This window comes from Bombina bombina, chromosome 4, assembly GCF_027579735.1.
Source record: "Bombina bombina isolate aBomBom1 chromosome 4, aBomBom1.pri, whole genome shotgun sequence".
NCBI classification, from domain to species: Eukaryota; Metazoa; Chordata; class Amphibia; order Anura; family Bombinatoridae; genus Bombina; species Bombina bombina.
The window spans coordinates 850,689,657-850,833,835 of NC_069502.1; the positions used below are offsets into that span (position 1 = coordinate 850,689,657).

The following is a 144,179-nucleotide window of genomic DNA, read 5'->3' on the forward strand; positions in this document are numbered from 1 at the left end:
ACAGGAGGGGGAGCGAATTGAATACCTGGTCTATCCCACTCCTTAGTAACAATGTCCGAAATCCTCTTAGGGACCGGAAAAACATCAGTGTAAACAGGAACCTCTAAATATTTGTCCATTTTACACAATTTCTCTGGAACTACAATAGGGTCACAATCATCCAGAGTCGCTAAAACCTCCCTGAGCAATAAACGGAGGTGTTCTAGCTTAAATTTAAATGCCGTCATATCTGAATCTGTCTGAGGGAACATTTTTCCTGAATCAGAAATCTCTCCCTCAGAGAGCAAATCTCTCATCCCTACCTCTGAACATTGTGAAGGAATATCGGATACGGCTACTAAAGCGTCAGAAGGCTCAGCATTCATTCTTAACCCAGAGCTACTGCGCTTCCCTTGCAACCCAGGCAGTTTAGATAAAACCTCTGTGAGGGTAGTATTCATAACTGAGGCCATATCTTGCAAGGTAAAAGAATTAGACGCACTAGAGGTACTTGGCGTCACTTGTGCTGGCGTTACAGGTTGTGACACTTGGGGAGAACTAGATGGCAAAACCTGATTCCCTTCTGTCTGAGAATCATCCAGTGCCAAACTCTTATAAGTCAAAATATGCTGTTTGGGGGGAACTTCCGGGAGGCGGCCATGATAGGTCGCACATTACCACTCTGCTCTAGACCTTCCATTATTTTTACTTAAAATAGCACTCCAGACGGCTCATTTATTCGCCACATAGCATGATTTTTGAAGCACTATAGATCCTGCTTTAAATGAGCCTATTCACTCTTTGAGGATCGCAACTTTGAGCACCCGGAGCACATTCTAGGGCTGAGGCCTTTTATTTACCCCCCGGCGAGGTCCAACTGGGCCTTGTCGTTAGGCAGCACGTTGTGCTGATCTCAAAGCATCCAACCCCTAATCTGCCTGACTACAGATCTATATTGAAGATTATGGAATGGACTACAGATATCTTGAGGGACCTGGATCGCTTGCTAAAGGAACATCATACTGCATTTGAGATTATTTTGCATGATGCATTCAGTCCTGGGAATAACCACTTATTCCATGCAGCCACTCAGAGGGAGCCTGTATTGACAGAGCGGGAGACCGCTGACATTCTTGATGGCAATCTGGAACCCTGGAGCCCGCAACCCACTCCTAAAAGATTGGCAAGGGACTTGCAAAGTACTTTTGTGATACCTAATGGAGCGGCTGACGGGGACAGAGCTGAACAGCTAGACAGTAGCGTATTTTATTGCATTACCCGGCCAGGTGATTGTGTGACCACTACAGCGGTGAACCAACTAACATTTACATTGCAACAGAGGGCTTCCGATCAAATATCAGTGCATTCTCCAGCGAGTGACTTTTCCAGGAACATTATGTATAAACAGCTGGAAGAAATGCACTGCTCTCGAGCATTTACACTGCTTACTATCACTTCAGAACAAGTGTCCGTGGGCTCTCCAGTGTGTAACCTTATTGGGAACAGTTTCTGCAGACGGCTGGAGGAAACACACTGCTCTACTTTACCTAGTATCCTTGTCTTTGCGGTATCGCTACAACTGCAATGGGATCCTGGCGGTCTGATTTGGGCCGCTTCCTTCTTGGCAGCAAAGGTGGCTGGAGCAAGCCGACCAACTTCTATCCCAAGGCAGACTACATGAATATTGTACCCGTTTCTGGGTGGCCTTGCTGCAATCTAGCTGGGGTTGTGATGGATCGTATTGGTCATAATACTGTTAATAATGGTGTATATATTATGGATATATTTCTGTTGGAACACTATTGTTTGACATCACCAAGTTTAAAAGTCAAAACTCCCCCCCATTTAGCGATATAGTGTTTAAAACATGGCATACCAGATATCCTAGATAAGTTTTATTTTATGTAGCGGGCAACTGTTCCACTGTGAGAGTGGGGTTATGGTTCCCTTCTTATAACAGTTTATATCCCAGTATTTCATACAAGACTACTCCAGGGTCTTATGGCGAGTCCTTCAAAGTTTTAAATATCTATGGCATACCGAATGTTTCATGCCTAGCAACACTTTGTGCCCTGCTTAATGCTTCCCACCATCCATCTAGTTATTCATAATAATCTGTGTTCACTAGTGTTCTGATTTAACATTGTTGAGTCATTTATCCCTGCAGTTGTAGCCTTTAATGCTATCCCTTTATACATTTATAATACTTCTGAATCTCCATTTCAACAATAAGTATATTATCTGCAAGTAAGTTTTGTGATGACATAATAGTATTTACTGCATGTATAGGGATATCAGGCTCAGTGTAACAAGATAGGAACTAACCATATGAGTATTTAATCCTATAGCCATTGTGTTTTATATTTTATGTGTGTTTGAGCTGGTTGCTTAGAATGAACACATAATTATCTGAGGACCACACATTCCCTACTTGCATGCCCCCTAGCTGTGTTTTATTAATCACTTTTCGATATACAGTAGTATGTCCGATCCCTAAATGTTACATTACCTATATGCTCCTTTACTGCTTTTATATAGAAAGGGTATTTAGCTACCCACTCATCTATGCCCTAGACTACATTACAGCCTTTGATCCCTATTAAACCCATAATGCCTTAATGAACCATTTTAAGGTGGTGTCTTGTTCCTAGCGGCCGAGGTAACGGGACATCTATTTATCTCTTCACTTTTTCTGGTTCCTAGTAATCATTTATAAACTTTCAATATGGGTGTGTATTTACTCTGGAACATGGTCTGGGCATGATTTGCCACTTTTGACTTTGGCTGAATATTATCTATCCCCTCACTAAGCTTGGCGGTGGAGACCCCTTCCCTGTGGCAACCTCACATATAATCCCCTCTTACTTTTTCAACTCTTATATTTTATGTAGCTATATTTATGGAAGTTTAAAGTAGTTACATTTCCCGTTCAGTATTTTTGTAATATTTTAATGTTATATTCCATTTATATTTCAGGCATAGCCATTTGTCATTTAATTATACTGCGCATTTCCTTCACTTGTTTTGTAGCCTACCCTGTAACAATTTGCTTTCTTTTGTATGTATGCTTTGGCAACTATCAATTGTATGTTTTGAAAAGGTCCTCAATAAAAAAAAAATAAAAAAAAAAAATGCTATTTGCAATTTATAGACATATCAGTACAAGTGGGACACATTCTAGGAGCGGGTTCCACAATGGCTTCTAAACAAATTGAGCAATGAGTTTCCTCAGTGTCAGACATGTTGAACAGGCTAGTAATGAGACAAGCAAGCTTGGAAAACACCTTATTTAATGAAAAAACAACAATTTTCAAAAACTGTACTGTGCCTTTCAGAGAAAAAAAGGCATACACAACTGCAAAACTGCTTAAAATTACTTCAAATTTTCCGAACTTTTTGTAGTAGACACACTAAGCTATAGTAAGATTGCACCATAAGCAATTTAACATTTAACCCCCAAATAAGAAAACCGGATTGACCAAGTGCCAAAAAACGGTAAAACCCCTGTCAGCACCTTGCCACAGCTCTGCTGTGGCGCCTACCTGCCCTTAGGGATTGATAATGTGGGGATAAAGTTTCGATTAGGCCCAAGAAGTTCCCCAGGACCCTCCGGTGTTGTAGCTTGCTGCTTGTCTATAGAAAACAACTGCGCAACTGAGGCGCAAAATTAGGCCCCGCCCACCGCACTCGATGTTACTAAGGCCGTTTTTTTCAGCCATGTGGGTTATCAAAACCCCAAAAAAGCCAAGTGTACCCTCAATACAGTTGTCCCTTCAAATAATAAAAACGTTACTCCCAGAACACACAAACGTTTGGTTATATATCATTCAAACTGAGTGCCCATAAGTTAAGCCCTTTATGCAAACTAGTAAAGCCCCTTCTAAGACTAGGATTACTGCTTACCCTTCCCCTTATGGGGATACTGAACATACCTCATTGCTGTATAGTAAGAAACCGTTCCTCACACTGAAGTTTTCCTGTACTCCTCAGCTTCTGTGGGAACAGCAGTGGACCTTAGTTACAAATGCTAAGATCATCATCCTCTAGGCAGAAATCTTCATCTATCTCCTGCCTGAGAGTAAATAGTACACACCAGTACCATTTAAAAATAACAAACTCTTGCTTGAAGATATAATAAAAACTAACAGTTTATCACCTCTTTAACTTTACCCTTCCTGCTTAGAGCCGGCAAAGAGAATGACTGGGGGGTGGAGTTAAGGGGGGAGCTATATAGACAGCTCTGCTGTGGTGCTCTCTTTGCCACTTCCTGTTAGGAAGGATAATATCCCACAAGTAAGGATGAAACCGTGGACTCGGTACATCTTGCAAAAGAAAACTACTATGATCTTAAACAAACTAGGGACACATTTTTGGCTCAACAAGATAACAAACTTAACATACACAGACAGGGACGTTATTATAGACATGGCAACAAATCTGGTAAATTATTAGCAAAATTAGTCAAATCATATAGCCCTAAATCTTATATAATGGCCATTAATTCCCATTCTCATTTAACTTCAGACAATAAAAAAACATGGCAGAATTTTTAAAATACTATACATCTTTATACACCAGCCAAACGGTTAACCTAAAAGCAAAGCAACACTTCTGGGGCTCAATACAACTTCCCACTCTCACTGATGAACAAAAATCACTTCTTAACGCACCTATACATACAAAGAAGGTAATTAGAGCCATACCGTATAGTAAATTAGGGAAAGCTACGGGTACCGATGGACTGCCTTCAGACTATTTTAAGCTCTTGGGCGATGAGGTTGCCCCAACTTTGTCCTCCCTATACTTAGCTTACCTGGAGGGTACTGCGTAGATGGATAATAGATTCACAGAGGCAAATATCTGTCTTCTACTCAAGCCTGATAGGGACCCCACTCAAACGTCTTCCTACCGCCCAATCTCGTTACTAAATGGGGACTATAAATTACTAACTAAAATACTGGCTGATAGGTTGGCAAATGTTTTGCCTTCCATTATTCACGCGGACCAAACAGGTTTTGTCAAGGGTAGATCCTCGGTAGTTTATATCAGAAAAATACTAGGGGGCCTATTTATTATGTGTCTGTCCTTCATGATCCGATCAGCGGATCATGTTCGACAGACATCGCTGAATGCAGAGAGCAATACGCTCTCCACATTCAGCATTGCACCAGCAGCTCTTGTGAACTGCTGGTGCAACGCCGCCCCCTGCAGATTCGCGGCCAATCCGATAGCAGAGGGTGTCAATCAACTCGATCGGGTTAAAATTGCGGCGATGTCTGTCCGCCTCCTCAGAGCAGGCGGACAGGTTATGGAGCAGCGGTGAAGGCTCACCAGAAACACAGGCCCTCAAGCTCCATACAGAGCTTGATAGATAGGCCCCTAGCAATCACATCACATTACTGGTATAATGCACATTCACAAACCCCCTCTCAATTACAGGATGCATGTCTTTTAGCACTAGATGCAGAAAAGGCATTTGATAGGATAGAATGGGACCACTTCCATACTTCGTTAGAACAATAGTTTTTCCAATTTCCTTCAAAGACTGTACAATGCCCCTAAAGCATCTCTAATAGTTAATGGAAGGCTTTCCCCTTCATTTGAACTGCAGAGGGGTACTAGACAGGGTTGCCCCCTCTCCCCTCTGTTATTCGACCTAGCTATAGAGCCTTTGGCATCCTATATTAGGCAATAGTGTGAAGGACTTGATCTTTTTGGTAACAGCATCAGTTATACGCGGATGACTTGTTATTGTTTGTGGGTAACCCCAATACCAAGCTACAACCACTCTTGGATATAATCAACAATTTTGGCACCTTTTCGGACTATAAGATTAACATTGATAAATCCAAAGTTACCTGGTTGCAAAACTCACACAATACCACATTGACATATACAGGTCTTAAAATTACTGAAGGTATTTTTAAATATTTAGGTATACAATTACATGTAAACCCCCATAAGTTATATCATCTTAATCTTAGTGTAACTGTTGCAAATATCAAACATGTTATTGAGTTGGACAAAACATCCCTTTTCCCTCTCTGGCAGGGTCAACCTTTTTAAAATGGTCGCTCTGCTCAAGATTCTCTACCCATTACAGATGTTACCCCTTCTTCTTACTCAACAAGACATTAACTCACTACAGGCCTCAATTGGACATTTCATATGGCAATGGGAAAAAACACAGGATAGGTAAAACTTACTTGTCAATGCCTTTGTTCAGGGGTGGGCTTCGCCTCTCAGGCATTTTGTGGTACAATTGGGCCACTTTGTCTAAAATAACACTAGATTGGCTTCTGGGAAATAATTACTTTACTATTCCTAACTTAGAAGCTTGCCTTATCAAACCATTACATCTAGCTTATTTACCTCATGCATACTTATTCAAAGATCCCTTGAAGGCATGGACCAAGATATGTAGACTATGGGGAGAGCGAAATTCAGCAAGCAAATATTTACCAATCCATTAACTTTAGAAAATTGTATATTTTCAAGAATTCCAAAACTTTTATGGTCTCCCAACCTCGCACAGGTTCGCATACTTTCAGTGCAGACATTACATATTCAAGTTGATATCAGATGGACTGTTAACCAAAAGAACCCACTAATCTTGATAAGATTTGCACGTTAGCAAAACAAGGGTCCTATAAACTTTTACATACATATGATCTCATTCTTCGGCACTTTGACAAAATCTTCTGCATAACAGAGTCCTCAAAGTGGTAACACCATAGAGACCTAACAGTAGATACTGACCTTACCAATACAAGTTTTAGAAAGGCACATACTAGTACAATTTCTGCGAATTTGAGGGAATCGCACATGAAATTCTTGCACCAATCTTACATCACTCATGGTCTAGGCACTAAATGGGTACCTGGGGCAGAAAACATTTGCACCAAGTGTAGATATAAATCTCCAGACTGGACTCATCTGTTATGAGACTGTCCTAAATTGAAAAGGTTTTGGCACAGAATTTCTTATTGGCTAACAAAACTAACAAAGGAACAGGTGCTTCTCACAGTATACCATGTGATAATTTTAATACCAAAAGACAGGGCATTTAAATACGATACCTTTAAAACAACAGTCCTCATGCTAGCTAAACAAATAATCTTGGTAGGATGGGCAAATTACGGGACTCTTCCCTTTCAGCAATTAATTAGAAAAGTACATAGTCAGAAGTTAATTGAGGAGGCAGATACAAAGGGAGATCCAGAAAAAAGTAAAATCATGCTTACCTGATAAATTAATTTCTTCTATGGTACGACGAGTCCACGGATTCATCCTTTACTTGTGGGATATTATCCTCCTGCTAACAGGAAGTGGCAAAGAGCACCACAGCACAGCTGTCTATATAGCTCCTCCCTTAGCTCCACCCACCAGTCATTCTCTTTGCCGGCTCTAAGCAGGAAGGGTAAAGTTAAAGAGGTGATAAACTGCCAGTCATTTGACCGAAGGTACAGGAAGAATAATGAGAAACTACAAGGTGCAGAGGTGACTGAAGTTTAAAATAAAAAAATATAATCTGTCTTAAAATGACAGGGCGGGCCGTGGACTTGTCATACCATAGAAGAAATTAATTTATCAGGTAAGCATAAATTTACTTTTCTTCTATAAGGTACGACGAGTCCACGGATTCATCCTTTACTTGTGGGATACAATACCAAAGCTACAGGACAAGGATGAACGGGAGGGACAAGACAGATGGTTAAACAGAAGGCACCACTGCTTGAAGAACTTTTCTCCCAAAAATAGCCTCCGAAGAAGCAAAAGTATCAAATTTGGAAAATTTGGAAAAGGTATGAAGCGAAGACCAAGTCGCAGCCTTACAAATCTGAAAAACAAACAGAAGCATAATTTTTAAAAGCCCATGTGGAAGCCACCACTCTAGTAGAGTGAGCTGTAATCCTTTCAGGAGGCTGCTGTCCAGCAGTCTCGTATGCCAAACGGAAGATGCTTTTCAGACAAAAAGAAAGAGAGGTAGCCGTAGCTTTTTGACCTCTACGTTTTCCAGAATAGACAACAAACAAAGAAGATGTTTGACGAAAATCTTGGGTCGCTTGCAAGTAAAACTTCAAAGCACGAACCACGTCCAAGTTGTGCAACAGACGCTCCTTCTTAGAGGAAGGATTAGGACACAGAGAAGGAACAACAATTTCCTGATTGATATTCCTATTAGTAACAACCTTAGGAAGGAATCCAGATTTGGTACGCAAAACCACCTTATCAGCATGGAAAACAAGATAAGGCGAGTCGCATTGCAATGCAGATAGTTCAGAAACTCTTTGAGCCGAAGAGATAGCAACTAAAAACAGAACTTTCCAAGACATAAGCTTAATATCCATGGAATGCATAGGTTCAAACGGAACCCCTTGCAGAACATTTAGAACTAAATTCAAACTCCATGGCGGAGCAAAAGGGTTAAAAACAAGCTTGATTCTAACTAAAGCCTGACAGAACGACTGAACATCTGGAACATCTGCCAGATGCTTGTGCAGAAGAATTGATAAAGCAGATATCTGTCCCTATAAGGAATTAGCTGATAGCCCCATCTCCAATCCTTCTTGGAGAAAGGACAAAATCCTAGGAATCCTGATCTTACTCCATGAGTAGCCTTTGGATTCGCACCAATAAAGATATTTACGCCATATCTTATGATAAATTTTCCTGGTGACAGGCTTTCGAGCCTGAATCAAGGTATCTATGACCGACTCAGAGAACCCCCACTTGGATAAGATCAAGCGTTCTATCTCCAAGCAGTCAGTCGCAGAGAAACTAGATTTGGATGCTGGAACGTACCTTGAATCAGAAGGTCCTGTCTCAGTGGCAGAGTCCATGGTGGAAGAGATGACATGTCCACCAGGTCTGCATACCAAGTCCTGCATGGCCACGCAGGTGCTATCAAAATCACTGAAGCTCTCTCCTGTTTGATTCTGGCAATCAAACAAGGAAGGAGAGGAAATGGTGGAAACACATAAGCCAGGTTGAACGACCAGGGTACTGCTAGAGCATCTATCAGTACCGCCTGAGGATCCCTTGACCTGGACCCGTAACAAGGAAGTTTGGCGTTCTGATGAGACGCCATCAGATCCAATTCTGGTGTGCCCCATTGCTGAATCAATTGTGCAAACACCTCCAGATGGAGTTCCCACTCCCCCGGATGAAAAGTCTGACGACTTAGAAAATCCGCTTCCCAGTTCTCCACTCCTGGGATATAGATTGCTGATAGATGGCAAGAGTGAGTCTCTGCACATCGAATTATTTTGGTAACCTCTATCATTGCTAGAGAACTCTTTGTTCCCCCCTGATGGTTGATATATGCTACAGTCGTGATATTGTCCGACTGGAATCTTATGAATCTGGCCGACGCCAGCTGAGGCCATGCCTGGAGCGCGTTGAATATCACTCTCAGTTCTAGAATATTTATCGGGAGGAGAGCCTCCTCCTGAGTCCACAAACCCTGTGCTTTCAGGGAATTCCAGACTGCACCCCAGCCCAATAGGCTGGCGTCCGTCGTCACTATGACCCACGCTGGCCTGCGGAAACACATTCCCTTGGACAGATGATCCTGTGACAACCACCAAAGAAGAGAGTCTCTGGTCTCTTGGTCCAGATTTATCTGAGGAGATAAATCTGCATAATCCCCATTCCACTGTTTGAGCATGCAAAGTTGTAGTGGTATGAGATGCAAGCGAGCAAACGGAACTATGTCCATTGCCGCTACCATTAAGCCGATTACCTCCATACACTGAGCCACTGACGGCCGAGGAATGGAATGAAGAGCTCGGCAGATGGATAACATTTTTTATTTCCTGACCTCTGTCAGAAAAATTTTCATGTCCACCGAATCTATCAGAGTTCCCTGGAATGGAACTCTTGTGAGAGGGATAAGTGAACTCTTTTTCACGTTCACGTTCACCTTCCACCCGTGAGATCTTAGAAAAGCCAACACGATGTCCGTGTGAGACTTGGCTAGTTGGTAAGTCGATGCCTGGATTAAGATATTGTCCAGATAAGGCGTCACAGTTATGCCCCGTGGCCTTAGAACCGCCAGAAGGGACCCTAGCACCTTTGTGAAAATTCTGGGAGCCGTGGCCAACCCGAAGGGAAGAGCCACAAACTGGTAATGCTTGTCCAGAAAGGCGAACCTGAGGTGATGATCTTTGTGGATAGGAATGTGTAGATACGCATCCTTCAAGTCCACGGTGGTCATATATTGACCCTCCTGGATCATCGGCAAAATAGTCCGAATGGTCTCTATCTTGAAGGATGGGACTCTGAGAAATTTGTTTAGGATCTTGAGATCCAAAATTGGTCTGAAGGTTCCCTCTTTTTTGGGAACCACAAACAGATTGGAGTAGAACCCTTGGCCCTGTTCTGTTTTTGGAACTGGGCAGATCACTCCCATGGTATAAAGGTCTTCTACACAGCGTAAGAACGCCTCTCTTTTTGTCTGGTTTACAGACAATTGAGAAAGATGGAATCTCCCCCTTGGGGGAGAATCTTTGAAATCTAGAAGATACCCCTGGGTTACTATTTCTAAAGCCCAGGAGTCCTGAACGTCTCTTGCCCAAGCCTGAGCGAAGAGAGAAAGTCTGCCCCCTACTAGATCCGGTCCCGGATCGGGGGCTACCCCTTCATGCTGTCTTGGTTGCAGCAGCAGGCTTCTTGGCCTGTTTACCCTTATTCCAAGTCTGGTTAGGTCTCCAGACTGACTTGGATTAAGCAAAATTCCCCTCTTGCTTTGCGGCAGGGGAAGAGGTAGAGGGACCACCTTTGAAGTTTCGAAAGGAACGAAAATTATTTTGTTTGGTCCTCATCTTATTCGTCTTATCCTGAGGAAGGGCATGGCCTTTCCCTCCAGTGATGTCTGAAATTATCTCTTTCAGTTCAGGGTCTTACCCTTGAAAGGAATGGCTAAAAGCTTAGCTTTTGATGACACATCAGCAGACCAGGACTTAAGCCATAACGCTCTACGCGCTAAAATGGCAAAATCTGAATTCTTCGCCGCTAATTTAGCCAGTTGAAAAGCGGCATCTGTAATGAAAGAATTAGCTAGCTTGAGAGCCCTAATTCTATCCAGAATGTCATCTAATGGGGTCTAAACCTGAAGAGCCTCTTCCAGAGCCTCGAACCAAAAGGACACTGCAGTAGTTACAGGAACAATGCATGCTATAGGTTGGAGAAGAAAACCTTGATGAACAGATATTTTCTTCAGGAGACCCTCTAATTTTTTATCCATAGGATCTTTGAAAGCACAACTGTCCTCAATAGGTATAGTTGTACGCTTAGCCAGGGTAGAAATAGCTCCCTCCACCTTAGGGACCGCCTGCCACGAGTCCCGCACGGTGTTTGATATGGGAAACATTTTCTTAAAAGTAGGAGGGGGAGCGAACAGAATACCTGGTCTATCCCACTTCTTAGTAACAATGTCCGAAATCCTCTTTGGGACCAGAAAAACATCAGTGTAGGGAGGAACCTCTAGGAATCTGTCCATTTTACATAATTTCTCTGGAACTACAATAGGGTCACAATCATCCAGAGTCGTTAAAACCTCCCTAAGCAATAAGCAGAGGTGTTCTAGTTTAAATTTAAAAACTGTCATATCAGTCTGTCTGAGGGAACATATTTCCTGAAACAGAAAACTCTCCCTCAGCCAGCAAATCCCTCACCCCCAACTCAGAACATTGTGAGGGTACATCGGAAATGGCTAATAAAGCGTCAGAGGGCTCAGCATTTGTTCTCACACCAGACCTATTGCGTTTCCCCTGCAACCCAGGCAACTTAGATAAAACCTCTGTGAGGGTAGTATTCATAACTGCGGCCATATCTTGCAGGGTGAAAGAATTAGACGCACTAGAAGTACTTGGCGTCGCTTGTGCGGGCGTTAATGGTTGTGACACTTGTGAAGAATAAGATGGCATAACCTGTTTCTCTTCTGACTGAGAATCATCCTGCGACATACTTTTAGTAGCTAAAATATGTTCTTTGCAATTTATTGACATTTCAGTGCATGAGGGACACATTTTAAGTGGAGGTTCCACAATGGCTTCTAAACATATTGAACATTGACTTTCCTTAATGTCAGACATATTGAACAGGCTAGTAATGACTACAAACAAGCATGAAAACATTTTATTTAGTGAAAAATAACAATCCTAAAAAACGGTACTGTGCCTTTAAGAGAAAAAAAGCATACACGTTCTGCAAAACAGCCTTAAAATGCCCCAAATTTTTCAAAGTTTCGCAAGCAGACACAATATATGTAGTTAAGATTGCCCCACAAGGTATTATAACATTTAACCCTTTAATGTGTAAACCGGATTGAAAGTAGGCCTAAATCCGGAAAAAAAACACCCTCAGCACCTTCCCACAGCCCTGCTGTGGCCCTACCTGCCCTCAGGGATAGTAAATGTCGGGTTAAAGCTTCGATTTGGCCCAAAACATCCACCAGGGCCCTCAGGAGTTAAGTGCTTCTGCTTGCTGAGAGAAACTAACTAAGCATCTGAGGCGCAAAAATAGGCCCCGCCCATCTGACTCAATGTCTCTACAGCCTCAAAGAACCGCACCAGAGCGGTTTTAACTAGCCATGTGGGTTCTGAGACCCAAAAAATAAGCCAAATGTACCCTCAATAAAGTTGCCCTAAACGTTATTCCCACAAAACGTTAACAGCACTCCCATATCATAAAAACGTTTGCCCACAAACATTTACAACTCAGTGTCAACCATTTTAGTAATTTGCCCCTTATGCAAGCTTAGTAATGTCCTTCTTATTAGCTCTAGGATTACTGCTTACCGTTACCCTCCTGGGTATAATGTCAGCCTTTCTTAAATACACAGTCTCTCCAGAAAAATATGACTGAACATACCTCACTGCTGCATAGCATGAAAACGTTCCTCACACTGAAGTTTCCTGTACTCCTCAGCCTCTGTGGGAACAGAACTGGATCTTAGTTTCAAATGCTAAAATCATCATCCTCCAGGCAACAGTCTTCATCCATCTGCTGCCTGAAAGTAAATAGTACACACCGGTACCATTTAAAATAACAAACTCTTGCTTGAAGAAATTAAAAAACGAATATTTTATCACCTCTTTCACTTTACCCTTCCTAGTACTTAGAGTAGGCAAAGAGAATGACTGGGGGGTGGAGCTAAGGGAGGAGCTATATAGACTGCTCTGCTGTGGTGCTCTTTGCCACTTCCTGTTAGCAGGAGGATAATATCCCACAAGTAAAGGATGAAACCGTGGACTCGTCGTACCTTATAGAAGAAAATAATTTAAAGATTTCTCCACAAATGGGAGGCTTATTTGCTATACTTACCAGATGTTGTTAAAAACAGGATCATTTACCCATTCAGAAACAGTCTTTATATCCTGAATGAGCACCTCAAAACTAATTGGTGCCTATCTGATGGTCAGGCCTAATCAAGCCCCATTGTACACACAAATAAGATTTGGGTTGATTCTCTATAGATCTCTTCCTTGGGCACCGGTCTGTGGGGGGTGAGCTGGAGGCACTCCGGGTAAGTGATATATATTTATATATATATATATATATATATATATATATATATATATATATATATGTTTGTTAAAGGTTTGTTTTTATTTTTATTCTTCTTCCTTTTTGTTATTATTTAATGTATGAAACTTTGAAAAATGGATCCTAGCCTCTGCATGACAACCTTATGAATCTGCTATTCCTCTCTTGCATCATACTTATTGTAATGCCGGTTTTGTGGAATTAACAAGGCACTTGTGTTACTCTACCTTTATTAGTCATGTATGTATTGCATCTTCTTGCTATAAATAAAGTTATAAAAAATAAATAAATAAGAGAGATATAGATATCAACATGGCAGCTCCCATTTATTTAAATAAGCACATGGGATTTGGAAAGCAAACAATTTTCAGAGGTATGTCACAAAATAAATAATGAATGAATTTTACAAAATAGTTTTAATTCATATAATTTAACAATTTATATTCCAATCTTAAAGTGTTTAATGTCCTTTTCACCCCTTCACTGCTGAACCATTTCACACCCTGTTCTGAGCTATTTCAGAGCTTTTAGATGCTGCTCACATTTAAGTAATACTGCAAGTAATTTTTACAGCAGATTTAAACTTTACCATTATTTTATGTATATTCCATGATGTGTGAGAAATCTAGAACAAACAGTGTGAACAATTGAATATCTTTATTAGAAGTTTAATTAAACATAGTTGTAAACAATACATTTTTTTCTGACCTGTATAGTACAAACTTTTGTGAGTCTATAAATGTATTAGGTGATCTATCTAAAATAAGCAGAAATACATATTAATTCAGTGTTTTTCTATAAACAAATAAATAATTGAAACTAAAATATATATATTTATTATATTTAAGGGTAGGGGCTTATCCTAATCCAGACAAGGGCTTTTGGAGGCCTATTGTTCTTTTGATGTTAACACAGGGGCTCACTACAGCTATAAACCTGGTCAATTTAAACTCGAGCTAGGAAAAAACTGTCATCTCAGTGATTATCAGACTAAAATGCTTTCAACAGTTCCTACATTTCAAAGAAGGGTACATAGGGGCGCCCTCCCATGTAACACAAATAAATGCACATTTTATTTGTGCCAGGTGATCACTTTGCTATTCAAACCTATGCACATAAAAGAGAATGACCCAATGTACTGTTTACACCAAAAATAGTGATTAATTATGAGTGCTGAAACAAATAATATTATTGACCAAAAGTGAAATCACACATTGATGTGGCAATTGATATTAATATTAACCAAATAATTGATAACACCATGTGAAATCACACATGGAAAAAAACATATATTTAGTAATGTCCATAAGAAGGATCAAAAATATGGTGCTGCTTCCTCTTCAATCAAACATCCCCCAACATAGGAAAGAAGGTTATCTATAAAGTGAAAAAAGGGCGCCCCAATAGTGAAATACGTTTCCACATCAGTAGCAATCAGAAAAGGTAAGTGACTGAATACACACAAACAGAAATTCACTCGATTTGTGCAAAAAAGGCAGGCTGAACTTTCAGAGCCATCCAGCAGGCTCACACTCTGGTAACCAAAACTCCAAATGTGTCCGAGATGGCAGGCAAGGATCACGCTCTGCTGTCAACCAAGATCCACAACTCCACCAAATGATATCAATAAGTCAGAGTGCTGAGGTCTCAAAAGTGTATCATAGACTGCTTCCAGCCCCAGATAACACTCGAGACTCCAAATAAAAAAAAATGTCCTCACTCTTTTAAAATATTTCATATGTTGTTGCTTTAATTAATACATTTTGCATTTTTAAGTGTTGTTTTTATGATTATTATATTTTGTATTAAAGTGTCTAATAAATATTTGCTCATAGTGTTTTATTGATATATACATATAGAGGTGCTTAGGAGTGTTCATTTGACACACTTTATTTAAGAATTATTTTTGTACCCCCTAGTGTCTATCTAATGTTTGAACATTGTCGGTTGTGCTGTACATTTGTTTGCATCCCTAGACTGCATCATCTTTATTAGCAATCATGCTCTCATTTATGAAATTTTGTATCACTAGTGATACTCTGTATTATTTCAGATGCTAATAAGGCAATCCACTGCATAACAATATTAAGGCTGCATGAACACATATTAATTTAAATATGTGTGACATCCGTAAATAGACATTGTGATCTATCCTTTTTCCAATTAGCTAAGGATACAGTCTATCAAAGTGAGTAGCAAATCGGAAAGAGTTTGCATTTTACCAACCGCATCTAAGTATTTTTTGGACAAGCGCATTCAAATGGGGTGTAAGCCCACTTTGAGGTATTTAAGTAAGTCTTGTTACATTGTATTTTGTATCACCTGAAGAAACAGTTGCAATAACTGAGAAACGTGTTTTGAATTTTAGTGCTCAATTAAACACTAGTTATTTTTATTTGGAGTCTCGAGTGATATCTAGGGGTTGAAGCGGTCTTTTGTCTCCTCTCTCTTACAGTGGCCTAGGACGCTATGATACCACTTTTAAGACCTCAGCACTTAGACTGGACGGCTCTGAAAGTTCAGTCTGCCTTTTTTGCACAAATTGAGTGCATTTCTGTTTGTGAGTATATAGTCACCTTTTCTGATTGCTGCTGATATAGAAACGTATTTCACTATTGGGGCGCCAGTTTCCCTTTTTTTACTATTCAAACCTATATAGGAACCCCAGATTTCCCTGAGGATGACAAACACCTGGGCCACTTCGTAACCACTTGAGATGCAAAGGGATCTTCAAACAGCTCCAAAAGCTTATCCACCAGAGGACCACATGTAGTCAATTACCATCAGTCTAGACATTGTGCAGATGATGACTACGTCTCTCTGCATTTAGGAGGTTAAGCTCGTATTTCCTTTAATATGACTTTTTCTGCTGAGTAATAAGATTTTGATTTCCAAGCAAAATATCACATTCAGATCATAAAAATAATTTCTCTCATGTGTGAATTTTCTGATGGCTAATAAGATGTGATTTCAGATTTAAAACAGTCAGAACCTGAAAATGCTTTTTAGTCTGTGTGAATTTTGTGATGCTTAAAGGGACACTGAACCCAATTTTTTTTCTTTCATTATTCAGATAGAGCATGTAATTTTAAGCAACTTTCTAATTTACTCCTATAATCAATTTTTCTTTGTTCTCTTGCTATCTTTATTTGAAAAATAAGGCATCTAAGCTTTTTTGGGGGGTTCAGAACTCTGGACAGCACTTGGTGGATGAATTTATCCACCAATCAGCAAGAACAACCCAGGTTGTTCACCAATAATGGTCCGGCATCTAAACTTACATTCTTGAATTTCAAATAAGATACCAAGAGAATGAAGAAAATTTGATAATATGAGTAAATTATAAAGTTGCTTAAAATGTCATGCTCTATCTGAATCATGAAAGAAAAATATTGGGTTCAGTGTACCTTTAATAAGATCTGATTTCCAAGTAAAACATTTTCCCCATTCAGAATATTAAAATGCTTTTTCTCATTTATGACTTTTCTGATGATTAACAAAATCTAATTTCGGAGTAAAACATTACCCACAGTCAGAACCTGAAAATGCTTTTTCTCCTGTGTGAATTTTTTGATGCCTATTAAGAACTGATTTCCGAGTAAAACTTTTCCCACAGTAAGAACATGAAAATGCTTTTTCTCCTGTGTGAATTTTGTGATGCATAATAAGATCTGATTTCCAAGTAAAACATTTGCTACAGTCAGAACATGAAAATGCTTTTTCTCCAGTGTGAATTTTTTTATGCTTAAGAAGATCAGATTTCCGAGTAAAAGATTTTCCACAGTCAGAACATGAAAATTCTTTTTCTCCTGTGTGAATTTTGTGATGCGTAACAAGATTTGATTTCCAAGTAAAACATTGCCCACAGTCAGAACATGAAAATGCTTTTAATCCTGTGTGAATTTTGTGATGCATTATAAGATGTGATTTCTGAGTAAAACATTTTCCACAGTCAGAACATGAAAATGCCTTTTCTCCTGTGTGAATTTTGTGATGCTTAATAAGGTCTGATTTTCGAGTAAAACATTTCCCACAGTCAGAACATGAAAATGCTTTTTCTCCTGTATGAATTTTCTGATGCTTAATAAGATCTGATTTCCGAGTAAAGCATTTCCCACAGTCAGAACATAAAAATGCTTTCACTCCTGTGTGAATTTTCTGATGATCAATAAGATTTGATTTCTGAGTAAAGCATTTGCCACAATCAGAACATGAAAATGCTTTCACTCCTGTGTGAATTTTTTGATGCTTAATAAGATCTGATTTCTGAGTAAAACATTTCCCACAGTCAGAACATGAAAATGCTTTTACTCCTGTGTGAATTTTTTGATGCTTAATAAGATCTGATTTCCGAGTAAAACATTTCCCACAGTCAGAACATGAAAATGCTTTCTCTCCTGTATGAATTTTCTGATGATTAATAAGATCTGATTTCCGAATAAAACATTTCCCACATTCAGAACATGAAAATGCTTTCACTCCTGTATGAATTTTCTGATGATCAATAAGATGTGATTTTCGAGTAAAACATTTCCCACAGTCAGAACAAGAAAATGCTTTCCCTCCTGTATGAATTTTCTGATGATCAATAAGATCTGAGTTTCGAGTAAAACATTTTCCACATTCAGAACATAGATTTTCTATGTGGCTTTTTTTATTTTGGAGAAGACTGAAAGTAGCATCTGCACTCTGATCATGACTGGGATTACTGCAGATTATGAAATCACCTGTTAATAAGAAATGAGAGTAAATATGAGAGTGAAGTTTTTTATTAATTGCATAATTATTTTCTTTTGAGAACATTTTAATTGTTCTGAATGAGTGTCTACCACAAGGGTACAAAACAGGCTATGACTCCTATACCTTTTCCCAGCATCTATGCTAAGGCTTAAGGGCAGTTTACTGGAGATAATGGACTATTTTTAAGGATGCCTCTGCATTCCATATTTGTTAATCATTAAAATAAAAATAAATTCACTGCAAGATTCCACAAACTCACTGTTTTAATATATGAAACATGTAGATTTCACTGCTATATCTCTACTAATGCTTATATTGCAGGTATTGCTATTCCCATGTTGCTATTGTTTTACAGTTGTGAGTTTTCTCTGGAGGTTATTGTGGGGCCTTCGGTGACACTTGTCGTAGCACTAATGCAGTGCAGGATTTTTCACCATAACTTTTGTCTATTAACCTGACATCATGATGGCTTCTTCCTCGTGGCACAAGCAAGACATACTTAACTCTTAGAAAAGGGTTATAAAACTTGGTGTACACCTAGAGCGCTAAATGCAAAAAATGTACCTTAAAGAGAGATTTAAGTCAAAAATAAACTTTCATGATTCAAATCCGGCATGTAATTTTAAACAACTTTCCAATTTACTTTTATCACCAATTTTGCTTTGTTCTCTTGGTATTTTTAGTTGAAAGCTAAACCTAGGTAGGCTCATATGCTAATATTTGTTAGACCTTGAAGACCGCCTCTAATCTGAATGCATTTTGACAGTATTTCACCCCTAGAGGGCATTAGTTCCTGTGTGTCAAATAGATAACATTGAGCTCACACACGTGACGTTACCTAGGAGTCAGCACTGATTGGCTAAAATGCAAGTCTGTCAAAAGAACTGAAATAAGGGGGCTGTTTGCAGAGGCATAGATACAAGGTAATCACAGAGGTGAAACAACATAATTTATGTAAGAACTTACCTGATAAATTCATTTCTTTCATATTAGCAAGAGTCCATGAGCTAGTGACGTATGGGATATACATTCCTACCAGGAGGGGCAAAGTTTCCCAAACCTCAAAATGCCTACAAATACACCCCTCACCACACCCACAAATCAGTTTAACAAATAGCCAAGAAGTGGGGTGATAAGAAAAAAGTGCGAAAGCATAAAAAATAAGGAATTGGAATAATTGTGCTTTATACAAAAAAATCATAACCACCACAAAAAGGGTGGGCCTCATGGACTCTTGCTAATATGAAAGAAATTAATTTATCAGGTAAGTTCTTACATAAATTATGTTTTCTTTCATGTAATTAGCAAGAGTCCATGAGCTAGTGACGTATGGGATAATGACTACCCAAGATGTGGATCTTTCCACGCAAGAGTCACTAGAGAGGGAGGGATAAAATAAAGACAGCCAATTCCGCTGAAAAATAATCCACACCCAAAATAAAGTTTAAATTTTATAATGAAAAAAACTGAAAACATAAGCAGAAGATTCAAACTGAAACAGCTGCCTGAAGTACTTTTCTACCAAAAACAGCTTCAGAAGAAGAAAACACATCAAAATGGTAGAATTTAGTAAAAGTATGCAAAGAAGACCAAGTTGCTGCTTTGCAAATCTGATCAACCGAAGCTTCATTCCTAAACGCCCAGGAAGTAGAAACTGACCTAGTAGAATGAGCTGTAATCCTTTGAGGCGGAGTTTTACCCGACTCGACATAAGCATGATGAATTAAAGATTTCAACCAAGATGCCAAAGAAATGGCAGAGGCCTTCTGACCTTTCCTAGAACCGGAAAAGAACCACAATTTCTCTACTAATGTTGTTGGAATTCACAACCTTAGGTAAAAATTCAAAAGAAGTTCGCAACACCGCCTTATCCTGATGAAAAATCAGAAAAGGAGACTCACAAGAAAGAGCAGATAATTCAGAAACTCTTCTGGCAGAAGAGATGGCAAAAAGGAACAAAACTTTCCAAGAAAGTAATTTAATGTCCAATGAATGCATAGGTTCAAACGGAGGAGCTTGAAGAGCCCCCAGAACCAAATTCAAACTCCAAGGAGGAGAAATTGACTTAATGACAGGTTTTATACGAACCAAAGCTTGTACAAAACAATGAATATCAGGAAGATTAGCAATCTTTCTGTGAAAAAGAACAGAAAGAGCAGAGATTTGTCCTTTCAAGGAACTTGCAGACAAACCTTTCTCCAAACCATCCTGAAGAAACTGTAAAATTCTCGGAATTCTAAAAGAATGCCAGGAAAAATGATGAGAAAGACACCAAGAAATATAAGTCTTCCAGACTCTATAATATATCTCCCTAGATACAGATTTACGAGCCTGTAACATAGTATTAATCACAAAGTCAGAGAAACCTCTTTGACTAAGAATCAAGCGTTCAATCTCCATACCTTTAAATTTAAGGATTTGAGATCCTGATGGAAAAAAGGACCTTGCGACAGAAGGTCTGGTCTTAACGGAAGAGTCCACGGTTGGCAAGAGGCCATCCGGACAAGATCCGCATACCAAAACCTGTGAGGCCATGCTGGAGCTACCAGCAGAACAAACGAGCATTCCTTCAGAATCTTAGAGATCACTCTTGGAAGAAGAACTAGAGGCGGAAAGATATAAGCAGGATGATACTTCCAAGGAAGTGACAATGCATCCACTGCTTCCGCTTGAGGATCCCTGGATCTGGACAGATACCTGGGAAGTTTATTGTTTAGATGAGAGGCCATCAGATCTATTTCTGGAAGTCCCCACATTTGAACAATCTGAAGAAATACCTCTGGGTGAAGAGACCATTCGCCCGGATGCAACGTTTGGCGACTGAGATAATCCGCTTCCCAATTGTCTATACCTGGGATATGAACCGCAGAAACTAGACAGGAGCTGGATTCCGCCCAAACCAGAATTCGAGATACTTCTTTCATAGCTAGAGGACTGTGAGTCCCTCCTTGATGATTGATGTAAGCCACAGATGTGACATTGTCTGTCTGAAAACAAATGAATGATTCTCTCTTTAGAAGAGGCCAAGACTGAAGAGCTCTGAAAATTGCACGGAGTTCCAAAATATTGATCGGTAATCTCACCTCCTGAGATTCCCAAACCCCTTGTGCCGTCAGAGACCCCCACACAGCTCCCCAACCTGTAAGACTTGCATCTGTTGAAATTACAGTCCAGGTCGGAAGAACAAAAGAAGCCCCCTGAACTAAACGATGGTGATCTGTCCACCACATAAGAGAGTGTCGTACAATCGGTTTTAAAGATATTAATTGAGATATCTTCGTGTAATCCCTGCACCATTGGTTCAGCATACAGAGCTGAAGAGGTCACATGTGAAAACGAGCAAAGGGGATCGCGTCCGATGCAGCAGTCATAAGACCTAGAATTTCCATGCATAAGGCTACCGAAGGGAATGATTGTGACTGAAGGTTTCGACAAGCTGATATCATTTTTAGACGTCTCTTGTCTGTCAAAGATAGAGTCATGGACACTGAATCTATCTGGAAACCCAAAAAGGTTACCCTTGTCTGAGGAACCAATTAACTTTTTAGTAAATTGATCCTCCAACCATGATCTTGCAGAAACAACACAAGTCGATTCGTATGAGATTCTGCTAAATGTGAAGACTGAGCAAGTACCAAGATATCGTCCAAATAAGGAAATACCACAATACCCTGTTCTCTGATTACAGACAGAAGGGCACCGAGAACCTTTGTAAAAATTCTTGGAGCTGTTGCTAGGCCAAACGGCAGAGCCACAAACTGGTAATGCTTGTCTAGGAAAGAGAATCTCAGAAACTGATAGTGATCTGGATGAATCGGAATATGCAGATATGCATCCTGTAAATCTATTGTAGACATATAATGCCCTTGCTGAACAAAAGGCAGGAGAGTCCTTACAGTTACCATTTTGAATGTTGGTATCCTTACATAACGATTCAATATTTTTAGATCCTGAACTGGTCTGAAAGAATTCTCCTTCTTTGGTACAACGAAGAGATTTGAATAAAACCCCAGCCCCTATTCCAGAACTGGAACTGGCATAATTACTCCAGCCAACTCTAGATCTGAAACACATTTCAGAAATGCTTGAGCCTTCGCTGGATTTACTGGGACACGGGAAAGAAAAAATCTCTTTGCAGGAGGTCTTATCTTGAAACCAATTCTGTACCCTTCTGAAACAATGTTCTGAATCCAATGATTGTGAACGGAATTGATCCAAATTTCTTTGAAAAAACCTAATCTGCCCCCTACCAGCTGAGCTGGAATGAGGGCCGCACCTTCATGTGGACTTAGGAGCTGGCTTTGATTTTCTAAAAGGCTTGGATTTATTCCAGACTGGAGATGGTTTCCAAACTGATACCGCTCCTGAGGATGAAGGATCAGGCTTTTGTTCCTTGTTGTGACGAAAGGAACGAAAACGATTATTTGACCTGAATTTACTTTTAGACTTTTTATCCTGAGGTAAAAAAGTTCCTTTCCCTCCAGTAACAGTTGAGATAATAGAATCCAACTGAGAAACAAATAATTTATTACCCTGGAAAGAAAGGGAAAGCAAAGTAGACTTAGAAGACATATCAGCATTCCAAGTTTTAAGCCATAAAGCTCTTCTAGCTAAAATAGCTAGAGACATATACCTGACATCAACTCTAATGATATCAAAGATGGCATCACAAATAAAATTATTAGCATGTTGAAGCAGAATAATAATGCTATGAGAATTATGATCTGTAACTTGTTGCGCTAAAGCTTCCAACCAAAAAGTTGAAGCTGCAGCAACATCCGCTAAAGATATAGCAGGTCTAAGAAGATTACCTGAACACAAATAAGCTTTTCTTAGAAAGGATTCAATTTTCCTATCTAAAGGATCCTTAAAGGAAGTACCATCTGCCGTAGGAATAGTAGTACGCTTAGCAAGAGTAGAGACAGCCCCATCAACCTTAGGGATTTTGTCCCAAAACTCTAATCTGTCAGATGGCACAGGATATAATTGCTTAAAACGTTTAGAAGGAGTAAATGAATTACCCAAATTATTCCATTCCCTGGAAATTACTTCAAAAATAGCACCAGGAACAGGAAAAACTTCTGGAATAACTACAGGAGATTTAAAAACCTTATCTAAACGTTTAGATTTAGTATCAAGAGGACCAGAATCCTCAATTTCTAATGCAATTAGGACTTCTTTAAGTAAAGAACGAATAAATTCCATTTTAAATAAATATGAAGATTTATCAGCATCAACCTCTGAGACAGAATCCTCTGAACCAGAAGAACCACTACCAGAATCAGAATGATGATGTTCATTTAAAAATTCATCTGAACAATGAGAAGTTTTAAAAGACTTTTTATGTTTACTAGAAGGAGGAATAACAGACATAGCCTTCATAATGGATTTAGAAACAAAATCTCTTATGTTATCAGGAACACTCTGAGTATTAGATGTTGACGGAACAGCAACAGGTAATGGAACTTTACTAAAGGAAATATTATCTGCATTAACAAGTTTTTCATGACATTCAATACAAACAACAGCTGGAGGAACAGCTACCAAAAGTTTACAGCAGATACACTTAGCTTTGGCAGTTCCAGCACCAGGCAGCGATTTTCCAGAAGTATCTTCTGACTCAGTTGCAACGTGGGACATCTTGCAATATGTAATAGAAAAAACAACATATAAAGCAAAATTAATCAAATTCCTTAAATGACAGTTTCAGGAATGGGAAAAAATGCCAGTGAACAAGCTTCTAGCAACCAGAAGCAATAAATAATGAGACTTAAATAATGTGGAGACGAAAGTGACGCCCATATTTTTTTAGCGCCAAATAAGACGCCCACATTATTTGGCGCCTAAATGCTTTTGGCGCCAAAAATGACGCCACATCCGGAACGCCGACACTTTTGGCGCAAAAGAACGTAAAAAAATGACGCAACTTCCGGCGACACGTATGACGCCGGAAACAGAAAAAAAATTTGCGCCAAAAAAGTCCGCGCCAAGAATGACGCAATAAAATGAAGCATTTTCAGCCCCCGCGAGCCTAACAGCCCACAGGGAAAAAGTCAAATTTTAAGGTAAGAAAAAAAAAATTATTCAAATGGATTATCCCAAATATGAAACTGACTGTCTGAAAATAAGGAATGTTGAACATCCTGAGTCAAGGCAAATAAATGTTTGAATACATATATTTAGAACTTTATAAAAAAGTGCCCAACCATAGCTTAGAGTGTCACAGAAAATAAGACTTACTTACCCCAGGACACTCATCTACATGTTGTAGAAAGCCAAACCAGTACTGAAACGAAAATCAGTAGAGGTAATGGTATATATATATAAGAGTATATCGTTGATCTGAAAAGGGAGGTAAGAGATGAATCTCTACGACCGATAACAGAGAACCTATGAAATATACCCCGTAGAAGGAGATCATTGAATTCAAATAGGCAATACTCTCCTCACATCCCTCTGACATTCACTGCACGCTGAGAGGAAAACCGGGCTCCAACCTGCTGCGGAGCGCATATCAACGTAGAATCTAGCACAAACTTACTTCACCACCTCCATAGGAGGCAAAGTTTGTAAAACTGATTTGTGGGTGTGGTGAGGGGTGTATTTGTAGGCATTTTGAGGTTTGGGAAACTTTGCCCCTCCTGGTAGGAATGTATATCCCATACGTCACTAGCTCATGGACTCTTGCTAATTACATGAAAGAAATATTATTTTAACTGTGTTAGTTATGCAAAACTGAGAAATAGGTAATAAAGGGATTATCTATATTTTTACACAACAAAAATAAATCTGTTTTTGACTGTCCCTTTAACACTCATACACATAGTCCACATGTGGAATATCAAGCTATGCATACATAGTTGAAGCACAGTTGTATACAATAAGTAGATTTAGAATATTTTATACAATAATCTCCTTATCATTTTATAAGTATTGTAATCCTTCTATATAATATTAAATATAGCGCTTATATCTTCTATTGATTGTTATTAGATGATTTGGTTCAGGCCTTTTCATCTAAAAAACCCCAACTTTTCTACATATCAGCTGCAAGGATCCAAGAGTGATCCACAACCCAAGTAACAGGGACTAAAATGAGGACATTCAGCGAAGATGTACAAACATGTTTTCTATTTTATACTTGTACTTTTGTACATGTATATTCTTGTGTAAATTTGGTTGTATCTGTAATGTGCAACTCCTCTAATAAAGATAAAAAAATAATAATCTTGTACTTTTATAACTATTATTTTTAATATTGTGTTCATAGACAATGTAAGTGCACAAAGCATTCAGCTTTATTTTTTTTAATGAATATATTTTAATGTAAAAAAAAAAAAAGTTATGTATAATATTTAAAATGTACTATGTAGTTAGCAAAAAAAATAATTCTGGAATTTATTTTGCTAATAATATTTTTGTATACAAATTTTAAAAAATAGTGCTTTTGAACTGATGTTCACATAAAAACATAATTTATGTAAGAACTTACCTGATAAATTCATTTATTTTATATTGGCATGAGTCCATGAGCTAGTGACGTATGGGATATACATTCCTACCAGGAGGGGCAAAGTTTCCAAAACCTAAAAATGCCTATAAATACACCCCTCACCACACCCACAATTCAGTTTAATGAATAGCCAAGTAGTGGGGTGATAGAAAAAGGAGTAAAAAAGCAACAAAAAAGGAACTGGAAAAATAATTGTGCTTTATACAAAAAAACATAACCACCATAAAAAGGGTGGGTCTCGTGAACTCTTGCCAATATGAAAGAAATTAATTTATCAGGTAAGTTCTTACATAAATTATGTTTTCTTTCATGTAACTGGCAAGAGTCCATGAGCTAGTGATGAGCTAGTGATGTATGGGCTATTAATACCCAAGATGTGGAACTCCGAAGAAGAGTCACTAGAGAGCGAGGGATAAAAATAAAAACAGCCATTTTCCGCTGAAAAAATTAAATCCACATCCAAAAAAAAAAATAAGTTTTTTCATAATTGAAAAGAATTTTTTTTAACATAAGGTATGGAATCAAACTGAAATAGCTGCCTGAAGAACTTTTCTACCAAAAACTGCTTCTGAAGAGGCAAATACATCAAAACGGTAGAATTTAGTAAATGTATGCAAAGAAGACCAAATTGCTGCTTTGCAAATCTGATCAACTGAAGCTTCATTCTTAAAGGACCAGTCAACACAGTAGATTTGCATAATCAACACATGCAAAATAACAAGACAATGCAATAGCACTTAGTCTGAACTTCAAATGAGTAGATTTTTTTTCTGACAATTTTAAAAGTTATGTCTTTTTCCACTCCCTCTGTACCATGTGACAGCCAGCAGCCAAACACAAATGCATACACGTACCATGTGACAGCCATCAGCCATTCACAAATGCATACACACTTATTCTTGCACATGCTCAGTAGGAGCTGGTGACTCAAAAAGTTTAAATATAAAAAGACACTGCACATTTTGTTAATAGAAGTAAATTGGAAAGTTGTTTAAAATAGCATGCTCTATCTGAATAATGAAAGTTTACTTTTGATTGAGTGTTCCTTTAAAAGTCCATGAAGTGGAAACTGGAATGGGGCCTGACCTAACTCCAAATAAGCCTGATGAATCAAAAGCTTTAACCAGGATGCCAAGGAAATGGCAGAAGCTTTCTGACCTTTCCTAGAACCAGAAAAAAAACAAATAGATTAGAAGTCTTCCTGAAATCTTTAGTATCTTCAACATAATATTTCAAAGCTCTTACAACATCCAGAGAATGTAAGGATCTCTCCAAAAAATTCTTAGGATTAGGACACAAAGAGGGAACAACAATTTCCATATTAAATGTTGTTAGAATTCACAACTTTAGGTAAAAATTTAAATGAAGTCAACAAAACTGCCTTATCCTGATGGAAAATCAGAAAAGGAGATTAACAAGAAAGAGCAGATAATTCGGAAACTCTTCTAGCAGAAGAAATAGCCAAAAGGAACAACACTTTACAAGAAAGTAGTTTAATATCCAAAGAATGCATAGGCTCAAAAGGAGGAGCCTGTCAAGCCTTCAAAACCAAATTAAGACTTCAAGAAGGAGAGATCGATTTAATGACAGGCTTGATATGGACCAAAGCCTGCACAAAACAGTGAATATCAGGAAGCTTGGCAATCTTTCTGTGAAATAAAACAGAAAGAACAGAGATTTGTCCCTTCAAGGAACTTGCAGACTAACCTTTATCCAAACCATCCTGAAGGAACTGTAAAATTCTAGGAATTCTAAATGAATGCCAGGAGAATTTATGTGAAGAACATCATGAAATATAAGTCTTCCAAACTCGATAATAAATCTTCCTAGAAACAGATTTACGAGCCTGTATCAAAGAATTAATCACTAAGTCAGAGAAACCTCTATGACTAAGCACTAAGCGTTCAATTTCCATACCTTTAAATTTAACGATTTGAGATCCTGATGGAAAAACGGTCCTTGAGACAGAAGGTCTGGTCTTAAAGGAAGTGTCCAAGGTTGGCAACAGGACATCCGGACAAGATCCGCATACCAGGACCTGTGAGGTCATGCTGGTGCTACCAGAAATACAAAGATTGTTCCATGATGATCTTGGAGATCACTCTTTGAAGAAGAACTAGAGAAGGGAAGATATAAGCTGGTTGGTAAAACTAATGAACTGCCAACGCATCCACCGACTCCGCCTGAGGATCCATGGACCTGGACAAGTACCTGGGATTGAAAAAAAAATGAAAAAATTGGAGGCGCCTATCATCTACGAGTGCTAAAGTGATGACTAGCTATCCGCTAATACTAACGTAACTAAACTACTAGGTGCAAAAGATAAATATTATATATACTGTGTGAAAGATCACAAGCAAAAATCTTGTAAAATATTCTTTTTCTGATAGTGATACTGTGTTAGCGATTAAATCTCAATGTGACACAGATAAGTATCAAGTGATCTAAAATCAATAGACATATACAGGTATACCCCGCTTTACGTCGATTCGCTTTACGTCGTTTCGCTAATACGTCGCCGCCGCAAACCCGGAAGTAGTTTCTCAGCGCGGCACAGCTCAGGACTTAGACAAGGAGTAAGGAGAAAAATTGCATGCGGTTTTACAGAGTGCGTTGGGAAGACTTTAGGGTTGCTAAAACTGTGCAGTACAGTATTGTACTGTACCAGATACTGTAATTTGGTAAGTCCAGTACAGTATACCGGTCTTCATAAGCATTACTGTATTTTTTGTACAATTAAAGGTACAGTACTGTACAGGATTATTTGTTAAATCCATACAGTAATTGTACCGTACACACAAGTCTAGTTCTTCATAAGCAGTATTTTTTGGCCAATAAAGGTACAGTACAAGTACCAGTATATGCTGTATACAGTATTATTGTCATAATACCTTTGTGCTTACCTTGAATAGTACAGGTAAGCATTTCATATGCCTCCATCTCATATACAGTACCATACCATAAAACATAACCTACTTTAGTACTGTACAGTATTGTTTGGCATGGTTTGAGATCTCCACATAAAATAAGGATCTGTCATACAGTACAGGTACAGTAGAGTACTGTACATTAGGTTATGGTATGGTACTGTATAGACTGTATGAGATGAAGGAGGCATATGAGATTATTACCTGTACTATTCAAGGTAAGCACAAAGGTAAAACCAATCATTGCAATAGGAGCAGACAATCTTTTTTTTTCATGTTTTTTTTTCATACAGTAATTTAAAAATTCACTCCCAGTATCATCTCTGTTTTGTATTTTAGTCTTTATTTTATTTCTACATTTCTACAATGGCCCTGGCTCCAGGTGATGAAAAAAAGAGGATCCGTAAGCCTCTTACATTGAATCAAAAGTTGGAAATGATAAAGATGAGTGAGCAAGGCATGTCCATCTCAGATATAGGCCGCAAGTTAGGTTTGGCTCGCACAACAGTTAGCACAGTGGTGAACGCTAAAGAAAAATACTTAAAAGAAGTAAAAAGTGCTACTCCAGTGCACACAAAAGTGATTCGCAAGAGAGACAACCTTATTGCTGAAATGGAGAAGCTGCTAGTGGTTTGGATAGAAGATCAAACCAGCCACAATGTTCCTTTAAGCCAAGCCATTATTCAAAGCAAGGCACTATCCTTGTTTAATGCAATGAAGACTGATAGAGGTGAGAGTGCTAAAGATGAAAATTTTGAAGCTAGCAGAGGTTGGTTTAACAAGTTTAAGGAAAGAAGTCATCTGCACAACATTAAAGTGCAAGGGGAAGCAGCTAGTGCAGATGTTGAATCTGCAGAGGCTTTTCCAGAAGAGCTGGCTAAAATTATAGAAGATGGTGGTTACACCACACAGCAAATATTTAATGTTGATGAAACCGGCCTTTTCTGGAAAAAAATGCCATCTAGGACATTCATTGCAAAGGAGGAAAAGTTAATGCCAGGATTCAAAGCTGCAAAGGATCGACTAACACTGCTTTTAGGTGCTAATGCAGCTGGTGATTTGAAGCTGAAGCCTATGATGATCTACCATTCTGAGAATCCCAGGGCTCTGAAAAACTATGCTAAATCTAGCCTGCCTGTTTACTACAAATCAAACACTAAAGCCTGGATGACTGCAAGTCTATTTACAACATGGTTTACAGATTATTTTAAACCCACAGTTGAAGCCTACTGCAAGGAAAAAAAAATTCCTTTTAAAATTTTAATGCTTACTGACAATGCACCTTCTCACCCACGAGCATTAATGGAAATGTACAATGAGATTCAAGTTGTTTTCTTGCCTGCAAACACCACATCTATTCTTCAGCCTATGGATCAGGGAGTGATTGCAACCTTCAAAGCATATTATTTGAAGAAGACATTTACTGCTGCTATAACTGCCTTAGATAGCGATGCATCTGATGGTGCTACACAGAACAAATTAAAAGCCTTCTGGAAAGGATTTACAATTCTAGATGCTATTAAAGCAATTAGAGATTCCTGGAATGAAGTTTCAGAATCAGCATTGAGACGTGTGTGGAAAAAGCTTATCCCCACCTTTATGGATGATGTTCCCGGCCTTGAGACTTCGGTAGAGGAAGTCAATGCTAGCGTTGTGGACATGGCTAGACAACTGGAACTAGAAGTGGAGCCTGAAGATGTTACAGAATTGCTTGCATCTCATGACCAGCCATTGACAGATGAAGATTTGATTATGATTGAAGAGCAAAGAAGACTGTTTCTTGAAACTGATGGTTCTACTGATGAAGACCCAGTTTGCATTAGGGAAATGCCAACAAAAGAATTAGAGGAATATGTCAATTTAATTGAAACGGGTTTGGCAGGTTTGGAGCAGATTGATGGCAATTTTGAAAGAAGTTCTTCAGTTAAAAAAATTGTGTCAAATGGAATTGCATGTTATAAAGAAATACTTCGAGAAAGGAAGCGTCAGTCCATGAAGCAAACTTCTTTGCTATCATATTTTAATAAAGTCCCACAGCCATCATCATCACCTTCAACATCAAGACCTGATGAATCTTTGTCAAGTTCTCCACCTTCAAAACTGATTTGCATTGAAAACTCAGATGATGAATCATAAGCAAAGATAAGCAATAAAGCACATACCACTGTATTGTACTACATGTTGTACTGTACAGTACCTGTATACAGTATATGTATCCCTTTCTACTGTCTGCATAACTGAATACAGTAGTGTACTGTCTTTTGTTGTTATTAAACTAAACTTAGCACTATTGCACACCTATATATGTTATTTCAAACATGTTTTTAAGCTTGTAAACACACTGGCAAGTGAAAAACAAGTAAAAAATGCATTGACTCACTTTAAGTCGGTTTTCACTTTACAGCGGGGCTCCGGTCCCTAACCCGCTGTATGAGCGGGGTATACCTGTATAGCAAATACAAATAAATGTAATAGGCACAGGTTCTGGAAAAAGGCTAAAATGAGATATATACAAAGGAACACTTAGCGTGAAAGTCCGTGTGTTAGTCTCTGATGTAAATGTCTCACAGCCTTGTATGATGTGCTCTCCAAATTGACTTTGGACAGATGTGAGAGGATATGAATTCTGATTCCTTAAATCAGGTGGCCAGCAGCTTCTTCAAAACGATCATTGGTATAAGGTTCTGCAGTAACATAAAGGAAAAAAGAAGGCGCCACAATAGTGCAGCATCAATGGTAACATGCACTTTCCCCAGATTCACTCAATTCTACTTACAAAAAAGATAGCACTTGATAAGTGCCACAAGCGCAGACTGTACTTTATAGTCTCACAGCTGACTATCCTCCGTCTCTTTCGGAAATCTCCACAGCAAAATGTTAACTGTTGATCTCCAGCGATATGCAGGAATAGCAAGATCTGCCGTCTCAGTATCCACAAATCATGAAAAGATACAAGAGAGAGATAGCGCAACAATAGTGCAGCATCAATGGTATCATCCACTTAGCCCCTCTTAACCTAATTTCTACTTACGAGAAAGACAGCACTTGATAAGTGCCACAAGCGCAGGCTGAGCAATTTTAGTCGCACAGCTGACTATCTCTCGCCTTCTCTGGAACTCCCCGCGGTCAGCTGTTAACACCACTCCTGCTATTTAGGTGTCCACACACAGGAAAGTTACAAATCAGGGGCTGCCTGTACCGTGTCCCCACGGTGAGATAAAAGTTCAAAAGGTGTAATTATGTGATAAGTAAATCCGTGTAAAGTCTCAATATATTAAAAGGACTTTATTAACACTAAGTAAAAAACACTATAAATGAAACATTTCACGGTCTTACACGACCATTTCATCAGGTAAATTACATTCACAGTTTATCACGGATTTAAATATACTTCACAGCGTCCTCAGGATGGCAGTGCGCATGCGCAAAGAACACACCCTCGCGTTGGACCTATCGGTGGCTAGTATAACGATCCAATCAGATTGCTACTACGCAACACACACCTTCTGGAAATAAATATCAAACAGAATGTGTATTACAAACTATACTCAATGCGCTATGGTTTGGCAAATATAATCTCAGTCTAGGGGACTAATTGTAGTGATATATGGCTAAAATTTGTATGTCTTACATATTATTTCCAAATCCATACTTGTTATAAAGATCCAGTGTCAATACCATAAAAACTATCTATATAGTGTGTGCTCAGGCGCACTGCCAATCCCTTACAATCTGATTACAACACTAGGGAAAGTTATATTCGTAAATGTTCAAGTATACAAAAAATGTCTACAATTTGCGTCTGAGGAATCAAGGAACTTTTTGGTAAATTGATCCTCTAACCATGTCTTTGAAGAAACAACACTAGTTGATTCGTTTGAGATTCAGCAGAATGTAAAGACTGAGCTAGTACCAAGATATCGTCCAAATAAGGAAACACTGCAATACCCTGTTCTCTGATTACAAAGAGTATGGCACCCCGAGAACCTTTGAAAAAAATTCTTGGAGCTGTTGCTAGGCCAAATGGAAGAGCGACAAATTGGTAATGCTTGTCTAGAAAAGAGAATCTCAAAAACCGATAGTGCTCTGGATGAATCAGAATATGACAATATGCGTCCTGTAAGTCTATCATGGACATATAATGACCTTGCTGAACAAAAGACAGAATAGTCCTTATAGTCACCATTTTGAAAGTTGTCACTCTTACAAAACGATTCAAAATTTTCAGATCCAGAACTGGCCTGAATGAATTTTCTTTCTTTGGGACAATGAATAGATTTGAATAAAACCCCAGACCCTGTTCCTGAAACGGAACTGGTATGATTACCCCTGAAAGCTCTAGATCTGAAACACACTTCAGAAAAGCCTGAGCCTGCACTGGATTTGCTGGTACGCGTGAGAGAAAAAAAATCTTCTCACATAAGGTCTTACTCTGAATCCTATCCGATACCCTTGAGAGAATCCAATGATTTTGGACAGAATCTGCCCAAATGTTTTGGAATTTTTTTTATCTGCCCCCCACCAGCTGAGCTGGAATGACTTGGGGGCTGGCTTTGGTTTCTTAAAAGGTTTCTTAAAAGGCTTGGATTTATTCCAACTTGAAGGAGGTTTCCATTTGGAACCAGATTCTTTGGGGGAAGGATTTGGTTTCTGTTCCTTATTCTGTCGAAAAGAATCTAAACAATTAGAAGCGTTAGATTTACCCTTAGATCTTTTATCCTGAGGTAAAAAAACTCCCTTCCCCCCAGTGACAGTTGAAATAATTGAATCCAACTGAGAACCAAATAAATTGTTACATTGGAAAGAAAGCGATAGTAATCTAGTCTTAGATACCATATCAGCATTCCAATACTTGAGCCAAAAGCTATTCTAGCTAAGATTTAACATCAATTTTTTTTATATCAAAAATAGTATCACAGATAAAATGATTAGCATGTTGAAGCAAGCGAACAATGCTAGACAAATCAGTATCTGTTTCCTGTTGCGCTAAGCTTTCCAACCAGAAAGTTTATGCAGCTGCAACATCAGCCATAGTAATGGCAGGTGTGAGAAGATAGCCAGAATATAAATAAGCTTTCCTTAGATAAGATTCAAGTTTCCTATCTAAAGGATCCTTAAAGAAAGTACTATCTTCCATAGAGATAGTAGTACATTTGGCAAGAGTAGAAATAGCCCCATCAACTTTGGGGATTTTTTCCCAAAACTCCAATCTGACTATCGGCAAAGGATACAAGTTTTTAAACCTAGAAGAAGGAATAAAAGAAGTACCAGGCCTATTCCATTCCTTTGAAATCATATCAGAGATAGCATCAGGAACTGGAAAAACCTCTGGAGTAACCACAGGAGGTTTATAAATAGAATTTAAACGTTTACTAGTTTTAGTATCAAGAGGACTAGTTTCCTCAATATCCAAAGTAATCAACACCTCTTTTAACAAGGAACAAATATACTCCATCTTAAAGAGATAAGTAGATTTGTCAGTGTCAATATCTGAGGTAGGATCTTCTGAATCAGATAGATCCTCATCAGAGGTGGATAATTCAGTATGTTGTCGGTCATTTGAAATTTCATCAACTTTATGAGAAGTTTTAAAAGACCTTTTACGTTTATTAGAAGGGTGAATAGCAGACAAAGCCTTCTGAATGGCATCAGCAATAAAATCTTTCATATTCACAGGGCTATCATGTAAATTAGATGTTGAAGGAACAAAAGTCATTGTACTAGTACTGAAGGATATATTCTCTGCATGTAAAAGCATATCATGACAACTGTTACATACTACAGCTGGAGGTATAATCTCCGCTAATTTACAACAGATGCACTTAAAGGGACATTATACACTCATTTTTTCTTTGCATAAATGTTTTGCAGATGATCTATTTATAAAGCCCATTCAGTTTTTGTTTTTTTTAATCTATAGTTTTGCTTATTTTTAAATAACATTGCTCTGATTTTCAGACTCCTAACCAAGCCTCAAAGTTTTGGGAGAATACTGATGTATACCTACTCCAGCTTGTTCCTGCTTGTGTAAAAGGTCTTTTCATATGCAAAGTAAGGGGGAGGGGGCAGTGTCTTATTTCCCACTTGCAGTGGGCTTTCCAACTACCTTTTCAATAGAGCTAAACTGAGAGCTTCTAAGTAAGTTTTTCAACAGTTTTATACTGGCTTTTTATATCACTATTGGTGCATCTTATTCTTTATAGAAGTGTCATTACATGCAGTTATATGAAAATGAGTGTATACTGTCCCTTTAACTTTGGTAGAACTGTTATCAGGCAGCAGGGATCCAACAGTGGTTTCTGAGACAGGATCAGATTGAGACATCTTGCAAATATAAGAGAAAAAACAACATATAAAGCAAAATTATCAATTTCCTTATAAGGCAGTTTCAGGAATGGGAAAAAAATGCAAACAGCATAGCCCTCTGAGCATAGAAAAAGGCAAGAGGCATATCAGAAGTGGGGCTTAAATAATTAAATTATTTGGCACCAAGTATGACACGCAACGCAAAATTAATTTTTTTGCCGCTAACAACATCCGGAAATGACGCAACTCGCATCATGGCAGACGCAACCTTGTGCAAGGAGACCTGACGTCAACTAAGACACTGGAAATTACGAATTTGCGTCACCGAACGTACCTTCGCGTCAAAAAAATTCTCGCACCAAGAATGACTCAAAAAATATCAGCATTTTGCGGCCTTGCGAGCCTAATTTTGCCCGCGAAAAGTCAATTTTGAAGAAAAAAAGACTATACCCCAGTTAAGAAAAAATAACTTCCTAAATATGTTTTCCCAATTTTGAAACAAAGTCTGCAAAAGGAAATATACATAAACCTGACTCATGGTAAATATAAGTACAATACATATATTTAGAACTTTACATTAATACATAAAGTTCCAAACCATAGCTGAGAGTGTCTTAAGTAATGAAAACATACTTACCAAAAGACACCCATTTACATATAGCAGATAGCCAAACCAGTACTGAAACAGTTATCAGTAGAGGTAATGGAATATGAGAGTATATCGTCGATCTGAAAAGGGAGGTAGGAGAGTAATCTCTACGACTGATAACAGAGAACCTATGAAAAGATTTCCCGTGAGGAAAACCATTGCATTCAATAGGTGATGCTCCCTTCATATCCCTCTGAAATTCACTGTACACTGAAAGGAATCGGGCTTCAAAATGCTGAGAAGCGCATATCACAGAAGAAAATCAAGCACAAACTTACTTTGCCTCCCTATGGAGGTGGTGAAGTTTGTAAAACTGAATTGTGGGTGTGGTGAGGGGTGAATTTATAGGCATTTTGAGGTTTGGGAAACTTTGCCCCTCCTGGTATGATTGTATATCCCATACGTCACTAGCTCATGGACTTTTGCCAATTACATGAATGAAATGTAATTAATAAAATGATGTGTCACAAAACTATTAATAGATTAATAAATGTTGCTTAAGTTTTAGTTTTTTAGCTCTCATAATGCAATACCTCTTTTAATGACGTTGTATAACTTGATTCCTCTTTGCTACATTCTATTCTGTTGGATCTCTGGGCAATATATAATATATAGAGGGACAGTCTATTTGATATTTTTTATTGTTTAAAAAGATAAATAACGCCTTTACTATCCATTCCACAAACCAATGACAAGAGGTATGTGTGCAGCCACTAATCAGCAGCTGAGCCTACCTAGGTATCTGTCACGGATACCAGGCTGCCAAGGCTACCCCCACCCCCCTACTACCTGGCTCACTGTTTTTTTAATCAGTTTTGGCCCTTTCATGGCTTACTGGATCTCCCAAACTCTTCCTGTTTCTCATTTTGCTGTTTGTGCCTCCTCCTGGAAGAGCTGGTCACTTACCGTCCAAAACCATTCCAGCCGTCTGGGCTCCTCGAACTACTGGCTTGCCGGATTTCCCTGGACGCCCGCTGACCTTTACCCCAGGTCGCTCCAGCAGCCCTTTGCCCTAGAGCTCTTCTCTTTTAGGGATTGGTACCCCCTAGGGAGGGCAAGAGGTGGGGTGATTGCCAGAAGGGAGCTCCCCTGGGAACTTTGGGTTTCAGACACCCCTCTACAACCCTACTCCTCCTGGCCACCCAGTGACGGATCATGTTGCTTTTGATGTGAGCTCTCCATTGGTACTTGGGGATAGCCGCCACATCATCAGGATCACCCCGAAACCACCACCTCTGTGTTGTGGAGACTGTATGGGACTATGGATGCTATGGGGGGCGCCAAATTATCTGTGAAAGAAGATCACAAAAGAAGGCGCCTCCTAGTGTAATACTGCTAGGATTCAGTGATATCAACGACAAGAGATGAAAATATACTCACAAGTGGAGCAGCACCAAATGTGCTAAGTGGCGCAGGCTGAGACCTTAACAGTTTCCCAGCAAACTGATCCTCCAGGGGATGTAGTAGCTAGGGTGTGTCCGGGATAGGTCCAATAAAGCCCAGGCTTCCATGTTGTTAAGCATAATTTTTTATTAAAAACAATATTAAAAACCATTGGGTATGTACATTACCCAAAAGTGATTTAAAATGGTAAATGCAACAGATTGCAACGCGTTTCTCAGCTTATACATAGCTGTTTCATCAGGCATCTTGAAGATGCCACTACTCCTCGACCATTTTGAGTGGAACAGAGAACTCCTATACAGGGTTACAAAGAGGGGGGGGAGGCAGGCAGATGCCCAAGCGCCAGCTGGTGGTACCACAAAAGTATCGGTACGACCTGCTGCGCATAGGGCATGACATTCCCCTGGCAGGACATCTAGGAATTACTAGGAAACATCACCGATTAACTCAGACGTTCTTCTGGCCAGAGATCACAGGTGACGTTAGGCAGTATTGTAAGACCTTTGTCAGAGAGTAGGCAAGACAGGGACCACTCCAAAGCTTCCCTACACCCCCTCCCCATCATCGACGAGCCTTTCAGCAGAGTAGCTGTTGACATTGTGGGTCCCTTGCCCCATCCAAGTCTGTCACGGAAAAAATGTATCCTGACAGTGGTAGACAATGCCCCCCGATACCCGTAGCAATCCCCCTGGCCAATATTCAGGCAGAGACAGTAGCCAATGCACTGCTCCGGATATTTGCCAGAGTGGGTTTCCCCAGGAAGATTATCTCAGACCAGGTGACCCAGTTTACTGCTGAGCTCACCCAGCAGCTATGGAGGCTTTGCGGGATAAGACCCCTGACAAGCACTCCATACCACCCCCAGACTAACAGGCTGTGTGAGAGGTTTAACGGGTCCCTGAAGCAGCTGCTTAGGACGTTCTCTCCCTCTCACAAAGATTGGGAAAGATACCTGCCGCATCTCCTGTTCGCTTACAGAGAGGTGCCCTAGGAATCCACTGGGTTCTCTCCCTTTGAATTAGTGTCTAGTCAGAGGGTGAGGGGGCCCTTAGACTTACTTAGAGCCCACTGGGAAGAATCAGTTGGGGAGGAAGGAAACTCCATTGTGGGGTACATCCTGGAGTTCAGGGACCGACTGAAGGACCTCGCCACTAGAGTACGGGAGAACCTTCACTTCGCCCAAGGTAGGCAAAAGCAGTGGTCCAACAGGAATGCTCGTAACCGCACCTTAGACGTAGGACAGAAGGTCCTGGCCCTGAAGCCTGTCAAGACAGACAAGCTACAGGCTTCCTGGCAGGGACCCTATCGAGTGGTAGAGCAGTTCTGCAATACGACTTACCTGGTAGCCAAATGTTCAGATTAACGGGTCCCCCGGACCTTTCATGTGAAATGTTGAAGGCCTACCAGGAGAGACCGGAGGAAGTAGCCGCCATATGCGCTCCTGCCATAAAGGACTCAGAGAGTCTCCCCATGCCGGAGCTACCCGGGCGGAGTAGGGCGCCCACAGGCGTAGGGGACATCCAGTTAGATGAGAGGCTAGGGATTGTACAGAGGGAGCAAGTCAGGCAGGTGTTAGAGAGCTGGCGAGACATGTTCTCCACTGACCCTGGTTACACCACAGTAGTGGTGCTCCGAGCGGAGACCCCAGGACAGGGACCCCGGCAGCAGCGGGCATACTGGGTCCCTGAATCAGTGAGGGGAAGAATGGGCAGCAAGCTCAGGGAGATGCTAGACACAGGCGTTATTGAGCCGTCCAACAGTCCCTGGGCATCCTCGGTGGTACCGGTACGCAAGCAGGACAGGACCACCCGATTTTGTGTAGACTACCGTAGGCTCAATGACAGAACCACGACTGATGCCTACCCCATTCCCAAGGTGGATGACCTCTTAGACCGCATCACCCACAGCAACGTCTTGAACACCCTAGACCTCTGCAAGGAATGTTGGCAGATCCCCCTGGAACCAGAATCTATTCCAAAGTCGGCATTCATCACCCCATTTGGCCTATACAAGTTTAAGGTCATGCCGTTTGGGATGAAGAATGCTCCGGCGACCTTTCAGAGAATGGTAGATCGCCTCCTTTATGGCCTCCAGGATTATGCTTGCGCATACATGGACGATGTTGTGGCCTACATTACGATACCTGGGAGGACTACCTAGTCCGCCGGAACTACTTTCTTCACACTATTGTGGCTCACTAAGGACACCGTACTCCAGGAAACACTGAAGCAACAAACGGACATCACACAGCTGAGGGTGGAATTCCAGAGTGTGCAGGGGAGAGGAGCTCGGCGGCTTTCTTCCCATCACACACAGAGCGTTCCCAGAGCTGTTTCATGCTGGCTGTATAACCGCTACACTGGATTACAAAAACACTTGAAGCTCCTGAACAAATTAAGGTACTGTTTCTCCACGGCTATAACCTGCGCAGGATTGCCGTTTCAAACCAATCCTAAAACTTTGAAATTGAATTGAGCATCATTGTTGCAGCTCATTGTTATTTTGCTTAAATAACCAGGATTCGTTTTCTCTCATTAGTACTGCTTTTTTTCTTCCTTAACCCTGTCTGCAGCAGAGGCTAAGTATTTTGAAGTGTCTTTAGAGGTCTTCTCTCTACATAGATAGGTCACTTACAGAGAATTACTCATTTTATATAAACAAGTTTTTCTGCATTTATTTATGTACATTTAGTATTGCCTTTTTATATTTATCTCATTGTATGAATTATTTCGCTTACAACTCTTTTAATACATTTAGTAAATTCTAATTAAATTATATTTTAACATTCATTTCAATTGGCTGTTGTTTTTTTCTTGATCATTTACCTATCATTTGTTAAAAGATTTTTTTCATATGTATTAGGACATAATCAACTCAAATATTTTTTTGACCTGCCCTTTAAGGCGCCCACAGTACTTGTTTTTTTTCAGGACTACCTAGTCCATCTAGGTGCCATTCTGAACCGCATAAAGGCTGCTGATTTGACACTAAAGCCAGATAAGTGTATGGTAGGGCGCTCAGAGGTCCAGTATCTTGGGCACCGGGTAGGCTCCAGGAAGCAGTGGCCGGAGCTGGCCAAGACTGAGGTAGTGGCGAACTGCCCAACCCCCAAAACCAAGACCCAGGTCTTAGCTTTCCTAGGGACAGCAGGGTACTACCGCAAGTTTGTCCCCAACTATAATGCCCTGGCAAAACCCATGACCGACTTGTCCCGAAAACAGTTACCCGACAAGTCATGTGGTCCCCCGAATGTGAGGCCCCGAATGTGAGGCCACCTTCCAAAGACTCAAAACAGCTCTAACTTCTGCCAATATCCTGGCCACTCCTAACTCATCCAAATGTTTCCACACAAATGCCTCTATGTTCGGGTTGGAAGCAGTGCTAAGCCAGGTGGACAAGGAGAGCCGTGAGCACCCCGTAGCCTATATCAGCCGGAAGCTATTGCCCAGAGAAGTAGGCTACACGGCTGTGGAAAAAGATTGCTTGGCACTGGTGTGGGACCTTAAGAAATTAACAACCGTACTTATACAACCGTACTTATATGGAAGGGCCTTCACCGTACTCACAGACCACAATCACCTAGTCTGTCTCAACAGGGTTTCTGGGGACAATAGATGACTACTGCGGTGGAGCCTAGCCTTGCAGCCCTTCAGCGTCACCATTCAGTACCGGCCAGGAAGGAGCAATGGGAATGCTGATGGACTCTCCCGGTGGATCTAGCCGGGTTTGCCGGACTTTTCAGGGGGGAGCACTGTCACGGATACCAGACTGCCAAGGCTACCCCCACCCCCCTACTACCTGGCTCACTGTTTTTTACATCAGTTTTAGCCTTTTCATGGCTTATGGGATCTACCAAACTCTTCCCATTTCTTGTTTTGCTGTTTGTACTTTCTGTTTGTGGTCGCTAACCACCCGATACCTTTCCGTCTGGTAGGGCTCCTGGAACTAACTGCCGAATTACCCTGGACGCCTGCAGACCTTTACCCCAGGTCGCTCCAGCAGCCCTTTGCCCCAGAACTCCGCTCTTTTGGGGATTGGTACCCCCTATGGAGGGCAAGAGTGTGGGGTGAATGCCGGAAGGGAGCTCCTCTGGGAACTTGGGGTTTCGGACCCCCCTCACAACCCTACTCCCCCTGGCTTACCCGGCGTACCTTTAATCCACAGTCGCTCCAGCCCCCAGCAATAGATCATGTTGCTTTTTAGACTGGAACCCCTTGGGGCCGGAGCGCTCCATTGGTACCTGGGGATAGCCGTCGCTCCCTCTGGATCACCCTAAAACCACCACCTCTGTGTTGAGGAGACTGTATGGGACTATGGATGCTATGGGGGGCGCCAGCCTGTCTTTAGGGGCGGGAATGGCAGGAGATCTGGGGGTCAGATAAGACCCTTACCATGATGAGCTGGGTGTATATAAATGTGTGTTTTTTACAATAAAGTCTGTTTGTGTTTCACCTGAATACTGGTTTTGTCTGGTTATTTGGGTGGGCTCTGGCTCTAATCACTTTTTCTAGCTCCAGTACAGGAAGGACCCTCTTGACGGAGCTACCCAATCGGGGTAGCCGGAGTCCGTCACAGTTTCCTTTTCAACAAAGGATACCAAGAGAACAAAACACGTTAGATAATAGAAGTAAATTGGAAAGTTGTTTAATATTAAATGCTGTCTGATTCATAAAAAGAAAATTTGGGGGTTTCATGTTCCTTTAATATACTTTTTAACCTCTAAATTTGCATGTTTGTAAGCCCCTATAGGGTGCCTCTTATCTCAGTGCTTTTTGTTAGCTTGTCACAGTCTTCTAATAATCCCCAAAACCTACTTTTTCTTATTAATAAAAATAAAATAATTACTGCCGTTTATTTTATATGTTCCTCTTACCCCAAACTTTTGAAAGGATTGTTTTGAAATACAGTGTTGAGCCAGTGCTTGATTTCCTATGTAAGCTGCCATATTGTAGCGTGAGTTACAGGGGCACAGAAGTCACATGGTTATGATGCAGTAACGTGACACAGCATATTGGTTGTTACATACAGTTCTTAGAGGAATAACATTTGCCTGCAGCGTGTGAGCTGCAGTGTCTGAAGACACATATTTATTTCTCAGTCAGGGTGTAAATAGATTTCATTTCCCAGTCTACGTATATATCTTTTTTTTATTTTATTTTTATTATTGAGGTTCAACAAAGTATACAAGTAGCATATGTCATCAAACAGTGGTATTACAGATTCGTAAGTAGCGTACAATTATGATGTATAAAGATACAAAACATAAGACAAAACAGATGTATGATATGCTAGAATGACATAAAATGGAGAACATGAAAGTTGTGTAGAGCACCAATAGAGCTCTCGACCTTCTAAATAGGATATATGTCCACCAGTGGACCTGATTGAAGCCTAGAGGTAATGGTTAAAGTATAGAAGGCATTTGTGCAACAGTAAAAGATCACATTTGTTTCTCCAAAGGGTGAATCTCTGTTTATATTATTTTAGTTAGGCCGACTAAAAGATATTAAAGATAAGCGTGAAAATATATTACAGCCTGTATTAGGGGAGCAGGGGGGGATGATTGTATGGAAGTGGTAATATAATTGACAAAAGTGGGGGTATGGATTAGTAATTAGGGTTGCGGTATAGACAAGACAAACCACACAATTAGTCCTCCTAGTCTAGGAGGCTCTTTATATGGGGGGGGTGGGGTGGTTATATATGTGGATAGATCTTTTTAATAATATTATAATATGTAAGAAGCTCTTAATTGATGCGTAGGAAGAAAAAAAAGATCTATCTGGTAATGATAGTTTACTGGAGGAGTTTAACACTTAGTAACATTTCTTAAGTCATACTATGGGTAACAGTCTGACGCCACATAAGTTATAAGGAACTATATATATAGACCCACGTGGTGAGCAGTGGTACCTATTTAATATGTACATTGTATAATATGAGATATAGTAAATAACCTTGCCATGTGATTATATTATTGGGGCAGATTGTGGCCTCTAAATTCAGATTTTTAGTGAGTCTATCCACTTAATCATGTGGTTAAATGCAAACCATATACATCCAAGTAGTAATATCTTAGCTAAACAACGTAGTGGCTGTTAGTGAAGGTAAAAAAATCACATCTAGAATGGCCTTAAAGTGGGCATATGTAAATAATAGTTGTCAAGGTTAGCTATATATAGTTGACTTCTCTTGATTCCTACGTCCCAGCCCCCACCAACATAGTAAGATAAGGGAAATAGGAAGAGAACAGGGATACATACAGTGGACTATAATCAGAATTTCCATTGAATTGTGGTAGATTGTGACACGGTTCAATAATGTTATGTGCAGACCCTACCTATGACAACTAAGAGGGAGTGATTACTGACACTAAGGAATCTACATATGCCGAATGAGTAGGCTCTGTTCAGAGTTTAGCCAAGGAATACTTTTTAAAATTTCAATTTGTATGTGAGAGCGGGTTCTATACCTTTGAACAACTTCTGAGTTAACGCTATACAAGGGGAAAATGGGAGTTACTCAATTTCTACATCGAACAGGTAACTTGTGTAGCTGTAAATAAGACCAACAAAAACAAGGTATTGCACATAACAATGACATCTAAAGCTTGTTACTTTAGTCTCTGCAGCAGCCCATTATCTAGTGTAAGCAGGATATATAACCAACCTTTAGGGCTAACACTTAGATTAAACTTGAAATAGCGTGTTTATAAGGCAATGGAACAGAACATTATATTACTACTACATGAGCACCTGGATTTTGTCTGTAAGAGATAAATAAAAAGGATATAAAACATAATCCAACCTGCAGTCAGAGTGAGCCCAAAAAAGCAACATTATTTAACTAAAGTTGCATAGACACATTTTAAATGTAAGATAAGCCAATAATAGATCTTAGTCACATAATTTAGGAAGTGGTGAGTGTGCCATTGGGGAGATGATCAAAATCCGCTACTTACAGGGGGCGGAGCCAACTACCATAATGGAAGGACGAATTTTAAGAGCTCCGGTATTACGTTTGGGATTTGATCTTTTTCTCTGGGGGTTTTTAGCTATACCGGAGTATAACTTGCACAGCAACTCACTGATCTATCCTGCAAATCTCTAATGGGCTCCACGAACTATGTCCCCGGCAACATGACTAACAAGTCTGATATAGAAGCCACGTGGCGGACTGCTATTCAAATATGGACTCTTGGGCTCACACCAAGTGCTACAAGTAAAGCACTATCACTCAATCATATTCCTCAACGAGGATAAGTATCACAATTTGCGACACATAGTGGGAACCTTCAGCTTTCGCATTGTGGAAGTGTTTATCACGCACCCTACATCTTTGCACCCTTAACGGCAACACCTCTACCCAGGGGGAAAAAATGGATCTGGCTTGCATCTTGGCCGAGCTCACCTCCCGCTTTGACCGACAACAGGCGGATGGATCTTATACACACTCTGAGGAATGTCTCTAGCTGCCCTACTAGGGGGGGCATCAGTCAGGATGCCCCCCAAGACTCACCTGCAGGACTGATTGAGGCAATGTCGGAGTTCGACGCTGACCGTGAGCCGCAGCGGCGGTTACCATCCACTACCACAGGAGTAAAGCCTAGGGAGCCAGATCACGCACCACTCTCTCAGTATCAACCAGTTGTCGGAGTTAAAGAGGGAACAGGTGGTGATATTGCAGCCGTAAAATGCACATCACTTCCGACTGAGACAAAAGGGAGAAGCCGGTCAACTAGAAACTATCTTCAGCCCAAAAGAGTATTCACTCAACTCCTCTCCTGCACAGGGCTGGGAACGTCTAAGCCCTTCTTGATCATAAGTGAGCTATCGGATACACTTACAGTCTGTTGGGAGAAGCCTCTGTCGCTGTCCGCGATGTGGTGCTCAGACTTATCAAATGCAGGGTGAACTTACAAACGACTCGCTCTCAAACCTATGGGGCCCAGGAAAATCATATTCATGAGACTTCCCTATAGATGTAAAGGTAGAGTTGGGGTTGGCTAGTTATGCTATGTACGCTCCGTGGGATGCCTTGTTAGAAGGTATCCACAGTACTGAAAAGCTTCACATATTCTTCTGAGGACAGTTTAAAGTGGACATTATTACTTGAGGATGACGACTAATCCCTGAGATGTGTCCTCATTCTTGTTATATGCTATTCTGTGTGTATGTTGCCAACATTTAGTGGTAAATTATTATATCCTAGTTTTATGGGTCATTTGTTGTTTGTTTGCACAGGGCCCTTATCCTTTTTTACTTATCTTCAAGGCTGCCTAACTCTAAACTCCCCCTATCATAACTGGCATGAGGACTTCCCAAGGTTTACATGTATGAATAGTCAGCTCTCACTACACTACTGTAGGCTATTATGTTCTCATCAATTACTAGTTTATAACACCCTCTAGAGCTCTGTTGGCTTTTGTACACCTATAGTAAAATGGTCTCTGGTCTTGTAAACTTAGATATTATCTCACACCTTTTGTTGCAAAAATACTCATCTAGTAGGGAGCTACCCGATATTTTTAAAATAACTGGAGATCTCCTTTTTTATTATTATACCCTCTCCTTGGGGCTGCTTACTATTTCTGCTGGCCGGACACAAATAATGAAGTGCAGACCCTAAGTGGAGACTTCATACATAAAACCATTAAGCATTGGGTCTTATAGATTTGACATTGGATAGTTCATTCTGTTATTCCTCATGCGTGGAAAGACCTTACAGCTCTACAGAATTTTTCTATTTATGCTCTTTCAGAGACTGGAAAGTTCCTCACGCTTGTGGCCCTATTGCCAGTAACGTTCCACACCATGGGGTGCACAATTAAACTCTCATATATTTTTGACTAAGGAGCATTTCCTAATTCAGCTTAGTTAGCCAGAGCCCTTCTACCCTAGGAAAATACACACAAGACTCTCACAGGGTATTTGTATAAGTGGGAATAATAATTATTTACCATAGGTCCTGATATATCTTCTACAAAACCTAGCCAATACTTAAGGGACCAGTCAACACATTAGATTTGCATAATCAACAAATGCAAGATAACAAGACAATGCAATAGCACTTAGTCTGAACTTCAAATAAGTAGTAGAATTTTTTATAACAAATTTCAAAGTTATGTATATTTCCACTCCCCTTGTACCATGTGATAGCAATCAGCCAATCACAAATGCATATACGTATAGTCTGTGAATTCTTGCACATGCTCAGTAGGATCTGGTGACTCAAAAATTGTAAATATAAAAGACTGTGCACATTTTTTTTTAATGGAAGTAAATTGGAAAGTTGTTTAAAATTACATGCTGTATCTGAATCATGAAAATTTAATTTAACCTGAGTGTCCCTTTAAGCTAATATTGGTTAAGTGTTTCCCTTCTATACAACACAGAAGTTGTACTTGCTAACCTAGAGAAAGGGATCGAGTGACCAGCCTATTGGATACACAAATTTATCCCTTCCACAAAGTACAGCCCTGCTGTGGATACATTCTCAGCACATAGAGTAGGTACCTTTGCCACACAAAAACATAATTTATGCTTACCTGATAAATTTACTTCTCTTGTGGTGTATCCAGTCCACAGATCATCCATTACTTGTGGGATATTCTCATTCCCAACAGGAAGTTGCAAGAGGACACCCACAGCAGAGCTGTTTATATAGCTCCTCCCCTAACTGCCATATCCAGTCATTCGACCGAAAACAAACAAAGAAAGGAGAAACCATAGGGTGCAGTGGTGACTGTAGTTTAAAAATTAAAAAATACCTGCCTTAAAATGACAGGGCAGGCCGTGGACTGGATACACCACAAGAGAAATAAATTTATCAGGTAAGCATAAATTAGGTTTTCTCTTGTAAGGTGTATCCAGTACACGGATCATCCATTACTTGTGGGGTACCAATAACAAAGCTAAAGTACACGGATGAAGGGAGGGACAAGGCAGGTACTTAAACGGAAGATACCACTGCCTGTAAAACCTTTCTCCCAAAAATAGCCTCCGAAGAAGCAAAAGTATCAAATTTGTAGAATTTTGAAAAAGTATGAAGCGAAGACCAAGACGCCGCCTTGCAAATCTGTTCAACAGAAGCCTCATTTTTAAAGGTCCATGTGGAAGCCACAGCTCTAGTAGAATGAGCTATAATCCTTTCTGGAGGCTGCTGGCCAGCAGTCTCATAGGCTAAGCGGATTATGCTTCTTAGCCATAAAGAAAGAGAGGTTGCCGAAGCCTTTTGACCCCTCCTCTGTCCAGAGTAGACAACAAACAAAGCAGATGTTTGACGAAAATCTTTAGTAGCTTGTAAGTAAAACTTTAAAACACGAACCACGTCCAGATTGTGCAATAGACGTTCCTTCTTTGAAGAAGGATTAGGACACAAAGACGGAACAACAATCTCTTGATTGATATTCTTATTAGATACCACCTTAGGTAAAAACCCAGGTTTGGTACGCAGAACTACCTTGTCTGCATGGAAGATCAGATAAGGAGAATCACATTGTAAGGCAGATAACTCGGAAACTCTACGAGCCGAGGAAATAGCTACCAAAAAAAAAAGAACTTTCCAAGATAAAAGTTTGATATCTATGGAATGAAGAGGTTCAAACGGAACCCCCTGAAGAACTTTAAGAACCAAATTTAAGCTCCAAGGTGGAGCAACAGGTTTAAACACAGGCTTGATTCTAACTAAAGTCTGACAAAACGCCTGAACGTCTGGGACATCCGCCAGACGCTTGTGCAAAAGAATAGATAGCGCAGAAATCTGTCCCTTTAAGGAACTAGCTGACAATCCTTTCTCCAATCCTTCTTGGAGAAAAGATAATATCCTGGGAATCCTGACCTTACTCCATGAGTAGCCCTTGGATTCACACCAATAAAGATATTTACGCCATATCTTATGATAGATTTTCCTGGTGACAGGCTTTCGTGCCTGAATTAAGGTATCAATAACTGACTCGGAGAAACCACACCTTGATAAAATCAAGCGTTCAATCTCCAGGCAGTCAGCCTCAGAGAAATTAGATTTGGATGGTTGAAAGGACCTTGAAGTAGAAGGTCCTGTCTCAGCGGCAGAGTCCATGGTGGAAAAGATGACATGTCCACTAGATCTGCATACCAAGTCCTGCGTGGCCACGCAGGCGCTATCAAGATCACCAATGCTCTCTCCTGCTTGACCTTGGCAATCAGACGAGGGAGCAGAGGAAACGGTGGAAACACATAAGCCAGGTTGAAGGACCAAGGCGCTGCTAGAGCATCTATCAGCATTGCCTTGGGGTCCCTGGACCTGGATCCGTAACAAGGAAGCTTGGCGTTCTGGCGAGACACCATGAGATCCAGTTCTGGTTTGCCCCAACGATGAACCAATTGTGCCAGTTCCCACTCCCCCGGATGAAAAGTCTGTCGACTTAGAAAATCCGCCTCCCAGTTCTCTACACCTGGGATATGGATAGCTGATAGGTGGCAAGAGTGAATCTCTGCCCAGCGAATTATCTTTGAGACTTCTAACATCGCTAGGGAACTCCTTGTTCCCCCTTGATGGTTGATGTAAGCCACAGTCGTGATGTTGTCCGACTGAAATCTGATGAACCTCATTGTCGCTAGCTGAGGCCAAGCCTGAAGAGCATTGAATATCGCTCTTAGTTCCAGAATGTTTATTGGAAGGAGTGACTCCTCCTGAGTCCACGATCCCTGAGCCTTCAGGGAGTTCCAGACTGCACCCCAACCTAGAAGGCTGGCATCTGTCGTTACAATTGTCCAATCTGGCCTGCGAAAGGTCATACCTTTGGACAGATGGACCCGAGATAGCCACCAGAGAAGAGAATCTCTGGTCTCTTGATCCAGATTTAGTAGAGGGGACAAATCTGTGTAATCCCCATTCCACTGACTGAGCATGCAGAGTTGCAGCGGTCTGAGATGTAGGGCGTGCAAATGGCACTATGTCCATTGCCGCTACCATTAAGCCGATTACTTCCATGCACTGAGCCACCGAAGGGCGAGGAATGGAATAAAGAACACGGCAGGAATTTAGAAGTTTTGATAACCTGGACTCCAGGTAAATTTTAATTTCTACAGAATCTATCAGAGTCCCTAGGAAGGAAACTCTTGTGAGGGGGGATAGAGAATTTTTTTCCTCGTTCACCTTCCACCCATGCGACCTCAGAAATGCCAACACTATGTCCGTATGAGACTTGGCAATTTGGAAGTTTGATGCCTGAATCAGGATGTCGTCTAAATAAGGGGCCACTGCTATGCCCCGCGGCCTTAGGACCGCCAGAAGCGACCCCAGAACCTTCGTAAAAATTCTTGGGGCTGTAGCTCACCCAAAGGGAAGAGCTACAAACTGGTAATGCCTGTCTAGGAAGGCAAACCTGAGAAACCGATGATGATCTTTATGTATCGGAATGTGAAGATAAGCATCCTTTAAATCCACTGTAGTCATGTATTGACCCTCCTGGATCATAGGTAAGATGGTACGAATAGTCTCCATCTTGAATGATGGAACTCTGAGGAATTTGTTTAAGATCTTTAGATCCAAAATTGGTCTGAAGGTTCCCTCTTTTTTGGGAACTACAAACAGATTTGAGTAAAATCCCTGTCCCTGTTCCTCCTTTGGAACTGTATGGATCACTCCCATAACTAGGAGGTCTTGTACACAGTGTAAGAATGCCTCTCTCTTTATCTGGTTTGCAGATAATTGAAAAAGGTGAAATCTCCCTTTTGGGGGGGAAGCCTTGAAGTCCAGAAGATATCCCTGGGATATAATTTCCAACGCCCAGGGATCCTGGACATCTCTTGCCCACGCCTGGGCGAAGAGCGAAAGTCTGCCCCCTACTAGATCCGTTACCGGATAGGGGGCCGTTTCTTCATGCTGTCTTAGAGGCAGCAGCAGGCTTTTTGGCCTGCTTACCCTTATTCCAGGTCTGGTTAGGTCTCCAGACCTTCTTGGACTGAGCAAAAGTTCCCTCTTGTTTTGCATTAGAGGAAGTTGATGCCGCACTTGCCTTGAAGTTTCGAAAGGCACGAAAATTAGACTGTTTGGCCCTTGATTTGGACCTATCCTGAGGAAGGGCATGACCTTTTCCTCCAGTGATATCAGCAATAATCTCCTTCAAACCAGGCCCGAATAGGGTCTGCCCCTTGAAGGGAATGTTAAGCAGCTTAGACTTTGAAGTAACGTCAACTGACCATGATTTAAGCCATAGCGCTCTACGAGCCTGGATAGCAAAACCAGAATTCTTAGCCGTTAGTTTAGTCAAATGAACAATGGCATCAGAAACAAAAGAATTGGCTAGCTTAAGTGCTCTAAGCTTGTCAAGTATGTCATCCAATGGAGTTGCTACCTGTAAAGCCTCTTCCAGAGACTCAAACCAGAACGCTGCAGCAGTGACAGGAGCAATGCATGCAAGGGGCTGTAGGATAAAACCTTGTTGAATAAACATTTTCTTAAGGTAAGCCTCTAACTTTTTATCCATTGGATCTAAGAAAGCACAACTGTCCTCGACAGGGATAGTAGTACGCTTTGCTAGAGTAGAAACTGCTCCCTCCACCTTAGGAACTGTCTGCCATAATTCCCGTGTGGTGGCGTCTATTGGAAACATTTTTCTAAAAATAGGAGGGGGAGAGAACGGCACACCTGGTCTATCCCATTCCTTAGTAATAATTTCTGTAAACCTTTTAGGTATTGGAAAAACATCAGTGCACACCGGCACTGCATAGTATTTATCCAGTCTACACAATTTCTCTGGCACTGCAATTGTATCACAGTCATTCAGAGCAGCTAAAACCTCCCTGAGTAACACGTGGAGGTGTTCAAGCTTAAATTTAAATGTAGAGATATCAGAATCAGGTTGCATCATCTTCCCTGAGTCAGAAACATCACCCACAGAAAGAAGCTCTCCTTCTTCAGCTTCTGCATATTGTGAGGCAGTATCAGACATAGCTCTTAAAGCGTCAGTATGCTCTGTATTTCGTCTAACTCCAGAGCTATCTCGCTTACCTCTAAATTTAGGTAGTCTGGCTAATACCGCTGACAGTGTATTATCCATGACTGCCTCCATGTCTTGTAAAGTAAACGCTATGGGCGCCCTAGATGTACTTAGCGCCATTTGAGCGTGAGTCCCTTGAGCGGGAGTCAAAGGGTCTGACACGTGGGGCGAGTTAGTCGGCATAACTTCCCCCTCGTCAGATTCCTCTGATGATAAATTTTTTAAAGACAGAATATGATCTTTATTGCTTAAAGTGAAATCAGTACATTTGGTACACATTCTAAGAGGGAGTTCCACCATGGCTTCTAAACATAATGAACAAGGAGTTTCCTCTATGTCAGACATGTTTAAACAGACTAGCAATGAGACCAGCAAGCTTGGAAAACACTTTAAATCAAGTTAACAAGCAAAAAATTAAAAACGGTACTGTGCCTTTAAGAGAAACAATTTTTGTCAGAATTTGAAAAACAGTGAAAAAATGTAGTAAATCAAACGAAATTTTTACAGTGTGTATAATAAGCTAACAGAGCATTGCACCCACTTGCAAATGGATGATTAACCCCTTAGTTCAAAAAACGAATAAAAAAAACGATATAGACGTTTTTTAACAGCACACCAAACTGCCACAGCCTTGCTGTGGGCCTACCTTCCCCAACAAACGATTTGGAAAGCCTAAGAGCCCTTTAGAGATGTCCTATAGCATTCAGGGGACTCCTGGAGGAAGCTGGATGTCTCAGTCTGTAAAAGTTACTGCGCAAAAAAGCGCTAAATTTGGCCCCTCCCACTCATTAGTAACACAGTGGAAAGCCTCAGGAAACTGTTTCTAGGCAAATTTAAGCCAGCCATGTGGAAAAAACTAGGCCCCAATAAAGTTTTATCACCAAAGTATATATAAAAACATTTAAACATGCCAGCAAACGTTTTATATAGTAAATATAAAAGAGTATTACCTCAGAAAGTAAGCATGATACCAGTCGCTATTAAATCACTGTATTCAGGCTTACCTTACATAAATTTGGCATCAGCAGCATTTTCTAGCATTCACATCTTCTAGAAAAATATTAACTGCACATACCTCATAGCAGGATAACCTGCACGCCATTCCCCCGCTGAAGTTATCTCTCTCTTCAGTCATGTGTGAGAACAGCAATGGATCTTAGTTACAACCTGCTAAGATCATAGAAATCACAGGCAGATTCTTCTATTTTTCTGCCTGGAACAAAATAGTACAACTCCGGTACCATTTAAAAATAATAAACTTTTGATTAAAGTAAAATAACAGCTACATTTCACCACTTCTCTCTTACTACCTCCATGTTTGTTGAGAGTTGCAAGAGAATGACTGGATATGGCAGTTAGGGGAGGAGCTATATAGACAGCTCTGCTGTGGGTGTCCTCTTGCAACTTCCTGTTGGGAATGAGAATATCCCACAAGTAATGGATGATCCGTGGACTGGATACACCTTACAAGAGAAAGAGTATACTCTGATTTACTGCTTACATAGAGGTTAAGATTACAGAGAGGATGGTAGAGATACTTCTTGCTGTTATGTTTTAATATGCTAGTACTAACTAGAAGGACCCATGTTTGGATGTTTAATCCCTATAACTCAGTTCATTAGAGTATCACATTATTTACAGTACTGTTATATGCTACTTACAATGTCCCCTAGAAGCTGCCGCATCTTAAAGGTTACTTATCTCATGATATAGGCTATCAGTAGACTTTATAAGCTATTAGAAAACAGTTACATATACCAATGTAAGAGTCCTGTATAAACTATAGACGCCTAATACTTAAGCCGTTATCGCTCATTTCGAGGTATTCCTATAAACTAAGCTCCCCTCTGAATATGAATATTTGTATACACACAGTAAATGTAGAGTCAAATATAACATACTAGCTTCACATATTTTATTCAAGATGTGTACTGTATGCTGTTTCATTATGCTGACTAAGCTTGACAATTAGCTATATTATTGTATTACATCAAATAAGAGCCTTACTATCATATTCGTTAGTGCTCGACAAATCTGTTTAAAAATTAGGAGCCAGTAAAAAGATTTAGGAGCCAGACATATTTTTAGGAGCCAGACAGTGGCAGTTGTATATAGAGATATGAAGGATAACCCAAAAAGTTAGGAGCCAGGGGTAAAATTCTAGGAGCCAGTGGCTACCTGGCTCCTGGGTTTGTCGAGCCCTGCGTTATAGTAGTCATCTACATCGATTAATTACTAACCTCTCCCCCCCGAGTGGTGCTCACCCGCTGTTTATTATTAGCTACTATGAAGTTTCTTGTGTCCAAATGACCCATAGGTGGTTATTCAATTAGTCAGCTAATTAAACTATTTTACTCATAAAATAGAGGTTTGTATTCTTTTGTGTTTTTTATCTCTTTACAATTGACAATTGTTATTGAATAATAGTATGCATGTTCTTACTGCTAAAAGGCTATCATTATACGTTGTTTGTATCTCAACACCTCAATAAAAAATGTTTTTATTTTTTTTTAAATCCGCTACTTACTACCATGAACTTCTCAAAGTCTACCCCACACTAATCCTCAAAAAATTAATATAGGTCAGCCAGTTGTTCACAAATGTTAAAAGTCTCTGCAGATCGCTCCTGTGGTGGGATGTAACTAGGGCTGTTTTCTGATATGCCCCAAGCCTCCGTCCGGTCCCCTTAAGAGTTCTATGTCCCTTCGAGTGAATCTTCTGGGTTATCAGAGATACTTTAGTTACCTGTCTCCTATATGGTTTTGCAGTTGGCTCACTAGTAGAGAGATATCCACACTTATCACCACTTTTGGGAACTGCATGGTAGGCTTGGAAGCAGGATCTATGACCTCAGGCCTGAATTCTAGCATTGTATCATCAACTCTGGGCTTCAGTCCCCCATCTCTCACGGGGAAGTCCGCCTTAGCACTCGTTATCGGGAGCTCCTCTTTAAGCAATTGGTTCCCCTTATGTGTCGCATTTGCTCCATCTGCTCTTCTTGTGGTGCCAAAAAAGTGCAATAGATCCCGGACCTCCAGCGCATCTCCACTTTCTCCATCTGCTGAGGATCTAGTGCCGTCTACGGGACTAACCTCTTCACTCCATGTTGCAGTGAATTGAAGCTTGTAGGACTCCAAAAGTCTGCAAAAGCCGGTCAAAATCTGCTGAGCGCTCTTCATTTTAATTATAAAGCTACTCCACGTGGGCGAAAACATAGCTGCCATCTAACTAGTTAAACACAGACCTCCGGTCCCAACCCTGAACCTTCGCATCAGTGATAAGGATTGTCAGTCCTCTAATACTGATTAGGAGCTAGGTAAATGGCTCATTGATTTTAGGAGTTTAATTTGGCTCTAACTGATATCTTAATGTAATTTTAAGGCAATTAGAGCCGGAGCTCTGAAAGTATGCAACTATTTCTCTATGTGGCTGGCTCCACCCCCCAGTCTACGTATAGAATAGACATTATGTAGCAGGATTTAAATAAAATGCTAAGTACAGTACTTCTGTTTTTAACTCCCCCCACAGTTTTATTTTTTCAAACTCCCCACAAGTTTTTTGCTCTAAGCAGAGCGGTTTGCCGGCTTCAGTCACTGTTATCATTGTCAATTACTGACATGTTCCGGGAGGGGGAGAGGGAGGAGGAAGCTCTCACGGCACGCTGCATATACAAGTTTGTGCAGAAGATTTCTGCTTTTCATGACCTTTGCTCCTGGTAATGTAAATCACTAAGTGCTGGCACTCAGCTTAGTGTTCGTTTAGTAAGGATGGTATGCATTATTTATCAGTGTGATCTACTCCTGTCACACCCTCTGATCACACACGAGTTTGACTGTGTTTCAGCAAAGGGTGTGACAGGAGTAGATCACACTGATAAATAATGCATAGGAACGATCCTTGCTAAATAAACACTAAGCCGAGTGTCAGCCCTTAGTGATTTACATTACCAGGAGCAAAGGTCATGAAAAGCAGAAATCTTCTGCACAAACTTGTCAAGTGACTGCATCATGACCATGTGACTACTGTGCCCCTGTAACGCACGCTACAATATGGTAGCTTACATAGGAAATCAAGCACTGGTTCAACACTGTATTTCAAAACAATCCCTTTCAAAAGTTTGGGGTAAGAGGAACAGATAAAATAAACAGCAGTGATTATTTTATTTTTATTAATAAGAAAAAGTAGGTTTCAGCAATTTCTATCAGGGGCGCGATTACATATACGGCGCAGGCTTCAGCTCGCACATCGGGGTATTACATATATGGCGCCGGCAGCTCATAAAGTGCTGTAAGTCGGATAAACTAGCGATGTCCAGAAATGAGCGTAAATACAAATTTCTGGAGTCGCCAGTGACTTACGGCACTTTAGAAACTGCCGACGCCTAAGAAAAGTAAAGAAAATAACAAATCTCCCGTAAAAGTCTAACACGCCTCCCAAAAATAAACCCGACATGTGAAAACCCCTTTATCCGCAATCCCCCCTCTCACTAATAATAAATGTATTAACCCCTAGACCGACAACCCTTCATAACGCAATAAGGCTAATTAAACTATTAATCCCTATATCTGCCATCAAACCCCCACCGCAAGTAATAACTAAATTATTAACCCCTAAATCAGCCAACCCAAAACATTGCAAACTACCTATTAAAACTATTAACCCCTAATCCACCATTAACCCACAACGCAATAAACCCATTAACCCCTAAACCGCCAAAGCCCATAACGCAATAAACCTAACCCCTAACCTAGCCCCCCTAACCTAACACCCCCTAAATGAACCCAAATTACAAAATACTAAAGTTACTATTAAATTAAAAAAATCTAACACTACTTTAAAAATACAAATAAACTAAGTATAAATTAAAAGGGAAAGTCTAATCAAAATTCTGGAGTAGACTGTTTCTTTAAGCTACAATTACAAAAAAAGATTACAGAAAATAAAAAAGAAAATTAGCAAATTTAAAAAAAATTATAGCTAATCCCTATAAAAATAAAAAAGCCCCCCCCCCAAAATAAAAACACCCCTTACTCTAATAAATTACCAGTAGCCCTTAAAAGGGCTTTTTGCAGGGCATTGCCCCAAGATAATCAGCTCTTTTACAAGAAAATACACAACCCCCCAACAGTAAACCCCCCCAAATAAAATAACCTAACACTAAAAACCCTAAACTACTCATTGCCCTGAAAAGGGCATTTGTTGAGCATTGCCCTTAAAAGGGCATTCAGCTCTTTTACTGCCCACCCTATCTAAATAAAATAAACCCCCCAAAAAAAACCTAAGTCTAAGCCCCAGGTTGCTACTCACCATTCCTGAAGTCCGGCGGAGAAGGTCCTGTTCCAGGCTGTGAAGTCTTCTTCCACGAGGCGACCTCTTCTTTCTTCTTCCTGGAACATCCTTCGCAGAGCAGAGCTAAAGACTGCGGAGCTGAAGACCGGCGACCCTGAAACTGAAGACCGGTGACCGCGGAGCCATGGAGTGTGGAGGATCCTCTTCGTACGATCTTCGCTGCACACTGGATAGAGAATTCAAGGGACGCTATTAAAAATGGCGTCCCTTGAATTCCTATTAGTTGATTTGATTCTTCAAATTCAAATCAGCCAATAGGATGAAAGCTACGCAAATCCTATTGGCTGTTCAAATCAGCCAATAGGATGAGAGCTACTGAAATTCTATTGGCTATTCAAATCAGCCAATAGAATTTCAGTAGCTCTCATCCTATTGGCTGATTTGAACAGCCAATAGGATTTGAGTTGCTTTCATCCTATTGGCTGTCTTTTTCGGGGATGTAGGCATGCGCAGAATCAAATCAGCCAATAGGAATTCAAAGGACGGCATTTTTAATCGCGTCCCTTGAATTCTCTATCCAGTGTGCGGCGAAGATCATACGAAGAGGATCCTCCATGTCCCATGGCTCCGCGGTCGCCAGTCTTCAGTTACAGGGTCGCCGGTCTTCAGCTCTGCGGTCCTCAGTCTTCAGTTCCGCTCAATGAAGGATGCTCCAGGAAGAAGAAAGAAGAGGTCGCCGCTTGGAAGAAGACTTCACCGCCTGGAACAAGACCTTCTCCGCCGGACTTCAGGAATGGTGAGTAGCAACCTGGGGCTTAGACTTAGGGTTTTTTAAGGGGTTTTTGGGGGGATTTATTTTATTTAGATAGGGTGGGCAGTACAAGAGCTGAATGCCCTTTTAAGGGCAATGCCCAACAAATGCCCTTTTCAGGGCAATGGGTAGTTTAGGGTTTTTAGTGTTAGGTTATTTTATTTAGGGGGTTTTACTGTTGGTGGGGTTGTGTATTTTCTTGTAAAAGAGCTGATTATCTTGGGGCAATGCCCTGCAAAAAGCCCTTTTAAGGGCTACTGGTAGTTTATTAGAGTAGGGGGTGTTTTTATTTTGGGGGGCTTTTTTATTTTTGTAGGGATTAGGTATAATTTTTTAAAATTTGGTAATTTTCTTTTTTATTTTCTGTAATCTTAGATTTTTTTATTTTCTGTAATTGTAGCTTAAAGGGACAGTCTACTCCAGAATTTTGATTAGACTGTCCCTTTAATTTATACTTAGTTTATTTGTATTTTTAAAGTAGTTTTGCTGTTTTTTTAATTTAATAGTAACTTTAGTATTTAGTAAATTAGGTAATTTGGGTTCATTTAGGGGGTGTTAGGTTAGGGGGGTTAGGGGTTAGGTTTATTGCATTGTGGGCTTTGGCGGTTTAGGGGTTAATAGTTTTAATGGGTTTATTGCTTTGTGGGTTAATAGCGGATTAGGGGTTAATAGTTTTAATGGGTTTATTGCATTGTGGGTTAATGGCGGATTAGGGGTTAATAGTTTTAATGGGTTTAGTGCATTGTGGGTTAATGGCGGATTAGGGGTTAATAGTTTTAATGGGTTTATTGCGTTGTGGGTTAATGGCGGATTAGGGGTTAATAGTTTTAATAGGTAGTTTGCGATGTTGGGGTTGGCGGATTTAAGGGTTAATAATTTAGTTATTACTTGTGGTGTGGCTTTGATGGTGGATATAGGGGTTAATACACTTTATTAGTTATTGCGGTGGGGGATTGCGGTTGACAGGTAGATAGAGATTGCGCATGCGTTAGGTGTTAGTTTATTTTTGCAGGCATTTTGGGGAGTTACGGTGCTCCCATACTCAGCGCAAGGCCTGCTACTGCTGCCTTTTAGGGCAAGGTAAAAATGGAATAAGATTTCTCCATTTTCGCCACGTAAGTCCTTGCGCTGGATATTTGATACCGATTTACGATGCGGTCCCATGTTAGCCCATGGGAGTAAAAATTGCGAGCGACGGGTAAAATATATGTGCTGCACTTATATGCGGCGCTGTATATAGGATACCAAAACCGCGCAAAAAAACGGCGTCGCCCGCAAAAGCATATGTAATGGGGCCCCATGTGTTTAATGTCCCTTTAAGGGTAGAGTAATCCCTCACACAGTTTCTCCTTATAAGAATTTATATAAATTACTGCCCTTTTCTGTATCAGGTACTGCAGGGCAGACACATTTATTTAAAACAAAGAGGCAGCCCACAATGTGTAGAAGCCAGTAATTTTGAAGTGTCCACTTGATGACTTAACCTTTGATTGCCCAAATAAACATCAAACTGTATAGCAATCTCAGAAAATTTTACATTATTTAAAAGGTGAATTAAAACAAGAATGTAAGTAATAAATACAGAAGGTAAAACAATGCTATATCAGAAATCTAGCATTATCACATTTTCAGCAAGCTGCCTGTCACCTCTGCAGGGTGGTGCCATATTGTAACCTAGGTTTTGTTTACCTGATAAATTAATTTCTTTCATGATGGTGAGAGTCCACAAGATCATGACATAACATGTAGGATTACATTTCACCCAACTAGAAACCTACAAATCAGAGCTTTAATTCCTCCCACAATCCCTCAGTCATACATATGGCCAAGTAGAGAAAATAAAAACTAGAAAAGCAGAAAGGAAAATACAGGGCAAATCAAGTGCAAAATAAGTTCTGCCACCAGCTGTACAGAACAACAAGGGCAGGGCTAATGAGCTCTCAGAAATTAATCAGGTAAGCATAGATTTTGAGTTCTTTCATAACATAGTGAGAGTCAACAAGATCATCACATATGGAATCTTATACCCAAGTAGTGAAGTACACAAGACTACTATAAGTCTTCTCTGCAATCAAATATGCCTTATGAATTATGGCCTCAAGACAAACAGCTAAAGTAACTGCCATAGCTTTGTGACTCTTGCGTGGTCCTGAGAAATGGACAAAAAAAGGAGAGAGAGACTGAAGGATTTTGTGGCTTCCACACAGAACGTTAGATTCCTCACCACATCAAGGTTGTAAAGAAGTCACTTCTTAGTATTTCTAGTAGATGGGCACATGGAAGGAACCCCAATTTCCTAATTAGATTGAGGTGGATGGGCTTGAAAATCCCCAAAACCCAGTTTAAGACTCCAAGGAGGTGTAACTGGCAGAATCACAAGCTGCATTCTAATAAAGGCCTGAACAAAGGTCTGAATATCTGGAATTTTAGCAATTTTCTTGTGATACAGAGCAGATATTATCAAAATCTGACCCTTGGGGGCGTGTCCTAGCAGCCGCCATAGCCAGACACACAATTCAGGAGCTCCAGGCCTTATAACGGTTATATGCAGTTTATTCATCTTACACACTAAGATTGAGATCTATTTTCAGGGATACTAGCTTTCTGAAGTTGAGCCGGACTGACTGATACCTTTTTTATGTGGGTTGTACCTACGGAGCTAATATTTAAGATATCTAGGTTGGCATGGTGGCGGCCTTTTTACTTTAGCTTATTCCCCCCCCCCCCGGTCTGCCGGGTAATGCAGATTTCTGTCACTGCTAACACTAGGGGATGACATAGTTCATCAAAATGGAAGAGTCTATGGCTAACAGGGTGCAGGACCTCTTGGCCTCTTTGGCGCAGAGGGTGGACGACAGCTTCACCCATCTTATTTCCCTCACGATTGCCAGCTCACAACAGCAACTATACCAGGAGAAAAAAATGGCGTTCACAATGGAGCACAACACGCATCACAGTTTGCAGTCTCCTCTCTGCTTAGTGAAGGCTACTGTATACCTGTCAGATCCAGGGGTGACACCTTTCGCGGAGCAGAGGGAAAGTTACATGCAGAAGCGGAGAATTGAAAACTCGGGTATGGTATATACCCCTCTAGCTACTGGGACTGAGGGAGCCCCTGTGGGGAAGCAGATACTAGCGCGGGTGGATGCGGCCGACTGCCCGTCGCTATATACAGAGACACTCAAGGCACCGGTGACGACCGGCGGCTTAGTCTTCTGCGGGGTCTCCTGCAGATGGGACGGATGTGACCCTGATCACTCATGCTTACCTAGGATCCAGGTTTTTGACAACCAAGTTATATCTAGGGGGTTACTCTCGAAGACATCCTCTCTCCATCTGCTTCTGCATGAACTTTTATTATCACAGCTGCGAGTGCAACAAAACTTGGAGGGGAATTGGGAAACTTTTCTTCGCTATAAGCAGCCACATTGAGTGTTCCAGTCCCTTATAAGTCCTTGATAACTTTTTAGCTGGCTATCTAAATATGAGCCTGGGCTGCTAGCAATACAAAACCAGTCCCAGTGAAGGTACCTTTGCTTAGGTTCTACTAGAGACAAATACAGTATGCTGGACAATGTGTTCTAATTATGCTTTAAACATGCAGTCTGTTATATTATACTTTTCAGCTCCCCTTCTGTCAATAATACAGTCCAAGAGTGAGCACAGCACAGAGGTCTGGGTGCACAGGAGACCAGGGGCACTGCCATAGCCCCCCAATAATCTGTCAATGGTACACACAAAGAGGAACTCCAGCACTCCAGTATTAGAAAAAGGCAATTTATTAAGCAACGTTTCGGGGTCACAGCCCCTTCCTCATGCTATATCTTTATTAAACAACACATCACCATTTAAATACCCTCCTTTAGGCGCCAAAAATGCACCTACATTGGGGAATTGTCTCCCTCTAGTGGTTATTTATGGTCACTAAACCAAATGTATATACTATTTCCTAAGTGATATATATTGCTACTTATGATCACATTACATTATGCTTACAACTGTACAGGAATATACAACAATATCAAACATGCATAAATGTATGAAAAATGCCTAAATGTATGAAAAATCATCTACAAATGTATAAAAGAATTATTTTGTAAAACAAATGTATAAAATTATATATGAAGATGCAGATATCTATATTTTTTGTATGTTTTACTCTACTCAATTAATATAGGTTCACTTACTCAAAGCTCATTTTCCAAAATCATATTGCTATTTGGATAGTCATAGGGGGAATATATAGAAAAGCACGCTTATATTATGTTCAAATCTTGTTATGCATTATTATACCCTTGGATAAATTACTTGGATAAACTACTAAAAGAAATTTGTTCCTTGGAGGAAGTAATGCTTTAGAATAAACTTTAGAAAAAACATATAATGCTTTTAGAAAAAACAAGACAAGTCATAATCTCTGTTGAGACCCCTAGGTTGAAGTGTAGCTAGTTGGTGTATCCACCACATTTCCCTTTGTTGGAGGAGACGTTCCCTATCCATTCCATTTCTATTGGGGCCTACATGGTCTATTATCTGCCACCTCATCTGGCTGACACTATGTCCTTTCTCTAGGAAATGACTTGAGACTGGGGCATCTTTGTTATTACACCTAATGTTCGATCTGTGCTGACTCATACGGTCACGGGCCTTACGAGTAGTCTCGCCGATATAAACCAAGGAACATGGGCATTTTATAAGGTAAATTACATGAGTTGTCTCGCAGGTATAGAAGCCTTTGATGTTGTATTTCCTACCACTTTGAGGGTGGTGGAAATTCTCTCCTTTAATGATCGAATGGCAACTCATGCAATTGTAACAGGGGAACGTACCTACTCTCTTTTTCCCAGTGATTGTCTGCTGTATTTTACCCGTGGTCCCCAAGTCTGTTCTAACAAGCTGGTCTCTTAGGCTCTTGACCCTTTTATAGGCCATGAGTGGTGGTTTTTTAAAATATGTGACTCCCTTGTTGCATTCCTCTAAAATATGCCAATTTTGGCGTATTAGTTTAGCAATTTTGTTACTGAGTGGATTATATTGGCTCACAAAAACCATTCTATCCATATTCTTGTCTGTGTTCCTACTCCTAGTTTTATCCAATTCAGTGAGTGTATTATCCAATAATTTGTCAGGGTATCCCCTATTAGTGAATTTTTCTTTCATTTCTTTGAACCTACGGGATTTCCTGTCATTAGAGCTTACAATCCTATCTACTCTGAGTAGTTGGCTTCTAGGAAGTGACTCTATCAAATTTCGGGGGTGAAAACTATTGTACAGAAGGAGGTTATTTTTGTCTGTTTCTTTACAGTGTAAATCAAACTCTAAAAGTCTACCCGCTTTGATGACTTTTGTGTCTAAAAAGGCTACATATTCCTCACTGTAATTTACAGTGAATTCTAAACCTCTTACTTCTATATTAAGCTCTTTAACGAACTGTAGGAGGGACTCCACGTTGCCCCACCATACGCCAAACACATCATCAATGTAGCGGAGCCATACTGCCCCATACTTTCTAAACAATGCATTTTGATATACACAATTTTCCTCAATTTCCTTCATGAAGAGATTGGCGTATGATGGGGCAACGTTGGAGCCCATAGCAGTGCCTCTTATCTGGACATACCACTGGTCCTGAAACAAAAAGTAGTTCCAGTAAAGGATCAATCTCAAAAGATCTTCAATAAAATTAACCTGACCATGACCATATCCCCTGTCCACCATTAATGCCTTCCTTATAACAGCTATCCCTGTTTCATGTTTTATAGAGGTGTAAAGACTTTTCACATCCATGGTGAACAGGAGATATTTGTCACTGGGAAATTCCAGGGCCCTTGTTTTTTCCAGAAAGTGGTTGGTGTCTTTTAAATAACTTGCCATCTTGATGACTTCTGGCTGAAGTATTCTATCAAGGAACCTGGAAATATTGGTATATACCGAGTCCACACTCGAGACAATAGGTCTCCCTGGTGGCCTCTGGCTGTCCTTGTGGACTTTGGGTACAGTATAGAAGATAGGGTTGCGTGGATTATTAACACTTAGAAAATCCATAAGTTTGTTATCTATGATGTTTCTATCTACTGCTCTCTGTAAGATGCCTGTAATTTCCTTCTGTATAATATTTAATGGATTCTGTTTCAGTGTCTCATATGTATCCCTATCTCCTAATTGTGATAGTGCCTCCTTGATATAATATGCTCTGTCCATAATGACAGTGGCACCGCCTTTATCAGCCCCCTTGAATATGATGTCACTATTATTCTTAAGGTTCTCTAATGAATTTTTATCTGTTTTTGAAAAGTTAGATAATTCAATTCTATTACCTTTGTGCCAAGTTTTTGAATGGTCGTTAAAGAGCTTAATATAGAAGTAAGAGGTTTAGAATTCACTGTAAATTACAGTGAGGAATATGTAGCCTTTTTAGACACAAAAGTCATCAAAGCGGGTAGACTTTTAGAGTTTGATTTACACTGTAAAGAAACAGACAAAAATAACCTCCTTCTGTACAATAGTTTTCACCCCCGAAATTTGATAGAGTCACTTCCTAGAAGCCAACTACTCAGAGTAGATAGGATTGTAAGCTCTAATGACAGGAAATCCCGTAGGTTCAAAGAAATGAAAGAAAAATTCACTAATAGGGGATACCCTGACAAATTATTGGATAATACACTCACTGAATTGGATAAAACTAGGAGTAGGAACACAGACAAGAATATGGATAGAATGGTTTTTGTGAGCCAATATAATCCACTCAGTAACAAAATTGCTAAACTAATACGCCAAAATTGGCATATTTTAGAGGAATGCAACAAGGGAGTCACATATTTTAAAAAACCACCACTCATGGCCTATAAAAGGGTCAAGAGCCTAAGAGACCAGCTTGTTAGAACAGACTTGGGGACCACGGGTAAAATACAGCAGACAATCACTGGGAAAAAGAGAGTAGGTACGTTCCCCTGTTACAATTGCATGAGTTGCCATTCGATCATTAAAGGAGAGAATTTCCACCACCCTCAAAGTGGTAGGAAATACAACATCAAAGGCTTCTATACCTGCGAGACAACTCATGTAATTTACCTTATAAAATGCCCATGTTCCTTGGTTTATATCGGCGAGACTACTCGTAAGGCCCGTGACCGTATGAGTCAGCACAGATCGAACATTAGGTGTAATAACAAAGATGCCCCAGTCTCAAGTCATTTCCTAGAGAAAGGACATAGTGTCAGCCAGATGAGGTGGCAGATAATAGACCATGTAGGCCCCAATAGAAATGGAATGGATAGGGAACGTCTCCTCCAACAAAGGGAAATGTGGTGGATACACCAACTAGCTACACTTCAACCTAGGGGTCTCAACAGAGATTATGACTTGTCTTGTTTTTTCTAAAAGCATTATATGTTTTTTCTAAAGTTTATTCTAAAGCATTACTTCCTCCAAGGAACAAATTTCTTTTAGTAGTTTATCCAAGTAATTTATCCAAGGGTATAATAATGCATAACAAGATTTGAACATAATATAAGCGTGCTTTTCTATATATTCCCCCTATGACTATCCAAATAGCAATATGATTTTGGAAAATGAGCTTTGAGTAAGTGAACCTATATTAATTGAGTAGAGTAAAACATACAAAAAATATAGATATCTGCATCTTCATATATAATTTTATACATTTGTTTTACAAAATAATTCTTTTATACATTTGTAGATGATTTTTCATACATTTAGGCATTTTTCATACATTTATGCATGTTTGATATTGTTGTATATTCCTGTACAGTTGTAAGCATAATGTAATGTGATCATAAGTAGCAATATATATCACTTAGGAAATAGTATATACATTTGGTTTAGTGACCATAAATAACCACTAGAGGGAGACAATTCCCCAATGTAGGTGCATTTTTGGCGCCTAAAGGAGGGTATTTAAATGGTGATGTGTTGTTTAATAAAGATATAGCATGAGGAAGGGGCTGTGACCCCGAAACGTTGCTTAATAAATTGCCTTTTTCTAATACTGGAGTGCTGGAGTTCCTCTTTGTGTGTACCACTTCTGTCAATAATGAGTATCTAGCAGCTTGTTTAGTTAGGGGATTGGTCATTTAACATCATTAGCATAACTCAATTTGGGTATTCAGCATCCACAATTATTGGAGGGTCCAGGTAAATGGTGTATAAACAATATGTGTCTTTAGTGTTACCCTTACTGCAGATCCTCCTATTCAGGAGTCCCACACAAAGATAACAATAGCCCTTTCTTGTGGAGCAAGCTACCCTCAAATATATGTGAGAGTTTACACTTTCTCTAAACATATACTCATTCATTCTAGTTCAATTCATACTTTCGATCACGGGGGTCTGGAGTCAGACATTCTACTTAATTAAGCTGTCCTTTATCTTCTGAGCGGGGGTCCTGAATTGGAAGCTGGCGGAGTTGTTACCTGCTGGAGGGTGGAGGAGAACAGGAAGGGGTCATGTGTTGGGTCCTGCCAATGCACTGCACATTAGTTTTTTCCTCCTAGCTCAAATTCTTTATCATAGTACATATACTTTACAATCATTCACCCAATATGGTGAATTTTTCAGCGGTATTAACCCGCTACTTTGCACCTACACACACAAGAATACAAATATGTGTTACCTCTCATGAACAAGAGCTTGATATGGCTTACAATGGGCCATTTTAAAGTTTAATACTAATAGGCAGCAATTCACACCCGTGAATAGCTTACCCGTGTTAAGCTATCCTATAATCTAAAAAGAGGTATCAAGTTATTGTTTTTTACACTCCAAGATATACATTGACAATAGAGATATGTTTTCTTTAGTTTGGTCAAATGGGTAATTTTATTATTTGGTTTTTGTTTAGTGGAGCTAACGTGTTGTATGTTTGACATTGTCGTTTTGAACATTTCCTATTTTTACTCTAAAAGTATGACAAGGTATAATGTATGTTGTTATTATATGAAATGCCTCAATAAAAAGTTTTGATTTAAAAAAAAAAAAAAAATCTGACCCTTAAAGGGACATAAAAGCCAAACTGTTTATTTTATGATTCAGACAGACCATGCAGTTTTAAACAACTTTCCAATTTACTTCTATCAAATTTTCTTCATTTTCTTGTTATCCTTTATTCAAAAGCAGGAAGAGAAGTTCAGAAAAGTGCACATGTCTGCAACACTATATGGCAGCGGTTTTGTAACAGTGTTATAAATTTGCAAGAGCACTAAATGGCAGCGCTATTTCCTGTCATGTAGTGCTCCAGAAGTGTGCACGATACTTATCTAGATTTCTCTTCAACAAAGAATAACATAAGTAAATTGGATTTTTTTTTAAATTGTACTCTGGATCATAAAAAAATAAAAACAGAATTTATGTTTACCTGATAAATTACTTTCTCCAACGGTGTGTCTGGTCCACGGCGTCATCCTTACTTGTGGGATATTCTCTTCCCCAACAGGAAATGGCAAAGAGCCCAGCAAAGCTGGTCACATGATCCCTCCTAGGCTCCGCCTTCCCCAGTCATTCGACCGACGTAAAGGAGGAATATTTGCATAGGAGAAATCATATGATACCGTGGTGACTGTAGTTAGAGAAAATAAATCATCAGACCTGATTAAAAAACCAGGGCGGGCCGTGGACCGGACACACCGTTGGAGAAAGTAATTTATCAGGTAAACATAAATTCTGTTTTCTCCAACATAGGTGTGTCCGGTCCACGGCGTCATCCTTACTTGTGGGAACCAATACCAAAGCTTTAGGACACGGATGATGGGAGGGAGCAACTCAGGTCACCTAGATGGAAGGCACCACGGCTTGCAAAACCTTTCTCCCAAAAATAGCCTCAGAAGAAGCAAAAGTATCAAATTTGTAAAATTTGGTAAAAGTGTGCAGTGAAGACCAAGTCGCTGCCTTACATATCTGATCAACAGAAGCCTCGTTCTTGAAGGCCCATGTGGAAGCCACAGCCCTAGTGGAATGAGCTGTGATTCTTTCAGGAGGCTGCCGTCCGGCAGTCTCATAAGCCAATCTGATGATGCTTTTAAGCCAAAAAGAGAGAGAGGTAGAAGTTGCTTTTTGACCTCTCCTTTTACCAGAATAAACAACAAACAAGGAAGATGTTTGTCTGAAATCCTTTGTAGCCTCTAAATAGAACTTTAGAGCACGAACTACATCCAAATTGTGCAACAAACGTTCCTTCTTTGAAACTGGATTCGGACACAAAGAAGGCACAACTATCTCCTGGTTAATATTTTTGTTAGAAACAACTTTCGGAAGAAAACCAGGTTTAGTACGCAAAATCACCTTATCTGCATGGAACACCAGATAAGGAGGAGAACACTGCAGAGCAGATAACTCTGAAACTCTTCTAGCAGAAGAAATTGTAACCAAAAACAAAACTTTCCAAGATAATAACTTAATATCTACGGAATGTAAGGGTTCAAACGGAACCCCTTGAAGAACTGAAAGAACTAAATTGAGACTCCAAGGAGGAGTCAAAGGTTTGTAAACAGGCTTGATTCTAACCAGAGCCTGAACAAAAGCCTGAACATCTGGCACAGCCGCCAGCTTCTTGTGAAGTAAAACAGATAAAGCAGAAATCTGTCCCTTCAAAGAACTTGCAGATAATCCTTTCTCCAAACCCTCTTGTAGAAAGGATAGAATCTTAGGAATTTTTACCCTGTTCCATGGGAATCCTTTCGATTCGCACCAACAGATATATTTTTTCCATACTTTATGGTAAATTTTTCTAGTTACAGGCTTTCTAGCCTGAATAAGAGTATCAATGACAGAATCTGAGAACCCACGCTTTGATAAAATCAAGCGTTCAATCTCCAAGCAGTCAGTTGGAGTGATGCCAGATTCGGATGTTCGAACGGACCTTGAACAAGAAGGTCCCGTCTCAAAGGTAGCTTCCATGGTGGAGCCAATGACATATTCACCAGGTCTGCATACCAAGTTCTGCGTGGCCACGCAGGAGCTATCAAGATCACCGAAGCCCTCTCCTGATTGATCCTGGCTACCAGCCTGGGAATGAGAGGAAACGGTGGGAACACATAAGCTAGGTTGAAGGTCCAGGGCGCTACTAGTGCATCTACTAGAGTCGCCTTGGGATCCCTGGATCTGGACCCGTAGCAAGGAACCTTGAAGTTCTGACGAGACGCCATCAGATCCATGTCTGGAATGCCCCATAATTGAGTTATTTGGGCAAAGATTTCCGGATGGAGTTCCCACTCCCCCGGATGAAATGTCTGACGACTCAGAAAATCCGCTTCCCAATTTTCCACTCCTGGGATGTGGATTGCAGACAAGTGGCAGGAGTGAAGCTCCGCCCATTGAATTACTTTGGTCACTTCTTCCATCGCCAGGGAACTCCTTGTTCCCCCCTGATGGTTGATATATGCAACAGTCGTCATGTTGTCTGATTGAAACCTTATGAATTTGGCCTTTGCTAGTTGAGGCCAAGCCTTGAGAGCATTGAATATCGCTCTCAGTTCCAGAATGTTTATCGGGAGAAGAGATTCTTCCCGAGACCATAGACCCTGAGCTTTCAGGTGTTTCCAGACCGCGCCCCAGCCCACCAGGCTGGCGTCGGTCGTTACAATGACCCACTCTGGTCTTCTGAAGCTCATCCCTTGGGACAGGTTGTCCAGGGTCAGCCACCAACGGAGTGAATCTCTGGTCCTCTGATCTACTTGGATCGTCGGGGACAAATCTGTATAATCCCCATTCCACTGTCTGAGCATGCACAGTTGTAATGGTCTTAGATGAATTCGCGCAAAAGGAACTATGTCCATTGCCGCAACCATCAAACCTATTACTTCCATGCACTGCGCTATGGAAGGAAGAAGAACAGAAAGAAGTACTTGACAAGAGCTTAGAAGTTTTGATTTTCTGGCTTCTGTCAGAAAAATCTTCATTTCCAAGGAGTCTATTATTGTTCCCAAGAAGGGAACTCTTGTTGACTGGCTAGGACAATGTCCGTATGAGCCTTTGCTTGTGGCAGAGACGACGCTTGAATCAGAATGTCGTCCAAGTAGGGTACTACTGCAATGCCCCTTGGCCTTAGCACCGCTAGAAGGGACCCTAGTACCTTTGTGAAAATTCTTGGAGCAGTGGCTAGTCCGAATGGGAGTGCCACAAACTGGTAATGCTTGTCCAGAAAGGCGAATCTTAGGAACCGATGATGTTCCTTGTGGATAGGAATATGTAGATACGCATCCTTTAAATCCACCGTGGTCATGAATTGACCTTCCTGGATGGTAGGAAGAATTGTCCGAATGGTTTCCATCTTGAACGATGGGACCTTGAGAAATTTGTTTAGGATCTTGAGATCCAAAATTGGCCTGAATGTTCCCTCTTTTTTGGGAACTATGAACAGATTGGAGTAAAACCCCATCCCTTGTTTTCCTAATGGAACAGGATGAATCACTCCCATTTTTAACAGGTCTTCTACACAATGTAAGAATGCCTGTCTTTTTATTTGGTCTGAAGACAATTGAGACCTGTGGAACCTTCCCCTTGGGGGTAGTTCCTTGAATTCCAGGAGATAACCTTGAGAAACTATTTCTAGCGCCCAAGGATCCTGAACATCTCTTGCCCAAGCCTGAGCGAAGAGAGAGAGTCTGCCCCCCACCAGATCCGGTCCCGGATCGGGGGCCAGCATCTCATGCTGTCTTGGTAGCGGTAGCGGGCTTCTTGGCCTGCTTACCTTTGTTCCAGCCTTGCATCGGTCTCCAGGCTGGCTTGGTTTGAGAAGAATTACCCTCTTGCTTAGAGGATGTAGAATTTGAGGCTGGTCCGTTTCTGCGAAAGGGACGAAAATTTGTTTTATTTTTAGCCTTAAAAGACCTATCCTGAGGAAGGGCGTGGCCCTTTCCCCCAGTGATGTCTGAAATAATCTCTTTCAAGTCAGGGCCAAACAGCGTTTTCCCCTTGAAAGGGATGTTAAGCAATCTGTTCTTGGAGGACACATCCGCTGACCAAGACTTCAGCCAAAGCACTCTGCGCTCCACAATAGCAAAACCTGAATTTTTCGCCGCTAATCTAGCTAACTGCAAAGTGGCGTCTAAGGTAAAAGAGTTAGCCAACTTAAGTGCTTGAACTCTGTCCATAACCTCCTCATAAGAAGATGCTTGATTGAGCGACTTTTCTAGTTCCTCGAACCAGAAACACGCTGCTGTAGTGACAGGAACAATGCATGAAATTGGTTGTAGAAGGTAACCTTGCTGAACAAACATCTTTTTAAGCAAACCCTCTAATTTTTTATCCATAGGATCTTTGAAAGCACAACTATCTTCTATAGGGATAGTGGTGCGTTTGTTTAGAGTAGAAACCGCCCCCTCGACCTTGGGGACTGTCTGCCATAAGTCCTTCCTGGGGTCGACCATAGGAAATAATTTCTTAAATATAGGGGGAGGGACAAAAGGTATGCCGGGCCTTTCCCATTCTTTATTTACAATGTCCACCACCCGCTTGGGTATAGGAAAAGCTTCGGGGGGCACCGGGACCTCTAGGAACCTGTCCATCTTACATAATTTCTCTGGAATGACCAAATTGTCACAATCATCCAGAGTAGATAACACCTCCTTAAGCAGAGCGCGGAGATGTTCCAATTTAAATTTAAATGTAATAACGTCAGGTTCAGCTTGTTGAGAAATTTTTCCTGAATCTGAAATTTCTCCCTCAGACAAAACCTCCCTAGCCCCTTCAGACTGGTGTAAGGGCATGTCAGAACCATTATCATCAGCGTCCTCATGCTCTTCAGTATCTAAAACAGAGCAGTCGCGCTTTCGCTGATAAGTGGGCATTTTGGCTAAAATGTTTTTAATAGAATTATCCATTACAGCCGTTAATTGTTGCATAGTAAGGAGGATTGGCGCACTAGATGCACTAGGGGCCTCCTGAGTGGGCAAGACTGGTGTAGACATAGAAGGAGATGATGCAGTACCATGCTTACTCCCCTCACTTAAGGAATCATTTTGGGCAACATTATTATCAGTGGCATCATTGTCCCTACTTTGTTTGTCACATTCATCACATATATTTAAATGGATAGGAACCTTGGCTTCCGAACATACAGAACATCGTCTATCTGATAGTTCAGACATGTTAATAGGCATAAACTTAATAACAAAGCACAAAAAACGTTTTAAAATAAAACCGTTACTGTCTCTTTAAATTTTAAACTGAACACACTTTTTTACTGAATATACGCAAAAGTATGAAGGAAATGTTCAAAATTCACCAAAATTTCACCACAGTGTCATAAAGCCTTAAAAGTATTGCACACCAAATTTGAAAGCTTTAACTCTAAAAATAACGGAACCGGAGCCGTTTTTACATTTAACCCCTATACAGTCCCTGGTATCTGCTTTGCTGAGACCCAACCAAGCCCAGAGGGGAATACGATACCAAATGACGCCTTCAATAAGCTTTTTCAGTGGATCTGAGCTCCTCACACATGCATCTGCATGCCTTGCTTCTCAAAAACAACTGCGCATTAGTGGCGCGAAAATGAGGCTCTGCCTATGACTAGAAAAGGCCCCCAGTGAAAAAGGTGTCCAATACAGTGCCTGCCGTTTTTTTAACAAAATTGCCAAGATTAAAATAACTCTCCAAAGTTATAAACCATTAAATATGCTTATATAGTAATCGTTTTGGCCCAGAAAAATGTCTACCAGTCTTTAAAGCCCTTGTGAAGCCCTTTTATTCTTATATTGAAAATTAAGAAAATGGCTTACCGGATCCCATAGGGAAAATGACAGCTTCCAGCATTACCAAGTCTTGTTAGAAATGTGTCATACCTCAAGCAGCCAAAGTCTGCTCACTGTTTCCCCCAACTGAAGTTAATTCCTCTCAACAGTCCTGTGTGGAAACAGCCATCGATTTTAGTAACGGTTGCTAAAATCATTTTCCTCTTACAAACAGAAATCTTCATCTCTTTTCTGTTTCAGAGTAAATAGTACATACCAGCACTATTTTAAAATAACAAACTCTTGATAGAAGAATAAAAACTACATTTAAACACCAAAAAACTCTGAGCCATCTCCGTGGAGATGTTGCCTGTGCAACGGCAAAGAGAATGACTGGGGAAGGCGGAGCCTAGGAGGGATCATGTGACCAGCTTTGCTGGGCTCTTTGCCATTTCCTGTTGGGGAAGAGAATATCCCACAAGTAAGGATGACGCCGTGGACCGGACACACCTATGTTGGAGAAATTGGGTTTAAAAAAAACTTGCATAATTTGGATAGAGCGTGTTATTTTAAGACACTTAAATTCACATCTATTTTCAAATTTGCTTTGTTCTTTTGGAAAAAGAATATGCTAGATGCTGATTGGTGCCTGCACACGTATGTCTCTTGTGATTGGGTTACTAGATGTGTTCAGGTTGCTGAAGGAACAGCATTACCTCCTGGCAGCTAAGGATAATAAGATAATGAAGAGAGTTTGATAATATACTGAAAGTCAATTCTAAAGTTGTTTAAAATTGTTATATCCAGAAAATAAAATTTGGGGGTTTATTGTCCCTTTAAGAGAACCGGAAAATAAGCCTTTCCCCAAGCCATCCTGTAGAAACTCAAGAACCCTCGGAATTCAAAAGGAATTCCAACGGTATCTGTTTTTAGTACATCAACTCTGTGAAGGTTAATAGAAAATAGGTAGTTTTATGGATGGACTAATGTGAAACAGGGTATAAATAATCCTGTAAATATGTCTGCAACAATAACAACATTTTGGACTAATCAAATATCTCTAAATAGGGATAATGGCCATTGCATAATGTTTGTACATGACCTGCAGGTGACCAACCAGATGTAGGTATGTAATATATATGTTGTGAGTAATGTAGGGTGTTTATGATTAAAGGGACATAATACTCATATGCTAAATCACTTGAAACTGATGCAGTATAACTGTAAAAAGCTGACAGGAAAATATCACCCGAGCATCTCTATGTAAAAAAGGAAGATATTTTACCTCACAATCTCCTCAGCTCAGCAGAGTAAGTTCTGTGTAAAAAGTTATACTCAGCTGCTCCCAGCTGCAGGTAAAAAAAATTAAAAAAATGAAGAAATGAACAGCAGCCAATCAGCATCAGCAGTGCTGAGGTCATGAACTCTTACTGTGATCTCATGAGATTTGACTTAACTCTCATGAGATTTCATAGTAAGCTTCCTTTACCTGATTGGTGAAATAATATGAGAGTGCACGATGCTAGTCCCTTCAGATGTCCCAGGACAGACACACTAAAATGCTGCTTAGAAATCCTTTACAATGGGAGGTGGCTACTGAGGAACTTTTGAGGTAAAATATCTTTCTTTTTTACATAGAGATGTTCAGGTGATATTTTCTAGTCAGCTTTTAACAGCTATACTGCATCACTTTCAAGTGTTTAAACATTTGGGTATTATGGCCCTTTAAGGCTAGATTAAGCCGAAATACGTAAGGCCGCCCAATCTGTGGGTCATTACGTGTTGTAACCATGTTCTGTATTTGTTTTTTAGGTTCTAGTATACTTTATTTATTTATTTATTTTAAAAGCTTTATCAAACTAATTCTTAAATAACAATAATCAAGCATAAATTAAATCAAAATACAGAAATGTATCCATTCGACTGGCCTCAGAAGAATTTTCAGTCTGTGATCTATGTTATTTCAATATATTTAATATATGCTTACTAAGTAATGGAACCTCAATTTTTAAATAAACTTATTTTAACAACTATAAATAGTGTTCAGTATTTCTATCTAAGGTAATCATTATAAATACTACAATAATAATACCAACCAATAGGAAAAAGCTTATTGCCATAATTGTGTGTGTCTAAAAGAGAGATGCATTCAGGAACAGAAAAAAAGATGAAAAGATGGAAAAAAAAAAAAGCTGAGAAGAGAGGGAAAGAAAAAAAAACAGGAGGGGGAATTTAGAGGTGTGAGGAAGCGAAGTCCAGAACGATAGTCCAAGTTACTGACAAACAAGGAAAATACATCAATCTTGATTAGATCTATAAGTGGGGGATCTATAAGGATCCTGCAAGTGTTCTGATGAGAAGTCTTTCTGTATGTCAATTTGAAACGGAATTCCACAATTCCAGCATGTAGTCATGTATTTCAACTCTGCCATCTTGGAGATGGGGAAATTGTTCCAACTGTAAGAGCCATCCTACCTTTGTTTTCCATTCTTCATTGGAAGGGACAATATAAGATCTCCTATAATTTAGCACTGTTTATCATTAAGAAGAACATCATCTTTCTTTCTTTCAAATAGGTGGTGAGAGTCCACAATCCATTACTCATCCCTGCCACTATGAGAGGCAAAGATTCCCAAACCCCAAGAACCCTATAAAACCCCTCCCACCTCACTGGTAAATCAGTCCTGTGTTTGCCACCACTGGAGGAAGGTGAAGAATGAAGACGTGCATTTGATTCTTCAGTGAGAGGGGTTCTAAGACTGAGTTTAGGCCCATTTCCCATCAGAGTGCAGTGTTTGATAGAAGGATTCATTGGGTAGTGACACATTTTTTCACCTCATGGGAATTAGTCACAATCCTTCCACAGGTGTTCGATATCCTCAGCTGCTGTGTTTCAGCACTAGTTTGCCTTTCTAATGGTTTCCTCCAGTAGATGAGTGTCTATTGGTAAGTGCTGTATTTTGTAATGTAGACACTCTATTAGCCAGATTATGATTACATATATATATATATATATATATATACACACATACATATATATATATATATATATATATTATTGTGATACAAAGCAAAAGAGTATCGTAGGCTGATGTAGTAAAAAAACAGTTCTTTGTTCATCCAAATAATGGTAAAAAGACCAAGGAGGTCTACAGCAAACAGGTTACAACACACTCAGCATTGAGCATTAAAATGCTGACATGTTTCGGCCTGGGGCCGTAAACTGTTTTTTACTACATCAGCCTATGATACTCTTTTACTTTGTATCACAATACTTCTATTGATCAGGATTCATTAGGCTGACAGAGCTCCCCAGCTGTTCCTTTGAGTGTGCAAAAGTACCGACTTACAAAGAGCGTGATTGGCTGAGGACGAGACACACCTCCCCATGGAGTCTCCCAGTGTTTTGATCTGAACAAGCTTTGCACGCTGTGTAATCAAGGAGAAGAGGAAGTGAAAAGAAACAATTTACCGTGTTTCCAGGTGTGCGTTGGACAGCACGCTGCATACACGCATCTACCCTCCAGACTCCTAGGCGTTTGAAAGCACAGACACACGGAGAAAGACTTACGAGGAGGCGGTGAGTTGACGCAGCTACTAGCTGCCGAGCGCAGACTGCTCACATTTGAAATTACTCCCGCTCCTATGTGTATGTAATGATATGGTAAAGACGGTTAAGCCAATATTTATATTATCATCTTTCAGGGGTTGAAAAAGTGTCTATTATACATATTGTTTTACGTTGTGCATTGGAGATTACATGCACTAACATTTCTCAAGGAAATGTTTGGTATATTTTTTATATTTCTCAAGGAACAGCCAACAGTGATACTATCACTTATATATATCTTGGTATAGTCCACTAGTGTTTCCTCTCTTTTGTATATGTTTTATATATATATATATATACACACACACATACATATACATACATACATATATATCAATCTCTATATATCTATCTATATATATATCTCTATATCTATCTATCTATCTATCTCTATATATATATATATATATATATATATATATATATATATATATATATATATATACATATATTCATATACATATATACATATATACATACACACACACACACACACACATACACACAGCCATGGCACAAAAATCTATCTAAATACCAGAGCAAGGTTATTATGCAGGGGTTTCTTTTGCTAGTTCTATTTGGACTGTAAATCTTTACAGGTGCAAGTCTCTCAGGTTAGGGGCTCAGAAGGCACAAGGGGTTTGGTTTTCTCAGGAGGTGAGGTTGCAAATAAATGTTCTAAAATGTGCTATTTTCATAGCCCTTCAGTCTTGGACTCTGTTGTAAAGGGTATCTTTTCAGACAGACAGACAATGTCACAGTATGGGCTTTCAGTGTCTCAAATTTTTTCTTGGACAGAAGTTTTTTTTTGTCTGATTTCTGCAGTTCATATTCTAGGAGTAGACAACAGGTTAGCAGATTTTCTCAGTTGTCAGTCTCTGCTTATAGGGGAGTGATATCTTCGTCTGGATGTTTTTAAACAGATATTGGATCTTTGAGGTCTCCCATAGAGCCGACGGTATCCCTGTTGTACAACAAACTTCCCAGATACTATATGGAGGTCCCGGGACCATCAACCAGAGTTTGTGAATGTTCTAGTAGCCCTATGGTGGTTATGGCTAGCCTGTTTTTTGTCCTCTGGTGATTATCAAAATTAGGCAAGAGAGATTAGCAGTAATCCTGATTGCTCTGGCTTTGCAGTTTTCTATGCAGAACTGATTCAGTTGCCCTCCATGTTCACTTCCTCTGTGTACGGACCTTCTGTCTCAAGGTCCATTTTTTCATCAGAATCTCAAATCTCTAAGCTTGATAGCATGGAGATCGAACGATTATTTCTCAGGCAGAGAAGTTTTTTGTTTCTGTTCTCCTCCTTGGAATGAAAGCTCCTCCTTTTTGAGCCTATGCATAAGGTGGTTTTAAAGCCTCTGTCTTGATAGGTTTTTATTTCCTTCGGCTATTTCTTCTGCTAGAAGAGTCTCTGAGTTGTCTGCTCTTTCAGGTGCTCCTCCTTACCTTGTTTTTTGTCTAGATAAGGCAGTTTTGAGAACTTTATTTGTTTTCTCACCTAAAGTTGTGTTTTCGTTTTTTATAATTAAGGAATTTGTTGCTCTTCAGAGAGGCTTCTTAACTTGAATGTTGTAAGAGCCTTGAAATACTATGAAGCTGTTTCTAAGGTTTGCAGGCAAACTTCTAGTTTGTCTGGTTTATTTTCCGGGTTCCAGAAAGTGGTAGAAAGCTTCTGCTGTTTCTTTGCTTCTTGGTTTTAACTTTTTGATCCATAGACATACTTGGAGGTGGGTCAGCTTTCTCTTAGATGGTTTACTGCTCATTCTACCAGATATGTAGTTTTTATAATCTGTTTATTCTTTGGGTTCTTGATTTTGTTTCACTATGAAAAAAGATGTTCTTTTTATCTCACCTTTATTCCTCACCATTCGTGGCTCCACTGCTCCGGTATTATTTTCCAGGCGTAAACATGGTGAACTCTCACCACTTGTATAAATAAAAACATAGCGTATGGTTACCTGATAAAATATTTTTTTTTTCATGGTGGTGAGAGTCCACAAGTCCCCACCCTGTTTATTTGTTGGTATATTTTTGCGTACATCTTTTTTCTCTGCTCCTATTTTTTTGCTCTTATTACTTTTCCAACCTTATTGGCTTGGCTATACTTCAGGCTGATTTACCAGTGAGGTGAGAGGGGTTTCATAGGGCTCCTGGGGTTTGGGAATCTTCACCTCCTTCTACTGGCAGGGAAGAGTAATTCCCATGAGTAACGGGTTGTGGACTCTCACCACCATGAAATAAATTAATTTATCAGGTAAGCAAAAATTATGATTTTTGACTATGTCTTTTAGTTTCAGAAGATCTTGGAATAATTAAGTGATCGGCAGTGGGGAGAAATCCTCAATTTAGAGTCCATTGTTTAGAAACAGGTAGGACTGGCAATATATATTGCCAATATAGGTAGTTAAGGGTGAAAGTGCTGAAGAAATAAAGCATACACATGAATTATCTTGTCCCATTGTGAGAAAAATTCCATCAGTAATCTATAATCTGACTGCTTTAAGTCAGGTTTTTTGAGATGTCCATCCAAAGCGCCCATGTTCATGTTTCACTCTGCCTGTTGGTGTAATGTAATATTTTTTTTACATGTGTCAAGATTCAGTACTCCCAGACCTCCCATCTCTTTAGGGAGATAGAGGGTATATCTACTAAACCAAGGTTTTATATATTTCCAAATACATATCTCAATCATACCCTGTAACTGCACAATCATTTTAATTACTCCTATTCATCCAAGCTCAGAGATAGGTTTATTATTTTATGTAGATAGATCTTGAGTAACATTAATAGTTTATAATTAAATTCTAATAAGGTAGATGGGGAGGGTGTAAGGAATATACCAAAATATTTTTTTTAGGGTTTGTATGGAAAGAGGGTAAATATGTAACACAACCACATTCTGTTTAAACAGTTTAATATCGGGGGGAGTTTTTATGATATCTCCCGGTGTTTCAATTGATTGTGACAGATATGGCTGGTAAAAGGCGTTCTGGCCTGAATGAAGGTATCAGACAAACCTCTGCTAGACAAAATTAGGTGATCAATACCAGTCCAACAAAGATAGAGTCCTGAGATTCTAATGAAAGGGACATTGTGAGAGAAGGTATTTCTGAGAGGAAGCTGCCAATGTGGGAAAAAAAGGACATTTGAATCAAGTCTGAGTGTCAGGTTCTGCAAGGCCATGCTGGAGAAATCAGAATGCTTGATTCTGGCAATCACTCCAGATAACAATGGCAATGGAGGAAAAATGTAGGTAAGTCTGAATGACCAGGAAACCACTAGGATATGTTAGATCTGCTTGAAGATTCTGAGACCTGGCAAAATAGCAGGGTAGCTTGTGATTCAGGCCATGAGGTCTATTTCTGGCAAACTCCAACATCTCATGATCTGGTCAAACACTATTTTGTCTAACTCCTGGAACAGATTCCACTCTACTGGGTGAGGAGGCTGCCTTCCAATTTTTCACTCCTAGAATGTGAATGATGACATTCTGCCCACATGATTATTCGACACACTTCCTTCTCACCAGCCAACTTTGATTTAGATATGATTGATAATTTAAGTATCTGCTGTGTATCTGCCTTTTCTTTCTGAAATTGGATGAAGGATTCCTGACTGTGGCAGGGCCAACACTGTAGAGCCCTGAAGATTGTGTGTTCCAGGATGTTTATTGGTAACCTTGACTCCAGATGAGACCAAACTCCCTGCACTCTCAAAGACCCACAGACAGACCCTCAACCATGCAGGGTGTCATCTGTCATAATAACAGTCCAGACTTGTTGAAGCAAGGAGGCCCCCAGGACAAGCAATTGGTGCACCTGCCAACTTGTCATTGACTGTCTTCTCTCCCAATCTAACAAGACCTTATGAGACAGGTCTTCAATCTCGTTTCCACTGCTAAAGTAGTGACAATTGTAGAGGCCTGCGATGAAACCTGGAAAAGCATTTGAAACAGCCACCATGAGGCCTGCTTAACAGAAGAAAGGGACATATGCTGAAATTTGTTCCTGCATATTTCTATCAGAGACAAGTGTATAAGTAAGTCTATGATCAACCCAAGGAAGGACACATAAATTTGAGGAGTCCAAAAGCTCTTTGGCAGATTTATTTGCAAAACATGAGTTTAAAGCAGTTGAAGGACAGTGTGTGTTTTACAACCTGTTGAAGAGAAGGTGCTTGCACCAGAATGTCATCTAGATAGGGTGATACGAAGATGCATTGCGCCTCTACCTCCGCCACCAACAAGGCCCCAAGAACTTTAGTAAATATGCTGGGGCATGTGGCAAGACCAAAAGGGAACACCACTAACTGGCAATGAATGTTTATTAAGGTAAACCTCAGGAATATAAGGTGTTCCTTATGAATAGGGATATGGAAATAAGCATCTTTTAGGTCAATGGTCAAATAGTCTCCATCTTGAAACTGGGAACTTGGACCAGGCAGTATTACGTTTCCATGTCTTGGATTATCAAAAGGTGCAAAACTGGCCCGAAAGTCTGCTTTTACTTCTACTGACTGTAGCAATGACTGCATCTAGTCCAGGGCCAAACAAAAATCTACACTGAAAACGCTAATAGTCTGCTGTTTGAAAGTATATACAAAGACCAACATTTAAGCAATAAGGCATATCTATATAGAAACTTCAGATGATCCTGGATTTCTTCCAAAGATAATTCACTAGCACAAGGTACACTTAACAGGAAATCTGCCAGCTTAAAAACACCTTTGATGGAAACCTTTAAGTTTCCAGTTCATGGGGTCTTTGAAAGAAGTACTATCCTCAAAAAGAATGATGATTCACCTGGCAAGCGTAAAAATAAAGAGACAAAACCACTTAACTAGGAACTAACAATAGCTCAGTAGCTAGTTCCTTTGGGGGTTAACACCTGGGAGCAGCCTCTTTTAGCCCAATTGTGCCTTTCACAGAGGAGAACTTTGCTCAGTGTTCTCTCTAGAGCCTTTTTAAAGAGCACAACACGTCTTATTTAATTGATCACCCTGCTAAAATTATCATTAAATCAATATATGTTAAAGTATATAACAAATGTGTGCTTTGGGTAGATTAAGCAGCATTATAAATAAGAGAAAATTATAATTTTGCAGAGTATTACACTGCCCCCACCCGGGTGCTACATAATGTCAACTGGTTGGAAAATGTTCTGTGGAAAACACTGCTGCCTGTGCACTGTGTACATATAACTTTTATTTGTGTGTATGTTCTCTACAATTTGTGCAACACCTGCATAAGGATAAGCAGGTTTAAGCTTACACAGGGGACACATGTTCAAAAATAACAATGTGGTTCTTTGAAGAACTTGGTAATAAAACTATTTATTTAGGCACAATTGTTTCAGAATCTTGCAAGTTACTGTGGAGACCTGAGATTCCCAAACTTGAGGCAATATAGATTACCCACTTTCTTAGTCCAGATAGTATATTGATGCAAACATTTTAATCATAAAGAATGGGTAGAATTGGAGTGTGCCTTAGAGGATGTGGTACAACTTGGAGGTTATTGCTGGCTACTACCCTCACAGAGGAAAATAGAAAACGACTATAAAATTATAGACATACAGGTTAAGAACAAATAAATACTTAAATTCCCATACATTTTGACAATTCCTTCCCTATTAACTCCTGTTACATATTATCTCCAGCTGGTTTAAGTTTTAGGATTACAGAATCTGATACAATACTTAATTATTCTGCTATGTAAAATGGAAAATTAAAAAGGTAGGGCTTTTAGAGGTTGGCAGATTCATATTTGTTTACTGTAAAGATACTTCGCAAAGATATGTGGAGCTGTAACCAAACCGAATGGGAGGATCACAAACTGGTAATGTTTGTTGAGAAACGCAAATCTTGAAACAGATTGGATTACTCCCATGTCCTCTAAGCCTTGAACATATTGAACAAAGACAACCGCCTTTACAGGATCCTTTAGAACGTGAGACAGATGAAACCGTTCCCAGGGAGGTCTGGTACGAAAGCCTATGCAATAACCCTGGGATATACTGAGAACCCAGAGAACCTGAACTGATCAAGACCAGGCCTTCTGAAACCGAATCAATCTGCCCCCCCCCCAGAAGATCTTCTGGAAAGGGGGCTGTCCCTTCATGCAGATTAATGATTGGAAGGCTTTTTGGTCTGTTTGTTCTTAGAATAAGAAGATCCTGGCTTCCAGGAAGGCTTGGAGGATTCCGACTTCTGGTTGAAGGGGGACTTATGATCTCTAGGGGAGCGAAAGGAACAATTTGGTTGTATTTTCCCTTAGACTTCTTGTCCTGAGGTAGAAAAACCCTTTTCTCTTGTGACAGTTTTGATAAAAGAATCCAATTATCATCCGCAAAATTCTTAGAGACCATATCCACTGACCAAGATTTAAGCCATAATGCTCCGCTTAATAAAACAGTAATGGACATATTGTTGACATCAATTTTAATGATGTCAAAAACCGCAATACAAATGAAATAATTAGCAATCTTAAGGATTTTAATGCAGTTGTGAAAATCCTCAGAAGATTGGACAGAAACCATCTGAAAAAAAAAACACACCAGAAGGACGCCACAGTTGCCACACAGGTGATCACTACTGTAGGTCTAAGCTGAAGAGCTGAGTGGGAAAATAATTTCCTAAGCAAGGATTCAGATTTACAGTTCATTTTATCCCTAAACAAAGAACTGTCCTTTATAGGAATAGTACTGCATATAGCTAAAATGGAAATAGTTCCATCAACCTTAGGGACTACTTACCAGGCTGATAAATTACTTTCTGAAAGTGGATACATTCTTTTGAACAGTGCATAAGAAATGCCTGATTTCTTCAACTGTTTGGATATATATTCTGTAACCAAGTCAGGTGTTTCAAAGGCCTTAGGCACTTTCAGCAGAGCTTTAAAGACCCGATTCAACTTATTTACAGGGTTGAAATCCCCTGGATTCAGTTCTGATAGTTCTAATGTATTTAAACCCTCCTGAAGCAGTAAGCGGATATGGTACATGGAATCAGACTCTGTCTCAGCTGCTGGTTTAGCTGAGTCAGAGTATTGTAAGGTAGATGGTAACTGAAATGGGGTATAGGACCCTGCCTATTACAACTGGTTAATTTGGTCCACTGGAACAGAATTGCATAATAAACAGGAATAATTGACTGGAGTATGTTCCCTAAGGGTCTCTTTCAATGGGTCAGTGATAATAGATGGGGGTACAGACATGACTCAAAAATGATAAATAAGTAAAACTGAGAGTAAATGGAATAAAGATATTTTCTAGAATTTTAAATAGCAAGTGTATTTACCCAAAATACAATATACACCTCACAACCCCAGTAAGAAAAAACACCAAATGGTTTGCCCTCAGAAAAATGTCACCCACCTACCCCTTCAGCAGCTTATATGAGGGTACTCACCCACATCCTTGGCAAAGAAAGTGATACAACTGGGCTCAGATAGCTTGCAATGCCTGCAGACTACTATCCCTGTGCAAATATAAACCAGTCACTGATCCGGTGAGGGAGAGAGAAAAGGGCACCAAACCCTTCATCCCTCAGACATGCCACACATGTATATTCACCGTTTCCCTGTGTCCCTAACATATCTCACACACATGAACACTCACCCCTGGCCTATGCCCCTCAAACCTGTCACATACATAGTAATTAATTTATTTATTTATTTTTAAAAACGCTTAAACTAATCAAACAAATGTATCAATTGAATGACAATTTTTAAAACTTCCAAATCTACCAAGCTGACAACAGTTATGAAGTCACGGGTAGGAGCAGAGATCAATATTACAGAGTTTTGTGGTTAAGTCAGCAGGTTCATTCTGTTTGCAAAAAAAAGTGTATTTGGTAAATGTTTACCAAAGATTCACACTGTCTGCTGTGTCTGAGCAAATATAACTGTTACTTACATGAGGCAAAATGTCGCCAGCACAGAAACTTCCTTTCACTTAAAGGGACAGTAAAGTAAAAAATAAAGAAACATTACATTTTTTAATTCATGATTCAGATAAATTTACTTCTATTATCTAATTTGCTTCATTCTCTTGGTATCCTTTGTTGAAGAAGTAATGCACTACTGGGAGCTAGCTTAAAGCCAATGACAAAAGGAATATATGTAGCCAACAAATCAGCAGCTAGGTATACTTTTCAACAAAAGATACAAAGTAAAAAATTAGAAATAGAAATAAATTGGAAAGATATTTAAAATTGTATGCTGTATCAAAATCGTGAAGGAAAGAACTTGTGTTTTATGTCTCTATAAACATAGTATACAAATTTAAACTTTCAATTTTACCTCTATTATCTTATTTGGTTCATTCTAAAAGGTATCCTTTGTTAAAAAGACTACTTTGGTAGGCTCGGGAGAAGCAATGCACTACTGGGAGCTAGCTACTGATTGGTGGCTGCACATATATGCCTCATGTCATTGGTTCACATGATGTGTTCAGCTAGCTCTCAGTAGTGCATTGCTGCAGCTTAAACAAAAGGATACCAAGAAAAGTATGCAAATTTGATCAAAGAAGTAAATTAGAAAGTTGTTTAAAATTGTGTGCTCTATCTGAATCATGAAAGAAAAAATGTTGTGTTTCATGTTCCTTTCAAATGCGCTAATCACCTGTAGCCGTATTTATAGGAACTTCATCCTCCTCAGACTTCACGTGATCACACACATACGATTCTCCTCTGTGCTCAACCAATGAGCCATCTGTAGGTGTCACATTCATACGGCCTGTACAGTGAGAATACACGTGTATGTTTATAGTACTCATGGGATGTATCAATATCTCTCTCATTATAAATAAAATCATGTGATGACCCAACCCAGAAATTACTATGGGTACATGAGATAATTATTTAGCAGATTATCACATTTATTATGCACACTTATTTGTGACCCAAGAATCTCAGACACAATATACGTGCACACTCACCTGTAACCTGTATCCCTCAGACTAAACATACATGCACACTCACCTGTAATCCGCATAACTGAGACACAACACACATGCACACTCTCCTGTAACCTGTATCCCTCAGACTAAACATACATGCACACTCACCTGTAATCCGCATAACTCAGACACAATACACGTGCACACACTCTCCTGTAACCTGTATCCCTCAGACTAAACATGCACGCATACTCATCTGTAATCTGCATAACTGAGACACAATATACGTGCACACTCTTCTGTAACCTGTATCCCCCAAACTAAACATACATGCACACTCACCTGTAATCCACATAACTGAGACACAATATACGTGCACACTCTGCTGTAACTTGTATCCCTCAGACTAAACATACATGCACACTCACCTGTAATCCACATAACTGAGACACAATATATGTGCACCCTCTGCTGTAACTTGTATCCCTCAGACTAAACATACATGCACACTCACCTGTAATCTGCATAACTCAGACACAGCACACATGCACACTCTGCTGTAACCTGTATCCCTCAGACTAAACATACATGCACACTCACCTGTAATCTGCATAACTCAGACACAGCACACATGCACACTCTGCTGTAACCTGTATCCCTCAGACTAAACATACATGCACACTCACCTGTAATCCACATAACTGAGACACAATATACGTGCACACTCTGCTGTAACTTGTATCCCTCAGACTAAACATACATGCACACTCACCTGTAATCCACATAACTGAGACACAATATATGTGCACCCTCTGCTGTAACTTGTATCCCTCAGACTAAACATACATGCACACTCACCTGTAATCTGCATAACTCAGACACAGCACACATGCACACTCTGCTGTAACCTGTATCCCTCAGACTAAACATACATGCACACTCACCTGTAATCTGCATAACTGAGACACAACACACGTGCACACTCTCCTGTAACCTGTATCCCTCAGACTAAACATACATGCACACTCACCTGTAATCTGCATAACTGAGACACAATATATGTGCACACTCACCTGTAACCTGTATCCCTCAGACTAAACATACATGCACACTCACCTGTAATCTGCATAACTGAGACACAATATATGTGCACACTCACCTGTAACCTGTATCCCTCAGACTAAATATACATGCACAATCACCTGTAATCTGCATAACTGAGACACAGCACACATGCACACTCTCCTGTAACCTGTATCCCTCAGACTAAACATACATGCCCACTCACCTGTAACCTGTATCCCTCAGACTAAATATACATGCACACTCACCTGTAATCTGCATAACTGAGACACAATATATGTGCACACTCACCTGTAACCTGTATCCCTCAGACTAAATATACATGCACACTCACCTGTAATCTGCATAACTGAGACACAGCACACATGCACACTCTCCTGTAACCTGTATCCCTCAGACTAAACATACATGCACACTCACCTGTAATCTGCATAACTGAGACAGAACACACGTGCACACTCTCCTGTAACCTGTATCCCTCAGATTAAACATACATGCACACTAACCTGTAATCCACTTAACTGAGACACAACACACGTGCACACTCTCCTGTAACCTGTATCCCTCAGACTAAACATACATGCACACTCAACTGCAATCTGCATAACTGAAATACTACACACGTGCACACTCTCCTGTAACCTGTATCCCTCAGACTAAACATACATGCACACTCACCTGTAATCTGCATAACTGAGACACAACACACATGCACACTCTCCTGTAACCTGTATCCCTCAGACTAAACATACATGCACACTCACCTGTAATCCGCATAACTGAGACACAATACACGTGCACACACTCTCCTGTAACCTGTATCCCTCAGACTAAACATGCACGCATACTCATCTGTAATCTGCATAACTGAGACACAATATACGTGCACACTCTTCTGTAACCTGTATCCCCCAAACTAAACATACATGCACACTCACCTGTAATCCACATAACTGAGACACAATATACGTGCACACTCTGCTGTAACTTGTATCCCTCAGACTAAACATACATGCACACTCACCTGTAATCCACATAACTGAGACACAATATATGTGCACACTCTGCTGTAACTTGTATCCCTCAGACTAAACATACATGCACACTCACCTGTAATCTGCATAACTCAGACACAGCACACATGCACACTCTGCTGTAACCTGTATCCCTCAGACTAAACATACATGCACACTCACCTGTAATCCACATAACTGAGACACAATATACGTGCACACTCTGCTGTAACTTGTATCCCTCAGACTAAACATACATGCACACTCACCTGTAATCCACATAACTGAGACACAATATATGTGCACCCTCTGCTGTAACTTGTATCCCTCAGACTAAACATACATGCACACTCACCTGTAATCTGCATAACTCAGACACAGCACACATGCACACTCTGCTGTAACCTGTATCCCTCAGACTAAACATACATGCACACTCACCTGTAATCTGCATAACTGAGACACAACACACGTGCACACTCTCCTGTAACCTGTATCCCTCAGACTAAACATACATGCACACTCACCTGTAATCTGCATAACTGAGACACAATATATGTGCACACTCACCTGTAACCTGTATCCCTCAGACTAAACATACATGCACACTCACCTGTAATCTGCATAACTGAGACACAATATATGTGCACACTCACCTGTAACCTGTATCCCTCAGACTAAATATACATGCACAATCACCTGTAATCTGCATAACTGAGACACAGCACACATGCACACTCTCCTGTAACCTGTATCCCTCAGACTAAACATACATGCACACTCACCTGTAATCTGCATAACTGAGACAGAACACACGTGCACACTCTCCTGTAACCTGTATCCCTCAGACTAAACATACATGCCCACTCACCTGTAACCTGTATCCCTCAGACTAAATATACATGCACACTCACCTGTAATCTGCATAACTGAGACACAGCACACATGCACACTCTCCTGTAACCTGTATCCCTCAGACTAAACATACATGCACACTCACCTGTAATCTGCATAACTGAGACAGAACACACGTGCACACTCTCCTGTAACCTGTATCCCTCAGACTAAACATACATGCCCACTCACCTGTAACCTGTATCCCTCAGACTAAATATACATGCACACTCACCTGTAATCTGCATAACTGAGACACAGCACACATGCACACTCTCCTGTAACCTGTATCCCTCAGACTAAACATACATGCACACTCACCTGTAATCTGCATAACTGAGACAGAACACACGTGCACACTCTCCTGTAACCTGTATCCCTCAGATTAAACATACATGCACACTAACCTGTAATCCACTTAACTGAGACACAACACACGTGCACACTCTCCTGTAACCTGTATCCCTCAGACTAAACATACATGCACACTCAACTGCAATCTGCATAACTGAAATACTACACACGTGCACACTCTCCTGTAACCTGTATCCCTCAGACTAAACATACATGCACACTCACCTGTAATCTGCATAACTGAGACACAACACACATGCACACTCTCCTGTAACCTGTATCCCTCAGACTAAACATACATGCACACTCACCTGTAATCCGCATAACTGAGACACAATACACGTGCACACACTCTCCTGTAACCTGTATCCCTCAGACTAAACATGCACGCATACTCATCTGTAATCTGCATAACTGAGACACAATATACGTGCACACTCTTCTGTAACCTGTATCCCCCAAACTAAACATACATGCACACTCACCTGTAATCTGCATAACTGCGACACAACACACATGCACACTCTCCTGTAAGCCACATGCCTCACACACACACACAACACAACACACATGCACACTCTCCTGTAAACCACATGCCTCACACACACAACACACATGCACACTCTCCTGTAAACCACATGCCTCACACACAATACACATGCACACTCTCCTGTAAACCACATGCCTCACACGCACATAACACACATGCACACTCTCCTGTAAACCACATGCCTCACACACACAACATACATGCACACTCTCCTGTAAACCACATGCTTCACACACACACAACACACATGTACACTCTCCTGTAAACCACATGCCTCACACACAATACACATGCACACTCTCCAGTAAACCACATGCCTCACACATGCACACTCTCCTGTAAACCACATGCCTCACACACACACACAACACACATACACACTCTCCTGTAAACCACATGCCTCACACACAACACACATGCACACTCTCCTGTAAACCACATGCCTCACATACACAACACACACACACACACACACTCTCCTGTAAACCACATGCCTCACACACACAACACACATGAACACTCACCTGTAAATCACATGCCTCACACACAACACACCTGCACACTCACCTGTAAATCACATACCTCACACACAACACACCTGCACACTCACCTGTAAACCACATGCCTCACACACACACACACACAACACACATGCACACTCTCCTGTAAACCACATGCCTCACACACAATACACATGCACACTCTCCAGTAAACCACATGCCTCACACATGCACACTCTCCTGTAAACCACATGCCTCACACAACACACATACACACTCTCCTGTAAACCACATGCCTCACACACAACACACATGCACACTCTCCTGTAAACCACATGCCTCACATACACAACACACACACACACGCACACTATCCTGTAAACCACATGCCTCACATACACAACACACACACACACGCACACTATCCTGTAAACCACATGCCTCACATACACAACACACACACACACACGCACACTATCCTGTAAACCACATGCCTCACATACACAACACACACACACACGCACACTCTCCTGTAAACCACATGCCTCACACACACACAACACACATGAACACTCACCTGTAAATCACATGCCTCACACACAACACACCTGCACACTCACCTGTAAATCACATACCTCACACACAACACACCTGCACACTCACCTGTAAATCACATGCCTCACACACACAACACACATGCACACTCACCTGGGCTGATATTGTCACTGGTTTCCTCATCCAGGGCTCCTAGCTGACGACTCACAAACAGATCTTCTGTTATCTCCACTTTTACTATATCAGCGTTATCTTCATCTGTATAAATATATAAAACTTTACATAAAACAGTTTGTGTATTTCCCAGACAGAAAATAGCACTAAAAATCACACTGATACTTACCCTCAATTCTTATACTTTTAAGTTTAAGGCCTTTATTCTGTGCTATACCCCACTATATATCAGTATAAAAATAGACCATCAACTAAACAAGGGTTAAACTCATTTTGTTACCTGCGCTTATAAAGCAGACAGTAAAACTACAAGGAGTAAGTAACTGTGTGCACAGCCCCGGCAGACTCTCACATATTACTACTCACCGGCAGGGAGGGAGAGCAGTAAGTAACTGTGTGCACAGCCCCGGCAGACTCTCACATATTACTACTCACCGGCAGGGAGGGAGAGCAGTAAGTAACTGTGTGCATAGCCCCAGCAGACTCTCACGTATTACTACTCACAGGCAGGGAGGGAGAGCAGTAAGTAACTGTGTGCACAGCCCCGGCAGACTCTCACGTATTACTACTCACCGGCGGGGAGGGAGCAATGTATTTCAGTCTGATGACTATTCATGTCATCTGTCTCATCCTCTTCCTTCACATTTAATAGCCCAGTGCCTGGGTTTTCCTCTAGACGCCCTATAATTACAAAAGGAAATTACTTTGTGTACACTGATTTATTATTTCCAGACACGTTTAACATATTTTGTCTCTTAATTTTTAAAGGAAACTGATTAATAACCATAAAACAGAAAGGTGTTCAGCAATTATATAACATTATATTAGCGCAATCTTTATAAAACGTAATATTCCCTTTGAGTTTTAAAAAAACCCGGCTGTTTTACAGACCCGCTCTCTGTGCTCTTCTGAGCGGGTCTGTTTTATTCACACAGCGCATCGGGCCAGCTGTATAGTCACAGACCGGCCCGACCGCGCCATAACACTAAGTGCAGCTCGCTCCTGCTCTGTCTGACAGCAGGAGCGTGCTGCACTGTGTATAATGGCGCGGTCGGGGCGGGCTGTGACTATACAGCTGGCCCGATGCGCTGTGTGAATAAAACAGACCCGCTCAGAAGAGCACAGAGAGCGGGGTCTGTAAAACAGCCGGGGTTTTTTAAAACTCAAAGGGAATATTACGTTTTCTAAAGATTGCGCTAATATAATGTTATATAATTCTGCAATATGTGCAGAATTATATAACATTATTTTTGAGGTTTACTGTCCCTTTAAGTAGTCTCAGGTTGAGTACAGATTCCAGTCCTCATGTTACTATTCTGCCAGTTCCTGTACTAAACCTCAGAATATTTCCTGTGTACTGTTGTATACCAGTGTATCAAAGCACACAGCTTGTCTATATGGGATCAGACCCAGTACTACTGCAGCTGTAGTTCTATAATTATACCTAGGCATTAGCACACACTGCTTGTCTATAGGAGATCAGACCCAGTACTAATGCAGCTGTAGTGCTATAATTATACCTGTGTATCAGCACACACAGCTTGTCTGTGACACACACCCAGTACTACTGCAGCTGTAGTGATATAATTATACTATGTATCAGCACACACAGCTTGTCTATGTGACTCACACCCAGTACTACTGCAGCTGTAGTGCTATAATTATACCTGTGTATCAGCACACACAGCTTGTCTGTGTGACACAGACCCAGTACTACTGCAGCTGTAGTGCTATAATTATAGCTGTGTATCAGCACACACAGCATGTCTATGTAACACAGACCCAGTACTACTGCAGCTGTAGTACTATAATTATACCTGTGTATCAGCACACACAGCTTGTCTATGTGAGATCAGACCCAGTACTACTGCAGCTGTAGTGCTAAAATTATACCTGTGTATCAGCACACACAGCTTGTCTATGTGACTCACACCCAGTACTACTGCAGCTGTAGTGCTATAATTATACCTGTGTATCAGCACACACAGCTTGTCTATGTGACACAGACCCAGTACTAATGCAGCTGTAGTGCTATAATTATACCTGTGTATCAGCACACACAGCTTGTCTATGTGATCTCAGACCCAGAACTACTGCAGCTGTAGTACTATAATTATACTGTGTATCAGCACACACAGCTTGTCTATGTGAGATCAGACCCAGTACTACTGCAGCTGTAGTGCTATAATTATACTGTGTATCAGCACACACAGCTTGTCTATGTGACACAGACCCAGTACTACTGCAGCTGTAGTGCTATAATTATACCTCTGTATCAGCACACACAGCTTGTCTATGTGAGATCAGACCCAGTACTAATGCAGCTGTAGTGCTATAATTATACCTGTGTATCAGCACACACAGCTTGTCTGTGTGACACAGACCCAGTACTTCTGCAGCTGTAGTGCTATAATTATACCTGTGTATCAGCACACACAGCTTGTCTATGTGACTCAGACCCAGTACTACTGCAGCTGTAGTGCTATAATTATACTGTGTATCAGCACACACAGCTTGTCTATGTAACACAGACCCAGTACTACTGCAGCTGTAGTACTATAATTATACCTGTGTATCAGCACACACAGCTTGTCTATGTGAGATCAGACCCAGTACTAATGCAGCTGTAGTGCTATAATTATACCTGTGTATCAGCACACACAGCTTGTCTATGTGATCTCAGACCCAGTACTAATGCAGCTGTAGTACTATAATTATACTGTGTATCAGCACACACAGCTTGTCTAGGTGAGATCAGACCCAGTACTACTGCAGCTGTAGTGCTATAATTATACTGTGTATCAGCACACACAGCTTGTCTATGTGATCTCAGACCCAGAACTACTGCAGCTGTAGTGCTATAATTTTATGTCAAGACAGGAGGCTTCCTATTTTGCATAATTGTTTACTGAAAACCAAAACAGCAGCAAAGAAAACAATACAGAAGAAAAAATAACATAGCAACAGTGTATAACCAATCAGGACACAGCATAGTAATAAACTGTCCAGAACAATCTAAGTGCTTCCTCTTTTCTTTGCTGCTTCCAAGACAGCAGGTCACGTATTACTTATCATTATCTCATATTTGTAATTTTAATTCTATTATTTTAAATGTCTTTATTAAACTAATACTTTAGCATAATCTTAGTTAAGTTTAGTTTAACTTAAATTCTAATCTTAGTTTTCATAACTTCAATTGATTTATTCTTACAATAGAATGTTTTCTTGTTAGTTTTATTTTACCTTTTACAGAGTGTACTTTTTCTATCAGTCTAGGTAATTTTGTGTTAAGCGCATAACTTAGCTTTCCACCTTCGGAGCAGCCTCTTTCATTAGTGACTGCTCCGTTTTTCCTGTCCGAACCGCAAGGCGGTCTCTTGCGACTCTCTTACTTCCTATCTGCCTCTTCACTGGTCCGGTGCCACTTGGATCTTGCGGACATGCATCTGACCGGAGAACTACTATCTATCTGGTCGGATGTGTGAGCCGCGGCCTGTAGCGGTTCCGGATTGGGGGTGTGGCGGTAGTAATATTTAATATTAATTTGAATTAATTATTATTAAAGTTTGTTTGTAGGTATCTGGCATTCTTAAACATTTTTATTATCATACGGCTAGATTTAGAGTTCTGCGGCCAAAGGGGTGCGTTAGCTATGCGTGTTTTTTTCCCCCCGCACCTTTTAAATACCGCTGGTATTTAGAGTTCACAGAAGGGCTGCGTTAGGCTCCAAAAAGGGAGCGTACAGGCATATTTACCGCCACTGCAACTCTAAATACCAGCGGTGCTTACGGACGTGGCCAGCTTAAAAAACGTGTTAGTGCACGATTCCCCCATAGGAAACAATGGGGCCGTTTGAGCTGAAAAAAAACCTAACACCTGCAAAAAAGCAGCGTTCAGCTCCTAACGCAGCCCCATTGTTTCCAATGGGGAAACACTTCCGAAGTCTGCACCTAACACCCTAACATGTACCCTGAGTCTAAACACCCCTAACCTTAAATTTATTAACCCCTAATCTGCCGCCCCCGCTATCGCTGACCCCTGCATTTTATTATTAACCCCTAATCTGCCGCTCCGTACACCGCCGCAACCTACGTTATCCCTATGTACCCCTAATCTGCTGCCCCTAACACCGCCGACCCCTATATTATATTTATTAACCCCTAATCTGCCGCCCCCAACGTCGCCGCCACCTACCTACAATTATTAACCCCTAATCTGCCGACCGGACCTCACCGCTACTATAATAAAGTTATTAACCCCTAATCTGCCTCACTCCCGCCTCAAAAACCCTATAATAAATAGTATTAACCCCTAATCTGCCCTACCTAACATCGCCGACACCTAACTTCAAGTATTAACCCCTAATCTGCCGAACGGACCTCGCCGCTACTCTAATAAATGTATTAACCCCTAAAGCTAAGTCTAATCCTAACACCCCCCTAAGTTAAATATAATTTTTATCTAACGAAATAAATTAACTCTTATTAAATAAATTAATCCTATTTAAAGCTAAATACTTACCTGTAAAATAAACCCTAATATAGCTACAATATAAATAATAATTATATTGTAGCTATTTTAGGATTAATATTTATTTTACAGGCAACTTTGTATTTATTTTAACCAGGTACAATAGCTATTAAATAGTTAATAACTATTTAATAGCTACCTAGTTAAAATAATTACAAAATTACCTGTAAAAAAAAATCCTAACCTAAGTTACAATTAAACCTAACACTACACTAGCAATAAATTAATTAAATAAACTACCTACAATTATCTACAATTAAATCAACTAAACTAAAGTACAAAAAATAAAAAAAGAACTAAGTTACAAAAAATAAAAAAATAATTTACAAACATTATAAAAATATTACAACAATTTTAAGCTAATTACACCTTCTCTAAGCCCCCTAATAAAATAACAAAGCCCCCCAAAATAAAAAAAATGCCCTACCCTATTCTAAAATAAAAATGGAAAATCTCTTTTACCTTACCAGTCCTTAAAAGGGCTTTTTGCAGGGCATGCCCCAAAGAATTCTGCTCTTTTGCCTGTAAAAAAACCCATACAATACCCCCCCCTGTTCCGATCAGCCAATAGAATGCGAGCTCAATCTGATTGGCTGATTGGATCAGCCAATCGGATTGAACTTGAATCTGATTGGCTGATTCCATCAGCCAATCAGAATTTTCCTACCTTAATTCCAATTGGCTGATAGAATCCTATCAGCCAATCGGAATTCGAGGGACGTCATCTTGGATGACGTCCCTTAAAGGAACCGTCATTCGTCGGGAAGTCGTCGGCCAGGATGGATGTTCCGCGTCGGCGGGATGAAGATGGAGCCGGAAGAAAGAAGATTGAAGATGCCGCTTGATAGAAGACGTCAGCCGGATGATGGACCTCTTCAGCCCGATGATGGACCTCTTCAGCCCTCAACTTGGATGAAGACATCGCCCGGATAGGAGGAAGACTTCGGACCATCTTCTGGACGGATCGGTGATACCCAGCGTGGTGAAGATAAGGTAGGAAGATCTTCAGGGGCTTAGTGTTAGGTTTATTTAAGAGGGGTTTGGGTTAGATTAGGGGTATGTGGGTGGTGGGTTGTAATGTTGGGGGGGTATTGTATGTTTTTTTTACAGGCAAAAGAGCAGAATTCTTTGGGGCATACCCCGCAAAAAGCTCTTTTAAAGGGCTGGTAAGGTAAAAGAGATTTTCAATTTTTATTTTAGAGGGGGCTTTGTTATTTTATTTGGGGGCTTAGAGTAGGTGTAATTAGCTTAAAATTGTTGTAATATTTTTTATAATGTTTGTAAATTATTTTTTTATTTTTTGTAATTTAGTTCTTTTTTTATTTTTTGTACTTTAGTTAGTTTATTTAATTGTATTTATTTGTAGGTATTTGTATGTAATTAATTTATTGCTAGTGTAGTGTTAGGTTTAATTGTAACTTAGGTTAGGATTTATTTTACAGGTAATTTTGTAATTATTTTAACTATGTAACTATTAAATAGTTATTAACTATTTAATAGCTATTGTACCTGGTTAAAATAAATACAAAGTTGCCTGTAAAATAAATATTAATCCTAAAATATTATTTATATTGTAGCTATATTAGGGTTTATTTTACAGGTAAGTATTTAGCTTTAAATAGGAATAATTTATTTAATAAGATTTATTTTATTTCGTTAGATTAAAATTATATTTAATTTAGGGGGGTGTTAGGGTTAGGGTTAGACTTAGCTTTAGGGGTTAATACATTTATTAGAGTAGCGGTGAGGTCCGGTCGGCAGATTAGGGGTTAATAATTGTAGGTAAGGTAGCGGCGACGTTGGGGGGGGGCAGATTAGGGGTTAATAAATATTATATAGGGGTCGGCGGTGTTAGGGGCAGCAGATTAGGGGTACATAGGGATAATGTAGGTTGCGGCGGTGTGCAGTCGGCAGATTAGGGGTTAAAAAAATGTATTATAGTGGCGGCGATGTGTGGGGGCCTCGGTTTAGAGGTACATAGGTAGTTTATGGGTGTTAGTGTACTTTAGAGCACAGTAGTTAAGAGCTTTATGAACCGGCGTTAGCCCAGAAAGCTCTTAACTCCTGGCTTTTCTCTGTGGCTGGAGTTTTGTCGTTAGATTTCTAACGCTCACTTCAGCCAAGACTCTAAATACCGGCGTTAGAAAGATCCCATTGAAAAGACAGGCTACGCAATTGACGTAAGGGGATCTCCAGTATGGAAAAGTCGCGGCTGGAAAGTGAGCGTTAGACCCTTTCCTGACTGACTCTAAATACCAGCGGTAGGACAAAACCAGCGTTAGGACCCCCTAACGCTGGTTTTGACGGCTAACGCAGAACTCTAAATCTAGGCGTTAGTTCGGTTTCGTGTCTGAGGTAATTACTCTCTAGCCTTGCTTTATTTTTTTCCGCCGAAAATGTTCAAGTTCTGCACAATCTGCATTCTTAAGAGAAATGTTGCTTTATCATTATTAATCACTATTGCAGATATTTGTTTTGTATAAAACAGCATTTATTCATCTATATGTTTGTTAAATGGTTTTGTGTTACTGAATGTTTTTCAATTATTAAAAAAAAAAAGGTATTTGATTAACATTATTGAGCCTCTCTATAGCTTTGTGGGCTAAGTCTGTAATCTCTTGTGCTTTTTAGGTCCAGGGTTCAAATTCTGCCTCCCCTCACAATAAACTAAATATTTTATTTTTCATGTTTTTCTTGTATTTTTGTTTAATAAAAGTTTATGATTTTATTTTTATTTTTTCATTTAGATAACAAAGACATTTTTTCTTCAATTACTAATATGGAGTCTTCCGACCCTGTCATTGACCCCGCCCCTTCCACCTTGCAGTCCGAAGAGGACTTATTTGCATATATCAATTCGGCCATAGCTATTGCCCTTAAACAAAATGTTCCTTCTCCCCCTCCTGAAAAGGTCATAGAACAACCCCTTCATTTTGAGAATTCTAAATCCTTTGATTCTGACCCTCCAGTATCGCACAAGCGTCACTGGAAATCTCATTCTTGCCCTGCCCCGCATAAAGGCAAGGCTCCTAAATCCCAAGCCCTTCCCCCGGGCGTTTCACATAGGGGTGTTAGAACCTCCTCCCCAGAGACTAAACGGGGTAAACGAACCCTCCCCCCCCCCCAGGGTGTAGAAGTGTGGCTTCAGAGCTCAGACTCTGAGAATTTTGATATGGAGGACTATATTGAGTCTTTTCCAGACCTTGATTGGGAAGATGATCCTCAGTCTGACCTAGAGCTTTATCCCACGGCTCCTCAGGCTAGGACTTCTCGTTCCCGATCTTCTCAAAATGAACAAGAGGACAAAATGGTGGACCCGGCTGGGAACCCCATTTTTAGCCCTAAACATATTAAACACCCCAGGTCCTCTGACTGGGCGTTAGCTCCTCATCTTTCTCATTTTTGCAAAAATCTCTTGGCAAGCCTCTCAATCGTGAAGATCGCCATAAGCTACAGGCAGAATGCCGTAGACCTTCCCTCCTTGGCAGGGAAACTGTAACTCCTGAGTTTGACGCTAAACTTGCCACTTTTCTAACTAGGAGGGGAAAGGATCCCAGGAAGGGCATAGACAAGGCTCTTAAGCCCTTAACGACCAAGGATGTGCAGTGTACGTCCTCTAAAAAAAGTCACTTAACGACCAAGGATGTACCCTGCACGTCCTCGGTCTGGAAAGCAGTTGGAAGCAATCCTGCTCGCTTCCAGCTGCTTTCCGGTTATTGCAGTGATGCCTCGATATCGAGGCATCCTGCAATAACCTTTAGTAGCCCTCTCTGCACTTAGTGGCCCCCTCTGCACCGGACATCCATGGCTTTCATCGTTGGTGGGTGGGAGCCTGTGTGGGAGGCGGGTGGGAACCGCTACACTACAGAAAGTTTTAACTGATTAGTGGGGAAAAACGGGGGGAAGGTAAATAAAAACAAAAAAAAGGGTCATCAGGGGGTGTTGGGTTGGTCTGTGGAGGGAGGGAAGCTACACTACAGAAAAAAAAAACGGGAGAAAAAAAAAATAAAAAACATTTTTTTCTGCAAACTGGGTACTGGCAGACAGCTGCCAGTACCCAAGATGGCCCCCAATAAGGCAGAGGGGGAGGGTTAGAGAGCTGTTTGGGGGGGGGATCATGGAGGTTGGAGGCTATGGGAGATTCTACAAAGCAGCATATGTAAATATGCCCCAAAAAATTAAAAAACAAAAAGATACCTTTTATTTTAGTACTGGCAGACTTTCTGCCAGTACTTAAGATGGCGGGGACAATTGTGGGGTGGGGGAGGGAAGGAAGCTGTTTGGGAGGGATCAGGGGGTGTGACGTGTCAGGTGGGAGGCTGATCTCTACTCTAAAGCTAAAATTAACCCTGCAAGCTCCCTACAAACTACCTAATTAACCCCTTCACTGCTAGCCATAATACATGTGTGATGCGCAGCAGCATTTAGCGGCCTTCTAATTACCAAAAAGCAATGCCAAAGCCATATATGTCTGATATTTCTGAACAAAGGGGATCCCAGAGAAGCATTTACAACCATTTGTGCCATAATTGCACAAGCTGTTTGTAAATAATTTCAGTGAGAACCCCAAAATTGTGAAAAAAATTTACATATTTTTTTTAATTTGATCGCATTTGGCGGTGAAATGGTGGCATGAAATATACCAAAATGGGCCTAGATCAATACTTGGGGTTCTCTACTACACTAAAGCTAAAATTAATCCTAGAAGCTCCCTACATGCTCCTTAATTAACCCCTTCACTGCTGGGCATAATACACGTGTGGTGCGCAGTGGCATTTAGCAGCCTTCTAATTACCAAAAAGCCAAAGCCATATATGTCTGCTATTTATGAACAAAGGGGATCCCAGAGAAGCATTTACAACCATTTATTCCATAATTGCATAAGTTGTTTGTAAATAATTTCAGTGAGAAACCTAAAGTTTGTGAAAAAATTTGTGAAAAAGTGAACAATTTGGCGGTGAAATGGTGGCATGAAATATACCAAAATGGGCCTAGATCAATACTTTGGGATGTCTTCTAAAAAAAATATATACATGTCAATGGATATTCAGGGATTCCTAAAAGATATTAGTGTTCCAATGTAACTAGCGCTAATTTTGAAAAAAAAAAGTGGTTTGGAAATAGCAAAGTGCTACTTGTATTTATGGCCCTAAAACTTGCAAAAAAAAGCAAAGAACATGTAAACATTGGGTATTTCTAAACTCAGTACAAAATTTGGAAACTATTTAGCATGGGTGTTTTTTGGTGGTTGTAGATGTGTAACAGATTTTGGGGGTCAAAGTTAGAAAAAGTGTATTTTTTTCTATTTTTTCCTCATATTTTATAAAAAAAAATTATAGTAAACTATAAGATATGATGAAAATAATGGTATCTTTTGAAAGTCCATTTAATGGCGAGAAAAACGGTATATAATATGTGTGGGTACAGTAAATGAGTAAGAGGAAAATTACAGCTAAACACAAACACTGCAAAAATGTAAAAATAGCCTTGGTCCCAAACGGACAGAAAATGGAAAAGTGCTGTGGTCATCAAGGGGTTAAAGGGACACTGAACCCAATTTTTTTTTTCTTTCATGATTTTGATAGAGCATGAAGTTTTAATCAACTTTCTAATTTACTCCTATTATCAATTTTTCTTTGTTCTCTTGCTATCTTTATTTTAAAAGCAGGAATGTAAATCTTAGCAGCCAGCCCATTTTAGGTTCAGCACCATGGATAGTGCTTGCTTATTGGAGGCTGACATTTACCCACCAATAAGCAAGCATAACCCAGGTTCTCAACCAAAAATGGGCCGGCTCCTATGCATCACATTCCTGCTTTTTAAATAAAGATAGCAAGAGAACGGAAAAAAATGTATAATAGGAGTAAATTAGAAAGTTGCTTAAAATTGCATGCTCTATCTGAATCATGAATGACGAATTTGGGTTTAGTGTCCCTTTAAGGGAATTCAGGATAAACTTTTGACATTTCGGGTCCTTTGGCCCAGATTTTACATCTGTCGGATGAATCCCTTTGGTCTGGCTCTCCTTTGGATCCTTTCACCATTCGAGAATAGGCTTTTCGAGCATTCTGCTTCCTTGGCAACGCCAATGTAGCCATTTCTACTGAGCGCAGAAGATCTGCCCTCTTGAGAATTAACTCTAGGTTGGCTGTTCTCGCTGTCGAGGAAGCAGGTTCTTCAGCCAAAGGTCAGCCAAATAGGTATTATGAGGCATTATGTCTCCACCTTTACTTCTATAGACAGAATTCAGGCCTCCCTTAGGAGAGTTTTTAATCCCTCTAATCGGGTTTTTGGCAGGGCCGGCAGATTCAGGGGTCGTCTGCCATCAACAGTTCATGGTGCAGCAACGCCAAGCAGTCGCCTTCCAGCAGTACCCCGCCTACCCTCAGAGAACTCTCTTCCCTCCGAGAGCACGAACAGTCAGGACCAGATTAGCCCTTCCCAGGCCCGCCCTACCTCCAGGTCCTCCCGCTACCCAGAGTGAGTACTCTTCCTTTACTCCTGACTTCTTTCCCCGTATCTCCCTTTGCAGGCAGACTGTGCCTTTTTTCCCATGCATGGGATTCAATTCCTCAGGACCCTTGGATTGCTCAAACAGTGAGAGGTTTCAAACTAGATTTAATTTGCCCTCCCTTCAAGAGTTGTCACCCAAAACCCCTGAATCTTTCAAAATCCTTATTGGTACAGAGGTACAATCTCTTCTTCTCAAAGGTGCTATAGAAGAAGTTTCGGACCCACAAGAAGGGTTTCTAAGCAACCTTTTCCTAGTCAAGAAAAAGACATGTGGGTTTCGTCCTGTCATCAACCTACGGGAATTAAATTACTTTGTGGTATACCGCCATTTCAAGATGGAGGGTATTCACATGCTCAGGGACCTACTCCGTATTGGAGATTGGTTCGTCCGCATGGACTTGACGAATGCTTATCTTACGGTTCCAGTGTATCCAGACCATCAGAAATTCCTCAGGTTCCTCTGGGAGGACAGGATCTGGCAATTTACTTACCTTCCTTTCGGCCTCAGTTCGGCTCCTTGGTGATTCACCTAACTTTTAAAGCCCGTCATTGCAGCCCTCAGAGGCAGAGGCATACACCTTATCATTTACCTGGACGGCATTCTCCTCATGGCAGAGGATCGTGGTTCCCTCCTTCACTTGGACACAACCTCCTCTCTTCTTCAGGGGCTAGGTTTTGTTATCAATTCCGAAAAGTTGGCCTTAATTCCCTTCCAGAAGGTAGAGTTTCTAGGTTTCCTCCTAGACTCCGCCTCATGTCTTCTCCTTCTTCCTCAAGAGAAGATCGACAAGATCAAATTGGAGATTCGAAAGGTGCTGGCGTCTCCCATGGTCTCTATCCGCCAGCTTTCCAGAATCATCGGGCTTCTCGCCTCTTACATTCAAACGAGTTTTCCAGCCCCTCTGCATTACCGGGCCATGCAGAGACTGAAGATTTAGTCCTTCAGAGAATGCCGTTCATATCATCAGATGATTTGCTTGAACGAGGAAGTCCGTGCAGAAATGTCCTGGTGGCTCCTTCACATGGAGTCTTGGAATGGCAAAGCTATCTTCGGATCCTCGCCAGACTTTGTGCTCTCCTCGGATGCCAGTCTTTTGGGTTGGGGAGAGTCCTTCGAGACCTCTGCGACGGGGGGTCTTGGTCCCCTCTGGAAGAGACTTTACACATCAACTGCCTAGAGCTTTTTGCGGGCTCTTTTGCTATTCGCTCTTTCTCCAAACAATTTACGGATTGCTGCATCCTCCTCCATATGGACAACATATCAGTGGTCCAATACATCAATCGCTTGGGAGGTACGAAATCCAAGTGCTATCAGATCTTGCCTCAGAGCTGTTCAGGTTCTGTGCCTCCCGCAACATTTCTCTCCAGGCTCAATATATCCCTGGAGTTCACAATACTGTCGCGGACTGGTTCTCGCATTTTTGGAGAGACTCCAGCGATTGGCTACTTCTTCGCCCTATTTTTCTGAAAATTCAGAGAGTATTTGGTCCCTTTTCGGGGGATCTTTTCGCCTCCCGCATCAATCATCAGTTACCTCATTATTTCAGCTGGCTTCTGGACCCGTGGAGCGAGGCATCGGATGCATTCCTGCAAATTTGGCTTCAGTCCGGAGCTTACGTTCCCCCCCCCCCTCTCTCTCATCACGAGGACCCTCTGGTCGGTCAGGAGGTTCAAATGTTCCCTGACAGTAATTACCCCCTTTTGGCCGATGCAACCCTGGTTTCCACTCCTTCTGGAGATGGCTGTATCACTGCTTCTTCTTTTTTTTTTTTTTTTTTTTTTTATTTATAAATCAACAGCGAGTACAGATTGATATAAACACATAAAACATTTTCAATTCACCTTGCAGGGTGCCACGGACTCTTGACAAATCATGATGAACTAACATAATTATAAACTAAGAAAGAGCCATACAACTTATCCTAATCCTAAAAAGTCCATCAGATAAGACTCTTTGAGTTAGAATATACAGAGAAAGAGAAATTAGGCATTTACATTTATTATGTAATCATATTTTGTCCTCTTTAATCAAAACTTTGTTGTTGAATATTTTACTTAAACTAAAATGACATAACACATACACAAAATTATAAAGAGAAAAAAAAAAAGGGAAAACCCCCTCCCACCTTCTCTCCACTCACCCCACCATCACATATATCTTACATTTCTCTATAAAGAGATATCCATTCAACTGGGAAAAAAATTAAGCAGAACTAACTCCATAAAATCATTCAAATTCAAAAAGGGGGACAATATCTGTCTTTGAACATTACTTGAGTAGGACTTAATTATTGGAAGCCAACCATTCAAAAATATATATATATATATATTTTTTTTTATCAGACACAGTTTGTAACTGAAAAGATTAAAAAATGATCTGTAACTGGATTTCCTTAAGCACCTCTGAGAATTTTGGCATAGAATGCGCTTTCTAATTTTTAAATTTCAAATGTCTTGTTAACAGGATAATCGTATTAACAACATTTCGGCATAAACCAAGATTCTCCGATTGACAAAAAAAAATAAAAAAATTACTACCTAAAGAAAATCAGATCTGCAAATTATAAAGATTAGAAACCCAAAACCCTATTTTTTGCCAAAGTTGATAAGTCTTTGGACAATACCAGACTATATGACAAAAATCTGCATATGGAAGACTACAACGCGGGCATTTTGGGGTTGTAGAAGGAAACATTTTATGCAATCTATATGGGGAGATATAAAAATTGTTAAATATCTTCAAATGGGACTCTTTCCATGAAGTAGAGACAATACATTGATTAAGGGAGGAGAAACTAGAACTAATTGTATTTTCATTCAAATCTGGAAAAATATATATCCATCTATTTATAATTTTCCCTGTGGCTAGGACACCCTGTTTGGCCATCATGATATCATAAATTAGAGAGATAGAGGCATCACCCAGCCTAAATTTTGAGCAGCATAATTCAATCTCAGACCAGGCTGGAGATATGGGAAAAATACAGCCCAATGTTTCCACATAATGACGTAATTGCAAATAGGCATAAAAAGTCTTATTAGAAATGCCAAATTGAGAAACTAAGTCTTGGAAAGAGACAATCTGTCCACTTTCTGTCATAATCTGTGCTAAAAAGATGATATTCTTATCCCCCCAAATTTGAAAAGCCTTGTTATGGATTCCTGGTAAAAATTGTGGGTTCCCGCCAATAGGAAGGAATTTGGAAAATCTTGAATCTATTTCCAAAAGGGAACAAAGTTTCCTCCAAGCCAATACTATATTTTTGAAAGTGATAAGATTATTAATATTGGTGGGGATTGTTTTCGGGGGGGCAGTGTAGAATTGCCTTTAACATGAACGGTTTACAATAAAAGCTTTCGATATCGAAAGAAGAAACTACATTTGACTCTAAAATCCAATCTAAGGCTATCTTAATCATAGCTGCCCAGTTATAAAGCTTAATATTGGGGAGAGATAAGCCTGCCAATTCCTTTTTTAACATGAGGTTGTTGAGAGATACACGTGCCTTTTTATTACCCCAAATAAATCTAGACATACAAGAATGTAGTTTCTTCACACCTTTATTAGGAATAAAGACTGGCAAATTTTGCCGGGGATAAAGCAATCTAGGGGAAATAATAATTTTTATTAAATTTACCCGCGCCTTCAAAGAAAGTGGAAAGGCCACCCAGAGTTCTAAGTCTGATTTAATTTTCTCCAGTAATGGTATAAAGTTCAGGCCATACCACTTTTTAGGATCTGTGTGGAGAAAAATATCCAAATATTTGATGCAATCAACCGTCCTAAAAGGAGTTTCTTGAAAACTAGAAGCAGATTTTTTTAACCCAGAGAAGTTCACTCTTTTGAAAATTGACCCTGTACCCAGAGAATATACTAAACTCTTCCAAGCATCTCATTATCAGAGGGATAGACTGCCTAGTGTCCTTAAGAAATAGCAAAAGATCATCGGCATAAAGTAACAATTTGAGGGTCTGTATACCCAAAACTATACCTTCCATCTTCTCCCTCAATTAATCGCCAGGGGTTCTAATGCAATATTAAATAATAGAGGCGACAAGGGACATCCTTGTCGTGTGCCTCTTTTCAATATAATCTTATCTGAAAGTGTATTATTAATCAATAAAAAGGATATTGGGGATCTATACAGTTTCTGGATAAAATAAATAAATTGATTATGAAATCCAAATTTGGCCAATGCATTAAATAAATAATTCCAGGATATAGAATCGAAAGCCTTTTCGGCATCAAGCGTCAAGATTACTATGTCTTGTGTATTCTTATTTCTGACATCATCCATCCCATGCATATTACGATAACAATCTAGAAACGTCGCAACACTACGGATATGTCTAGTAGAGTTCCTAGATAGCATGAAGCCTACCAGATCCGTATGGATAATTTTCTCAAGCAATATCGCAAGCCTTTTAGCAACTATTGAGGATAATAATTTATAATCTGTGTTTAATACAGAAATTGGTCTATAAGACGCCGGATCTTCTGGATTTTTTCCTTTTTTAAGGATTAATGAAATATTAGCTACAGAAAAATAAGAGGACATAGGATCTTTGGAACATAGATAAAAGTTTAACAATTTACTCAATGTTAACTTTAATTCTTGAACTAGTATCTTATAAAATTCAACTGGTAGACCATCTGGTCCTGCTGCTTTATTAAGTTTAAACCGATCTATAGCTGTACTTATTTCTTCCTCTGTAATAGGGGTATTTAAAGACAAAGAGTACTCCTCCGAGATCTGTGGGATTCGCAAATCCCGCCAAAAGTTATCCTGGATGTCAACATCACTAGATATATAGGTATAAAGTAGTTGATAAAAATCAAAAAACCCTTACTAATCTCCTCTGTCTCGAAGACTCTAGAATTGCCTATTTGTAAGGCAGCTATGAAATTCTTTTTCTTTCTATTTTTTGTAAGGCGAGCCAGATGTTTCGCCAAACAGCCGTGAAAACCCCTAAAATATAAATTGATTTTTGATTCTTGTTCTAAAGATTTTTGTTTAAGGAATATGTCACAAGCCTTTCTAGCTTCGGAATAGCTTTTCCAATTTCTACCGGACTGCTGATTTAAATATTTTCTAACCCCCTCTTCTTCTGCCCAATCGGCACGACATCCTTTCAGACCCGAAAGGCGAACCTCATCCCCTCATTCTCCAGCAGCGCCTTCCACTGCTAGCTTGGCAGATTTCAGGGGATCCTGGTCTTCCGAGGGCCTTTCTAGAGACGCTCAACTTCTCCTTCGAGAATCTTGGGCCCCTGGCACCAGAAAATGTTACGCTTCAGCCTGGGCGTCATGGGTTAGTTGGTGTTCTCGCAGGCAGGTTGATCCCTTTTCGGCTCCTGTAGTTGCTATAGTAAATTTCCTTTCTGAACTTTTTTCCCAACGAAAAGTTTATCGCTCCATTAATGTCGTTCGGCTATCTCAGCAGGTCATTTTCCCGTTGATGGTAACCCCGTTGGGCGGCATCCCCTTGTTTGCCGGATTTTGAAAGCCATTCAGCTGAAAGTTCTCCCTCTCGATATTCACAACTTTGGGACGTTTCCATCATGCTGTCCTTTCTTAGAAATTGGCCTTCCAATGCAGAGCTTTCCCTCAAACAATTATCGGCCAAATTGGCAATGTTGCTCTGCCCTGTTTCCTTTCGCAGGATTTAGGATATCCGTGCGCTGGATGTAGAAGGCATTTCCTTTTCTCCTGAGGGCGTCACTTTCTGTTTCTAGACACACAAAATCTATGTAGTCTTCCATCTTCTATCCCTATTTCCCTGAGGATCCTCAGCTCTGTGTGACTCTCTGTTTGAAATCCTATCTTTCTAAGACTGTTTCCACCCGCCCCTCTTCAGGGGGTCAATTGCTTATCTCATATGTGCCCCCCTTTCTTCTGTCTCCTCCCCCACATTAGCCAGATGGGTGCGTTGGCTCATGTCATCTGCAGGCATTGATCTTTCTTTTGGAGCTCATTCTGTTCGGGAGGCAGCTGCATCCAGAGCTCTTTTAGAAGGCAGTAACCTTCAAGACATCCTTCAACCACTTTTTCTCATTTTTACTTTAAACCCATTCTTCATGCTTCTGAGTCATTACTTTTATTGCGTTAAAAATGCAAAATAGGAAGCCTCCTGTCTTGACATAAAATTCAGATTATTATAACCTTGGTGACTAAATAATCTTGATTTTATTAAAAAGAAAGGAGGCGAGTATTTTCCCACCTTTTTTTCTTTACCTCTCCCTGTAAAGATTGAAAAAAAAAAAAATATTTTCAGGGAATTGGTTTTGAAATGTTTATATTTTTCATGGTGATGTTTTCTTATAGTGCTGTGTTTAAGAGATCAATTATTATTGTCATTTTCTTTCTTCCTTACAGTTTAAATCAGTGAGTGGAGTCTCTGCTAGGATCTCCCACGAAGCTTTGTATTCCTTTCTTCGCAGGATGTTATTGATGTTCGTTCCCTTCTAGTCTTTCAGGAGATTCATCAAAGAAAAGAGGAAGGACTTAGATTGTTCTGGACAGTTTATTACTATGCTGTGTCCTGATTGGTTGTACACTGTTGCTATGTTATTTTTTCTTCTGTATTGTTTTCTTTGCTGCTGTTTTGGTTTTCAGTAAATAATTATGCAAAATAGGAAGCCTCCTGTCTTTAATAAAATCAAGATTATTTAGTCACCAAGGGTATAATAATCTGAATTATATCTGTGTATCAGCACACAGCTTGTCTATGTAACCCAGACCTAGTACTACTGCAGCTGTAGTGCTATAATTATACCTGTGTGTCAGCATACACAGCTTGTCTATGTGACTCACACCCAGTACTATTGCAGCTGTAGTGCTATAATTATACTGTGTATTAGCACACACAGCTTGTCTATGTGAGATCAGACCCAGTACTACTGCAGCTGTAGCGCTATAATTATACCTGTGTATCAGCACACACAGCTTGTCTATATGAGGTCAGACCCAGTACTACTGCAGCTGTAGTACTATACTTATACCTGTGTAAGCTTGTCTATGTGAGATCACACCCAGTACTACTGCAGCTGCAGTGCTATAATTATATCTGTGCATCAGCAGACACAGCTTGTCTATGTAACTCAGACCCAGTACTACTGCAGCTGTAGTGCTATAATTATACCTGTGTATCAGCACACACAGCTTGTCTATGTGACTCAGACCCAGTACTACTGCAGCTGTAGTGCTATAATTATACCTGTGTATCAGCACACACAGCTTGTCTATGTGACTCCCAGTACTGCTGCAGCTGTAGTGCTATAATTATACCTGTGTATCAGCACACACAGCTTGTCTATGTGACTCCCAGTACTACTGCAGCTGTAGTGCTATAATTATACCTGTGTATCAGCACACACAGCTTGTCTATGTGACTCAGACCCAGTACTACTGCAGCTGTAGTGCTATAATTATACGGTGTATCAGCACACACAACTTGTCTATGTAACTCAGACCCAGTACTACTGCAGCTGTAGTGCTATAATTATACCTGTGTATCAGCACACACAGCTTGTCTATGTGACACAGACCCAGTACTACTGCAGCTGTAGTCCTATAAATTATACCTCTGTATTAGCACACACCTTGTCTATGTGAGATCAGACCCAGTACTACTGCAGCTGTAGTGATATAATTATATCTGTGTATCAGCACACACAGCTTGTCTATGTGAGATCAGACCCAGTACTACTGCAGCTGCAGTGCTATAATTATATCTGTGCATCAGCAGACACAGCTTGTCTATGTAACTCAGACCCAGTACTACTGCAGCTGTAGTGCTATAATTATACCTGTGTATCAGCACACACAGCTTGTCTATGTGACTCAGACCCAGTACTACTGCAGCTGTAGTGCTATAATTATACCTGTGTATCAGCACACACAGCTTGTCTATGTGACTCCCAGTACTGCTGCAGCTGTAGTGCTATAATTATACCTGTGTATCAGCACACACAGCTTGTCTATGTGACTCCCAGTACTACTGCAGCTGTAGTGCTATAATTATACCTGTGTATCAGCACACACAGCTTGTCTATGTGACTCAGACCCAGTACTACTGCAGCTGTAGTGCTATAATTATACGGTGTATCAGCACACACAACTTGTCTATGTAACTCAGACCCAGTACTACTGCAGCTGTAGTGCTATAATTATACCTGTGTATCAGCACACACAGCTTGTCTATGTGACACAGACCCAGTACTACTGCAGCTGTAGTCCTATAAATTATACCTCTGTATTAGCACACACCTTGTCTATGTGAGATCAGACCCAGTACTACTGCAGCTGTAGTGATATAATTATATCTGTGTATCAGCACACACAGCTTGTCTATGTGAGATCAGACCCAGTACTACTGCAGCTGTAGTGATATAATTATATCTGTGTATCAGCACACACAGCTTGTCTATGTGACACAGACCCAGTACTACTGCAGCTGTAGTGCTATAATTATACCTGTGTATCAGCACACACAGCTTGTCTATGTGAGATCAGACCCAGTACTACTGCAGCTGTAGTGCTATAATTATATCTGTGTATCAGCACACACAGCTTGTCTATGTGAGATCAGACCCAGTACTACTGCAGCTGTAGTGCTATAATTATATCTGTGTATCAGCACACACAGCTTGTCTATGTGAGATCAGACCCAGTACTACTGCAGCTGTAGTGATATAATTATATCTGTGTATCAGCACACACAGCTTGTCTATGTGAGATCAGACCCAGTACTACTGCAGCTGTAGTGATATAATTATATCTGTGTATCAGCACACACAGCTTGTCTATGTGACACAGACCCAGTACTACTGCAGCTGTAGTGCTATAATTATACCTGTGTATCAGCACACACAGCTTGTCTATGTGACACAGACCCAGTACTACTGCAGCTGTAGCGATATAATTATATCTGTTTATCAGCACACACAGCTCGTCTATGTGAGCTGGTTTCATCATCTGGGACTTCTACACGACACCTCACACAAAGATCTTCTCTCATCTCAACTTTCAGCTTATTTTCATCTGTACAAATAAAACAGATTAAGTTTTATATCCCATCATCTAGTTTTTATAACTTTACTATAAAAGTGTGCGTATTTCCAAGACAGACAATAACACCAAATACAAACACTGTAGTCCTTTCCCTCTGTTCTTTTATTTTTTTAGCTTAAAGACTTATATTGTTTATGTGCCATGTCCAGAAAAATATATTGTTCAACAAATGCAGAAAAGATCATTGAGATTAATAATTACTAGTTAACTCACTTCTTCACACTGGAGGTGGTGACACAGTAATGAGGTACTAGTGAGGTATACGGCCTTGTGCTATCATAAGGTAGTTAGACAGAACCCCAGAGTTTGTGAGGTGTAACTTTCTAAATAGTATAACAATATAAACCTGAGCTGCACACTATTATGTGTCTGCTGTGTAACCGTCTGAGAAAATATAACTTATTTACATGAGACAAAATGTCACATCACAGAATCTTCCCTTTACTTAACATGAGCTAATTACCTGTATGTATAGGAACTTTATCCTCCTCAGTCTTCACGTGATCACACACATTCGGTTCTCCTCCGTGCTCAACAGCTGAGCAATCTGAAGGTGTCACATCCATACGGCCTGTACAGTAAGAATATACATGTATGTGTAAGTAGTTTGTACGCTACATCCCTCAGACACAACATATGTACACACTAACCTTACACATACTCACTTGCCTGTAACCTGTGTACTTCACACAGACAATATACATGTACACTTATTTTCACAAGAGGTACAGCATGCAGGACTCAAATAAGTTTGTGAACAAGAGAGAAAAGGAATTAGGTTAAAACGTCCATTTTATTGGATATACGTGTTAAAAGTTTCAAGGGCATAGCAACACAGATTTTACCACAGCTTGTACACTTATCTGTAACTCCCATGCATCCGAAACAACACACATGCACATTTGCATGTAACATACGTACACACTCACATGCCCGTTACTTAATATGCATTAATCACCTGTAGCCGTATTTATAAGAACTTCATCCTGCTCAGTCTTCACCTGATCACATACATACGGTTCTTCTCCGTGCTCAACTGCTGAGCTATCTGAACGTGTCACGTCCGTACAGTCTACAAAGTCAAAATATTTGTTAAATAAAAAAAAAATTTTAAAAATCTTACATCGTTACTATTTACAAAATTAGCAACAATTTACCGATTTATATAAACACGACAATCTCAGCTGATATCTGTTGTATGTCACTTGCTTGTAGTGAGCGTCTCATTATGCACAGCTGTGTTAGCTTCTGCTAGTTTGTCATTTTCAATTACAATTTTACCTTCATATATCAGGGCCTCACAAGCTTAAATTATAGCAGACAAATATATAGTAGCCAGAAATGTTTAATTTGTTATTGTGTGTAGAAGATACAAATAAATATAATATAAAAAAAATATTATTAATTAGCTTCAGCATTACTATTATATATATATATATATTTATTTACTTTTTTAATATATACATACACAAACACACACATATATAAAATAGGGAAGAGAATACAGCAAAATTTGAGATGTATGGCTTTGAGCTTTGTAAATCTCTGTACCGTGGCACCTGGGTGACTTGAGCTATGTTCTACCCTTAGTACAGGGGACAATGCATTAGCTAACATACACATCTATATATTTATATTTTTTAAATCATATTTATTTTATTGAGGTTTTTATATATTACAACATGTAAGGTATATTCATAGTGACATAGCAATAGTCATGACACAGGTTATATACAACGTTATCTAAGAATATAGACAACCTCCTGATAAACTACAGCATAATAACTTGCCTCTTAATTGTAGACATTTAGAAACATGAAAGTGATATCTTACGGTTAGAATATATTAAGATAATAGTAGTAACAAAATGTAAAACAGGTATCCAAAATATGCTAAATCACATATAAGTGAAACCTCATTTTTCCTGGCGAATGATCCTCCCACAATAAAGATGGTCACCCTTGGACCTAATTATTTTAATGATACCCAGAAAAGGATTAATTAGCAGTTTATATGGCCACTCTTGGAACTTAGTACATATATTAATAAAACTGAGCATCTGATATTAAATGACTTTTCCAAATTATATAAAAAGTTCCAATCAGACAATAGCAACTACTATTACAAACAAAAAATGTAATAGGTTAGATGTTATGAGCATATATAATACATTGATATATGTAAATAGTGAACTATATATTGATATAATAATCGGTTAGTATAATTATAATAGGAATGTAAGCAAACATAACAAAATTTAAGTAGCTTAGTGTGATAAATTAGAAGCACCAATATGGTATAGTTTAAAAACAAAGACCTAGATTTGGAGTTTGGCGGTAGCCGTGAAAACCAGCGTTAGAGGCTCCTAACGCTGGTTTTAGGCTACCGCCGGTATTTGGAGTCACTCAAAAAAGGGTCTAACGCTCACTTTTCAGCCGCGACTTTTCCATACCGCAGATCCCCTTACGTCAATTGCGTATCCTATCTTTTCAATGGGATCTTTCTAACTCCGGTATTTAGAGTCGTTTCTGAAGTGAGCGTTAGAGCTCTAACGACAAAACTCCAGCCGCAGGAAAAAAGTCAGTAGTTAAGAGCTTTCTGGGCTAACGCCGGTTTCTAAAGCTCTTAACTACTGTACTCTAAAGTACACTAACACCCATAAACTACCTATGTACCCCTAAACCGAGGTCCCCCCACATCGCCGACACTCGAATACATTTTTTTAACCCCTAATCTTCCGACCGCCACCTACGTTATCCTTATGTACCCCTAATCTGCTGCCCCTAACACCGCCGACCCCTGTATTATATTTATTAACCCCTAATCTGCCACCCTCAACGTCGCCTCCATCTGCCTACACTTATTAACCCCTAATCTGCCGACCGCAAAGGGCCGCCACCTACATTATAGCTATGTACCCCTAATCTGCTGCCCCTAACACCGCCGACCCCTATATTATATTTATTAACCCCTAACCTGCCCCCCACAACGTCGCCTCCACCTGCCTACACTTATTAACCCCTAATCTGCCGAGCGGACCTGAGCGCTACTATAATAAAGTTATTAACCCCTAATCCGCCTCACTAACCCTATAATAAATAGTATTAACCCCTAATCTGCCCTCCCTAACATCGCCGACACCTAACTTCAATTATTAACCCCTAATCTGCCGACCGGAGCTCACCGCTATTCTAATAAATGGATTAACCCCTAAAGCTAAGTCCGGACCCATCTTCCTCCGGCGACGTCCAACTGAAGAATGACGGTTCCTTTAAGGGACGTCATTCAAGATGGCGTCTCTCGAATTCCGATTGGCTGATAGGATTCTATCAGCCAATCGGAATTAAGGTAGGAATATTCTGATTGGCTGATGGAATCAACCAATCAGAATCAAGTTCAATCCGATTGGCTGATCCAATCAGCCAATCAGATTGAGCTCGCATTCTATTGGCTGATCGGATAGAATCCTATCAGCCAATCGGAATTCGAGGGACGCCATCTTGGATGACGTCCCTTAAAGGAACCGTCATTCTTCAGTTGGACGTCGCCGGAGGAAGATGGGTCCGCGGTGGAGGTCTTCAGGATGGAGCCGGTCGTCATCGGATGAAGATAGAAGATGCCGCTTGGATCAAGATGGTTGCCGGTCCGGATCGCCTCTTCTTCCCGGATAGGATGAAGACTTTGGAGCCTCTTCTGGACCTCTTCAGCCATCGGATGATGGATCGCCAACCCCCGCTTGGGTTGGATGAAGATTTTGGAGCCAGGACCGATCGGTGATACCTGGTGAGGTGAAGACAAGGTAGGAAGATCTTCAGGGGCTTAGTGTTAGGTTTATTTAAGGGGGGTTTGGGTTAGATTAGGGGTATGTGGGTGGTGGGTTGTAATGTTGGGGGGGGTATTGTATGTTTTTTTTACAGGAAAAAGAGCTGAACTTTTTGGGGCATGCCCCGCAAAGGGCCCTGTTCAGGGCTGGTAAGGTAAAAGAGCTTTTAACTTTAGTAATTTAGAATAGGGTAGGGCATTTTTTATTTTGGGGGGCTTTGTTGTTTTATTAGGGGGCTTAGGGTAGGTGTAATTAGTTTAAAATTGTTGTAATATTTTTCTAATGTTTGTAAATATTTTTTTATTTTTTTGTAACTTAGTTCTTTTTTATTTTTTGTACTTTAGTTAGTTTATTTCATTGTATTTATTTGTAGGTATTGTATTTAATTAATTTATTGATAGTGTAGTGTTAGGTTTAATTGTAGATAATTGTAGGTATTGTATTTAATTAATTTATTGATAGTGTAGTGTTAGGTTTAATTGTAACTTAGGTTAGGATTTATTTTACAGGTAATTTTGTAATTATTTTAACTAGGTAACTATTAAATAGTTCTTAACTATTTAATAGCTATTGTACCTGGTTAAAATAATTACAAAGTTGCCTGTAAAATAAATATTAATCCTAAAATAGCTACAATGTAATTATAATTTATATTGTAGCTATATTAGGATTTATTTTACAGGTAAGTATTTAGCTTTAAATAGGAATAATTTATTTAATAAGAGTTAATTTATTTCGTTAGAATAAAATTATATTTAAGTTAGGGGGGTGTTAGTGTTAGGGTTTGACTTAGCTTTATGGGTTAATCCATTTATTAGAATAGCGGTGAGCTCCGGTCGGCAGATTAGGGGTTAATAATTGAAGTTAGGTGTCGGCGATGTTAGGGAGGTCAGATTAGGGGTTAATACTATTTATTATAGGGTTAGTGAGGCGGATTAGGGGTTAATAACTTTATTATAGTAGCGCTCAGGTCCGCTCGGCAGATTAGGGGTTAATAAGTGTAGGCAGGTGGAGACGACGTTGTGGGGGGCAGATTAGGGGTTAATAAATATAATATAGGGGTCGGCGGTGTTAGGGGCAGCAGATTAGGGGTACATAGCTATAATGTAGGTGTCAGCGATAGCGGGGGCGGCAGATTAGGGGTTAATAAGTGTAAGGTTAGGGGTGTTTAGACTCGGGGTACATGTTAGAGTGTTAGGTGCAGACGTAGGAAGTGTTTCCCCATAGCAAACAATGGGGCTGCGTTAGGAGCTGAACGCGGCTTTTTTGCAGGTGTTAGGTTTTTTTTCAGCTCAAACAGCCCCATTGTTTCCTATGGGGGAATCGTGCACGAGCACGTTTTTGAGGCTGGCCGCTTGTGTAAGCAACTCTGGTATCAAGAGTTGAAGCTGCGTTAAAAATGCTCTACGCTCCTTTTTTGGAGCCTAACGCAGCCATTTTTTGGACTCTCAATACCAGAGTTATTTTTATGGTGCGGCCAGAAAAAAGCCGGCGTTAGTTTTTCGGGTTGTTACTGACAAAACTCCAAATCTAGCCGAAAGAAAGGAACACAAATGAACATATAGGTGTGAAGTATATGGGGAAGTTAGTAAAAAAGACCATGGTAGGCAAAACCATGTTGCATCCTGAGAGTCATCTTATGCTTTTGCCCTGGGTTTATATTATAGAGTTCTACCCTATCAGATATAGTAACAATATCATCATTCACAGTACTCTATGGTCCTATGTAGTAAGAGTATACATCTTAGTCAAGGCAGTTGCTCAAATGTTTAAGGGTTTATGTATGCATATTAAAAAAGTAGGTTGAGACCTTCAGCTAAATCATGATGAATTGCTTATTAGTTATATTATTTATCTGTGATCACCAAAACACTGCAAAGTAAACTCCCCTTAACCCAGACCAGTGATATCTAATTGAATGTTAGTTCGTAAGATGAGGAGATTTGAAAGGGCCCGGTAGAGAGGAATCCCAAGGGGCATTTGAAGACTAAAAGACACAATTTGGGGGTGAGAGAAGTAGATTCTATTCTTCCCTGGTGCTAGTGTATTGTGATCCTCAGAGTAGAAGAGCAGTCTCATTTCGTCTGTGATTGTAACAAGACTCCCTGCCAGTTTCAATTTAGGGAGATATTTTAGCATGTCCATTAGGGCAATGTACTGTATATAATAGGAGGAGTAACTAAAAGTTCCTGATCACTTCCCCCAAGGTGACCAATTTCTCGTCCCTGCAGACCGGCTGCATCCACCAGGACAGGTTTTATTCTGAAACAGTCGTCTGCACCGCTGGCCTGTGACGCAGGCGGCTGTGTGGCTTTTATCAAAGGGGTCATCAGTAGGGGTCCAGTCTCCAACCTCCTCTACTCATGAATAGCCTCCAAACTAGATTCCGAGGATAGTATCTTCAGAGCCGATCTTGGGACAAGCTGATCAGGTATCTCATCCTCTATCTTCCAGCAAAGAACCAGTTCGGCCATATTTTCACCCAATTTTTCCTCTAGGTCCTTCAGCATACGCTGAGCAACTTGGTAAAAACCCTCCATAATAGGTAGATTTCTTTCCGATATATAGTGATTGAGCTGGTGTGTAATGAGATCTTGTTACCGCAGTATGATGTTAACTGTTATCCCGGGGTAACGGGGGGGAGTTGAAAGACAAAATTGAGTCACCTGCTGATGTCTTCAACAGTCCAGAGAAGGACTTCACACAGGATTGCTTGGTCAATATTGATATCAAACGATGCAGTAAGTTCTGCTGAAGTTTGTGCTATATAAAAGGAGTAGCAATGTCTCTGCTGTCCTAGAATAATGGACTGATTATTCAGGTTATATGGAGAGCTCCCCTTTTAGCATCCTAGCATGGCTGCTGCCCAGACACGCCCCCCATTTATATAATTTTATGTTACAATCTCCTCAATGTGTTTAATGTCCCTTTAAAAAGGACCCTAAACACCTGTTGCTTTTGTGTAAGGTTGTGCTTTGTCCCAAGGTAGGGTTGCCACCTCAACCATGTTTTCCTGGACACTTATGAGTTACACATGCTGCAGGGTGGAACATGAATAGTGCTATCCAGGGTCACAATTTGTGTGCTGTCCAGCAGCACAATGCATGTTTCCCTCTCCACACCCTGCAACATGTGTAACTCATAAGTGTCCAGGAAAACATGACCAAGGTGGCAACTCTAGTATAATGTCCCTTTAAATTACATGAAAAGGGGCAACATAAATAATGACAGTATATTGTAAAGCTTCTGTACTGTACATAATGTCCCTTTGACCATCCATTATTAAAATTGCATGTTTATCTGCTGCTGTTTTCTGATTTTACATGAGACATATTTTTTATGTGATATTACATTTTATCATGAGCAGATACTTTATGAGCATTTTCAGGCTAACCTGTGACGCTGCAGCATCAGATAAGTGTGATTTATTCTAAACACAGAGGTCATGTGTTTGTACATCTAAGTACAGAGACTGATATTGAGTGTGCACGTGGTGCTGAGTTCATTATTCACAAGACTAAAGACGCAGCCAAGTATAAGCTGCTGCTCAGTAGTAGAGAGTAGTAGCGTCTGTAAAGCGACAGCACACTACTGATTGACAATCAGATCACTGAGGTTTCTGGTTCGTTAATGTAAATAATATCCCATTCTGATGACAAAACCAGGTGACATGCACATGACATCCTGCTTACCTCTGTGTGCATCAGGATGGTCTGAGGTTTGGTTTTCGGTCTTGTCAGACATTGTCTTGTTCCGCAACTGAATTTGTCAGATATTCTTATAATGTTTCTTATTTACTGACAAATGCAGTGATCTGTATTGTACGTGATCTTCACAGTAACAGGAGCCTAATCACAGAGAGGGAGGGAAGTGTCATGTACAGTTTATTGTCATAGGGGAAATGATGAATTATGGGTAAACAACATCCGTATCTGAGATTTTTCTGTGAGTTACCCGCACAAGTTATACTGTTTGTTTTTACAGCAAACCAAAAACTTTTAAAAAATAATTTTAGTTTACAGAAATACCCTAATATTATCAAAATAAATCATATAAACACCTTTTCCATAACATACATATTATATTATAGAGAGGTTCCAAGTACCTTATAAAGATATATATTTTAGAGAGGTTCCCTCTACATCACACACACACCCTACATCTCACATACAGTACCCCAGCACCGTTTACATAGACATATAACACAATAGAGAGGTACCATCTATTACACACATACAGAGCACCTTTAACACAGCAATATAATACTATAGAAAGGTACCATGTGTTACACACAGCCTTTGATACATAGACATATAACACTACAGAAAAATACCATCTAACTTTAGTTTACATAAATATCATACCAAATGCAAAAAAGCTAGATTTTTGTATAATTTTCTATAACATACATATTGTATTGCAATTGTAGGCATTTCTTCTGCCTCACACACACATCCCCCTCCCTAGTACCCATTATACAGATATATTATACAGATATTCCCTCTGTCACACACATACAGCCTCCCCAGTACCTTATACACAGATATATAATACAGTATTATTGAAAGGTTCCCTTTGTCTCACTCACACAGCCCCCCCACCCCTTAGTACCTTTTATACAGATATATAAAATTCAAGAGGTTCCCTATCTCACACACACACACATCCCCCTCCACAGTACATGTATATATATATATATATATATATATATATATATATATATATATATATATATATATATATATATATATACACACACATATACATACATACACACACACACACGTTATAGAGATGCTCCCTATGTTTTACCAACACAGCCCCCCCCCTCCCTTATTTTGAGATATTTAATATTATAGAGGATCCTTATGCATACATAGTCCATTCTCTAGCACATTAAACAACACTACAAATCTATCACACACTCAAACCACCTCTCCCCCCAGCACCCTATACACAAGCACATAACACTACAAATCTGTGTTACACTCAAACCACCTCTCCCCAGAACATTATACACAGGCATATAACGCTACAGATCTGTCTCACACTCACTCCACCTCTCCCAAGCACCTTATACAGAAGAACATAACACTACAGATCTGTCTCACACTCAAACCACCTCTCCCCAGCATCTTATACACAGGTATATAACACTACAGATCTGTCTCACACTCAAACCACCTCTCCCCAGCATCTTATACACAGGTATATAACACTACAGATCTGTCTCACACTCACACCACCTCTCCCCAGCATCTTATACACAGGCATATAACACTACAGATCTGTCTCACACTCAAACCACCTCTCCCCAGCATCTTATACACAGGTATATAACACTACAGATCTGTCTCACACTCAAACCACCTCTCCCCAGCATCTTATACACAGGCATATAACACTACAGATTTGTCTCACACTCACACCACCTCTCCCCAGCATCTTATACACAGGTATATAACACTACAGATCTGTCTCACATTCACACCACCTCTCCCCAGCATCTTATACACAGGCACATAACACTACAGATCTGTCTCACACTCACACCACCTCTCCTCAGCATCTTATACACAGGCACATAACACTACAGATCTGTCTCACACTCACACCACCTCTCCTCAGCATCTTATACACAGGCACATAACACTACAGATCTGTCTCACACTCACACCACCTCTCCCCAGCATCTTATACACAGGCACATAACGCTGCAGGTCTGTCTCACATTCACACCACCTCTCCTCAGCATCTTATATACAGGCACATAACACTACTGATTTGTCTCACACTCACACCACCTCTCCCCAGCATCTTATACACAGTCACATAACACTACAGATCTGACTCACACCACCTGTCCCCAGCACCTTATACACAGGTATATAACACTACAGATCTGTCTCACACCACCTCTCCCCAGCACCTTATACACAGGCACATAACACTACTGATCTGTCTCACACTCAAACCAACTCTCCGCAGCATCTTATTGAGAGGCATATAAAAATCACTACAGATCTGTCTCACACTCACACCACCTCTCCCCAGCATCTTATACACAGTCATATAACACTACAGATCTGTCTCACACTCACACCACCTCTCCCCAGCATCTTATACACAGTCATATAACACTACAGATCTGTCTCACACTCACTCCACCTCTCCCCAGCACCTTATACACAGGCACATAACACTACAGATCTGTCTCACACTCACTCCACCTCTTCCCAGCATCTTATACACAAGCACATAACACTAAAGAGCTACAGTCATATAAAACAGTCAGTTACACTTATTACACACATGAAACAATTATACACAGTCTGCGTATCTTGTACTTACCGCACTATACATACACAAGTCGCAACTTAGTAGGTGCTGAGTCGATTACTCCACACCTTATGTTTCCTGATAATGTAGTAGCAGCTAGTTCCCTTCCAGCAGAAGTACTGGTGATGTCACAAATCACATTACTGATGTGACCACACGCGAAAGAGTAGTTGTGTACTAGGCTCTCTAATGCAGCTTCCTGGACCTGTAGCTGTTTGTGCCATTTTGATCGCTGGCGCTGCAGTCTGTGTGTCTTACCAATATCTGTGTATTAAAAGTCTGAGTGGTTTATGAGTTACTGACAGATCGATACATTTTATAGATACAGATAGATATATAGATTAGATAGATATAGATACAAATAGATAAATAGATTATTGATAGATAAGGACAATGAATGTTTTTAAGATCATGTGACCAAATTGGTGACAATCCTCTAATAGGGTGTACAGTTCATTGTCTACTTATTAAAGGAACTTGACACCCTAAATTGTTATTTGTAATTCAGAGAGAGCATGCACTTAAAAAAAAAAAGAAAATGAAAAAAAAAAAAAATCCAATTTGCTTCCATTATCAAATTTGCTTCAGTCTTGTGATATCTAAGTAGGTAGTGTGCACGTCTGGAGGACAACATGGCAGGACAAAGTGCTACCATCTAGTTCTCTTGCAAATGTATAACACTAGAACTGCTGCCATATATTGCTGTAGACACATGCATGGTGCATGATCCTGAGCTTACCTACATGCTTTTTACTAAAGGATACCAAGAGTACAAAGAACATTTCATAATAGAAGTAAATTGTAAACTTGTTTAAAACTGTATGCTCTGTTAGAATAACAAAAGAAATGTTGTGGGTTCACTGCTGAACTAAATAAAGAGACTGCTGTACTGTAAGGGATATAGCAGACATTGGTCCCAGTGTGTATAAAACTATTTAATAAAGCTTTTTGTAATTAATTATGCATTTCTCATAGCCATTGCCACATTCTACACCCCTGTATATCTGTCTTACCCACACACCTCATACCCAGCACCTTATACACAGACAACTGAGATTCCCTCTGTCTCACATGCACCACCCCCTCCTACAGCCCCTTATGTAGAGATACACAGTACTATAAAGAGGTTCCAAATGTCTTAAACACACACAGCACTTTATATATACACATTTAACACTATACAGACGTATGTAGCATTTGCCACACCCACACACACACAGACTCCTTCCCAGATAACTTACATGCAGATATACAATATTATAGAGCGTTTCCCTCATGTACATACCTAATATACAGATATATAATATTATAGGGAGGTTCCCTCTGCCATAGACCCACAGCTCCCTACCTAGTACCTTATATACAGATATTTTATATTATAGAGAGGTTCTCTCTGCCTCACGCACACAATCCCCTCTACAGTACCTAATATACAGATATATAGTGTTATAGAGAGGTTCCCTCTGTCATAGACCCACAGCTCCCTACCTAGTACCTTTGTTAAAGTAAAATAACGTGAAGACAGCTGTTCCAAATTAATAAGGTTATAATTGTACAATTAAAAATTACAACAAAAATGACAACCGGTCATTTTACATAGTAATACAAGTGTGTGTGGCGTGCAGCATTAGATTGCAGCAATGTCTCTCTTTTTATAGGCCATGTGTTGTTTCTTCACAATCAGCACCTCATGGTCTACTTCTTATCTTGTTCATACAAACGTTGGGTGTTACTGTAGCTGAAAATACTTACTTTGCATATACAGCAGTTTATGTACTAGCTGAATTGACAAAAAGAAATGTAACTGTTTAAAAATATCACTTGTCAGTCCATAAGAAGAATATATATACAGAATTAAAAAATATTTTTCCTTAACATTTCATATACAGATATTTTATATTATAGAGAGGTTCTCTCTGCCTCACGCACACAATCCCCTCTACAGTACCTAATATACAGATATATAGTGTTATAGAGAGGTTCCCTCTGTCATAAACACACAGCTCCCTTCCTAGTGCCTTATATATAGATATATACTATTATAGAGAGGTTCCCTCTGACATATACACACAGCTCCCTCCCTAGTGCCTTATATACAGAATCAGCTATATAATATTATAGAGAGGTTTCCTCTGCTTCACACTCCCCCGGTATCTTATAAATAAATATATAATAGTTTAGAGAGTTTCCCTCTTTCTTAAACAGACAGCCCCTCACCTGTACCTTGTTATCAATACATAAGAAGTCCATAAGAAGAATATATATACAGAATTAAAAAATATTTTTCCTAACATTTCTCACCCTTTTGATAATTTTATTATCACATGTATTTATCTATTACCTTGCGTTTATTTTCACGCCATTATTACTTTGTGTCTCTCACTTGACTAACTAACAACCTTCCTATCTGGAAATGACCCCTTAGACAGACTGTATATCACTGAGTATACAGATAAGCTGCATAGACAGTGGGATGCTGAGCCTCCATTCCACATCTGCCTACATACTTATCATTTCCTCTAAGCATTCACACATCTTTATTGGTAACACACAAACACAAAATATGCAATCTCTATCTAAACAGATAACAACAGCAGCCAGAACTGCATCCCTTCACAGGCCTAGGTCCAAATCCTGTAGTAGGCCCAAAGCTGATGAGGTGCAATTGTGGGACCCCCTCGCAGAGATGAGATCTTCCACCTGTCTCCTAAAATGACTGGAGGGTCTGCAGGGAAGGCAGGTAGCTAAGTTATCAGTTGGTCATCTCTGTAGCTGTTGTATCATCACCCTAAACAATCGGTATCTTCATCTTTTTCTGCAATGAGAAACACAAATCATTAACAATTTCCAAACAATTAGTCACATTAGAATTACTCCTATCACTACCACTATGGGTTTTAAAAGATTTGTAAGCATATTTTTAAACCAGGTTCCAATCGTTCCCATCCTTCCTTAGCTATATCTTTAGATCTTTGTTGTAACTCTTTTACTTTATTCATGTGTAAAACTTGTAGTCTCATTAATAATCCCATCCATAATACTAGCATATTTGTTCATTCTATTTGCTAGCTCAATTCCCCAACCTGTCCAGGCAGGAAACCACATCCAGACTTTATCTGCAGATGAGAATAATTCTTACTTATACCTTGTTTAAGGACCATTGGAATAATCTTACCATCTTTCCCAGCCATAGTTGAAACCATCTCATATTGTTATATAACTGAGTTTGACAGGTCCATTCATCATTGTCTGTCTGTTCAAGACAGGCACACCTAGTGGTACACAAAGCTTTTAACGTTGAACAAAAACATAAACTATTAGAATCAGCAGTTACTGTATCACATGGTACTTTGTTAGGTTCCTTAATAAATGTTAAAGTAGCATTTCTACAATCTGTTTCCCCCACATATACCTTGGGCAAACTAAATATGTAACCTTTCATGTTTGCTATGTAATTAACATACATTGGCCCAAGACACATTATAGGTGTAGAAACTATACCAGCAAGTTCTAAGTATGTACCTTGATCTGAGATAGCATTATGAACAGAGTTATCAATATCTATTTGAACATCATAGCTGTAATCTGTCACATTTAAATCATTCATTGATATTGGTACACCTATTAAAGGGATTCCTTTATGATTGGCAGGAACATGAGAGCATATCCAACAGTCTGTAGCATTCAGTTGCTTGGCGGTTTGTTGGTGTAAAAGCCAGATGGAATTTGTCCGTTTGTCACCCTTCACTGGTGTATAGAGGTATAAAACACAAAGAAAAGGACAAAGAAAAAAACAGGACAGTATATACATTTTGGCAGTTAGTTAACCCACTTTGTCCCCAGTGGTCTCACCCTTTTGACACAGGTTTTTATCACCGGCCTGGAAGTTCACTTTCTTACAGTGAGAGGCGTGTATCCAGTTTGGTTTCCCTTCCACTTTGACTGAGGTGGGTGTTGTCAGTAACACCTGATATGGGCCGTCAAACCGGGGCTCTAAGTGTCTCCTCACGTATCTTCTTATCACCACCCAGTCTCCAGGGTGCAGGTAGTGAGTTCCAGTTATTTGTTCTGGATCTGGTAATGAAGAGAAAACTTTTCCATACAAATTAGTCAGTTGCTCATGCAGCTGAACAACATAATCAGTTAGAGAAGCATACTGCCCATGTAATTCTTGTGGAAAGAAAAGTCCTGTTAGTGGTGGCCTACCAAACAAAATTTCAAATGGCGAAAGACCATGCTTTGCCTTTGGGGTGTGTCTTTACTGCAAAGAGGGCTAAAGGTAAGGCTTGTACCCAAGTAAGTTTTGTCTGCTCACAGATCTTAGCTATTTTATTTTTTAAAACACCATTGGCTCTCTCTACTTTCCCAGACGATTAATCTGCAACCCTTTCATCATTTCTGCAAACACTTGCCCAGTAAAATGAGTCCCTTGATCAGATTCTACTGTTTCAGGTAAACTATATCTGCACACAATTTCAGTTATCAGTTTTTTCTGTTACACCTGCTGTTGCCTTGGCAACCGGCCAGGCCTTCACCCAAGAGGAAAACGTCTACACACACCAAAACATACTCATACACACCACATTTGGGCAGCTGAATATAGTCTATTTGCAGTCTTTGGAATGGGTAGTCAGGTTTTACAAGGTGTTTCATCTCCACCTTTGTCAATTTACCTGTAGTGTATTTAACACACATCATGCATTTCTTGCACAATTCAGTTACAAATTGTGAGAAACCTGGTGCAAACCAAATTGTTTTAACACTTGCAATCATTCTTGCAATCATTCCCCCTTTGGAAACATTGGAAGGGAGATAAGATAAACTGGCTAAAACAGGATATAGCACTGTAGGTGCACATAATCTACCATCCCCATGTTTCCAAACCTTATTTTCCAGTTTGCAAACAGCATTTTTCCACTTGCACTGAGTTAGGGAACCTGTTTAGTTTTTAGAGGGTTTCTAAGACCTCCATTGTCAAATTCTCCACAGTTTCAGAGGACTGTAGGAGTATCATGAGAGCTGCCTTCTTGGCTGCTTCATCTACCCTATTATTACCCATAGTGATAGGATCTATTGCTCGCTGATGTGCCTTTAATTTCATAACAGCTATAGCTCTTTTGAAAACGCTGCGGTCTGTTCCAGTGTCCACCAAACACTCCACAAAATGGTATGGCATGTCAGAGAGGGTCAGGCGAACAAAGGCATCACCCCCTCTGCTCTCAGGCATGATTGGTAGCACTGGAAGCCCAGTCCATCAAATGTTCCCCCACAGTTATAACATTTACCTTTTCTGGGTTCCCCCTCATTTATCCCTTAAACTATTTCTATTGGGGTTTCCCAGGGGCACATACTGGCATTACCCTTAGTGTTTTCTTTTTCTATACTTCTATGTTCCTTTGTATTGTGCTCGCTAAGCTCATTAGTGTTGGGACTGATTTATCTCGCCAATCAGAATGGGCGGAAACCAATTGAGAAACCAATTTATTATGGATTTATTTATTCAGTCCTGACACCAATGTGGCAGTGAGCATTTTTCCCATACCTTAGTCATCAAGGTTACCTCTCCTTGGGGCATATACATCTTGCCATGAGGTGGTATTGGGCACATAAGATACTACAGTCAAAACTGGGGGCACCCAGCAATACTAAAACCCAACAGTTTCCTTTTATTACTTAGAACATGCAGTTGTAAACAATTTTCCATTTCATGTCTATTAGCAAAATATCATTATTCACTTGACATTCTTTATTAAAGGATCAGCAAGGCACCACTGGTAGTCAGCTGAACACATCAGGTAAACCAAAGAAAAGGTCCATCCATGTGCAGCCTACAATCAACAGCTAGCTCCCAGTAATGCATTCCTCCTCCCAAACCTACCTAGAAAAACAACATATACACATATATATATATATATATATATATATATATATATATATATATATATATATATATATATATATATACACAGTATACATACACAGTATACACATACATACATACATATATACACACATATACAGAGCATACATACACATAGATATACATACACATACATATATGCATATACATATACAGCACACATGTACACACTGTGACATAAATATTCACACTCACAAGCATGTATGTATTATCAAATACACTTACAAAGATACTCACTGACAAACTGGCACACAGATTCTACACACTATAAAAAAATGCACACAAACCCCAGGACTAGGGCACATAGTCCACAAGGCCTTGGCATGCAGTCACAAATGACAATAGACAGCTAATTGCCAGTACCCACATACAATCAGACCCACAACCAATTATCTAACCTTATAAATGCAAGGGCTACCATTAGCGACCAAATAACTTTCAGAGGGGTAAGTACTAATGGTCTATCAGTAGTGAAAATACTTGAGAGTAGTAAAAGTGTAATTACCAATAAAGTAACTAGTAAATCAGACCTCTTAAAGATTCACTACTAGAATCTTGTGTATATTGTAATTTATATTAATTCTACTGCAAAGAAGGACCATAATGTACAAAGGGACAATGTATGTCTATTGCAGTGTCACTTATGTAAGTCACAGTAGTGCTAGCCTTTTAAAACTCCAGTTAACCCATATAAATACCAAGCAGAAATGTAAAAGCCCTAAATGCCCTCAAACATAGCATACACTCTTATGTCTTTTAATGGAAGACTTGCATATGTGTGTGTACAAAACATACATAATCTTACATTTAATTCAGTTGACCATAACTTTTCTAGCAGCACATAAAGTCTAGGACAAAAAAGGGTTAAAAAAAACAACAACAAAAATTGTTCTGCTGTGTGCTAGATTAGAGGAAGGGGGGTTGGAAGCCCCCACCTAGTACAGCAGCTGCAGCACACATACTTTGTCTTCTACAGAAAAAATACATTGGGCTGTTTCTTATAGGATTCTACAGTTATTTTTATAGAGATTTTCCTAGTGGAATAATTCAAAGGTTCCCCCTTTGGAAACCCAACATCCATTCCCTTAGTCAACTTGCACCATTCAGGCAGATGCCAGCTGACCCACATACTATATTCTTTATACATTTCCTCCTGTGGGCTATTGAGGAAATTTTGGACGTCCATTGCTTAAGGATGACCTCATGTCACCCTTTCTAAGAATCGTTTCTCATAACCCAGTTATGATGGAGGGGACTCTTACCCTTCTCTCTCGACTCTTGGCAATACTGTGGCTGTCAGGGAAAGTCCCACACTATAAATCCCACACTATAAATTCCATACTAAAAAATCCCTGCTTCTGATCCCTCCAAATTTTCCAACAAACCCAAATAATAAACAGTAGGGAGACAAATCCTAAATGTACTTGCCCTCTTATATCATCAAAATCAAACCATGCTAGGGGACTTACATCAACAGTTTTATACATCATTAGAGACAAGTCTACTACAGCTCAGGGATGCGCCCTTTAGTATAGGAGCGTGCAAACTCAAACCAGTGTGTCCAAGGTTTTCAGGAACAAAGCCAAGAGGTGATCAGAAGATCAGAATTCGCCCTTGTTCTCTGGGAATAGCACTATGCCCAATAGCAGCAATGGACTGAAGGTGAACTTAATCAACGATGTCCATAGGCCGAGCATAGGGGGTACCCAGAGACTTTGTACTGACAGACCAAGGTTGACTAGTAAGAAATTCTGCACTTACCCATACTTAAAACCTTCTATTGTTCCTTTGCTGCACAGACAATTTTAGTAACAGTTTACGTTTACTTAACAAACACAGAAAATAGAAAACATTTGTCTCTGAGGACAGTAGAATCCTCTTACTTAACACACTACTGCTCCCACTTGCTTTCTCCGCAGAGGGGCGTCTTGGAGCAGTACATTCACACGCCGTAAAGGACCTCTTACACTCACACATTCAACAAAAGATGTTAAAACATAAAACATAAAATACAACTGTCTCAGGTTCTTGGGAGTTTGTACTCACGACAGGACAGAGGGTTTAGGAATCAGAGGATAGGAGAGCAATTTGAGAAACAAAGGTTCTCACCTTTTTGGCGCCTGTGGTCTCCTGTCTTCATAGTTCCAGTCCTGGCTCCGTCCTTAATCGCTTTCAAACTCCCGGGTTTCGGCACCAAATTGTTAAAGTAAAATAACGTGAAGACAGCTGTTCCAAATTAATAAGGTTATAATTGTACAATTAAACATTACAACAAAAATGACAACCGGTCATTTTACATAGTAATACAAGTGTGTGTGGCGTGCAGCATTAGATTGCAGCAATGTCTCTCTTTTTATAGGCCATGTGTTGTTTCTTCACAATCAGCACCTCGTGGTCTACTTCTTATCTTGTTCATACAAACGTTGGGTGTTACTGTAGCTGAAAATACTTACTTTGCATATACAGCAGTTTATGTACTAGCTGAATTGACAAAAAGAAATGTAACTGTTTAAAAATATCACTTGTCAGTCCATAAGAAGAATATATATACAGAATTAAAAAATATTTTTCCTTAACATTTCATATACAGATATTTTATATTATAGAGAGGTTCTCTCTGCCTCACGCACACAATCCCCTCTACAGTACCTAATATACAGATATATAGTGTTATAGAGAGGTTCCCTCTGTCATAAACACACAGCTCCCTTCCTAGTGCCTTATATATAGATATATACTATTATAGAGAGGTTCCCTCTGACATATACACACAGCTCCCTCCCTAGTGCCTTATATACAGAATCAGCTATATAATATTATAGAGAGGTTTCCTCTGCTTCACACTCCCCCGGTATCTTATAAATAAATATATAATAGTTTAGAGAGTTTCCCTCTTTCTTAAACAGACAGCCCCTCACCTGTACCTTGTTATCAATACAGTATATAATAATATAGAGAGGTTCCCTCTGTCTTACACACAAAGCCCTCTCCCCAGTAACTTATATACCAATATATAATATTATAGAGAGGTTCCCTCTGCCTCACACACACGGCCCCTCACCAGTACCTTATATACAGATATATAATATTATAGAGAGGATCCTTCTGCCTCACAAACGGCCCCTCACCAGTACCTTATATACAAAAATATAATATTATAGAGAGGTTCCCTCTGCCTCACACACACGGCCCCTCACCAGTACCTTATATACAGATATATAATATTATAGAGAGGATTCTTCTGCCTCACAGACGGCCCCTCACCAGTACCTTATATACAAAAATATAATATTATAGAGATGTTCCCTCTGCCTCACACACACACACACACACAGCCCCTCACCAGTACCTTATATATAGATTTATAATACTGTATACACAGTTTCCCTTATGCCTCAGTCACACATAATATTATCGAGAGGTTCCCATACTGTATAGAGATTCCCTCTGCCTCTCAGCTGCGCAATCAGGCTGAATCAGCTCCCTACCAGAGCCTTCTGCCTAATAAACACACTCATACCGTCTTTAGTACAGTATATAGAAGTATATAACACTTTACAATTATGTCTTTGCTCATATTTACCTTTGTGAAACCGCCATATTGATACTTTTTATTATAGCAACTCGGTCCCTTCGAGCTGAAGGACCTGTGACGTCACATGACTGCTGTGACCACACGGGAAAGAGGACTGCAGGAAGTTTAAATGCAGCTTCCGGTAGCTCATAGTGCATTTAGATTGCTGGCGCTGCAAACGTATTTAAAGTGATGGTAAATTCTCCAGCATAGAGTCACATATAATGAAAGCTCCTGCGCTAACTAGCATATCGATCTGCTTTTCGCATTAAAAAGTCCAATCTACCTTTAATAATTAAGGTTTTTCTCCGGCTCCATTAACTGCTGTAATGCAGCCTCTGTCACAGAATTTCTCTTTGGCTTCCTTGACTGGCAGTTGTTTTAGGCAATCAGAGCCTCACCATGCACCCCTTATAAAATATTGACAGCACGCTCCCATGCTTGTAACTCTGACTGCAAGAAGAACTGTGCAACTCGCTAAGCCGTTTGCACAACAGAAATCACTGTTTACTGTTTCTGATGAGCAAACAGCGTAGCGAGTTGCGCATGCACAGTTCTTCTAGCAGTCAGAGTTACAAGCACGGGAGCATACTGTCAATACTTTACATGGGGTGCATGGTGAGGCTCTGATTGGCTAAAACAACTGCCAGTCTAGGTAGCCAAAGAGAAATTCTGTGACAGAGGCTACAGTACAGGGGTTAGTCTAGTTAGCACAGGAGCTTTCATTATATGTGACTTTATGCTGGAGAATTTACCATCACTTTAATGTTGTATGAAAAACACTGTTAGCGTCTAAGCACTCAGTACAGTGGTTTCATGTAGGTAACTGTGTATGTCAGAATGAAGACCTTTTTAATAATAACTATCTCTTTAAACTGCAGACGATTTTGTATGTGAAGCAATCAGAGATAACCTCCATATACAATTATATATCTGTATTCAGGGATAGGCACAGACCAAGGCTGTAGCGGTCATTTTCCAAAGTACAGACCTTAGTGAAGGTACAGTTCAAATTAAAAAACATCAAAAAACACTCTTTACCGAGAGGGTGTCAGGGTTTTTTCCCTGTTGTGTTTGCCTTGTGCTGCTGGCAGCCATTTTACTCCCTTCTCTTCCTGACTGCATGGTGCATTGTGGGGCATACTTCTCATTTCCTGCACTTCCTTTTATGGCCAGACTGGTGTGCATCATCCATGTGAGACAGGATGCAGTCTCAGAATTGTGATGTCATCAATTATTATTTAAAGGGCCTCTGTTCAGTATGCTTGGCCTTTGCGTAATGTCAGGGGGCCAGGAATCAGATTGAGACGAGAAGTGCAAAAATAATCACACCTTTATTAATAGCAAAAAATAATAAAAAAAGTCCACAAGTCAAATAACAAGCCAAGAGTCAAAACCAGAGCTGGTAGTCAGACGAGCCGAGTCAGGAGCCAAAGCGAATAGTCAGACGAGCCGGAATCAGGAACAAGGAAAACAGCAGAGTCAGGAACAAGCCAGGAATCAGGAACCAGGAAGAACGTCAGGCAGCCAGGTAATACACGGAACTCTCACAAACAGGTCTGAGACAACGCAAAGGCAAAGCATACTGAACAGAGGCCCTTTAAATAATAAGTGATGACATCACAATTCTGAGACTGCTTCCTGTCTCACATGGATGATGCACACCAGTCTGGCCATAAAAGGAAGTGCAGGAAATGAGCAGCATCCCCCACAATGCACCATAGTCAGGAAGAGAGGTGAGTAAAATGGCTGCCAGCAGCACATGGCAAACACAACAGGGAAAAAACCCTGACAGAGGGTAGTGGATGCATGGGGGAATAGCCATCCAGCAGAAGTGGTAGAGACATGCATGGGAAAGGGAAAAGGCTATTCTAGGTATAAGATAAGGCCAGGAACTAATGAAAGTATTCAGAAAATTGGGCAGACTAGATAGGCAGAATGATTCCTATCTGCCGACACATTCTATGTTTCTATAAGTCAGGAGAGCGGGATTACAGACACCAATTAACTAGTCATGGCAGTTTCTTTATAATCCCTCCCTCAATGGATATCCCCCCTGCAGCATACAAATGCTCCATAAAGCATTGGCAGCACTTTTCATGTACTGCCCATCAGCACCCAGAAATAAAATATGTATCAGTGGTAAAGCAGGTCTGAATTCCACCTGAGTACAAGCAGGGCAGAATTGTTATCAGCTCTCCTAGATCTATTGCCTGCAGATAGCCTGTTTTAACCCTTCACTCTTCCCTGGGTGGTCTCAGCATGCAGATTCACTGGCTGCTAACACATTCACTGGGAGCCCCTAGGATTAGGGGGAGTCTGGGACCCCTGTTTCAATAGAATCCTGGAGGCTCCTGCTGCAGGGACACTTGAAACTGAGAATGATGTGAGTCAGAGCAGCCAGTTTAAAAAGAGGCTGCTTGAAGGTTCTGCAGCTCCTGACCAAACCCACCCACCTTGATGTTAATTACATGATCATCATGGTTGGTTACTTACTTGGTTAGGTTTATCAGAGTAGGCAGCAGTCTTTTACACACAGACACCAGCACCACACTGTCGCACAGGTCAAGGAATCGGGACGGGTCATGACTCACGGGTTGTTGACACAAGCTGCACTGCAGGCAGCTTGCTTCCTCTTCCCTCTCTCTCACTCACTTTCCTGCTACTGAGTGGCATCACACGGCGCGGCCCCAAACCCGCAAAACTTGGTGACACGTTCGTCAAGGAGGGAGTCAGGACCAGTATTCATCTGTCCTACTGCTCCCTCTTCACCACAAAACGGGTGGCAGACACTGTAAGGGCCAGTCGCGGACACCAGTGTCCGTGTACGGACACCTTGCCTATCCCTGTCTGTATTTAAAGTACTGCGTGTGTGTGTGGGGAAGAGGGAACATCTGTTTAATATTGTATAACTGTATATAAGGTACTGGGGAGGTGACTGTGTGTGTGAAGCAGAGATAACCTCCATACACAATTGTATATCTGTATGTAATGTACAGAGGAGGGGGCTGTGTGTGTGGGGGGGGGACCTCTTTATAATATTTTATAACTATATAAGTTGCTGGGATGGGACTGTGTGTGTGAGCAAAAGGGAACCTCTATAATATTGTAAAACAGTATACAAGGTACTGGAGAGGTGGCTTGTGAGAGACAGAGGAAACCTCTATAACAGTGATTTGTTTTTTTGCCACGGCACATTTTTTTTTTTTTTTTTAAATCAAAGTTTTTTATTAAGGTAATTAGCAAAACAATATGGTTACTATAATGATACACACCACATTTTTGATACGTAATAGCCTGTACATATGCAGCTTATAAGTAAATAATGTCACCAAATACAGGCATCATCATATATGGTATATCATAAACACATATAAATATCCAAACTAAACATTAAAACCCAATGAAACTGGTTTGATACAAATATACCTAGTATTTCTGCTGGGTAATGATACCTATTTTTAAATTTTATATACTCATTTATAAAATAACTCAACACTAGTACCTCCAAAACATGAATAGCCACCCAATAGTTTGATACTTTATAATGGCCCTTTATTAGCTATGACATACTCTTTTGTTATGGGAGGTGAAACATTTTTACAATCTTGTATGTGTAGGTGCAAGATTCTTGTATATGTAGGTGTAAAGTAGCAGGTTAATACCACTGCAAAATTCACCATATTGGGTGAATGAGTGTAAAATAGATATACTATAACAAAGAATTTGAGCTAGGGGGACAAAATTAATGTACAGTACATTTGGCAGAACCCAACACATGACCTCTTCCTGTTCTCCTCCACCCTACAGCATGTAACAACTCCGCCAGCTTCCAATTCAAGACCCCTGCTCAGAAGATGGAGGACAGCCTAATTAAGTAGAATGTCTAACTCCAAACCCCCCTGATCTAAAGAATAAATTGAACTAGAATAAATGAGTATATGTTTAGAGAAAGTGGAAACTCTCACATATATTTGAGGGTACCTTGCTCCGCAAGAAAGGGCTATTGTTATCTTTGTGTGGGACTCCTGAGTAGGAGGATCTACAGTAAGGGTAATACTAAAGAAACATATTGTTTATACATCATTTACCTGGACCCTCCAATAATTGTGGATGCTGAATACCCAAATGAAATTATGCTAATGATGTGAAATGCCCAATCCCCTAACTAAACATCCTGTTAGATACTCATTATTGACAGAAGGGGGTCTGAAAAGTATAATAAAACAAACTGTATGTTTAAAACATAATTAGAACACAATGTCCAGCATACTTTATTTTTCTCTAGTCGAACCTAAGCAAAAGTACCTTCATCAGAGCTGGTTTTGGATAGCCAGCAGAACAGGCTCATATTTAGATAACCAGTTAAAAAATTATCATGAACTTATGAGGGACTGGAACGCTCAATGTAGCTGCCCATAGCGAAGAGAAGTTACCCAATGCCCCTCCGAGGTTTATTGCACTTGCAGCTGTGATAGTAAAAGCTCATGCAGAAGCAGGTGAAGAGATTATGTCCTTGATAGTAACTCCCTAGATATAACTTGGTTGTCAAAAACCTGGATCCTAGGTAAGCGTAATTGATCAAGGTCACATCCATCCCAATTGCAGGAGACCTCGCAGAAGACTGTAGGCCGCTGGTCGTCACCGGTGCCTTGAGTGTCTCTGTATATAGCGACGGGCAGGCGGCCGCAACTGCCCGCGCTACTGTCTGCTTCCCCACATGGGCTCCCTCAGTCCCAGTAGCTAGAGGGGTATATACCATACCCGAGATTTCAATTCTCCGCCTCTGCATGTAACCGTCCCTCTGCTCCGCGGAAGGTGTCACCCCTGGCTCTGACAGGTGCGTAGTAGCTTCCACTAAACAGGGAGAAGACCGCAAACTGTGATGCTGCGTATTGTGCTCCACTATGAATGCCATCTTCTTCTCCTGGTAAGGTTGCTGTTGTGAGCTAGCAATCGTGAGGGAAATGAGATTTGCGAAGCTGTCGTCCACCCTCTGCGCCAAAGAGGACAAAAGGTGCACCCTGTTAACTATAAACTCTTCCATTTTGGCGAACTAAGTCATCCCCTAGTGTTAGCAATGACAGGAATCTGCATTACCCGGCAGACCTGGGGGGGGGGGGGAATAAGCTAAAGTAAAAAGGCCGCCACCATGCCAGCCTAGTTATCTTAATTATTAGCTCCATAGGTACAACCTGCATAAAAAGGGTATCAGTCAGTCTAGCACCACTTCACAAGGTTAGTATCACTGAAGATAGAACCCAATCTTAGTGTGTAAGATGAATAAACCTCACATATCCGTTATAAGGCCTGGAGCTCCTGAATTGTATGTCTGGCTATGGCGGCTGCTAGGACACGCCCCCCCCCCGGCACATTTTTTTAGATTAAAATAATCCTACGGCACACCACCATCCCCAAATTTTGCAAAATCACACATTGTAGCCTAATACAGCATATATATATGAACAATCAGGGCTGGACTGGGAATGAAAAGCAGTCCTGGAAAATTTTTAGGCCAGCCCTAAATTTTGCAGCAGCACGCCCATAGAATGCACATGCCCGATTTTTACCGACAAAATGTCACTCTACTCTACTACATACTAACCTGTACCATAAGCACTGACACCTTTCAACCTATGTAATAAGCAATGCTGTCATTGTCTGCCTACAATATCTCAACACTGTACAGCATATATGTGAAATATAAATAACCGCATACAATGACAAAGAAATTAAAATACATTGCAGTTGAAAACACTATTAATCAAATTCAACATCAGTCCCACTTAAGTTTTATAAAAAATTTTGGGAAATTACTGTTAAACTTACTTGGCACACCTTACCCAAGTATTTACTATAATGGATAATGTATAGTTAAAACCCATTATATATATATAGTGAATCTAATACAAGGAAGGGCAACAACAGCCTTAGAATAAAGTAAGGAGCGGGTTTCTTTCTATGCATTATTTATACAGACAGATCATCATCACCAGACAGGCGGACACTAATAATCCTGAATGGGATTTAAGATTTATTTATTTTTTTACTGCCTGCTCTAATTTAAAAGCGTAGCATTCTTGCATCATAAAGAACATTATCTCATTAATATATATACTTCATATTCTGTGAGATAATGTTCTTTATGATGCATCATGCAAGGATGCTATATATACTTCATATTTTGTGAGATAATGTTCTTTATATGCAAGAATGCTTCGAACTTAGAGCAGGCAGTAAAATAAAAAACTTAAATCCCTTTCAGGATTATGAGTGTCCAGTACTGTCCGGTGATCTCATCTGATCTGTCTGTATTGCATTGGTAGAAACACCTCCTTACTTTATGAACTGTTTTTTTTTTGTTTTTCAGTAGAAAAAGAAACACTTCATGCAGATATTCATTACTTGGTGGAGATATATTTATTCAAAGAGGCCTATTTATCAAGCCGTCAACTATGCTGCATTCGCCGGCACCAATACGCTTGCCTAAAATCGCTTAAGATCACGGCCGCGGACCTGAATATGATCTCCATATTTATAAAAAAAGCCGGCAAAAAGTATGGGGCAATGAGCAGCGGACTGTTGTTAACTAACAGTCATCAATCTCGCTGCTATTCGGCTTTTTACCAACTTTATTTATACCATGTCACTAAACACCGCTATTTACCCCTATCCCGCTGCTCCCGGACCCCACCACCACTAAATAAATGTATTAACCCCTAAACCCCTGGCCTCCCACATCACTACCACTTACTAAACCTATTAACCCCTAAACCGTAAGCCCCCGCATCGCCATAAACTAAATTAAGCTATTAACCCCTAAACCTAACAACCCGCTAACTTTACATTACAATTACCTCATCCCTATCTTATAATAATTTAAAACTTACCTTTAGAATTAAAATAAACTATATTAAACTATTAATTAACCTACCCTAACTATTATACTAAAATTACATCAAATTACCAATTAAATTAACTATATTACATATTTAAAAACCTAACCCTACTCAAATTATTTAAATCTACAATTAAAAATTACTAAATTACAAAAAATAAAAGCTAAGTTACAAAAAATAAAAAACACTAAGTTACAAAAAACAACGACACAGTATCAAAAATAAAAACGAATTACACTTAATCTAATAGCCCTATCAAAATAAAAAAGACCCTCCAAAATAAAAAAAAACCTAGCCTACAATAAACTACCAATGGCCCTTAAAAGGCAATTTTGTGGGACATTGCCCCAAAGATATCAGGTCTTTTACCTGTAAAAAAAATACAGGGCATTTAGCTTTTTTACTGCCCAGACCCTACTCTAAAAATAAAACCCACCCAATAAACCCTTAAATAAACCTAACACTAACCCCAACGATCCACTTACAGTTTTCGAAGACCTTAAAGGGAAACTGAAGTTTCCCTTTAAGGTACGTCATCCAAGATGGCATCCCTTACATTCCGATTGGCTGATAGAATTCTATCAGCCAATAGGAATTAAAGGGGAAAAATCCTATTGGCTGCAACAGCCAATAGGACTTTTCCCCCTTTAATTCCTATTGACTGATAGAACACTATCAGCCAATCGGAATGTAAGGGACGCCATCTTGGATGACGTAACTTAAAGGAAAACTTAATTCTACGTGGATATATTTTGAGAATGCAAAAAAAACAAACAAATATGCTGTAATTTAAAACACATATAGAAAAAAAAACATTATGAACCTAATCTGTTTAAATATAAGGTAAACATTTTCTCATCAATGTAAATTGCAAAAGAAAGCATTTTTTTACCTGGAAGTAGCATAATAGTAATAGGTCAATTGGATGATAACATACAGATGTGGAAAATCAATTTTTTTCTTTTAGTTTTATTCACACATGACAGTATGTATGTGTCAGTATGCTACAATAATTGAGTAATATTATAATAATTGAGTGGCGAGCTGGTGGTACAGGTCAGTACTACTAATGGACTTGTCTTGTTCACATTCACAATAATATGCCGGCAGATAGCTCAGCATGCTAATGCACTGTGGCTACGCTCTGTAGCAACCTGAGGGTTGCAGGTTCGATCCCTGGCGAGATCCACTCAGCCTTTCATCCTTCCAAGGTCAATAAAATGAGCAGCACCTTGAGACCCTTACAGGTGATTAGCCGTGCTTTACAAGTACCCAATACATACAATTATTAATTAAAAAAATACTACATACATGATCGTGATGATGGATTCAGAGTTCAGACTGTCTGTCTTGAACTGAACTGACTGTGCCACTGCTGTTTGCTGCCAAGTTGTCGCTGTGAGTGTGTGTGTCACTGTCCCGTCGTCTTTCTTCAGTCCCTGCTCCCCCACGTGGCCTGCAACTTACTCCATAACATTAAACTGCTTGGCTTGCTGACGCAGCCACTCCCAGGCTGAGGCTCCCTCCACTATCATGTCACGTGGTGACACTGGTGAGAACGGAAGACGTAAACCGCCGGCCCGCCCCACCCCCACCTGACCTGGCCCACATAAGATTCCTGACTCTCTGAGTCCTCCACGGCCCGCCACCTCATCCAGTGACACAGACTGAGCCTGTGAGTGACAGACAGTCACAAACAGACTCAGTCACTGTCGATTCGCTATTTGGCTAAGCCTAAATTATTGCGGTAAGGTTAATGGTTAAACTTAGGTTATTGACTTGTGGAACCGAAGACGGAGGGGGTTAGGTTATTACTTATTTTACTAGACAGTGCACAGTGCTGCAGTCACAGACAGAGTAAGTGTAGTAAGTCAGTATAAGGGACTATTAGATTACTGGCCGCAATATCGCATTCAAAAATAATATATAATATTAATCGCAATGCAAAGAATCATATTTATACAGCAGCAGTCAGCCTGAGGCTGAGCCCAGCCCAGCTGAGCTGCCAGCCGGCAACCCACTGGGATTTTTCCCAGTATCCCGGCTGCCCAATCCAGCCCTGTGAACAATTTAGTCAATTCAATACAATTAAGCTTTATTAGCATGGCAGTCACTACAACTGTATTGCCAAAGCTAGAGGCACAATAACAATCAAAATATCACTGAGAACAACAACCTGCATCAACAACAAAACAGCAACAAACTGAAAAATTAAAAAAGTTAAGCCAGGAGGGCAAATGGCATAACATGCATATGATGGTAAACAGAAAGGTCTCACCCAGTTAAAGCAGGTGTCTTATTCTCTATGCTGGAACGATATAATTAATATCCAGGGCAATTCTCCCTGAGCTTGAGAATCTGTAAAACTGCAACTGTCGGACTGTGTAGGCCGCAATTGATCAAAAGACCTCCGCAGACACAGAAAGAAAATGGCGTCTGTTCCCGCCACTTCAGCCCACTCTCCTCTATTCTTTAAGGTGACTATATATCCAGACTCCGGTAAGTAACACGTACCTCCTGGCCAGTTACGCTGTACGGAAGCTTGGGTACAAGCGTATGTAGGCTCCTAGAACTCAGAGTAGGCCGCAGGGATATGTGAGCTGTCGACCCCGGCACTAACAGGCCTCTGCAACAGGGGGGTGGGGGAAGAAAAAAGGACTGCAGCTGTTTGCTTGACCTCCGGTGCGGAGTCCTGACCTTTCGGAGTGTTGTATATAATTTTATTAGATCTCTCAGTAGTCCTCGTGGCTATCGTAGAAGATGCCTTCAAATACATGCACCGCCACCCAAATGTGCACTAGCTTTACGGGTCTTCTCTAACTCAGATCTCCTTGATAGGAACTTTTGTTATGCAGCTGAAGCGAGTGAAATCTCTGGAGCGGAGCCCCGACCCTTCGGAGAACTGTGTGGGAGTTGAGAGAGTCCCTGCGTGTCCGGATGAGTGGGTAGGGTAGCAGCAGCTACCGGCTTCTGTTCCGCTTCAGGAGTGCACTTAAGCAAGAATGGACCAATTCACAGCGGCACACCTGACGATCTCTCACGGCACACTAGTGTGCCGCGGCACAGTGGTTGAAAATCACTGCTCTATAATATTATATGTTTGTATATAATATACCAGGGACGTGCACTCATAAGAGGCAGGGGAGGCAGTGCCTACCCTGCCATATGTGGCCAAAGCTTAATTAAATTTTAATTAAAACAAAAAAAAAGTAAAAAAAAAAATATTTTCCCCCCCATGTAATGCTATGGAGAGGCAGGTAGAGGAACGCTTATCTCCATTGCAGTACATGGGTCAAAGAAAAAGCTGTGCTGCAGCGCCACCTGTGTTCTGTCAATATATTAGCAACAAAAATTGGGACCAATAGGAGGCACCCCTCTTGATGCCTCCTAGCAAGTGAAGGATATATAGATTAATCAGAAGAAGGATGCAGTGAGCAGGGTCATGTGATACAACTGGAAGCTGAGGTAACCTAAGAACAGATGACACCAAGCAGAAGAGTAAAGTAGTATTCTACATCTCTTGTCATTCACAAATTGTGTTCAGATACAGCTCATTAACAGGGGGGGTCAGTAAGTGAGCATAACCCGATACTGACAGGAAGTCAAAGGGTCAATTCAATTTTAAATCCATAATTTAAAACCCAGAGTTTGAAGTTAAGTGTGCAGTGTCCACATTATTTAAACTAAAGTTTTTGACATTGAATATTGCTAAGCCTCCCTTTTTCATGGTTATTTGATTTAATTTGGTACAAACTCCATATATGTTATGTCTGTTCAGTCAGAGGATGCAGTATCTATTTTTATTTTTCTCTGTGTCTCCATTTATTTAAGGACTGCTGTTAACTTGTAATTCACAAATCAATTGAAAGCTGTTGCATTGTGTTTTTAATATGTGCTGCTTTTATACAAGTTTATATTAATACAAAGGTGATGAGTCATTTAAAAAAATATATGTAATTATTGCAGTTGTTAAATGTTTTTAGAAATAATGCCACTGTAAAGTAACTGGTTAAACACATAGTCAAAGGGAGACATTTAACATTAAACTTTCATGATTGAGGTAGAGCATGCTATTTTAATAGACTTTTCTAGTTATTTATATTTTGAGAATTAGCATCAACTGTTACTGGCCCCATGTCAGCAAATCAAATTAGTTTTTGAAAGGAACATGAAAGTCATAATTACATTTCCATCATTCAGATAGAAATTGCACAGAAAAAATAAATAAATAAACTTTCTATTTTACTTTTAATATTATGTACTTCATTCTTTTGGTATCCTTTGGTGTCCTTTGTTGAAGAGCAGCTGTGTTGGCAGTATTGATAACTTGTCCTTTGTTTCCAATTTGTATGGTAAATTATTTCTATTTTTACAATACAGTAGTGAGTAGAGAAGAGATTGTGTATCATTCTAATTGCTTAGTAACTGGCACTGTGCCACATAATTGTGTGAGTGGGTATCTGAGCAGAGTGTGTGTGGGTCTCAGTGAGCAGAGTATGTGTGCTTTATTCTCCAGGTAATCAATACATTTCCGATGAGCTGGTGCTTTAGTGCAGTGTTTCTAAACAATGGTCCTCAAGTACCCCCAACAGGCCAGGTTTTCATTATAGCTGAATCAGTGCACAGGTGAAGTAATCAGCTGATCAGTAACTCAGTGGTTACTAACATGCTCTCACCCATCACCTTATTATGTCACCTGTGCACTGGTTCAGCTATCATTTAAACCTGCCCTGTTGGGGGTACTTGCGGCCCTCTGTACATGTGTTTCTCCATCGTATCATATCTAGTGCCTCACCAGCCTCTGACCTCACTGCACATCACTGTAATATACTGGGGAGGGGATTCTGTGTGAGACAGAGGGAACCATCTTTGTAATATTATATATGTGTATATAAGGTACTGTGGATGGGGGCTTTGTGTATGTGAGGCAGAGGGAACCTCGTCTATAACATTATATATCTGTATATAAGGTACTGGGTAGGGGGCTCTGTGTGTGAGGTAGATGGAACCTTTCAATAATATTATATATTTTTATATGACGTACTGGGGGGCTGTGTGTGAGAAGGAGGGAACCTCTCTAAAACATTTTATATATCTGTATATAAGATATTATATAGCCGTATATAAGGTACTATTGAGGTGTATGTGTGTGAAAGAGAGTCAGAGGGAGCCTCACTATAGTATTATAGCTTTGTAAATAAGGTGCTGTGGTGGGAGATGTGTGTGTGAGTCAGAGGGATCCTCTCAATAATATTATATATCTGTATATGAAATACTTGGGAAGGGATTGAGTGTGTGTGTGAAAGAGGTAGACTCTTTATAATATGAACTAGCTCTGTATAAGGCACTTGTGGTTTACTATTACTTATGTATTTTATAGTACACCCTCTAAGCTCCCTTCTGTTTTACTCAAACACAAAAAAGCCTTTATCATCATTTGTGAGTGTGTGTGGAGTATGTGTGTATATGCATTTATACATTAATGTGATGCATATATATGTAGGTATAAGTTACCTGGGTATTTGTGAGTTTGTGTATATATGTTTGGGATATACATGTAAACAGATATATTTCAGGTGTGTGTGTCTTTAGTATGTGTTTATGGCCAGTAATCCCTTATCTGTAATTTCTGTCATGTATATTTTACTGTTCCAGGTCTCACTGTTGCACGGTATTATTGACCATGAACAAGATGAAGAAGAAGCTGCCTGAGCAGATCCTGAATCACATCCTGGAGATTCTCTACCTGCTGACGGGAGAGGTGAGAAAACATCATAACAACACCACGGTAACCTCCTGCAGTGAATATGTGTATTAGTTGCTTAGCAACAGGATTTGTGATGCTCAGAGGTAAAGAAAGAGCCAATGTTTAACCCTTTGAGTGCTAAGCACTTTCCCACCTGGGTGCTAAGCTGATTTAATTTATTTTTTTATTTTGTGAAAAAAAAAGTTTTAACTTTTTTTTTATTTTTTCCAGATCCCCAAGACTTACACCATTGGAAAGGTTATACAATTACAATGGTGGGTCTTGGGGGTCTGTAGCTGCTTAGATGCCTGAGATACAGGCTTCTAAGCAGCATGCCCCCTTTTCCCTATACTTTGTATTGACAAATTGTTAATAAAGTTGTGTGGTGACGTCACTCTACAGGCACGATCGCCGGGGTAGGACTGGTTGGCACCCCCCAGATCTCCCTCAAGGTGGGAGAGTGCTAGTGACGGCTCAAAGGGTTAAGGTGTTTGTGCAAATACAAAAGTGTAGAGTTGTTCTGGGAATATTCTGTTGTAGAAATTCACCTGAAGAGACCGTTACTACCCAGCAGCCTTTTGTTATTTGTTCTATCATCCCCATACACAGGTCAGCAATAGGCAGCTTATGAAGCAATGACAGGTTTAGGCTAAAAATAATAAACTGGTCTTTATATGGTATAGACCATTGTTTCTCAAACACAGTCCTCAAATACCCCCAACAGGCGAGGTTTTAATTATAGCTGAACCAGTGCACGGGTGAAATAATCAGCTGATTGGTGAGAGGTTAGTAGCCATAGTGTTACTGATCAGCTGATTACTTCACCTGTGCATGGCTTCAGCGAATGAAAACCTGGCCTGTTGAGGGTACTTGAGTTCTACATCAGACTCCAGAGATTTGCTAGCACTAGCCCTCCAGTCCCTTCCCACCACCAACCCACCCTAGTGTTTACCTTAATTTACACACACACCTTCTAACAGTAATTATGTGCAGCTGTCACTAATAATCCAGGATAAAGAAACCACTTCAGACTCACAGCCTTTGTATTGACATTTTACCACATTCTTTCACACTTTTCAAAACCTCTTTTGCTCAGTCACCATACACTTTGTTTCCCTATTTCATCACTCACTCTCAGTTCACTCTGCCTTATATCAGACTTATTTTCCTACCCCCTTACTAGGGTGACCATATTGCCGCTTTAAAAAGGTGCACATATGAAAAATACATATGTCAGGGCTTTTTTCAGTGCTGTTTAAACAACTGACTTGTATAAGAACCCTGACATATGTATTTTTCATATGTGTCCCTTTTTAAAGCGGCAATATGGTTTCCCTACCCCTTACCTTCTTTGTCCATTCCCTCTCCTTTAGATTGTAAGCTTGAGAGCCTCTCTACCTGCAGGCCACTTTGTATTTAAAGTGAACTACTACTGATTGTGCTCAGGGGCAGGGCACTCCTCTCCTTTTGTATAACTCATTATGCACCTACAACTGTAATGTACCCCAATATTGTACTTGTTTGTGTATTACTGTATCCCTGTAATGTTTTTTATTCTTTGTATAGCGCTGCGTAATCTGCTGGCGCTTTATAAATAAATGATAATAATAATAATACTGTGGTTAAGAAACACAGGTATAAACAAGTAGTAATATGTGCAGAAGAGGAAGTGCTATTATATAGAATGGCCATATGCATGCGCACATATGTCATATATAGATAATATCTGCACATACACCCGCTAGCTCGTTAGTCTGCTCACATCCTAGTAATTTTATTGTGCATGTTACTTAAATTCCTGTAATTTATCTATATATAATGTTTTTGTTTTTAAACTGCACTCAAATATACTGGAATGTACCTTACAGGAGCCAGAAATTGACCTTGCAACATATTACACCGTGATTGCTTGATCAGTGAATGAGCTTAGTTATTTGTTTCCTTAATTGCCCACTGCAAAGGAGATATTCAAAAAGATTCTTAAGGCTTTTGCCCCTGGACTGCAAATAAATGTGAATGTTGCAAACAAAATGATCATTTAAATGCTTATAAAATGTATTTTGCATGCAAATCTTTTTCCAATGCAGTTCTTAATTGCTGAGAAATACTGTGCATATGTAAAACCTTTATTGTGTTACAGATATTTTGCAAGGGATGTTAACTCCTTAAGGAACAAACAGTAAATACATGCTAGACATCATGATGTATTCAAAGCAAAGATTAGTCTTAGAAATAATATGTAGATTGCATTTTTACAATTATACGGTATTATTTGTTTAAACATTG

General features: G+C 40.1%; 1 protein-coding gene across 1 annotated transcript; it reads right to left on the reverse strand.

Annotated features, from left to right (window-relative positions):
• Nucleotides 1-16,632: 16,632 nt before the first annotated feature.
• LOC128657284 (gastrula zinc finger protein XlCGF26.1-like) lies at nt 16,633-119,865 on the reverse strand. Its single transcript, XM_053711565.1, has 8 exons — nt 119,767-119,865; nt 117,108-117,263; nt 110,551-110,664; nt 110,056-110,163; nt 90,050-90,157; nt 89,456-89,560; nt 84,077-84,190; nt 16,633-18,257 (listed from the first exon to the last, which is right to left on the reverse strand). Exons 2-8 carry the CDS (start codon nt 117,157-117,159, stop codon nt 17,053-17,055), a joined length of 1,806 nt encoding a protein of 601 aa, XP_053567540.1. The 5' UTR covers nt 117,160-117,263; nt 119,767-119,865; the 3' UTR covers nt 16,633-17,052.
• Between the last annotated feature and the right edge of the window lie 24,314 nt (nt 119,866-144,179).

Bases quoted from the DNA above. Each gene is read 5' to 3' on its own strand.
- LOC128657284 (XM_053711565.1), bottom strand. From the start codon at position 117,159: ATGTCTGACAAGACCGAAAACCAAACCTCAGACCATCCTGATGCACAC. The intron at 89,561-90,049 runs GTGAGTAGTAAT...ATATTTATACAG, and splicing joins ACATTGCTCCCTCCCCGCCG to ATGAAGATAACGCTGATATA. The intron at 84,191-89,455 runs GTGAGTGTGCAT...CTCACTGTACAG, and splicing joins CAGTGACAATATCAGCCCAG to GCCGTATGAATGTGACACCT.